We start from the raw sequence: 113,545 nt of genomic DNA, 5'->3' as shown, positions 1-113,545 counted from the left end.
TATTAAATTGTTAATTACCTTGATTTTTTATAATGGTTTTCTGCTAATCAATTAAGTCCATGCATGTGATGTGTATCAATCAATTAAGTCTTTGTGACGTGGAGTCATGTTGACAAATGTCACGTACACAATTAACATACACATCATCGCCGCACACGGAGTAAACAGGGAATAGGGGATAATTTGATATACGTTACTCAATTTAAATATTTACTCAAAATAAAATATCATGAGAGAGAGAGAATAAAAAAAACCCAAGTTATGCATAAGCAAAGTGTACATAAACAAGCTTAATATCAGCAAATAATCATGAAAATAAAAAATCATTAACAAATATTGAAAATGGACCTCTTCCCCCTGATAGTAATCAAAACAAATACACAAGTCCCCTTAACAAACCAATTGCAAACTATATAGACACATTCATGCTTATAAAGCAATATTCCTCACTTATTAGCTAGAGACCACTATATTCACTCACTAGGAGTGATGTATGACCAGTGCAGTAACACACTATTCGACAATCTCATGACTTTTATAAATGGTGGATGACCCGATCAGAAACTTGATAGAAGGGGGCCTAACGGATTGTGGAGGAGTCTTTGATACTAGCTTAACAATCTCAAAGAAGCCGAGGAACAAATCAAAGAGGAAGACGAAATATTCATTGTGTAGAAGTCAACATTTGGATATAGTATCCTGTTTAAGAAATATTCATCATATAGTGCAACTTTCTAAAAAGCAATTGCAACCTGAACGATCAAATAATTGCATAGAGTTACAACTTCTCCAAAGCAGGGGAAGTAAACAATAAGCATAGAAAAGAAAAATAGCCTTTAACAACCAGACCAGTAAGCAATTTTGCAGGTGGAATAAGAACTTCAGGCACTGAGTTGAAGTCAAATTAGTAAAATGCAAATTATTGGATCATAAACACAAGCAAGGCCATGGCGAATTGAAGTCAAATTCATGACAACAAGAGAAATAGAAAAGTGAACGATTACGACCTAGACAAAAGAAAGAAACTGAAGTTTCTTTCAAAGAAACTTAAATCTATCGAAACATATGCATATGTAAGGTGAAGATTGTCTCTTACTTATAAACCTTTGTCTAGGCCAATCTCTGACCTGTTTCAAACCGCATAGAATTGACCTCATCTTATACATGGCATATAGCCATTTTATGTGACTATGATAAGTTTGATCCAACAAATATAACATGTTGGGACAACTCTAACAGAACATAATGATTCAACAAGCTACATTTATTTTTCCCTTAAAATCATTCAATTCATATAAAGCACTACAAAATGAGAAGCATAAAAAACTGAATAGAGATTCATTCTTTTCACATTTTACCAGTAATGATCTTAGTAGCTTCATCTTATTTGAAAACTATATAAGATAATAATCTTTCTATCAAACATAACCAGCGAGGGCAGATTTGAAGACCACATACCACATAACAAACTATAGTGCAAAGTGGCAATATTAGAAACAAGTTAAACATAAACTCATATGTGAGAGAAGATATATGATAGCTGCTAAATTTAACTATCAGTAACTAAACATCGAAAGATTAGTATAATATAAAATATTCGATAAAATTAACATCCAATAATAAAACACACAGTGCATAGTTCTTCCACCACAATGGCAGTTCACCCTAAAACTAGATCATATTAAGAATCGTCGCTAGTATCCGATTGAAAGTTTACATTGGGGAGAAATCATTGGACACGAGGATAATTTTTCTAAAGGATGCAGATTTGGATTTTGATATAAGGAATGGCAAATGTTGATCCTCATGACCTGTAAAAGACGCGCATTCTGTAAAATATATTTTGTAAATCGAAGTTCATCTTCCCAGCCTTCATAGTTTATAGTACATGATCTAAGGTGAGATGAAATGCATTCAAGAACAAAATTTGGGTAATTTCAGTTTATGGACAAATGTTCATTGATTGCCACCTGCAAAACATATGCAAAAATAAGATTGGTAAAACACACAAAGAAAAGAAGGAACAAAAACAATCCAAACCTTATAAATAGAAAGAATTTGAAGCTTGGGGCAACACCGGAGAACTTCTACTACATCATCCCAGTGATGAAATTTACAAAAGCCTATGTCAAGGTTGATTAAGTTTTGGAATATAGGAAAGCCTCCGTAATAGGACTTGACCTCTAGTAGCCTTTCCATCATCTACATACAATAAAAAGTTGGAAACACAAAAACAAGTTACATTATGTACAAATGAAATTGAATGTAAGTATCAATAATCGAAGCGACAAAGACTGAATCTCAATGGATGTGGCAACAAGGTCACTCTGCCACTTAAAATACTTAATCAAAATCGGTAACTTAATTACCCATAATCTTAAAATCTTGACGTTAGAAATTGCTCTGGAGGGAACATCAAATGCATTTATATCGGCTGTGGTCAACTTGGATAAGGATTTAAACTCTTCTTCGGTACTAACAGTAATGCTGCCTTCAACTTGTTCCGTATGCATATAGTAAACGTGAGGAGCAAGCAAGTGTTCCAAAACGGGACATCCATAAACAAGGTTGTTAAAATTCCGTTTACTTTTGAACCCTACAGAATACAAACGAAGGGTCTTAAGGGAGGGAAGATGAACAGAGATATTATCAATCACGTCTACGAGACTGGGATTGACCTGTAGCAAGTTTATTAGTGAAAAAATGATTAATACTTCATTGATAATCTAAAATGACAAATAATATGAGACAGTTACTTCTTACCGCCCATCCAGATTCAACAAGTTCATAATCACCGTAAGATCCATTTATGAGAGAGACCTGCGCAGTGCTGTATTCGTCATCCTTTTCAACAAAAGGATTGCAAACTAGAATTTCTCCTTTACCTCCTATGTAGCTGTATCCATATGCAAATAATATCGCCTTCTGGTTCACATAAATATCAAATCAGCAACTTAAGCACAACAGTTTGTTGCTTCAACCACAAGCAAAACATGCTTAAGTTTGTTTCGTAATGCTCAAACATTAGTATTAGATAAAGATCACATGACTCATTTCAAGTATACATTTTGAATTAAATTTACTAAAGTTAGAATACGAATCAATTGATCTAATTAACATATTGCAGAAACTTACGGAGTGATTTTGTTGTTGTACAAAGGAATCAACATTTTGATGCAACTTATCACTGACTTGTCTGTTTGAGATGCTTGGTTTCTTCCTTCCATATTCATCAATCGAGTGAGCCTTGAGAAGTTGTCTCTTTCGTATTTGTCGAACAGGTACTGTATATCCTTTGGACAACTTCCACTTTTTTGCCATACTTGTTGGGAAGGTAATTTCACATATGTCTCTTCATCCCTTTGCTTCGTCATAGCACTCTTGGTTTGACTTCTAGTTCTGGTAACTTCTTGTGTCTCCTCCATAGCAGAACTGTAACTTGGAGCCATCTGATTACATATTTTATTTTATGCATATTCAAAGAATAGTGAGTTGGCATAATGAAATCAATATTGTAGTTGTGTACATGTGTGTTTAGTGTTGAAGTGACGAAATTTAATTTTGAATGAATTGGTTGAAGTTAAAAGTGATCGAATTGAACGTAAAATAATTTATGTTACGAACATTCACCTGAATTTTGTGATTTTTCGAGGCAGGATGATCAAAGGCAGGCTGATGTTTAACGTCGATGCAATCAATAATATCCCCATCTTCACTCTACAAACATTCACTAATACCTCAATGGTTTTTAGTGAATGTTTTCTAAGATGCTGTAATTATCTCTCATCAACTTCCAAAATCTTCTGTTTAGAGAACGAGCCATCATTGTTAGTACCATAAACTGAAATTGGCAGCACCAAGAGAATAATGAATATTACTATTACTTTGGATCCCATTCTAACTTATATAAATATGTAACAGCTCATTATTATTATTATTGGTAGTGAATTCTTAGACACAAAATGGTAGATTCACATAGCTTAATTGAATGGAAGACAATGAAATCTATATATAATATGATACATCATACATGTGATTTATTGGTAACATGAACTATTTATGTATATTGCTTAACTATAAGTTAGCTAGCGATGTCTGCATGAGTTACCATCCAACAAGCAAATGCATGCTTCATTTATCAGCCACCTTACCATCCGAAAATATAAATTAGAGAAAAAAGTTAAAGGATTAAAAATAAAAGTTTAGACGCATAACACGATGATCCATAAAAGAGGAAGGTAGAGAGAAGACGAAGTCTATGTCTCTAATGTTAGGGTTTCACATCACTTCCTTATTGATTCTTCAAACTTGATTCATGATCTAAATAAGCTAAATTTGAATTTGCTGATTAAAAGAGTTGAATTTTATCTATGTATAGTTTGACTATTTAATTCATGAACAATGTTATATATGATCAATATTTTTAAATTTTCTAATAATGAAATTAAAAAATTATAATTTTTAAGTAAATTATCAATTTCTTCCTAGAAATATAGGGATTGAGTGTATTTTAATGACTAAATTGGCAATGAGTGATATAGGAATTTGTGGACGTAATAATAATTTATCACGTCCACAAATCCTTTTTTTTTTTGTTTACAATGAATGGGAATCGAACCTATGACCTATAACATACTACCCAAACCCTTTACCACTAGACCAAACCTAGTGGCTTACGTCCACAAATCCTAACTCAATCGATAAAAAAATATTAAAATTATTAGATCAAGTGTGAGGTTCGAATCCGACTATCTCATTTGTGTATAAGTTTATAATGATTGATGAGAACAAAAATTTCATTTGGTATTAATATTATGGGAAATGGATTCGGTGCAGTCAAACTGCACGCAGTCAGTGTATAACGACCGTCCGATCATGATCGGACGGTTAATATTTTAAGGTCAGATTTTGCCTAATTTTTTAAATATAAAATTGAAACTTAAATCTGATGTTTGATTTGGTATTGCACGGCTCAGATGCAATTGAATCCAGTGCAGTCAAAATCACCAACGGCACTCAAACCTGGTCTGTGAATCTGTGATAAACAAACTCACCGCTACATCTTTTGTCTATATTCCTTCTAGAACCATCCATCCATCCAAATTCCAATTTCTAATTCAGTTACAATTACAACAATAAGTAGAGAGAGAGAGATCGAGTGAGTTTGACGCAAACAGAAAATGGTGAACTACTTGCTTATGATCAGCGGTGAGCTTGAGAATTTGACCAATCTTCAACCTCAAGGTGGCGTCGATGACCCCAATTTCTCCTATTTCTTCAAGGTACTTACTACTATTTTCTTCAACATGCTTTTTTTTTCTTCTTAATTTCCTTATTACTACTATTAATTTCTTTTTGATTCTGATCTTATCATAGTTGAAATGTGGAAGATGCGGTGAAGTTAGCCAAAAAGAAACTTGTGTGTCTTTAAACGACACCGTTCCTCTCCCAGCTGGTAGGGGCACTACTCATCTTGTTCAAAAGGTAATATAATCTTCACTTCCGCATTTCATCAAACAGTTAAGTTGCATAAATGGATCAATTGCGAGTTTACGAGTTTAAATTAGAATAATAACCGTTTATTATTATGCCTCAAAATTATCACATCGATGTGGTGGTCTAATTTCGATAAAGAGCTTATAACATAAGCGCTTATTATATAACTGTTTATGTGTAAGTTATAGACAAGTTGTTTTCATATAAGTTATCAGTTGTTTTAGTAATCTATCTTAGAGAGCTTATGAAAATAAGATGAAAACAGCTTATGTATATGTCGTTAATTGTTTCAATATGCTCTCTAAAGTAGTCTTACAAGGGATTATGCCAATTGATAAGCTCAAAGAAGTCAATCAAAACAGAGATTTTTTATTTGCTTTTTCTTTTCAGCAAGTACTTATAGTAAGGGTAAAGGAAAAGTTGTAGTAATCTTGTTAAGTTGCTATGACTCTTAGCATTCATTTCTGTATAAGTTGAAATTAGCGTTTGTACCTTTTCAGGATTGTCTGACTTCTCCATAAGCTGCTGTAAATTTATTAAGGGTTTTTCTTGTTTGTGGAGAATCAAATACTTATTTTAGTTGATAAGGGGTTTGTTTGGATTGACTTATTTGAGTTTATCTATTGTCATAAACACTTATGGTAGCGGCTTATGGCATGAGTGGACATGTTCATAAACTGTTTGTAGCTTATTTCCATGAGCACTCTAGGATAGCTTATGAAAACAACTTATAACTTATACGAAAGCAGTTTGACTTTATTTTATCTTTTGTTATAGAAATATCTTATACATAAACATTTATATGACAACCGTTTATGCTATAAGCTCCAAATTAAGTTGTTTACCCAAACACAGCCTTATTCAAAGTGGGCTGTTACCTTTAGATGCTAAGTTCATGGTTTACATTTTTGACTTAGAGATTTCAGTTAACTAGTGTTTCTATCTGTAAATCTTTACCTGTATTTACATTTTATTATCTTCTCTTAACTGGATCATATAGCAACATGTGCATTCAGAGAGCTTCCCATTTAACTACTGATTCTAGCTTTAAATTGTTACCCAACAATAAGCCCAAGTTTGGAGGCACATGGCAGTAGGCTTCTAATTGTGTGAGGCACAGGCCCAATAAAGATGAGCCTGCCTAGTTAGATTGTTTATGCTATTGTTTTGTAACTAAATAAATAGAATAAGAGATGGTAGTTAAAGGGATGGAAGTGGAACAGTTGATTTGATGATAAGGTGGTTTGGGAGAGAGGACAGACTCTAATTCTGTCAAAGGCTGGAACTGTCAGTACCTGCCACCTGTAACTGCTATCTTCTCTTCTCTTATAACCTGTCTCATTGTAATGCTTTGTTCCTCGAGGGCTTCATCAATTAAACTATTCCCATTCAGTGGAAAATTACTTAGGTTTAGTTAACCAAATGATGCTTTTCACTCTAATTTTTTCCCTTCAAAAAACGTAGATTGAGTTATGAGTTACCAATTCTAACATTCTGCTGCAGAATTTTAGAGTTAGTAATTAAAATCTAGTTTAGTCAAAATAACTACAGTTAGTTAGTTAGTTAAAAAGTTGATAGTGAGTTAACAAAAATTGTTAGGAAGTTAACTCCTTTGTGGTTATTCAGTTAACTATATGGGGATTGATCCCATTGTGTTATTCATTCTGAATTTTGTTGTAGTTAATTTGACTAAACTAGACATTAATTACTATAACTCTAAATAAATGAAAAGTATTATTTTAATTCATGTGGCCACGTGGGTGTGGTATTCTTTAATCTGTATGTATCTATTGGTGGTGGTTTACGTCCTTTATTTGGAATGCAGTGCAAGTTTTGTTCCAGGGAGAGCACTGTAACTATGATCCCAGGCAGAGGAAAACCACTCACCAATGAAACAAGTGAATCAGGGAAGTTTTCCCCACTGATGTTATTTGACTGCAGGGGATATGAGCCGATAGATTTTATATTCAGCACTGGATGGAAAGTTGAGTCGGTGAGTTACTTATTGTTGATGTTTTCATTACTTTTGGCAACATATTTTTGATAGATATAAACTGGATATCATAAATTGGTAGTATTCTCTATTGTATGTTTTCTTTGCTTTTATTCAGTAATTGTTGCAGTTAGATGTCACATATATGTTCTCCGTGGTACCAATTCTGTCTGAAAAGTTAACCTACAGAACTCTTCAGTCTTCAAAGTTTTCTACTCTAGTCTCAGAAATTAAGCCAATAATCACATTGTTCACAATTTTCAAGTCTAAATTATTATTAGATTTTGCCAGATATGAAGTCCCTCTTTCTGCCCTCTTGAATCAAGTTTCATGCTATAGTTTTACTAGATGATTTTCCTTGTTTGAAAACCTCTATTTTTTAGCTTTAGGTATCAACTTTCTTCTTTTACATGTAATTTGTATAATACTTTCTTCCTATATTTCTTCACCCATCCTTTTGTCTATGATCTATCCTCTAAATTTTAGGTATATTCACCCGATTTCCATGTTCAATTTTGATGCACTTGCTTCAACCTTTTTGAGGCGTTATGAATTTTTCAGTTTGTTATTTTTTTGTTAATGCAAGTTGTATTTTGTAGCTGGAGGGAACAAAGTTTGAGAATGTTGATCTGTCAAGCGGAGATTTTACCGAATATGATGAAAAGGGAGAGTGTCCAGTCATGATATCAAATCTTCGTGCTACTTTTGATGTGGTGAAGTAAAGAGAAACTAATTTGATATATGAATAATTTCTTGGTGTATAAATTGACTGTTCTCTTTTGGACGAATGTTTGTAATCCGGATTACATCATAACAAGACGGTAAATTTGTGGGATCCTCTAGTCTTAACACTACACATAAATCCTGGAATATTTCTTGAAGGGGATTTAACAATTTCCAAGGCATTGAATTAGTTCACTTTGTCTTTCAATTTCATATTGAGACTTTTTTTTCTGTCCATCTTTCAAGTGAGTTGTGTTGTGTGTTAGAGAAGCAATGGTTTTTAACTTTCCAATTGAGTAGCTAGAATTGATTTAGCCATAAGGTTCACAAATTACATTTAAATACTAATTGATTTTGTTAAACAGATTGGTTACAATTGAGTTGAAAATCATGTTTGAAATTAATCAAACATAAATTACAAATAAATGTCATTGCTCTTTATGAGATGTGTTTCACAGGTCAAAAATTTACTTTTCCGTTTTCACAAATACACATTTAAATATTGAATTTTCTGTTTTTCTTCTTTTGAGCTTATTTGTTTCTCCATTCAAAAGTTTGTATGAGTTAAATATAATTAATGAATCATCAACGAAGTTGACAAAGTGTAAAGAATCAGACAAAATCATCAATACTTATGTCTTTGTTTACATACACTTTTTTTTTTGACGAAAAAATTTGGACTTAATACATTTAAATTTAACTTTTAATTCATTTTTGTATATTTTATTTAGAAGGAATATAACATAAAAAATAACTATAAATATACACTTATAAATTTGGTAAAAAAATTAATAATATACATTTTAAAAAAATTAAAATTAAAATTAATTTCGTCCCTTCTTTAATGAAAATTTTACAAAGATTTGTTTTATTTATATTTTATTCTAAAAACAAAACTCAATGGCAGAAGTCTTTTTATTTCATAGTGGAAGGCGTAGCATTGACACTATTACATACTATGAAAGAGGCTGTCCATCGTGAATTTGAGCGAGTTTAATTTGAAAGTGACTCAAAGCTGTTGATTGATGCTATCCATTCGAGAAGACGGGGCAATTCAGAATTTAGTTTAATTGTTAACGACATTATTCTTCTTATGTAAACTTTGAGGTTAAGTTTGTTAGGAGACAAGCAAATTTGGTTGCTCATACTTTTACTAGGGCGGCTAATGTTTGAGCTAATTTTCATAGATTTAAAATTATTTCCTTAAATATTGAACATTTATTAGATAATTATATGAATTAAGTTTGTTTGGTTAAAAAAAAAAAATTAAAGGTGGTAGTAGCTAGCAAGCAAGCACGCAAAAACGTAACCGGCCTCTCCCCCCGTGTGCACAACAAAGCATCAAACAAACATTGTTCCTCACAATTATCATCAATTTCTCCAAATCACAATGTTTTTTCCTATGTCAAAAATTAAAATATACTCTTTGTGACAATTCACCTTCCCTTCTTCTTCCTCTGACTCTTCTCACTGTACCATAAAACACCCCTTTCATCAACACTGTTTTTATTTTGCATAAGATCCAAAAACAATAATAAAAATCCACTCTTTATCTTCTATTCTTTAGAAAAGTCTCGTTTTTGTTCATACCCATGTGCCATAATCTTGTTCTTACCAACCTCACATGTTCAAAAGTTGACTCAGCTATAGTCTACAACTTCAATTTAGATCCATAGTGTTTGTTATAGCTACAAATTTTCATAAATTTAACGTTTTTACTCATTTATTATTACTTCATTTACATTCAAGATTTGATCTTTCATAGCCTCTTATAGAGAGGGTGGTTACCAATTTACCATAGAAATTTTCATTTTTTATTTTGGTTTTTGAGTTTTTTTAAGCAAGATGCAATCGAGGGTTGTAGCATCTGAAGAAGGAAAATCAAAAGGGTTATCATTAGGATCATTGCGTTTATTTATTGTTTTTGTTGCTCTATGTGTTGTGTTTTCTGTAATAAGTATATATACTCTTAAACATTTTGGAATTGAGAATGTTGTTACTACAATGAGTTCAAGTTTTCAACCATGTGTTGAGGAACATGCTGGTTTGGAACAATGGATTAAACCACCTTCAAATCTGATCCATAATATGACTGATGAAGAACTTCTTTGGAGAGCTTCTTTAGTTCCTAAGATTAAGAATTACCCTTTTCAAAGAGTTCCAAAGATTGCTTTTATGTTCCTTACTAAAGGACCATTGCCTCTTGCACCACTTTGGGAGAGGTTTCTGAAAGGGCATGAGAGTCTTTTTACTGTATATATTCATCCTTTGCCTTCATATCAAGCTCAGTTTCCTTCTTCATCTGTTTTTTATAAGAGGCAAATCCCTAGTCAGGTATGTAGATTTTGATTTTGATCTTGTTCTATTGTTATTTTATTTATGAAACTTAATTTGTAGATTCTTTACTTGATCTGAAGTTAATAATGTTTAATTGGTGCTAATTTAACTGTTTACATTGCTATTAACATATTTACACTGCTAATTTAGTTGTTTTAAGGTTCTGATGAGAAATTTTGGGGGTATTGATTTTTGCTGATATGCACTTTATTATGGCTGTATCTTGCTTTCTGATTTCTGTTTTGGTGGTGATATTGATTTTTTTTCGTCATTGCTACTTGATCAATGTTGTCAATCGTGGATTGTTCAAATTCCGTTATACTACAGCGCTATAGAGTCGCTATGGCTGCTATCTGACCATACTGTATCACAGAACAATTGCGATTTGTTCCAGTTCCGCTACACTAAAGCAATATAGTGTCGTCGCTATGTGACAACACTACTTGATCAGTCCACCGGGTTGCTAGAAGTAGGTAAGGGACTAAGGAAGAGGCTTATGAGAGTATGCAAAACATCTAGGTTTACTATGTTGTGGATTTTGGTTCCTAACAGACTTTAGTTGATAAGTTAAATTTCTCAAGGGCGATGTGATTAGAAGAACTCTGAATTTTACTCTGAGAATATAAACACGCTTTTGGGTTGTGTATTGATGAGTGGAAGCATAGAAACGTGTTGACATTCAACCTAATTATGCGTACCTAGTTAGTAGTTGCAACTTGCAAGTACAGATTTGTCCCTTTTCATCATGATCTGCGTAAATCTTATGCAAAGTTCTATTTTAAGGACTTGATAAAAGTTTGGGAAAAGATTCAAAACTTCAAAATAGGTTCTCTCATGGATTAAGGATAAGCTTCCTCCAAGAAGCGGTAGGGAAGTATTTTTACCTATTCATTTTCTGTTTTCTTTTCCTAATGGATGGCCTGCACAAATTGGGGTTTATCAAGGTCCAACTTTCCTATAAGTTTAAGCTATTAAGGGCCTGTTTAGATTGGCTTATTTACTGGCCTAAGCACTTGTGAGACTGTTTCAGAGAACTTATGGAAAACAAATGATGTCCATGAGGTGTTTTGAGCTTATTTCCATAAGCTAATCCAATATAGCTTATAAAAACAGTAGTAGGGTGTTGTGTTTGGTCTATTGGAAGTTGAGAAATAATGTCATATTCTGACAACGGGATTGTAAAGCCAATCAAATCAACTATTTGAAAGCATAAAGGTCGTTTCTTGGTGCTGTCTCAAATCTAAGGGGGTGGGTTTACTTATGATTTAAATAAGTGGCGTGTCCAACCATTTGGTTGCTTGGGGGGTTTTTGTGGTTGAATGTTTTCTTTGTGTTTAGTTTCTCCCTTTTGGTGCATGTATTTTGCGCATGCTTTGAGTTTGTGTTGTTTTTGTTGGTGGTCATGTCTTTGTTCTGTTGGTCTTTTATCTCTTGTATTGTGGTCCCTATTCTTGGTACATCTTGTGCTTTGAATAGTTTATGTATATATTGTTTGGCTTTTCCAAAAAAAAAAAAACAGAGAGCTTATAGCTTATTCTGAAAACAAGTTGACTCTACTTTATCTTTTGTTATAGAAATAGCTTATACAAAACTACATAAACACTTATATGATAAGCGCTTATGCTATAAGCTCTTAATTTAATTGTTTATCCAATAGGGCCTAAGTGAAGAACACAATTGCTTCTTCAGCCATTTGGCTATATAATCTTACGATACATGTGAAGATTAAGGATATAATAAATGCAAATCACTTGGTCAAGGAGTTTATGATATTATGCGAGGGACTAACTCTCCTAAAAGCTTAAATTATTAAAGGCACACAAATAGTTTTATTAATTTTAAGGGTTGTTGCTTTTTATTCTGCGGTTCATAGCATAACATTCTGCATTACCGGGATGACGGCTGCTATCAGGCAGCAAGAAGGGACCGCAAAATTTGGAGAACTGACTGACTTGGTTGGCAGCTTTGGAATGAAAAGTGATCACAAAATTCAATTGCTTAAAAGCCTACAGCAAACAGGAAGCCCCCTATTGCTGACTTAGTTAAGGTAGTTAAGAGTTAGTTAGTGCTTGTAGGTTAGGTATTAGAATTCTAACAGAATTTGGCAGACACAGGCTATAAAGAAGTAGGGACTAGGGAGAGAAGATTAGGTTGCATGGTTGTTAAAAGTCAAAATTCTTAACTCCATATGAGACTCTAGGTATCAAAATCAAGCTATCTAGCTTACAATATCATTTGGAGTATACAAGTATATTAAAAATTGTCATGTGAGGATAATTGAACAAGTTTGCAACATAATGGTTACTGTATTTACTTATTTTCCCTTTGACATGCCTGAAATGACAATGTTTCAATGTTTTTTAAAAGGCAAAAATGCAATAGCTAAATGATAAGGTTCCATAGTGCTCTAAAGACTAACCTCACAGGTTTAGTTTAGCACTTCGGCTCCACAGGTGCAGCAAAACCGCGTCTTAGTGGGGGGACTTTTCTATTAAAATAGAGTAAAAGCTTTGGGTTTAAGGTCCTGTGTCTTTCATTCTCTCTTGCAGAAACCTCTTTTTCTTGATGCCACCGCTTCTCGCGGCTCTCGCTCTCACCCTCCTCTCTGGCGTCCTTCTGTTATCTCTGTGCTGGTATTTGTTTCTCACAGAAGACCTCTGTTTCTTGCTCCAGACCTGCTGTCGTTCCTTTTTTCACCTCCCCGCTGTCAGTTTCATCCATGGCCGCATCCTCTCAACAAGAATTAACTGTATAAATTATGAATGTCTTGAATTTTGAGCAATAGTAATAACTAACTGTTACCGTGGTAGTACTCACTATACTGCCTTGGCATTTTTGGGGTCAGCCATTTTGCTCCACTATCTAGGATTGATAACACCAATTAATAACTATTACTACACTGGAATGTTGAATATTTATTGTGCACTTGGTAAATTATGTTTAGATTCTACGATAGATGTTTTAAACAAGTTAATTTGTATGAAGAATCCAAGAGTCAAGTTTACAGAGAATTCAAGAGTTTCCATATCGTCTTGAGTTTTACACCTTCAAATTAGTTGCGCTTTGTTGAGATTGGTTATGGAGGGAGAAATCTCATCAATAAAATCTTGCGAAGAACAACTTGTGTAGAAAATAATAAGTGAATACTGTTGTGTGTTATTCCTCAGCTCAAGGCTGGTTTAAATAGGAAGAGTACAAACATAAAAGGAAATAATAGATAAGCTTAGAATCTCCTAGAAATAACAAACTAGGAAACTAAATATTTTCCAACACCCCCCCTCAAGTTGGTGCATAGATATCTGTCATGCCCAACTTGCCGATCAAATGCTCAAAGGTGGGTCTTGCCAAACTTTTGGTTAAGATATCTGCAGTTTGCTGACTCGAAGTTACAAAAGGTAGACATATGATTCCGGCATCTAACTTCTCTTTTATGAAATGTCGATCGATCTCAATATGCTTGGTTCTGTCATGTTGAACTGGGTTATGAGCTATGCTAATAGCGGCTTTACTGTCAGAGTATAATTTCAATGGAAGCTCAATTTTCATCTTAAGCTCTTCTAGGACTCTGTGGATCCATAATCCTTCACATATACCTTGAGCCATAGCTCTAAACTCAGCTTCTGCACTACTTCTTGCTACAACTCCTTGTTTCTTGCTCCTCCATGTCACAAGATTACCCCAAACATAGACACAATATCCAGAGGTTGATCTTCTATCATTAATCGAACCTGCCCAATCAGCATCGGTAAAGATAGACACATTCCTTTCACTAGTCTTCTTAAAAAATAATCCCTTTCCAGGATTTGCTTTCAAATATCGCAGTATCCTATAGACTGCCTCAAGATGTTCTTCAAAAGGAGAATGCATAAACTGACTTACTACACTAACCGAGAAAGCAATGTCAGGTCTAGTGTGTGACAAATAAATCAGTTTCCCAACCAATCTCTGGTACCTTCCAGTATCAACAGGAACACTACCTTCTTCCCAAAGTTTTGCATTAGGATCCATGGGAGTATCTGCTGGTCGACATCCACTCATTCTTGTTTCTTTCAATAAATCTAGAATGTATTTTTGTTGGGAAACTACAATACCATCTTTTGATCGAGCAACCTCCATACCAAGAAAATATCTCATGGATCCCAGGTCCTTGATTTCAAAGTCTAATGCTAATTTCTCTTTTACTCTTGCCATTTCAACTATATCATCTCCAGTAAGGACAATATCATCAACATAAACAATTAGGACAGCAATTTTTCCATCTTGTGAGAACTTTGTGAACAAGGTGTGGTCAGCTTGTCCTTGAATGTACCCTTGTTTCTTCATGGAATAAGTGAATTTTTCAAACCAAGCTCTAGGAGACTGCTTTAATCCATACAAAGACTTATTTAGTTTGCATACATTTGATCCAAACTTGTCTTCAAAGCCAGGAGGAATGTCCATATATACTTCTTCTTTTAAATCACCATTGAGAAAAGCATTCTTAACATCCAACTGATGTAGGGGCCAATCTAAGTTAGCAGCAAGAGACAAGAGAATTCTGACAGTGTTCAATTTTGCAACAGGAGCAAAAGTCTCCGAGTAGTCTATACCATAGGTTTGAGTAAAACCCTTAGCCACCAATCGAGCCTTGTACCTTTCGATTGACCCATCTGAATTATACTTCACAGTAAACACCCATTTGCATCCAACCGTCTTCTTGCCATCCGGTAGTGTCATAACACTCCAGGTTTTGTTCTTTTCAAGAGCTTTCATCTCCTCAAGTACAGCTTCCCTCCACTTTGGAACTTCTAGAGCAACCTGTACATTTTTTGGAATCTCTACACTAGACAATTTTGAGGTGAAGGCAGAAAAAGACGAAGACAAATTTGAATATGATATAAAATTGGACAATGGGTATTTAGTGCAAGATCTAACAGGTTTTCTAACAGCCACAGGATCATCGATATCAGGATACAAAATACGACTCTCAGAAACAGAGATAGACTTACCTTTTCTTTTTTTAGGAAGTTGATCATCCCCCGGTTCAGATTCATGACAGTGTTGAGATGTGGACTCATCACTTTCTTTGTGATTCTTTCTCACAAAAACCTTTCCTTTCCAAGTCTTGTTTCCAGCTTCAAACCTATTATCTTTATATGACTCATTATTTTGTGGCATTTCAATTAGATCACCATTATCATCGTTTTCAAGATTCTCATTGTTTTCTTCATGAGAAAATTTAGGCTCGGATTCACCAAGTTCACTACTCATAACAGGAGTAGGATTAGATAAAGAATCATGACCATTTTTTGTTGGTGCAGAAGTATAAGTCTTAGAACTTTGTGATACCGGCAAAGATAAATTATTAAAAAAACTCATGTCCTCAGTTTGAAACGAATCTTCATTTAAATTCCCCCCCCTGAAGATGCGTGTCAAAAAAAGGTTTGTTTTCAAAGAATGTAACATCCATGGTGACAAACATTTTCTGGTTTTTTGGATCAAAACATTTATATCCCTTCTGGGTTGGAGAATACCCAACAAAAACACATTTTATAGCACGCGGTTCGAGTTTGCTAATATTCTTATGTTCATGAACAAATGCAGTGCAACCAAAGATTTTTAAGGTCAAATCGTTTGAAACACGATCATTAGGAAAACATTCTTTGAAAATATGAATTGGAGTTTGAAAATTAAGAACTTTGGAGGGCACTCTGTTAATTAAGTATGCAGCAGTTAAAACTGCTTCACCCCACAAATAATTTGGTACTTTACTTGCGAAAAGTAAAGCTCTAGCCACCTCCAACAAGTGCCTATTTTTCCTTTCTGCAACTCCATTTTGTTGGGGAGTGTTAGGACATGAACTTTGATGCACAATTCCATTTTCACGAAAAAAATCACTCAACATTGTGTTAAAATATTCTTTGCCGTTATCACTTCTAAATACTTGAATATTTGTTTGAAATTGATTTTGCACCATTTTAACAAAATCTTTTACGGCCTGACAAACGTCAGATTTCCCCTTTAACAAGTACACCCAACAAACTCTTGAGTGATCATCTATAAATGTGATAAACCATTTTTTATGAGAAAGTGTACTCGTTCGGTTAGGGCCCCAAACATCACTGTGAATAACAGAAAAAGGTTTTGATGGTTTGTAGGGCTGTAATGGAAAATGAGAACGATGATGTTTTGCAAATTCACATGCTTCACATTTAAACAAAGACAAATCCTTATTACGAAATAACTCAGGAAATAAGTGTTTTAAATAAGGAAAACTAGGATGACCTAATCGTGAATGCCATAACATAACATCATTATTATTATTATTCAGAACTAAAAAAGATTCAAAGCATGAACTTATTGGTTTGGAAGGTAGTTGTGATTCAGGTTCAATGTCGAAGTAGTAGAGTCCTCCACTCTCCTTAGCACTACCAATCATCTTCCCCGAGTTCAAATCCTGAAAAACACAATGAGTACGGAAAAAATTAGTTTGACAATTTCTATCTTGGGCTAATTTACTGACAGACATGAGACTACAAGATAGATTTGCGACATGAAGAACATCTTTAAGGGTTAGACTTGGAGACAACACAACCGAACCTTTACCCGCAATGGCTGAAAAGGATCCATCCGCAATTTTTATTTTATGGTTACCTGCACATGGACTATAAGAAGAAAACAGAGTAGAATCACCTGTCATGTGATCACTTGCACCAGAATCTACTATCCAAGCACGACTGAGACTGACACTAAAAAGGGCAGAAGTACCTTTTGGGGCAACAGAGCCAGAAAGAGTGTTAGATTCAAGAATTTTGTATAGTCTGTCTAGTTGTTCCATCGTGAATGAAAGCTGAATTGAAGAAGATTGTTGCTCTTGATCAGAATTACTGGCTTGGAATGTATGACCCTCACCTCCACCTTTGTTCTTCCGATTTGAAGGTCGCGGAAGACCATGTAATTTCCAACATTGAAAAATAGTATGTCCCAAACGATGACAATATTTGCATTCACGACGGTATTTGAAAGTGGATGATCGTCGTCGAGAATAAAAAAGCGTCATAATTAATAATCTTAGCCAAGTAGTACCGGAACCAGCAAAGGAAAAAGTAACGCCGGTGAACAGTACATGCAAACAGTAATTTCGTGAACAGTGCGCGCGAACAGTGCCGTCGGTGAACAGTACTGTCGAATGAACAGTGCCTTATGAACAGTACAACCAGATGAACAGTGTCGTATGAACAGTACCACGGGTAAACAGTGCCGCACAAAATCAGTTGTCGTGGTCGGATTGTAAACACGACGGCGGCTAGGGTTTTGCGGAAGCGAGACCCCTAAAATCGGGAGCTCTCGATACCATGTAGAAAATAATAAGTGAATACTGTTGTGTGTTATTCCTCAGCTCAAGGCTGGTTTAAATAGGAAGAGTACAAACATAAAAGGAAATAATAGATAAGCTTAGAATCTCCTAGAAATAACAAACTAGGAAACTAAATATTTTCCAACAACTTGTATTCGTTTGTTCTCTTCCTAACCTTGGTTCATTACTGATCCAGACTAAGCAATTTCTCATCAATAAAATCATACTTCATTCTTTCACTAATCTCTGAACCAGTATCTTTATCAGTTATCTGTAAAGTTCAAACCATTGAAAATACTCCTTTTGTATTGAGAATTGATGAAGACCGTTGGATATAAATGGTGATCCGGTAGGATATATCCAGTAATATTTTCTTCTTCGTTTCTTAAATTCTAGAGTCATTGCGAATCTTTATTGTTTCTTTATGGAGATGAAGGTGATGAGGAAAGGCTGTAAAGTTATGTAGGATGGTTTATTTTCAAAGGAATATGAAGTAATGTTTAAACAAGTCTTGTGCAGACCATTAGTCATTTCTGAAACCCAAACATGGGCACTATGACACGTCGACACCGATAATAATCTAACAAATGAATTTTTTAGAATGTTACTACACGTGTTGGTGTCAGACACCAGACACGACTTTAATCTAAAGTGTTGGGAGTGCTACATATGGTATGTTTGGATACACTTCTGATTGGCCATGCTCGCTTCACAATGTGTTTCCACTGTGAAATAGTTAGTGATTTCTTAAGTTTCTTTTGCACAGGTGTTGTGTTAATATAGCTAATGTGAGGGTTCATGCATCCATAATCTTAAGTGATTCTTACATTTAAGGACTCTAGAATGAATTATGAATTTTTGAGCCATTACTTTCATCCAAACATCATAAATACATCAAAGCCTATACCAGTTTCCAATTTATAATATACAGTTTTCTTGTGAATATGAATTTTGTGCGAGAGTTTCCTTATTCCACATCCTATGACAGACTTGGTGTTTTTTGTGCAGATTGCCGAATGGGGAAGGATGAGCATGTGTGACGCTGAAAGAAGACTACTTGCTAATGCGTTACTCGACATCTCCAATGAGTGGTTTATTCTATTGTCTGAATCATGCATCCCTCTCTACAAATTCAGTCTAGTCTACCACTACTTAATGAAATCCAAATACAGCTATGTTGGAGCATTTGATGATCCTGGTCCATACGGAAGAGGACGCTATAACCCAAACATGGCCCCTCTAGTAAACATTACAAAGTGGCGTAAAGGTTCTCAATGGTTCGAAGTAAATCGAAAGCTAGCCGTCAACATTGTGGAAGACACTACATTTTATCTGAAGTTCGAACAATATTGTAGACCAGCTTGTTACGTCGACGAGCACTATTTTCCTACCATGTTAACCATTCAAGCGGGGAGTGCGTTGGCGAACCGGAGCATAACTTGGGTGGACTGGTCTAGAGGTGGGGCTCACCCGGCTACATTTGGAAGATCAGATATTACAAAGGAGTTTTTCGATAGAGTTCATGGAGGTCAAAAATGCAAATATAATGATAGAAACTCTACACTTTGTGTTCTATTTGCAAGAAAATTTGCTCCTAGTACATTGGAACCTTTGTTAGATATGGTGAATTCAAAAGTCTTAGACTTCTGATATATTTTATATTTTCTATTGATTGCTACATATGAAAACAAAACATAGATGTAGAATAAAAGTCTTTAGAAAAACTATAAAATTTATTATATGGCATGACATGGTGATTGCCTCATTGGTGAGTGCTAGATTATGGTAGTAGTGATGATGAGATACTTTTTCATAACTTGAGTCATTTTTGAATAAAGGAACTTGATGGATGGATTATACATTTGTTTCATACTGATTGTTTGGATCTTTATTTTTTGTGTGATGTAATTCGAAACACTTGAGTTAAGAACTAAAAAAAAAATTATATTAAAAATAGTATTTTTTTTAATATTTTAAAAATATAGACTACACATATTTTAAGATGATTATACTATATTTGATTTTTTTTTTTAACTATTATTTTTGGAACAGTAGTTAATATTTTCCTCATTTTTGTAAAAAGTAGTAAGTATCAATTGAACCAACCGATTCTCAGCTCAACTCAGTGAACCAATCTATTCGGTGGATTCAACTCATATTTTGCTAAGGAAAAAAAATATAATTAGTTGCTAGCATTTGCATATAAAAATTAAAAGAAAAAAAAGTTAAGTGCGTTTGATCTACTAAAAAAAATAAGATATTTGATATAATAATTTTAGCTGTATTGTATTTAATTTTAAAATTATTCTTAGGATTAGATAAATTGAGGGGCAAGAGACACTAAAATTCTTGTCTCTTAATAAATCACTACTTTAAAAATTATTTCATATATGTCTACATGAGTTTAACTTAGTCGCGTATTATATATGTAAGAGTCGGACTTTGAATCGCAGACACTTCACTTATTTACTTTAGGATGAAATTTCTAACGGTTACATTACTTTAATTTTTTTTTATTTCATGTATTTAATGCTTATCATTTCGTAAATTGAACGTATCTCTCATATTCTACTCAGATGTGAGTGTGCACCTTGCAAAACTTATAGTTTATTTATAATTTATAATAAAAATAGCTGCTTGAGCTTGATGGGTGAAAAATTTGTCTATATTAAATAAAAAAAACACTAAAAGTGGATAAAAATTAGACCCTTTTTTTGGGTGAAAAATTAGACCTAATTTGTAACTATTGAAAACCAGTTTGTCGAAGTTTGCAAGTACAATTTAATCGATGGTTGCAAAAATGTTAATATACGAAGTACAGTGGTTCACATGCAAACCCAAAAATTCCACAATTGTCTGACCATAAAAGTCAATTTATTGAAACTTATTTTGCAAAAAATCACAATAAAATAAACATTTGTGTAAAATCTGATTTTGTTTGTTTAGACCTTTAAAAAATAATCAAAATCTAAGGGAAAAAAATGTTGTTCAAATAAGAATTTACTTTTAACAAAGAGGATCTAAAGTTAAAGAAAATTAAATACACAATTTGATCAACATGTGAACCCTATAGTGTCAAAAAAAAAAAACTCAGATAAATCTCATAAAACAGTTATTTACCTCTTTAGTCTTTACAAGTGGATAAATAACATGATTTGTTAAGTGTAAATTAACTTCACATAACTTTCCAGAAAAAAAAATCTTCAAAAAATTTATCTACAAATAATTTGTTTTTACAAACCAAATCATTTTATTCTGAATCATTTTTTTTCTCTTTAATAAAAGGGCCCCTATAATATTATACAGTATCTGAACTTTATTAACATAAGAAAGTTGGTCTGCGTTGACGCAGCCTTATTGGCGTGAATGGTACTCCTAAGCTGCTGGACTAATTTCTCCCTACGTAGATGACCAAACAAACTTTAGGGCATTTTTTTTCAACAAAAAATAAATGAAAGCATTTTCTATCAAAATAAATAAATAAATAAAGTTCATGTGAAGTCCATACAGAGCAAAAAAAACTTTGGCTTTAAATGAAACTCCTGCAAGTGGGTCGTGAGATGGGTCCCATTGAATTAATCAGTCCTAGGATCGGATAAATATGCAAGGTAAAGTAGTCCCTAGACTTAGAGAACGGATATTTAATTTTAATTTATATACTAGGCACAACTTTTAAATTCAAAGTGAGGTGATATTTGAACTCAAATTTTGATGAAATATAAATTAAAGGAGAATGTTAACTTGTGCCCTTAAGGGCACATGTCAAGGAAACAAATATAGAAATTATTTTTGGGAACTTGTGCATTTTTACTTTTATGCATTAAATTTCTTACATTATTAAATGCAATATTTCTATATTAGGATATCTTATCATGTGTCCTTAGAGCACACGTTAACATAACCCTAGATTAAATCATTATGAACCCATCAACTTTGTTAACGAAGCTATCTTATCAAACAGAAAAGTTGTGGAGCTCAATGTGGGAGAAGAGTCTTCAAAATATGAAAATTCATAAAATTCATCTAAATGCTAAAGTTTGGCAAATCGGTATAGATTTTTGCTGTCTACCTACGAAGTATGGTTAATTTAATCGGTATGAACTTTTAGCAAATCACTATTCTAGATTGGGCCACGACTCATGTAACTAGCCTAATTTGTCAAGGCCCACTTCTCTCAATTGTAGCGGCTAGAGAATATTTCGTGCACCTCACCTCCCACACTCAAGACCGTTGGATCAACTCTTAATCGTTTCATGCAATTTATGTGGATCAATTGAAGGCGGTTATGATTTTGATTCAAGCCAACCGTTTATATAAGTGTGACCATGTGTTATGCTCAAGGTTCGATTCATCCTCTACTTGCATGCGATGGCGGAACCAGGAATTTTAATTCGGGAGGGCCGCTAAAAAATTATGATATATAAATTAAATAAAAAATTATATTTCATACAAAAATTTAAGTAATAAAGAATACAAATTTGATCATAAAAAATAAATTGCATATCCTAAATAATATTTTACGTATGCCAAGTAGCTTGAAATTATCATTGATTTACTTTAAACTAATACTTATATAAAGTTTTTTTTTGACTTAATACTTACATAAAAAAAAACATATTAAAAAAAAAATATAAGTTGTCAAATATAAATAACACATGTGTCAAAAAAAGAGGGCTGCGAGAGTAGAACTCGCTAACTCTGTATACTACTGCGCACCATTATGTTATCAATCCAAACCACTGGGCTACGTGTGATTTGATATTAAATTGATGCGCGAACAAATATATATACAATATATAGTTTTAATTTTATGAAAATATCAAGGGTGTTATAGTAATTTCTCATTTTTTCAGGGGTGGCCATAGCCCACCCTAACCACCCTCTAATTCTGCCACTGCCCGCATGTTTTTACCTTATTTATAATATTAACTTTAACGTTGAAAGTTACTTCACCGTGCATATATATTTGCCACAATCAAAGACAAGTATCATTGAAATCTTTCTCTACCATATCAAAACCTTCGCGCGGTACACTTAATCATTTGAATCTTCTTGTTATGATCCACACCAGCACATATCATGATTTTTATTTTTTGAAACACAAATATTCATTTTTTATTTATTTTTTACAATACAAATATTCATTTATTATTATCTATAAAAATGCTCTTTCAAAATATATGGAAAAAATGTTCTCTATTTTTTTTTGTTACTTTACTCAAAATTTCTATCCAAACTCTCTTGACGTGAGCCATAGGGTCCGTTTGATCTGCTAAAAAATAAGGGACTGGACAGGACAACTGTAGTTGTACTGTGTTTGATTGTAAAACTGTTTCAGAAACTGGACAAACTGGGAGGCAATGGACAGGACAAAAACATAATTTTTTGTCCCCCACTAAACCACAGCACAACTTTTTGTCTGCAGTACAAGTTGTCTAAAATGCCAAAATACAATTTTATTAACAAAATATCGTATAAGACAAAAAAATGTTCAATATCCCAAAAGTTTGTTTTGTGCTGTTCTGTCATGTGTTGTGCTGTTCTGTCTTATACTATTCTGTCCAGTACTTACCCTTTAACAAATCAAACACACCCATAATCTCATAACTCATTTGCTTTTGGTAAAAAATAAATAAATTTGCTTATTTATCCAAAAGAGAAGGTTCTGGAAATACACGTAATAAAATATCTTAGTACACGCGTAGCGGCACTATTCGTCCTATAAGTATTACAGTACCAACCATTTGGTGGTCCCCACTCCAACGCATAGTTTCAATTCAACCGCATTATTTCCATTAGTAGCTTTGATTATTGCTTAATTGGTCTGACCGTTGCGTGATTATTGCTAACACACTGCATGTGCTAAAATAAAATGAAACGTACTAGCTTCTGACCTAATAAAGAGAGAACCGTGGAATTTTAAAATTGTTAAATATGTTTATTTTTACCTTTTAATCAAATAAAAGAAATAGTCTTATAAATTTCTATTGCTTGAAATAGAAGAATATGAGTAACACACTATTTACAAGTTATAACTCAACTGAAACAAATTTATATATATAAAAAAAAACTCAACTGAGAAAATATCTAAATTATTTTAGGTCAATGGTATCTCAAATTTTAACTTAAAATTTTTCATTTGTGTGTGTATTTTATGTTATGGAGTATTTAACATTCCATCTACATACAAAAAGTAGAAAAAAATGTAGAAGAATATTAGTAATACAACCAATAATAAATTAGTCTCAATAGAGATTAATCATAGTAATCCAAAAAGAAAAAAACATATCAGTAGTAATACATTAGTATACTACGGAGTATTATCAAATAAAAGAAAATTATTACCGAAGTACACTCTGCAATTTGATGAATTAAAGTTTAAACCTGACTTAAAAATTCATATTCTTTTCTTTTTTTGGTTATGTAATTTATTAGCTAAAATTATACTCCCTCCGGTCCTTATTATAAGGAACAATTTGGAAAAAACACACATACCAATAAACCTTATCTTTCTTAATAAAAATTCTAAAATTTTACAATCTATTCCAAAACTAACCTTGGTGTATTAATTTATCCTTAGGGAATATATCACTCTAATTAATGCATAACTTTGAAATGGATACAATTTAATAAGGGTAAAAATGAAATTGTAAGAATAAATTTAATGATTGTTTCTTATAAAAAGGACCAAATTTTTTTTCCAAATTGTTCCTTATAAAAAGAACCGGAGGGAGTATTGGTTAAGGTGAATAAGTGAGACAAAAATATTTATATTTAATTAGTACTCGACATGCGCAAAATAAATTACTTTTGGTGGAGAAAATATGTACATATAAATTAATTCACAATTAAACCACTTTATTAAATTTGGTTTCTAATTTTTGTTTTGTTTACAAATATTTATATGTAGTTGAATAGATGTGTAAAAAGTGTCCACAAATCTTAGCTCAATTATGTCGAAATTGCTAGATCAGACGTCATGATTGAGATTCGAACTCCAGTCACTTCATTGTGTGAGTTTTCAATGTAAAAAGTAATATATAAAAAATGTAAAAAGTAATTTAATTGTCGCATCACAAAGCAACCATATTTTTTCTGCTTTAACATGTTCAGGATAATTGTTTATCAAAAAATTATATATATTGGATAATTGTGTGAATAGTATAAATTTAAATAAAATTTTCAAACTTAAAAAATCACAACCGTGAAATTTTAATCCAATAATAACACTTACTGTTGGGATTGATTGCAATGTAAGTCTCACATTGCTAATGAAGGAAAAAAAAATCAAGAAAATTATATTTGAGAAGTTCCACATTGCTTAGAAAAGTGAAGAGTGGAGAAGCTCAATGCTATATATAGAGACCTCAAATTCCTTGTTTCAATACACCAAACAGTAACACTTATAAACACTTTAAGTTTATATTTGTGTCTATTTCTTTTTTCTTATGCTCTTGTTTATAAGTATTTGAGATCTAGTTCAAATATTTACTTTGAAGAGTGTGGGTGTACTGGGGTCATGGGGTGGTTGAGAGTGAAGTCTATGTATTGTAAAAATTTTCACATAGTATTTATTCTCTGGTTGTCGATTTAGAAAACAACCGTAATTTTTTCTCAGGTTTTGGAGTTTCCACGTTATATTCTTGTGTTGTGATTACCTTCTTTTATTTTCTCTATACCGGTTTTTCCAAACACTTGCTACATGCCAATTAGACTAAAAAAAACTCTTAACATGATTTTTAATTCATTACTACTATTTTATTCTTTTTTTCATAATATTTTTCAATAAAAGTCTTTTATTTTATTCTTTTTTTACATGATTTTATTCTCAAAAAGATCATCCCTGATATTCTTAATGGAACCGCAGAATATAAAAACAACTCATGTTAGAGAGAGAAAGAATCATACGCTCGCGTTGGCGCGAGTGAGTCTCTCATATCGCAAAAACGAGTCATGTGAAACCTGAATCTGTTGGAGACACAACAGAACTTCATCCAGCTGGCAAAACTAACCTATCGCCATTTTCCAGTCTGTAATTCGGGCAGCTGCCCAAACTGCCCCTAACTTCCTCTCTTTCCTTCTATATAAACCTTCCCTTTCCTCATTTCAATTCCTTCAAATCAAAACGGCAAAACCTAATCAATCATCAAACCCTAGAAAAACTCTCTCAAAAACCTTCAACACTATCAACAACAATGGCTTCCACTAACATGATGATTCTCGCAACAATGGCGGTGATCTTCTCCGTCATCTCCATCGCATCCGCTGCTGATGCACCTGCTCCAAGTCCTACCTCACCAGCAACCGCGGTTTCGCCGTCGTTCGTTGCAGGTTTGGTTGCTGCTGTTGCTGCTTTTGCTTTTGGATCTACTCTTCGGATCTGAGCTTATTATACTCTATTGAGAATGGATTTACTTTTATTTGTGTGGAATTTTAGTAGAGGATGAGATTTGACTAGAGTAGTAGTATATAAAACTCTCTATCTCTCGTTTTTACTTTTGGATCTTGTTGCTTTTTTTGTGATTTGAGGAGTATTATCGTTGTTATCATTGTTTCTGGTACATAATAATGGATTTCTTCTATCTTTATGATTGTTCTTCCTTTTAATCTATTTATTTGCCTCTTAATGCTTTATTTCTTGACTCATCTATGAATGTAGCAAATGATTTGAGTTAACAAATCCTGATGACTCTGTTTCTAGCGCTATTTGTTGAAACGAAATCAAATCCAGCGCTATTTGATTTCGTTGAAACGGAATCAAATTATTGGAGCTTTGTGTATTACTAACTAATTTGCGTCTTAATTTCAAATTTCATGCTGTATTAGCTTCACACCTGCTAACTAATTTGCGTCTTAATTTGAAATTTCATTCTGTATTAGCTTCACCTAATCTAATAAATAATAGATACAGATACATCAACGAATTACATTAAAAACTTGAATGAGCGTTTAAGTTTGATTTTTTTTTTTGGTTACAGTTAAGTTTGATTAAGTGGCTATTTTTATTAAAAAAATGAACATGTTAGTATATATTTTAAAACTGAATTTTTATGTAAAGAAAATCCACGTTTTAAAATTAAAAAATTGTATCATAGTAGTTAAATGATATTCATGTTTTATTTAATTATAATTAATCAAATTAAATATTTCTCAACTATTTTAAGTAATCAATTTCAAAAATGTCAAAATTAGCTAAGAAACAGAGCTAGTGAAACAGAGTGCGTCTATATGCACACAATGTGAAACAATCTTTTTATTATTTCCTTTTTATTATTTTTATATTTATAAACGAAAGATTTGTTTGGCTTTGGAGTGGAAGTAGTAGTAATATTCAATGATATTTCCTAATAATTTATTTATTTATTATACTACTACTATTGGACCACGTTATTCCTCTTTTGATCTTATAAAAAGTAAAAAGAAGGACCACGATATTCATACACAACCATACTATATTGGCAGTATATAGTAATAATCTTGTGATTTACGTTTCTTGGAACGAAATTGGATGAGCAATATGGCCACTTTCTCTATTGTCCTCTCATAAGTGCTTTGAAATTAATCAATTATGCCTTATCACTTTATCTTTTGGTAAATTGTGTGTGCGTACCAATTCCTCACCGAAAGCTTATCAATTACGGCATGTGTCGATGAATGAGGCAGTAGTATCTCAATTTCACAAAATTTATTTGGCTTGTCTGATTTGGTCTTTTGATCATTTTAGAATGTAGATTTTGAATCTATTGAAATAAATGGGACATGGATAGATGATGAAACATTTGGTAAGGAGTTGGGTTTAGAAAGACGTGATTTTAACTTGCATTTAGTGTCAAAATTTTGTTGGTAACTGATGAGTTAATGATATTCAATTCACTTAATTTTTATGGTTAAAAAAAATATGGAAAATGCTAATCGGTGTCCCGGGACACTAGTCAAGGTAACTAAAAAAAATAATATTATCTTGAAACTTGTGAAGTCAACATCTTAAAAGTTTAAATTTTTATTTTTTCAATGCAATTTTTTTCTTTTCTTTCCCTTTTTAGTTCCTTAACTAGTGCCCCGGAGGCACTATTAGCATGACCCAAAAAATATAGACGGTAGTAACTTAGTTAAACCTTAAGCTCATTCTTCAATTAGTTCAATGAATCTAGCCATGATTCAATTGGATAACAAATAACCACTCATGGTTTAAGAATAGTTGAAACCAATCATGGTTTAACTTAGGTTAACATAAATTAATACAGTAATACTAATATTGCAAAAATTAAGAATAATTGAAATCATTCATGGTTCAACTTCTGAAGGGTTTCACCTTCTTATAATCGGGAGTTGCGTCTAATTTTTTTTATAAACTTAACTTATAAGATATAATTGTCTTTATTTATAAATTCATATTTAGTTTATCTCATGTATGATACAGAACTTATCATAACTTAGGTTAACTCCGGCCAATCAAACTAAAGTAGAATGAAGATCAAACCAACTAATAAACTTGTAGGATCAAAATTATTTTAGCCTAATTTTTAAAAACATTGCTTATACTTCAAAATTATTTTAGCCTAATTTATTGAATTGAAATTGTGTATTCTATTGAAGTTATTTGTAGTTTGTTTGAAGTCTCACACTACTCAAATTTTTGAGCTATTAAATGTATAAATATGTTTGTACATCTTTATCTTTTGAGCTAATTTTTGGAAGCTCGTTTAACATAATATTAGAGTCGGATTTAAAATTACAATGTGGAAATTCGACTCATACACATGTTAGACGTGAGAGTGGATGTTGAAGTTGTTTGTAGTTTATTTGAAGTTTCACATTGCACAAGATCTCGGACAGTTGAATTGTAAAAATGTGTTTCAATATCCTCACGCTAACTTTGAGAATAAGATATAAACTAATTTAATTAAAAATATATAAAAAATTCCTTTTTCAACTTAAACTTTCTTTCTTAGTATCTGTCATTAGAACATTTGTTACAATGACCTATAAATAAAATATTAAATTTCTTAACAAGGTGTAAGCCGTAAAGAATGGGGTAACAAGGACAGGCGTGGTGTCATTTCCAATGAAAGCAGAATGTTTGAAACAACACAAAAGATAAAGAATTTCCCCACTTCCATGAATTGCCTTTTCTTTTGTCGAATACTCCCCTCCAATCCTATATATAAGAAACATTTAATTTTTTAGATTTATTGTAAAATTTATGTATTTAAACTATATTATTATCTAGATACATCAATTCTAGAATGATTCTAAAAAGTGAAATGCTTCTTATACATAAGACCGAGGAAGTATATATCATCATCGAGACCTTGATAAATAAAAAAATAGCAAAAACATGGTAAATTTGTTAGGGGTCTTACTTATTATAGAGTATACTCCCTCCGTCCCAAAATGAGTGAGTCATTTTGACTATATGTACTATTCACATATTTTGTTTTGACCATATTTTTCTACTAATAAATAAAAACAAATATTAGCATATAAGATGTTAGATTCATCTCGATGAATATTTTCAAAATATCATATTTTTATAATTTTTACTATTATACAATTAAAAATATTAATCGTCAAAATTATGCATTAACAATCAACTCACTCACTCATTGTGGGACGGAGGGAGTACTATTTTAAAAATACACAAAAATTAAAAGACAATCACATTTGATATCAATTTTTGGATGTGTAAAACCATTACACCGTGGTATGGTAGTAGAAAACATGAGATGAAACTCATGCTATACGAATATATGCCCAAAATTATTCCAAGCTTGGTTGTCTTAATATTAATCAATAACCCCATAAACAAGCAATAATGCGTACCCACTAACCACCCTTTCAAAAGAATCACTTTGTTGAGTTGTTGAACCAAAAAAGAATGTTATTATAAGACTTTAAAAAGTTCAAACATTTCTTGTGATTCGAATTGCCACTTTTGCAAAAGTAGTTTCTTTATTTAAAATTCACTCCATTACTTCTATATGAAGTTTCAACAAATTAAAATCTTTGGTATCTCTAGTAATTGATCAGCCAGCCACTCATATATACATGGGGATTGAGGACCAAATGTCTAAGTCCCTACTTGTCGCTAATAATTGCTGCCCAATAGAACAAGAAGTTGTCTTTGAATTGCCTTTGATGGAGACCTTACTTGTAAGGTCGTGAGGGGAGGGAGACTAAAACACCCAAACAACATAGTTTACACATTGTACTACTAGAACTAGCCATATAGCAGTAAATTTCAAATGGATGGGATGAGTAGCTCAAATCGGTGGTGGATTTAGGATCTAGATTAGGGAGTGCAACTTTTATAGATTTGTGTTTTCAAGTTATTTTGCAGTTAAAAATTTCACCTTTTAAGGTAAGTAAGTGAGAAATTTGGATTTAAATGCCAACCTCTACATTTTGTAATGTTTCTACCAATTTAATTATGTTTACTAAGAAGGATTTTTTTTTGTCAAGTAATCTAGTGGATAGAAATTTCACTCTTAATGTGGATAAGTGAGATGATCGAAGATCGAACACTATCCCCTGCATATATAATGCAATATCCTTATTGTTCTGGGCCGAGCTTAGACGCTCGGAGTACGAGCCTTCGAGCTCGTATAACCGGAACAGCCTCCATTGCGCGGAGACATCGTGAATGCTCGGGATACCAACGGCTACTTTTCTATGGCTTCTGTAACGTCAAACCACCAGAATGATGAGCATTAACTGCTCATCAAGGCTCCTTAGCCGTTTTCCGGCAGCCACTTGATGGCCATTAATGTCATCAAGGGCCTTGACCCTGCGCTGGGGGCTATATATACGTGAACTCATTTCACTTCCAAGGTACGTATATTTTAGAAAAAGAAAACCTTACTCCACACCAAGACTAACTTGAGCGTCGGAGTGCCTGCAGGTACACAACTCCCCTCCGCTTCAACAGGGAGCTTCACCATCATTAACGCCGGCGCGGTCGCACACTTCTGATCAGACACGATCACTTATCAACTGAGTTAAGCTCACAAGACTAAGACAATTTTGTTTACTTCATTAATATTTTGATTAGTTAAACACGAAATATATATCCAAATTAGGAAATTGAGATTAAATAAAATTATTTGATTAGTTAAAAAGGGATAAAATGAAAAATAAAATTATCAACTTAGCAGAAAAAATCTTTCCACCGTTTATTCAATTCAATATATCACGCACATCTCTTTAGCCTAGTGGCATACTGAATAGCATTAGCGAAGAGAGAAGAGTTGCAGTGACCCAGACAGGGGTGCACTGTTAAATTTTCAGGGGGTGCAATTCATAAAACTATATAATATTAGGTTTAAATTTATAAAGTGAGGGGGTTCACCTGCACCCCTGGGGTGTATGTGGATCCGCCTCTGGCTCAAATGATTGAACTAGTTAAGCCAATGATTAAAAGAATTGAAGGTCCAGAGTTCAAACCACTAGCACAGCGTGCAAATGTTGTTGCCATGTTTGATAGTTTGGCAAACTAGCACCCGAGACCATAGAAGGGAGTCTTTGGTTGTGAACGTGATTGGGACCAGGCTACTTGACTCAGCAACACAGTAGTAGTTTGGTTACCAAAAAGCACTCGCCTCTTATCATGGGCAGAATCTTCCCTAAATACCCTTACAAGTTAAAGCCCTCAGCTCAGGGTGTTCAAATCATTGCAAAATATAAAAAAACTAACATAATAATTAACATACTAACAAATTGTCTTTAATAAAAAAAAATAGCATATTTCAAATGATAAATATTTGTGCATCATACATACAACTGAAAAAAAAGATAAAAGAGAAACAGTCACATCATTTAATATCTGACCAAAGAATGTCTAAATCTTTATGTGGATATAAAAATTGCTCTTTATACGAACGTTAGTTTGGTCTATTGATGATTGATGCTGAACTTATAGGGGATTCAGTTTGATCCCCCGCACCTTCAATCGGGAGGGGATTCAAACCATTTGATACTAGCATTAATTCCGAATTAGATTAGACGGTCCAATGGACCAGATACTGGTAATGAAAAAAAATTACTCTATATAAGACTTATTATATATGACCAAATAATGTCTAAATCTTTATGTGGATATAAAAATTGCTCTTTATACGAAGCGTTAGTTTGGTCTATTGATGATTGATGCTGAACTTGATAGGGGATTACAGCTCGATCCCCCGCACCTTCGATCGGAAGGGAATTCAAACCATTTGATATTAACATTAATTCCGAACTAGATTAGACGGTCCAATGGACTTGGTAATAAAAAAAATTACTCTTTATTCAATATAAGACTTATTACTGATACCGACTCTTGCACATTACTCACATGCCCACAACTCAATGTCACATGCCCACAACTCAATGTGATAATATTTGAGTCTACAGTACACACACCATATGTCATTTATACTCTATACCAATCCACCGAATATTTTGTTTTGGTGAATAAATTCACCGAATATGTTATTTATTCTATTGTGATCACCGCTATAAAACAAAATGCTATATGGCCAAATAGTTTAACCTTAGTATTTTGCCGGTTCTTCACGTTCTTTGATTTTTGGTTCATTCACATTGCAATCATTGTGATTCATTTGAGACAAGCTGTTATTAATCATTTAATTAATTAATTTATTTTTTTTGACAACCTTTTTATTAATTAATTAATTTGCCTAATAAACCAAAACTACGAAGATAAAATACTTGGTTAACTATGTACAGCTAGAGGAATTAATGTAGATAACTTAATTACTAACTAAAATTTTAACTTGTGTAAAGAAGAAAAAAAAATTAACATAATGCAACTAACTTTTGGTACCTCATTTACTGTTATTGTAGAGCCAATGTACAAAGCATTTTTCTATATAGTGAGACCTGATGATGGTAGAAATGACATTATTTATTGTTATACTTCATTTGGTGTGTGTGATCAAGATGATAATACAATCCATGTGAGATTTATTTAGATTCTCGACATATAGCAATAACAATAGTTATTGAAAACAATAACAATCCATGTGGTGGTAACTTCGTCGTCATCTGGAGGGTAGGTTGTCTTCGCACCGGGACTTGTCTGTTTAAGTTCTCATTCTACCATTGTTCCATTAGCCTTTTGTCTTCCTGCAGCTGGTTTACACACCACTAGTTAAATTATGCCTTCTCCACGTATATCTAACAGGGAGTTGCGTTGTGTTGCTGCAACTTGATTAATGTTACTTGTGTTGTGTACAGTGGCGGAACTAGGAATTTTTTCTTGGGTGGGCCGTTAAAAAAATTTATAATATATAAATTAAATAAAAAAAAATTATAATATATAAATTAAATAAAAAAATTTATATTGCGTATAAAAATTTAAGTCATAATAAGCAATAATTTGATGATTAAAAAATTAAATTACATACCAGAAAATAATACACTGCGTATGTCAAGTGACTTGAAATCATCAATAATTGACTTTGAACTAATGCTTGCGTAATTAGACAATAAAAAAAATTTAGATTGAAATTTATTCATTAATAAATATAAGATAATAATTAGACACAGATTAAATAAATTAAAAATAATTGTGTTTTATTTTTTTGGTAAAAATAAAAATTGTGAATTGATATATCATAAGAAAAATATTAATCTCAAAATTATGTCTTTACATGTTTAAGACGACATTTATCCTCAAGGGTGTGTGTTAAAGTTGATTTTTGAAAGGAAAAAAAAAAAAAAAGCAAAACCAAGGAAGGCATGGTTTGAACCCATGACCATCACCTCCAAGTGCATTAGGAATTGAAACCTCTGCCATCTAGGCTAACCTTGCGCTTCTGTTCCAATTTACCTTCACAAATATATAAAGTATTATAAATATGTAATTTTATGAAAATACCAAGGGTATATTAGTAATTTCCTATTTTTTGGGGGAGGGCCGCGGCCCGCCTCAGCCCTCCCCTAGTTCCGCCACTGGTTGTGTACCTGCGCTGCCAACCAATCCATAAACATATCCATAGCCAATTTGATCGACGTGCTAATTGGCTTGATCATGTCCTCCCAAACTTTCTCGTTACGTTATTTCCATAGACACCACAAAACCATTGCAAATTGCTGACATGTTTGCTCAGTTTTGCTGCTGAGTACTGCGAAAATGATCTCCTAGTTGAACATGATATTTGTTCGTGCATGGTCATTTCTTCAATTTTAGTTCTAGTTTTTTTTTTTTTTTAAAAAAAAATATTTTAGTTATAGTTATTTCAAATTAAATTAAAATTGATAAAAGAATTTTTACAACGTCTTCATACATTACAACCTATGACTCAATTTTTTTATGCTATTTATGTTATTTATAATTATTATTTTTTATTTACAATTGAATTAAAAGAGTACTCTTGAGATTTGCCCTCTTTTATAAAAAATTTAAAGCATTATGAGTCAAACATGAGGACTATAAAAGTTACCTTTAAACCATGTACCAAAAACCTTACCTTCCTTAGGGTACAAGATGAAAAAAAAGAAAGAAAAGACAAATAAGAAAATTATCTAGAAAATAGAGTTCCACTAGCATCTGTAACACCCTAACTAATACTACACACGCTAATTAAATATATGGTACAAATGCATAGCATTAATCAGAGTATTACATTTAAAATATTAAAACACATAACATGCATACTTAACATATATTAATATTGCAGCGGAATCATATAAAACCTGTCCTATTCTTCTATCAAATAAGAGCAAGTTCATATCTCATAAAATAAATACTTTGAAATCATGCATATTCATAATATCCAAAGACATTAGTTCAACAGTCTAATCCAAACATGCATAGGTATCACAGTCATAGTAGTAATACAGTCATCCGAATAACAAAATAATTTCGGCATAAGGCTCCTATACATAATTTCGGACATCATAAGCGACAAAAGATGAATCCTAAGGTGGTACAAGTATCAGAGCATCTAGACTAAGACTCGGGTAATCTAGGTACTAAACAAAATAGGAGTAGCCTAAAGCGGAGTAGCCTAAAGCTATCCTCTCACCAAAAGAACTAGAAGCAATAAAGCGGCGCGACTAGATATGAGGCTCAAGGTTCTCAACCTGCAACTCTGGACCCCCAAAGGTCCAGCAATTACAAACAACAGAGAGTTAGTTATGAAATTCATACAAGTGCAAAAGTACGCATACTATACACTTAAATAGACAACACATATACTACTCAATTAAATATTTCTATCTAACTTATCCAATATTTTCATACCATCATAGTCATCATAGAATCAAAGATTTATAAATATTCAAATAGTTATAAGTACACAGATCAATTATGTCAAATACCAAACATCTCACATAAGTGCACATATTACCTAATGCAACTAATGCCACATTTATGCAATGCCCCTAGCATTACTAATGCATGCAGTATTTCATCATCATTTATTGGACCAACTGAATCCATATATTTTAGCCACCACTAAAATATCTGCTATACTTTCAACCGCAGCTAAAGTATCTGCTCATCATACAATACGAATGATTGGAATGCTCAAGTATCATTTATCTACATCATCATCAAAGTGGATGCACAATCCAATAGTATTATATTTACGTATTATAGAACACAATTCACATCATCACTAAATAAATGAATTGTTCATCTCTCATTAAAGGAAAATAATACACAAACATATACATGGTAATTTACTTATAAACGTCAGTTCAAAACCATGTAAGTATGCCCAAACTAAGTCTTCAATAATAACAATTAATTTGATCCACTTAAGCATACGAACCTTATTAAATTATATTAGAAAGTATGCAATTTTTAAGTGAACTGTATAAACCAAGCTTCATCTCATAAAACGGGTTCCGGAATCGGAATCTACGCGAAAAACTGTGAAAAATAGGTTCCGGATAAAAAAGTCAACAAAAGTCAAAGTCAACGCAAAAAGTCAACGCGGCCATAAACTGCATAATTTTGCAGAAAACGCGAATTGGCTTCAGGAACTTATTTCAGAAGTGCTTATTTGCTCAAAAACAACTTATTTCGCACAGAAAGATTATACCAAACATGGGTCAAGTTTACATAAGTTCAAAAGCACTTAAAAATAGCTTATTAACCTCAAAATCACTTAAATTCATCAAATTGACACTTTTGAACCAAAACTCATGAAAATCATGTAAAAATCAACAACAACAACATCAAGTGATCATTTTTCACAGATTAAATCATACAACTAACATCAATGAATATGTAGATTCATATAACAATCACCAAAACTTCATAAAAAAAATTATATTTCCATCAACCCAACCCAAACCTAGAGATGAGAGAGTTTGGGAATTGGAGAAGGATTCCTTCTCCCCTCTCTTGAATCATCTCTCATAAATTTAACAACTACTCTCTTACCTTATCAAAGTTGGAATCTTTACTCCTTCTTCTTCAATTTCCAAGTTCCCCTTCTACTCTTAATCTTGTCTCTAAAACTCTTATTTTCTACTTTCTCTTTCTACCTCTCTTTCTCTCTTTATTTTTATGACTAAAAACCTAATTATACTACTAATTCTTTCTAACCAATATTTTACTAATAACATGGTTATTTTACATTTTAGGCCCAATAACACTTAAGAGTCATTAATTCTCATAATTAATTAATTATCTCACTTATAATTAGTCTAACCTCTCACAATTAACTAATAATCTATTAATGACCAAAATATTCTTAATCATACCAAAAATATAATTAATCACATAATAATCGAAATAAAATAATAATAACTAATAATTCAAAAATAAACGGTCGTTACAACTCTACCCCCCTTAAAAAAGGATTTTCGCCCTCGAAAATTACCTAGAAACAATTCCGGGTAAGACTTCTTCATGTCATCCTCAAGCTCCCATGTTGCACTCTCACCCGCCGGTCCTCCCCAAACAACTTTGACCGATGCAATTTCCTTATTCCTTAGCTTTTTTACTTGTCTTCCTTCAATCCGCAAAGGTATAGTCTCAACCGTCAGATTCTCTCTCACTTGGACATCATCTACTTCTATTACATGAGTCGGATCCGGGACATACTTCCGTAATTGCGATACATGAAAAACATTGTGTAGATTTGATAATGATGGCGGTAAAGCAATCCGATAAGCCACTTTTCCCACTCTTCCAAGAATCTGATAAGGTCCAATAAATCTTGGTGTCAACTTTCTCGACCTCAAAGCACGTCCAATACCAGTAGTAGGTGAAACTCTCAAGAAAACATGATCCCCTTCGTTAAACTCTACATTCTTCCTCTTCTTGTCGTGATAGCTCTTTTGTCTACTTTGAGATGCCTTCATCTTTTCTTGTATCATCTTAATCTTTTCCGTTGTTTGTTGAACTAATTCTGGTCCTAGCACAACACTTTCTCCCGATTCATGCCAACACAACGGTGTTCGACACCTTCTACCATACAAAGCTTCGAAAGGTGCCATTCCAATACTTGCATGAAAACTATTATTATATGTGAATTCAATCAAAGATAGCCAGGAATCCCAACTTCCTCCATTTTCTAGCACACAAGCTCTCAACAAATCTTCTAAAGATTGAATGGTTCTTTCCGATTGACCATCCGTCTGAGGGTGATACGCCGAACTCATTCTCAACTTAGTACCAACGGCTTCTTGTAAACTCTCCCAAAATCTAGATGTAAACCTCGGGTCTCTATCTGACACTATACTCGAAGGTACACCATGCAGTCTCACAATCTGATCAACATACATTTCAGCTAGCTTAGGAATCGAGGTTCCCGTCTTAAAAGCAATAAAATGTGCAGACTTAGTCAACCTATCCACAATCACCCATATCGAATCATTTCCCTTCACGGTCCTTGGCAAACCACTTACAAAATCCATTGCAATGCTATCCCATTTCCACTCTGGTACAAACATAGGTTGTAATAATCCAGAAGGTTTCTGATGTTCCACTTTGGATTTCTGACAAATCAAACAAGCATAAACAAACTCGGCAATCTCTTTCTTCATACTTGGCCACCAAAACAATTTTTTCAAATCTTGGTACATCTTTGTAGCTCCGGGATGAATACTTAACCCACTCCGATGTCCTTCCTCTAGAATTCTCTTTTTCAACTCAGGTATGTCAGGTACACATATCCTTTCCCGAAATCTTATAATCCCATTCTCATCAACCTTGAAATCAACTTCTTTGCCTTGATTAATCAATACCAGACGATCCACTAAACTCAAATCTTCTTTTTGACCATTCTTCACTTCAACAAGAAAATCATTAGTAAGCTTCAACATCCCCAACTTGACACTACTTGGCGTTATTTCACAAACCAAACTGAGGTCTCTAAACTGTTCGATCAAATCTAATTCCTTTGCCATCAGGGTTGACATGTACAAAGATTTTCTACTTAAAGCATCTGCTACGACGTTCGCTTTACCTGGATGATAACTTAATTCGAAGTCGTAGTCCTTCAAAAATTCCAACCAACGTCTCTGCCTCATGTTCAACTCCTTTTGATCAAATAAATACTTTAAACTTTTATGATCACTAAAAACCTCAAATCTAGAACCATAAAGATAGTGCCTCCAAATCTTCAAAACAAACACCACAGCGGCTAGCTCAAGATCATGTGTCGGGTAGTTCTTCTCATGTACTTTCAACTGTCTAGAAGCATAAGCAACCACTTGCCCATTCTGCATAAGAACTCCTCCTAACCCCATCAACGAAGCATCACAATAAACAACAAACGGTTCATTCGGCTTTGGCAAAATTAAAACTGGTGCAGTAGTCAACCTTCTCTTCAACTCTTGGAAACTTTTCTCACAAGTATCGTCCCATACGAAAGCTCGACCTTTCCGAGTCAATTGGGTTAACGGTAAAGCTAACTTTGAAAAGCCTTCAATAAACCTCCGGTAATATCCGGCCAAACCAAGAAAGCTCCTTATCTCAAAAACTGACTCTGGAGTTCCCCACTTCAAAACAGCATCAATCTTAGAAGGATCAACTGATATTCCTCCACTTGATATGACATGTCCAAGAAAACTCACTTTTTTTAGCCAAAAATCACACTTCGACAACTTCGCATAAAGCTTCTTTTCTTGCAACGTCTTCAACACAATTCTCAAGTGTTCGGCATGTTCTTCTTCTGTTTTTGAGTAAACCAAAATATCATCGATGAATACCACAACAAATCTATCCAAATATGGATGAAATATTCGATTCATATATTCCATGAAAACACCTGGCGCGTTGGTTACACCAAATGGCATAACTGAGTACTCATAATGGTCGTATCTCGTTCGAAAAGCTGTCTTCGGAATATCCTCCGCTTTAACCCGAATCTGGTGATACCCCGATCTTAAGTCGATCTTACTGAACACACAAGCACCCACTAATTGATCCATCAGGTCATCTATCCTCGGCAACGGATACTTATTTTTGATTGTCACTTTGTTCAACTGTCGATAATCTATGCATAGCCTCATGCTTCCATCCTTCTTCTTTACCAAAAGTACCGGTGCACCCCAAGGTGATACACTGGGTCTAATAAATTTCTTTTCCAAAAGCTCCTCCAACTGTTTCTTTAATTGCTCTAACTCTGATGCTGACATTCTATACGGCGCCATAGATATCGGACTAGTACCAGGCACTACTTCAATACTAAACTCAACCTCCCTCTCAGGTGGTAAATCTGATACATCTTCAGGAAAAACGTCCGGGAAATCACAAACAACAGGTAATTGACTCACTTCTGACTCCCCTACTAGCTTCAGTGAGGCAATCATGACAAACATTTCTGCGTGCTCCTTCAAGGATCTAATCACTTCACTACTACCCATAAGGTTTGGTTTCGGACTCTCATCCGGTTTAGGGAAAATTACTGTCTTAGTACAACAGTTAATATGAACTCGATTAAACTCAAGCCAATTCATACCAAAAATCACGTCCACGTTACTCAAAGGAATACATACAAGGTCCATACCAAAATGTCTACCGAAAACAGTTACCGGACAGTTAACACATACAAGCTTAGTCGTAATCGAATCACTAGCCGGCGTTTCTATTACCATGCATTTCGACATAACAGTAGTTTCTAGATTAAGACGCTTCATACACCAGATAGAAATAAAGGAATGTGTAGCTCCAGTATCAATGATGGCACGTAAAGGAGTATCATGAATGAAACACGTACCTCTGATAAGGTTATCTGTCACATTCGCGTCACCACCATCCAAAGCAAAGACCTTTCCACCATTCTTCTTAGGCTTCTTACATTCCGGGCTCTTGTGACCTTCTTCATTGCAGTTAAAGCATACAACATTTTTCTTGCACTCAAAAGATTTGTGACCAAATCCTCCACACCTATAGCACTTAACTTTCTCCTTATCATAATTCCTAGCAGTTTTCTTTCCACTACTTTCACCTTTCCTTTTTCCCTTGTTGTCATAAGGTTTCCAACGGTTCCCATCCTTGCCTTTCTTTTCATTAGCCATCTTGTAGTGGTTCGCTCTAGCTTTTCCATCTTCATCACATATACGACTCTTGTTTACCAACGTTGGAAAGTCTCTAATCTCAGAAAATCCGATCAAATGCTTAATCTCAGGCCTCAAACCACTCTCAAACTTCACACACTTATCATGCTCAGCCTCAACAGTGTTGTAGTGTGGTGCGAACCTACACAAGGATTGAAACTTGACGGCATACTCTGCAACAGACATGTTACCTTGTTTCAACTCCATAAACTCAATCACTTTTCTATTCTTCACATCAGCTGGAAAATACTTGATCAAAAATTCTCTCTTGAACATTGCCCAAGTAACCACAACACCTCCAACTCCAAGTCTCTGACTTGCATTATCCCACCAATGGTCGGCTTCTTCTCTTAGCATATAAGTACCCAAAACAACTTTCTGTTCCTCAGTGCATCTCATGACCTTAAATATCCTCTCAACATCCTCTAACCACTTCTGAGATCCCTCTGGATCGTATCCTCCAGCAAAAGTAGATGGTTGATTCTTCAAGAATCTCTCGAGCCTTAACTCATCTTCATTACCTGTTCGGTTCTCTTGTGCTACTCTTTCCGCAGTCCGATTGTCTGCATCCTGTGCAATGGCATTGGCCATATTAGCCAAGGCATCCACAATCATCCTCTTAGACATCTTCCTGTACAATCAACCATCCAAACAACCATTAGAACTAAAAGCATGAACAGTGTTTCCTACACTTGTTACACACGAAGATGTTCTATGCCTACTTGATCCGAGATGGATCGACCTTGCTCTGATACCACTATTGTAACACCCTAACTAATACTACACACGCTAATTAAATATATGGTACAAATGCATAGCATTAATCAGAGTATTACATTTAAAATATTAAAACACATAACATGCATACTTAACATATATTAATATTGCAGCGGAATCATATAAAACCTGTCCTATTCTTCTATCAAATAAGAGCAAGTTCATATCTCATAAAATAAATACTTTGAAATCATGCATATTCATAATATCCAAAGACATTAGTTCAACAGTCTAATCCAAACATGCATAGGTATCACAGTCATAGTAGTAATACAGTCATCCGAATAACAAAATAATTTCGGCATAAGGCTCCTATACATAATTTCGGACATCATAAGCGACAAAAGATGAATCCTAAGGTGGTACAAGTATCAGAGCATCTAGACTAAGACTCGGGTAATCTAGGTACTAAACAAAATAGGAGTAGCCTAAAGCGGAGTAGCCTAAAGCTATCCTCTCACCAAAAGAACTAGAAGCAATAAAGCGGCGCGACTAGATATGAGGCTCAAGGTTCTCAACCTGCAACTCTGGACCCCCAAAGGTCCAGCAATTACAAACAACAGAGAGTTAGTTATGAAATTCATACAAGTGCAAAAGTACGCATACTATACACTTAAATAGACAACACATATACTACTCAATTAAATATTTCTATCTAACTTATCCAATATTTTCATACCATCATAGTCATCATAGAATCAAAGATTTATAAATATTCAAATAGTTATAAGTACACAGATCAATTATGTCAAATACCAAACATCTCACATAAGTGCACATATTACCTAATGCAACTAATGCCACATTTATGCAATGCCCCTAGCATTACTAATGCATGCAGTATTTCATCATCATTTATTGGACCAACTGAATCCATATATTTTAGCCACCACTAAAATATCTGCTATACTTTCAACCGCAGCTAAAGTATCTGCTCATCATACAATACGAATGATTGGAATGCTCAAGTATCATTTATCTACATCATCATCAAAGTGGATGCACAATCCAATAGTATTATATTTACGTATTATAGAACACAATTCACATCATCACTAAATAAATGAATTGTTCATCTCTCATTAAAGGAAAATAATACACAAACATATACATGGTAATTTACTTATAAACGTCAGTTCAAAACCATGTAAGTATGCCCAAACTAAGTCTTCAATAATAACAATTAATTTGATCCACTTAAGCATACGAACCTTATTAAATTATATTAGAAAGTATGCAATTTTTAAGTGAACTGTATAAACCAAGCTTCATCTCATAAAACGGGTTCCGGAATCGGAATCTACGCGAAAAACTGTGAAAAATAGGTTCCGGATAAAAAAGTCAACAAAAGTCAAAGTCAACGCAAAAAGTCAACGCGGCCATAAACTGCATAATTTTGCAGAAAACGCGAATTGGCTTCAGGAACTTATTTCAGAAGTGCTTATTTGCTCAAAAACAACTTATTTCGCACAGAAAGATTATACCAAACATGGGTCAAGTTTACATAAGTTCAAAAGCACTTAAAAATAGCTTATTAACCTCAAAATCACTTAAATTCATCAAATTGACACTTTTGAACCAAAACTCATGAAAATCATGTAAAAATCAACAACAACAACATCAAGTGATCATTTTTCACAGATTAAATCATACAACTAACATCAATGAATATGTAGATTCATATAACAATCACCAAAACTTCATAAAAAAAATTATATTTCCATCAACCCAACCCAAACCTAGAGATGAGAGAGTTTGGGAATTGGAGAAGGATTCCTTCTCCCCTCTCTTGAATCATCTCTCATAAATTTAACAACTACTCTCTTACCTTATCAAAGTTGGAATCTTTACTCCTTCTTCTTCAATTTCCAAGTTCCCCTTCTACTCTTAATCTTGTCTCTAAAACTCTTATTTTCTACTTTCTCTTTCTACCTCTCTTTCTCTCTTTATTTTTATGACTAAAAACCTAATTATACTACTAATTCTTTCTAACCAATATTTTACTAATAACATGGTTATTTTACATTTTAGGCCCAATAACACTTAAGAGTCATTAATTCTCATAATTAATTAATTATCTCACTTATAATTAGTCTAACCTCTCACAATTAACTAATAATCTATTAATGACCAAAATATTCTTAATCATACCAAAAATATAATTAATCACATAATAATCGAAATAAAATAATAATAACTAATAATTCAAAAATAAACGGTCGTTACAGCATCGGCTAGTAGGAGGTGACTCATTCCATTTGGCGGAATTGTTATAGTAGAATAAGCTTCAGGGTTGCGAGCTCCAATCTTAACTAAGTAGTCTGCACAAGCATTGTCTTCCCGGAGAGTATGAACCACTCTAACCCTCCAATCTCTAGTGAGGAGGTCTTTTATGTTGTGGATGATCGCTGCATATATAATGGTGCCATTCGTTGACATGATCAGATAACAACTTGATCACGGTTATAGAGTCAGAATAGTACCACAGATCTTTGATATCCAGCTCTCACGCCAAAACTAATCCATAGTACATTGCCAATAATTCCGCATGAAGGATGTTCGAGATTCCTATATTTCCAGCAAAACCTTGGATCCGCCCACCATCAGAGTTCCGAATAAGTCCTCCGAAGCCCGAGACACCATGATTACCGATGCTACTCCCATCAACATTCAAGATCATATCATTACCACCCTGAGCATTCCAACGAACCATTCTTGTGGTTGGACTTATGTTTTGTTGAAGAAAACATGTCTTTAACAGCTGGGCAAAGTTGTCAATACGCATCCTGAGAGTAAAGTATGAAACAACCTCATTTTCCATACATAATTGATTCCTCGCGCACCAAATCCACCAAACTGCGGCCAGAAAATAAACTTGGAAGGACAATCTATGCCATTTCGCAACCAACCATATACATGATCACCCCGGAAGAAGGACGGGTCTATGAAACCAATAGATTTCCATAAGCACTGCACAAACTCACAATCTCTATTGCTTAAGAAATTTTCGAGATAACGGAACCAAATTATGTGTATTGAAAAATCATGGTCGCCTCTTATTTCATGGTATATATATTGTGGAATATATAGTATAGTTGGGGGTTGATTGCTAGTTGAGGTAACGTTAGAGAAATCACAAAATAAAAAGTATGTGATGAAAAATATTTTTAATATGTTGAAGATCTACATTTAATAGATAAATAGAGATATTATATATAAAAAAAATAGATAAATAGGGATACTCTACGTACCAAAATAAAATAGGAAAACTCTATTTATCATGAGATCCGATCTTCAACTACTGCCTCCTCTGCTGCAGCATTTTCATACATTGGATTATATCTAACGGCTCATTCATATTTTTTTTGGTAAACCAAAAATATCTTCCGCGCGCAATTGCAGAGATTAATCTCCTCGAGGTAACTGAGATCCATTTAAGGGGTTGACATCTCCTAACAAATGTTTCTCCATACGCACCGGCCAGAGTTCGAACCCATAACCAAATGGTTAAGTGACCCAAGTATCTATCACTTGTGTCACACTATGTTGGTTAACTGCTCGTACATTTAACGCCAACCAAAATATAGAAATAGAAGAAGAAACACATTTTGTCCCATTTCTTTATAGCTTTCATACTCGCCGGTTAAAGGCACCGCCATGCTGTTACTTTCATCTTAATATGTGCATTATGCAAAATGGGAGAATCAAATTAATATAATTGCAAGTTAAAACTTTTGCATTCATGATTCATTCAATGTAAATTACATGACTGAGTAACAATATTCAGCACCCACATTGCAGGATCCCCTTAATTTGATCAAGACATTTTAAATATACATAACTTATGTATATATAAAATTGGCATTATTTTGAATCAAATGTAATTTTATTTGTGTCCCTTGATTCAATACATGAACATCCAAAACACATTCGAGTACGGGATAATCTAGTGACAATGTAAAAAGTACAAACCATGGAAATTACCTTTCCTATTCCTATATGTATAATACTAGTATGCATTTAGTCAAAATAAAATAAAAAATATTAGTATGCATATCCCTGTCAAGTTAAAAAATAAAATCCCACGAATAAAAAAGCATGAATAGTTTTACCAAAAATAAAATAATGAATAGTGTCCCTATGAGCTTGACTAAGTTGGTAGAGAGATCGCATTTTATATACGGGGGGGGGGGGTGAATGAAGGGTTCACACTTCAACTTACAAATTGTGTTTCAATCAAAATTATTTCATGGAAGATGACAAAAAAAATTGATTTTTATTAGGTTCGTATCCTAGAATACGAACTCTTTTTTCCCTAACTTTTTCTATTTACATGCTCGCATTCTAATTAGTGAGGGGTAAATTTGAAATGTCAGGGTGTGTGTTGGAGATTCGAGGGCTAACAATCCATTTCAGCAAAAAACAAATAAAAAATAAAGGCCGTAGAGTATAGGCCCACGATCCACCAAGTCCAAGTCTCATGTGGGCAGAAAAATAAAAGAGGTTGGAGAAAATAATTTGTCCTCACCAATCGTATGTTGTCCTTCTCCTTTTTGGGGAGATTTTAAACTTCTCTTATTATATTGAGTTGGTATTGTCAGAAACTAATGTCGGACATCTTTCTTTCAACTTTAAAAAAATGGATTTTTTCTTTGTATTTTTGAAAATAGATTTTTTAAAAATGTTTTTCAAAATATTACAAGTTATTTTATATTAGTTTTTTTTCTAAATTTAAACACTAATTTTAACATCATATAACATAAACACACATTATTGAAGATCAAATCATAGTCAAAATCACAATTTTTTGAAAAAATTGTCTTTCAAAAATGATTTTTATGAAAATCTATTTGAAATAGCTTCAAAATTAAATGATTTTTCGAAATTTTGATATCTAAAAAAAGTTTCAATAAAATGATCAAATACCTAAAATAACATTTTAAGAATAACTATTCAAACCAAATTTTCATTTGAAGCTTTTATAAAAAAAAATCTTTGTAAATTTTTTTTTCTCAAAATTATCTTAACACTACAAGAATCTATTTTGAAAAAATTTATAACAATCAGACCCGTCATTTGTCAAAATTGATCATATTGCCTCCTATGCTGTGTTGGATTGTAAATTTAACATATTTTGTAAGAAAGTTTTGATTATTGTTTTTTGGTTATTTTTTCCAATAAATATGGATATATGAGTATAAAGTAAGAAGTATGATGAGAATGGTAGTTTGTTTTCTCTACTTAATAAAAAAGAAAACCAAACAAAGATAGTTAGCATAGATAAGAGTCTATCTCCAGTAAGCACTGGAGTAGATCTCCACGAAAGAAAGCCCTGGCTTAAAACACATACTATTTCTGGTCGACAGACACCTTATTTTATGAAAAGGCTAATGCTTATTTCTTTTAATTTTCCGGGGGAAGACACTACACTCCCTTTAAAGAAGGTTAAGGAATAACCTCTTATCAATGCAGATATCATGATATAGATTAGTGAGGGTATACCCACTCTTGAGCTATTCATTAAGGGACTCCTACTACTGAAAACTACTAACCGCTAAGGAATATTATAAAGTAATCAATGTATTGATTACATGAAAGTTTTTTTAAAATTATGTTAATAGAGTTTGGGTTATCAATGGTGCTTAGTTAAGAAAGTGTTCTTTTTTAGCTGGTACATTTCAACTGAGTATCCATCCATTAGACCATTACTAAGAAAGCTAAGTATCACTATGATTGATAACTTTTGGATTAATCTGTTTATTTGTCATTCTTCCTTTCTTAGGAGTTTTTCATAAAGGTCAAATTTATTGTACACAATTTAGACAAGCTTTTTTAGCATGAACAACCTTATTTGTTATCAATGGATCAATGAATGTGTCATTGGATCATGAGATGTAACATTAATCTAATAGTGGAACTTAAACCAAGTCATTGGATTAATGAGTTTCTCCATAGGATGAATTGTTCGGAAGAATCCGAGTACAATTCTTAGTTAACAGGAAGAACCTAATTCTGGACAATGATCTAATTTTTTAGTAAAAAAAAAAAAGTAAGAACCTAATTCTGGACAATGATGACTTCACTTGAACATTTTTATTTTTTATAGTCAATTTTTTAACTTTCTAGCAATGTTTTTATTGAGATGTAAATCCGACATCCAAGGCTTGAAGCCCATCCTTCAGCTGAAAATGGCCCCTTATCCTTCACAATTATGGAAAGTTTTAGAGAACAAAAGTGAGAAAAACAGATCAAAATCAAGTAATTTATATTCGATTTTACTTTACACTAGCCCAACATTTCTCACATCAATAGCCACAGCATAAAGTAAGAGTTTTTTTTATGGTCTATTCCTTTGCTATTATACCCTTTCCTCATTTCCTTGCTTCTATTCAGACTCGGAATCCATGTTACCCATTGCTTTTAATCCTCTTGGTCTCTGCATAAAATTCCACATTAAGTTTCTTTATTCATGTGCAAAAGAATCAAAACATTAACTAGTGGTTATCAGGTCAAGTCAAGAAATGATTAAAAAAAAATTAATGTAGCTCAGAAACATTGCATGTAATATGCAGAGACCATACCACCTTAAAAACTGAAATTCTAACCACTAACCTACTTTGACAAAAAAAAAAATACTAACAGTATTCTCTAACAAATTCCATCTCACTCTTTTTATTTCCTGTAAGTAAATAACTAAATATGCAACAAATGAAAATGTGGGTCAACTAGAAAAAGTATATTTATTGATTAATACCTTTTTGGTTATTTTCTTCTCCCTAACTTCATATCGTTCCAAGGTGAGATCGGATAGCCATGTACCTGGACTTACGAGCTGCAATACAAAGCAAAATAAAGTAATGGTTAGTTGAATATCATAATTTAAATCATCAAGTAAATACATGCAACAATACACATAAATCAAAATATGAAGATAGCTATGTGTTAAGTTTTTAGTCAAAAAAAGCTATGTGTAAAGTTTAGTCTTATGTATAGTCAAATGTTCTCAAAATAGTTTTAAAATAAACATGAAGTGTCACTTTAAGACTATAGACAATTCATCCCATTTAAAGATGTCGGTTAGTGTATGGTACTTTTTAAATTATATTTTTTTATTAGTGTGTTGTATTTTATTAGAAAAAATAAATAAATTAATGATACCCAGCCTGCTCATCCTGCTTTCCAACACAACACAACCAAATTCCACTGTTTATGTAAAGCTGGAGTGGACACCTGCCCAGATCACACGTTGATCAGATTTGTTTTATTTATACAAATCTTGCTACCTAATTTGAAATTTTAAATTAAATGTTTTTAGTCCTAGCAACATATAAAATGTTTCAATATAAACAAGTTTTAAGGTGATTAAACAATTAAAAGGCATATTTACAATAAATAAAAAAACAAACAAATTTTTTACATTCGCCAAAAAAAAATTTTACAGACTATTATAAAAAAATTAGACTGAAAACAATATATTTGCAAGTTAAAAAATATATGATCCTGCGTCAAAAAAAAAAAAATATATGATCCATCAAAGGTGTATAACTACAAAAGAGGGGGTGTAAAAAGACATTACATGCGCAAAGACTAGTCCAAAATTGATAGGTAATTGACGTGGATGTGGCACCTAATCAAAGTGCCTCTTTTTTTCTTCCCCTACCCCAATTTTTTTTTATGACGGCCATAATATTTATCAATTTGCAACACAAAATTCAGAATATATTTCAACTTTATACTTTTATATTATGCCCCTTGATATCTCCACCACCAATCCTAACGAAGCAATCAGATAGCACTCTACCACCCATCCGCAACCAACTTGCATATTAACATATTGATTTTTAATGAAAACTTTTAATGATATTTTTTTTGGGTGAATTGAGTTACAAAAGCTTCCATTTTAATCTTTTTTCATCCTTATTCAGTTGAACTAACATTTTTAATCATTTTTCCCTTCTCATAATTACCATATTTTATTAATCATATTTACTATTTTTTTAAAAGCAAAAACACATTTAGCATAATATATGTATCATAGAACTATTTTTTTAAGGGTCTTGCTAACTAGTGCCCCCGGGACACTAGTTAGCAAGACCCTTTAAAAAAGGCAAATGCTTTTTTTAATTATATATCATAAAACTATTATTACAACAAAAGGTCAATTAAAATATTTGTGCCCTCATGTGTAAACTTAATTTTGATTTTATATCTCCCAATTATTTCATATCAATCTTATAATATTATATTAAGAATCCGTTTTTATTGACTTATTTATAAATTTATGCAAAGAAACAACATTTTATGTATTATTCATAATCTTGTCAAAATAGTTTATGAAAAAATAGCTTTAAAAAATACACATAAGACTAAAAAAATAAATAATACTAATATTACCTAAGAATAATCTATCAATTTTAAGAAGGGTATAGAATGAAAATTTTGTAAGCTATCAACAAAAAGAAAAAAAAAATCGTGTTTTATAGTAATATGAAGAAAAAAAAAAACAAATATAGTAGTATTTTTAAAACCTAAAATAGAAAGAAAGAAAAAAAATTAGAGACTCCGGTATTCGATGTGAACCATGGTCCCGTTGACGCGTGTATACAAGTCCATAGCTGCCACCTCTATTTATGGCTTTTCCAGGCATATAGGGTCCAAACCAAAAAGAAAAGATGGACACCCACTAAAACTAATAATCTAGTTTTTTTTTCTCCATTAAATGTTCAAATTATGAGGCAATAAAAAAGTCTTAGGATTTAAGAAGGGTATATAATGAAAATTTTGTAAGCTATCAAAAAAAAAATCGTGTTTTATATCTAAAATACAACTAATGTAAGTTAAACATAGATTCAAAAGTTACAAATCATATCTTTTCAGGTTAGAATCAACTCTGAAAACAAATTAATTCTACTTGAGAACAATGAAACATGTCCTAATCAAATTTTACACTTTCAAAATTAATTAGGACGACTTCAGTTGTGCAACCAAACATAGACATAATCCGAGTACTAAAATAGTAAAATAAATGTATTTCTTTTTATAATGAGCTGATAATCGAACTCAGGACCTCCAACATACTACTCAAACGTCTCACAACTAGATCAAACCATACTAATAATATGTGTCAAATCATACTAATTTCACATAAAATTATACCTACCATCCTTGTTGATGACTCTTCTTACAATGCGTTTCCTTTAATCTCTAAGCAAAGATCACGTGATGAACACCTCTAATTATTAATTTTATTAACTACGATTCAATTTTTATTAATGCATCAAATATTCTAATCTAACTTTGAGAAATAGTACTGCATATAAAAAAGCTTCATACTTGTTATAAAAAAAAAAAGAAAAAAAAAAAAGCTTCATACTAAATAAAGTAAAAAAAATGAAATAGGAGAAGAAAAAGCAAAGAATTAAGGAAAGTAAAGCTTACATTGAGGGTACGTTGTATCAATTTGGCTCTTTTCTTAGGTCTCTGAGGCAACTTAGATCCCTTAATAGCCATAAAATCTTCTTCCTTCTCCTTGTTTGTTAAGGCAATCACAAATTTTGGTGGCCAAACCGCTGGTGTCGCATCACCACTCCCTGAAGATGACCCCCCACCTTTCTTGCCATCCAAAGCGTTATCAGATGAACCTGCAGATTTGTTGTGATTATTATTATTGTGTTGTTCATTAAGGTGGGTCCCTCCTCTTCTCTCTGGTGAAGCAATTCCCCTAGCACTTCCGTTCATTTGGGTTCCTCTCATGCCACCTGAATTCTCTGTGTTCCTAAACACCAAAAAATATGAATGATTATTTCATGTGTTTTGGTAAGGTAACCTAAGAACATGGAACATCACATGATAATTAAACAAATAAATAAAAAAATTAAAAAAATATGCATTAAGAAATTAAAAAATAATAAAAAATAGAGAATATTTGTTTGTTTGAATAAGTAAATAATTTTAAGAAAAGTGGATTTACGAAATTGACCTTGTGGGTCAATCTGAAATTAAATAGAAGCTAGCTTTGGAGAAGTTGGAACATCAATAGGTTTTGTGTGTGTGTGTGTGTGTGTGTGTGTGGATTATAATTATAAGGTGATTTTTGGTTTTTGGATTGTTCGCTGTGTGTGTGTGTCTCTTTAACTTTATTTTTACTTAGATGAAAAGGTTTAGTTTAGGTATGGTAAGGTATTTAGGTAGATAGATAAAGAGAGATATTTGAGAGACAAAAGAGGTTATTATGTATGTAAGGTGGTTCATAACGGACACAGCTGGTTCCACGATTGGTTTAGAGCCGTTGGATCTGGATTGTTTATGTGCTATTTGAAGAGAAAGATGAAGTTTACTTTATTAATTACTACGTGTTGAAAGGGAGAATAGGACGTACCAGATCTAACACCTGGTGTATCATCCAACGGCCATAAATGGTTTTTTGTTGTTGAAAATGACTTAGTTTTACACGTGGAAGATGACCCTCCTTTCCATGTCCCGACAAAGTCTGGTATTATCAATACCCTTATGAATCCATCATGATATTTTTTGTATAAATAAAATTATGATAAAAAAAAAATGAAGGGTTGTTCTCATTATTCTTTACGGCGTTTCAGATCTAGATCCATAAGATACAAGGAAACAAGTTATAAACATGATCAATGATCATCAAAATACCCCAAGGATTTAAAGTAAACCTCTATCATGTCAATCATATTTAGAAGTGTATCATAAGAATATTAATCATAATCTCAATGTCAAAGCATTTGCAAAACGGTAAGATAATATAGTAGCAATAAATTAAATAATAGGTTCAATTTGCAGAAACAAAACAAGCATCATGAATAATTAATCAACGACTATGAAATAATACAAAATTATGGTTAGTACTAGCTTAGTCATAATAACAATATCTTAAAGATAAATTAATTTTGAGGGGAAGAAAATAAGGGGAATCTAACGCACTCACCGTGAGGCGTGAGCTCTTAGGATGAGACGTATGTGAGGACCTACCAATTTGTGAGTGGACACAAAATAAGGCTTATGGTCATAACAAGAGTATGTATTCGGCCCAAATGCTGAAAAATATCGTATATATGCCACTTAAATAGATAGGATAATCTAATTGGCTCGCCAGCAATAATCAATTTTTTGTTTATATTTTAATTCATGGGAGTAAAATTATATTTTTAAGCTGAAGATTTAATTTGTTTTATTTACTTCATTCATACCCCTCATGAAATCCGTGGCAGACATGAATCTATTACTTCCACACAAATCCTACCAAGAAGTTTGTTCCTACAAGCTTCTCGGATATTTGACTAAATCTATGCCAAACCCACCTTGGATTTTTTAAAGAGGATCGACCAAAATTAGTTACAAAAAATAAAAACATGGAAATCTAATCTAATTAATCCTTAAAACTTTCAAATGAAGCAAAGGTGGAGTGATAAGGTGACTTTGTGGCCCGGAGAGGAATATAGGGGTTTGAGTGATAAGAAGATCATATGTTCAACTAGGCATATTAACGAAAAAAGGAATGACAGTAAAAGGAATCTCTAAAGGTTGTCCTAAAAGTTATCAATTTGACGGATATTATAGTTCGTTTTTAACAAGGGGCCGAAGCCAAAAATATAGCGGAAATAATGCGAGAAGTATAAACTCCTAAATTGTCAACTAAGAGTAACTCCCTAAAAAAAATGGGAATGATCCATAAGCAAAAGGACTTCAAGTACTCAAACCATTTGCAACCTAGTTGAAGACTGAAATGATACTTATCATTTGTCATAGGTTAATTATGTCTGTGTCTTGATCATTACAACCGGTCCCAATCCTATACGATCATCAAGCCAACAATTCTGATTTGCCTTGACGACAAGAGAGGATCTAGATTGAAGAAGATAGGACTTGGATTCCATGTATTCATGGAATCACTTAGATGAATCCTTTGATCAGATAGAGATGAGAAAAATCACATCTCAACTTTTACTTTAGACTTGATTTATCAAAGTCAAATTTTTAAGTCGATCAATATGTCATTTAACAATCCAGATCAAATGACTCAGCAAATGTCCAATTTCCAAATCACAAACAATTAGAATTCAAAGAAAATTACCCCCAACTCGACTTCTCACTCTTGTTTAACTGTGTTTACTTTTATGATACCTAATTTATTCTATATAATTAGCAATTATATTAAGATCTCGCAGAAAACATTTAAAATCGCAATCCAATTATGATCAATTGATCATGATGATATCATTTTTTTTTTTTACTAAATGATGATATCATGTTGAATCGTGGTTAAATGCAATCTTAATCACAATCGATCTTCAATTGCAAAATCATGAAAAAATTGATGTCTAGACTCAGGCTGCAGTAGCCGACAATTTCTTAAAACCCTAATTAATGTCGCGATTCGGTCACAATCGCTCTGCAATCACAAAAACATTGATCAAAAACAAAATGTTCTCAAACTCAAATTATTCACTAATCAGTGTATGTTAGTTTAGAATCACAGTGGGTTACGATAAGCCACCATGATTCTCTTAAACTCATTGCAAATCCAGACATGCACTTAATCACAATCCCACTACAATAGCAAAAAAATCACATAATAAAACCTTATGAAAATGGTTTTTAACAAATACTATATGCAATCTAGCAAGTCAAAAAAAGAGGGGAAAGTAAAGAAATGACAAATACCTGAGAATCCTTGGAGGAGGTTGTTGCGGAGAAGGGGCGCGTTGACGGAGACTAGGATACCCGTTACTCTGATTTTGATTATTATGACTATGACTATTGATAACATTATTATCAGTAACGGATGTTGCAAACCGGTTTGAAGTATCTTTTTCGGTTCTAATTACTCTCCGGTCGACTCTAACAGTTGTCCTCTGAACCGGGTTTAAAGAATCTTGTTTAACTTGTACCTTCATACACCTTAATCGCTTTCTGTTTCCCCATTGCAACACTAAATCTGACGTCGTTGATTGTCTAAAGCCATCAGAGCTAGCTCTCAATAACAAGGAGCCAGACCCATCTCCTCCTCCATTTTTGTCTCTATCATCATCTCTCAAACTGACAATGTTATTACTATTGTCATGGTTGTTAAGTGACTCTTTATCCATCACTACCTCCGCCCTGTCATCATTATCATTAAAAAAAAAAAAAAAGTAAATTTCAATTGTTATTAGTGGAAATATCTTTTTTATATGAGCAAAATTATTAGTGGAATTATCTGATATTTCACAATATAAATTATTGCATGTTCATATTTCAATAAACTTGAAATTGGAGTTTTCTTTGTATTATCTGCAGAAGACTACAACTAGGCCAGGGTCACTATCATTAATTCATTATAAACAAAATAATCTTTATAAATAATTTATTTATTTATAATATCTTATGCACATATTACATCATACATATACACACATTATACTATGATTTAAAAAGTCTCGTAAGTACAACTCAGATGAATGATTTGAATCCGTAACCCCTCATTTTTCAGCACAGTGTATGAGTTTCGCCGCTAAGCTCTTTAGAAGAAGAAAAAATATATATTATACATCTACTATTTTTTTGAGGTACAACTACAATTATATATCTTTGTCAAAAAAAAAAAACTACAATTATATATCTGCTATTAAATAAAGCAAGTTGCATCGGACGGTCCAGTGTTATCTAGAAGAAAAAAATGGTAGACATGAGAATAGTGCAAAGGGAGCATCTTGATATGAAGACAAAAAAATGGATGGTGAAAATTATGAGGGATAACATAACATGTCACTAGATTATGAAAATATCTAACCAAAAAAGTCCAATATCACATGAGATTAGGTTTAAGTTGCACATGGAATATAGCTTGTATAAGGATTAAGATTTGTTGCACCGATTTTGCTCTCAAATCACAGTACATGAACTAATTGAAAATGATTTGGATTCATAACACCAAAAAAGGAAACAAAGCAAAGAAGAAGAAGAGGAAAGAACAGAAAGATAAAGTACAAAGCATACTCTAAACTGAAAGTGTAGTATCAAAGTTGACTTAAATCTACAATATTTATGTATAAAAAAAATTGCAAGAACATCAAAATTATTTACAAGGAAAAGGATGAAAATAAAATTAAATAAATTTTAAAAAAAACGAGCTAAGGAGATTAATGAAATAATTAACAGAAAACTTACAATTAGTGAATAATCAAATTCTTCTGGTACATCATCAACCAAAAGAAAATGAGACAAATTTTCGATTTCTTCAGAAGAAATTTAAGATGAAGAGAAAATCCAGAACTGCTTCACAACTATCGATCGAAGCCACTGCAAAATTAAAAGTAATAAAATGTCAAAATTTGATTTAGATGAAAATCAACTCTCATATTATACTTTCTAAATTAATTAATCAGATTTCATAAAAATTCTAAACCGTAGTTTGAAGATTTTTTTATTATTTTTTTGAAAAATACAAATTCATACCTAAAATCCAACTAACAATGACATTTCAGAGCTTCGATCTACCACTTTTTCATCATAGAATCCAGAATTTCGAAATTTTGCATAGCACTGTGTATCTGCGTATAAAAAAAAGCAGACAGAAAATTAGTATAAAATCCAAACAGAGAATAGAATGAATAGAATAGAAGAAGGTAACAAAAAGCAAAAGCTTTGAAACTGTGAAAATTTTGAGCAGCACCTTGAAAATACAACAATGAACCAAGAAATGCACTCTTCAGAAGAATAATTAACTTTGAAATTAACAATTGAAGCGATTGAATACCTGCAAAGAGAGAAAATAAACCAAAAACAAAATGAAATTAGCGATTATTTGTATAGAAGAAACAAATTGGAAATTAGAAATTGAAGCGTTGTGTAATTATAATAATAATTATAATAATAATAATTTAGAAACCTTATAATTTATGTTGAATAAATTAGAAGATGAATAGCAGATCCTTTGCGTTAAGCATTCAGTAATGAAAATTAAGATCTTAGATTATAGTTTTTGGTTTTGTAGAGAGAATGGTGAAAGATATTGAAAAAATATTTTGTTCTTTGTTGTTCTTTTTTTCTTCTTTTGTGATAAAATGAAATGAAATGCTCTGTTTTTTCTGTGTTAAGAGAGATACATAGAGAGAGAAAGAGAGAGAGATGATTTTATACATCTTCTGCTCCACTGTGATGGATTTTGACCGTAGATTGTATATCTGGCGGCTCTTATTTATCCGCACTTGAACCATCTTGGTAACCTGTATCGTTGTTTGTGAGAGCCTTTTTGCCGTTGGTTTTATCTAAACGGAATATGTAGAACTGTCGGATCTTCTTATTATTATTATTTTTTGGGTCATGCTAAACGGTACTCATGGAGCACTTATTAAGCATACAGTATTAAAAAAAGGAAATTAAATTAGAAAGATAATTTTTTTTTGGGTCATGTTAACTTGTGCCTTAAGGGCACATGTTAAGCTACCTAAAAATAGAAATATAGCATTTAATGATACAAAAAATTTAATGTTTAGATAATTGAATACACCACAAGTTCAATAAATTTTTTCCACATTTATCTTCTTAACATGTGCCCTTAAGGGCACAAGTTAACATTCACCTTTTTTTTTTATGCTTTTAAGATAATAAATGCATCAGTTTCAAGATAAAATTTTCATATTAATATGTTTAGGCAAATGCTAAATAGTGCCTCCGGACACTTTTTAAGCCCTTAAATAGTAAGTTTTTTATAGATTTTTTATCGGAATGCGTAAAGTCAACGCATTGGAAATTGTAGTATTTAACTTGTTGAATAAAAAGTTTCTTTAAATGGAATGCTTAAAGAGTGCACCGAGGACACTCGTTAGCAAGACACATATGTTTAACTAGTTTTCAGATAGGTAAACTTTTCTCGCGAATATAAATGATATGCATAGTTCATATGAGTATAACTCCATTGCTATTAATATTTGGTAGAAATATTATATATAATATGTAGAAATCGAATTTCAAACTAATACATTCATTAAGTTACTTGAAAAAAAAAATATAATAGAAATGACATGTAAGATTTATAAAAACTAGGTTAACTATTAATGTCCATGTTCCGAACATAATTCAAAATTATCCGAAAAGGATAAAAGAAATATGAGAGATTGAGAAACTCACATTGGTGGAACGATGGAAGAAATGCTTTGAACTGGAGGCCATAAATCCAAGTGTTGTAGGTGACCGACGATGTAAGGGGTACCTATAAAAAAACAATCTGACACACAAGTAATTATAAGTTTGAGGTAAAGGTTAATAATAGATGATGTTGTGAATGCTTGTGTGTATAGGTCAATAGATGTGTAATTAGTTGGATGGATGTGCCATTAAACTTAGATCAACCAAAAATTCAATCCAAAATAGTCCACATCGTAAAATTATTGCAAGATTAAACATGTCCAAACTCAAAATTTCATGGCAAATATTATATTTATATCTCTCGGATACAATTTTGTTGTCATGTACTCTCTTATTTTATGTTATATTGTTTTATCTAGTACTTATTGTTTTGCACATTAAACATACCACAAGTGCAACTTTGATCGGTGTAGCAATTTGAGTAACGAGTAGAATGTCTTCTAGGCTTACACAAAGTGGGCTTTGTACGATGCACATTCGGTCCATCACTTAGACTTACGTTTGTAGGTGAAAAATTTGATTTCAGTGTTGCAACATTATGTTAGGAGAGTTGGTCTAATATTATTCTTCTTAGAAAATTTGATTTAATTTATGAAGTTTTTCATATTAGTTTTTTGACTTGATATTAGTTATACAACAGATTTCTCTTCAAAATATTATATCACGACGGTCATGTTGTAGTAATTTTAATTATTATTTTTTTATTTTTCTTTTGCATTTAAGTTTTTTTTTTTTTGTGATTTACCGACTGTTGAATTAAGAAAATAAGAAATAATTTTTTTTTTGAGAGGATCCAAATCCTTATCTAGCGGCTCCAAAGATAATGTAAGATATTTTTTTATTACAACATCAACATTAATATTAAACATAGTTATAAATAACACATTCTACTAAAATAATTAGTTATATGAATAACACATTCTACTAAAATAATTATACAAATGTAATTTAAAAAAAAAAAAAATTATACAAAGGATTTTCAATTCTTTCTGTTGCATAGTGTCTAGGGCACTCCTACCTGTCAATTGCCCACTTACACTATTATACACTATACACATTGGCATTCAGTCATGCATGATTGCGTGAGATTCCAAAACAAGCAGAACTATTGGTCTCTCATCCCTCCTTTTGCTATAAATGCCACCATCCCTTGAAATTATTTTTCTTACAATAATACAACGCCATAATTGAATGGATTAAAAACATATTCACATCATTGTTTGCGAAAAGAAATTGAGAGCTCAATTACTACAATTTTGGATGACCGGGGGCTTAATATGTCACCAGTATTAAAAACGCGTGACACGTTATATCCAAAACTATAGCAATAGAGTTCTCGATTTCTAAGAAACGGAGAGAAACCCTACTCCCCAATGTCCTAGTAGTGTCCCAATTGTATTTACAGAATCATGACTTGAGATCATGACCGGTGCACGGTATATATACAATCATATAACATAATGTAACAATTGTAGACGGTTTTAACAAAGTGCACATTTTAGGAACTATGCACTGAAACCCCCTTGCAGAGAACTCCAGGGGTTGGCAGGAATACTAGCACAAGCTTGTGCTGAGGCCTCGGCCATTTGCTCATTCGATATTCCTGCATTGCAGATGTTCGCAAAGGACCTCATATGTTTCATACCATACTGAGATAGAGATCCACAATGTGTCTCAAAAGTCCTTACCTGAATCAAAAATAGATTAAAGTGAAATTTTGTCTCGCAGACTAAGATTAACAAAAAATTGTTTTACTGTAATCAACAAAATAATGCACAATTGTATCTTTGCTGGCTTCAGCAGAAAATATGAAGCTGAATCATTGGAAGGAGTACCGTGGTTTTAAGAAGGTCCCAGTTATCAACAAGTGGTGATCCAGAAGGTCTAACAGCGTTGACCACTTCAGGACCCTTTTCAATGCCGAATAAGAGCTTCCCAATCAGTTCCACACTGTTGTCTACATGCATCCTGTGAGACATTGCTTCCAAAACTTGTTTCTGAGCTTCATTTTTCCGCGGAGAACCCTCAGGAGCTTTGCGGAACTGCCAATAAACAACGAAAATACTCAATATCTGGTTACTATTTTTTGCACTCTTGCATCGCACGGTCAGTTATATATATTTATACATTACGTTTTAATTGAAATACACTAATACAAGAGATATTAACCATAAAGAATAGTAAACATTGCATGATAAAGAATACCTTATCCCAGAAATGGACGAGATCGGCATCCCTTTGGTTAACTGCTGTTGAAGGTGATCTCAATTTCAAGGCGCTTTCATCCACAAAACTAATGTTATCATTAGCAGGATTTGTTCCCAAATATAGGAAAAGATGATTGTTGCCAAGTCCTACATCACCATATTCCATCACATGAGAACCATAGTATGCACCATTGATAGTCCTATCCTTAACCTGTAACCACATGACCAAATAATGCATCACTTACACAACTCCTAAAGTTTCTCATGTGTAATTCAGCAATCAAGGTATTGAATTACATTCTTCAATTTATATTAGTTGATTTAAAATAAATCAAATCAAGTCAGTGACAAGAACTTACCAATTTATATTGCTGCTGCAAACTTTCAGTTCGCAAATTGTGTACGTCGCTGCTCATAAGTGAAACAAAAATCAAATTAGTAATAAGAAAATCTTATGATCTAGTGATAAATCAAATGTGCAACTACAAAACAAAATCAGTAATGCATCAAATTAATCTTATTTATGATGTAACTTTGTCCTTCTAATGCACATACCTGTCTTCCATCCAAGCAATGCTGTATAGGTCACCCAAGCAGGTTGAGTACTCCGGGGGAGGGGGAGGGTACTCGCCAGGGCAATATGTTCCCCAACTGCTTTCTTCTGCATTCGAAGCTGTTGTCGCGTAGATATTGATATCTTCCGGTAGAAGACCTTCAAAGATACTCCCAGATTCACATGCCTCAAGATAAAATACCTGCGCCGCCATTACATAAATAAAATAAATGAGGATTAGCTTAGCTTGTTTAGCAAGAAATAATCAAATCCAAACATGCTAGCCTTAAACAGAACAAACGGGATTTTTAAATGAAAAGAACACGAAATCGGCTATTACTAAGGACTTACTAGGCTCTTATATCCTCCAGAAGCATGCTTTTTCTTTAAGACTTCATTCAGATCAGATGCATACAGGTAAGGACCAACAGGCATACCTGAAGAGACCAAATAAGAACAAAACAAACACTTTGTCAAGATCATGAAAATTAACAACACAATTCAATCAAACAAACGTTTCTGTGAAAATAATTCAAAATTACTTACCAAGAACACCAGGACCTCCATGATCAGTGTAGTATACAAAAATATGATCATTGGGGCCACTATCCACAACTTTCCCACTCCCACCTGTAAGAGCTGATTTATTTCCAAGTAAAGCAGCATAGAAATTGTCAGCATGTACTTCTGCACCAGTGTAATCCTGTCATAAAACAAGTTCTTATTAGAAGATAATCATACTAGTACATGATATAGCAATAGATATGGGATGCCTAAAAACTCGGCACACTAACATTCTATGAAGCATGGACACTCCTCGGATTATGCGTGTTGCGGTGTCTGACACCGACACTTATATGATTACATTGAATGTCATTTTCTTAAATTATTATCGGTGTCGACATGTTAGTGTCCGGTGTTCGTGCTTTATAGCTGAGACTACACATGACACTGACACGTAAACACTAGTAAAAATTTAATATTTAATAAATAAAAGTTATTGAATGTAACCACATGGATACTACATGTGTCGGATATTAGACATGTCTTCAATCTGAAGCGTCTGTGCTACGATTGCTAAAAACTAAACACCGACTAATTTACCTTTGGAACTCCTTCATAAACATCACCACCATCTGGCTTGTTAATTATGACACCAGGCCTTGGATTCTCGTAATTGGAAGCAATGTCATCATACATGAAAACAATAATGTTTTCATCTTTTAAGCCACCTTTCTTCAATATTTGATATGCATGGCAAACATCAGCCTGATGAAGCAAGGAACAAAAACTCAACATTACAACTAAGCAACTAAAACAAACAGATATCAATGCTAAAATATGCTATTAATCACAATTTTAGTAATATTAGTTATTGAACTAGCTCATACAAATCAGTGAATCACATAAATATTTCAATTTATAACTAATAGCTGACTTTGGATTAATTAACCAATTAAATTTCAATTTTTAGTAATATTAGTTATTGAACTAGCTCATACAAATCACATGTAAATATTTTTTAAATGATTTATCATCTAATTTTTATTTTATTTTTTAAAAAAAATAATTTTTTATATTATAAAAATGACATGTTGATATGATTTTTTTATATGTATTTTGTAAGCAAAAATATGCTCCGTTATTTTTAATCAAATAAACTATGAAACTGTGATCTTTTAAAAAAAAAATCACAGGTAGTTACATAATTTTTATAGGCTAATGCTACAGTTCATAAGTGGTCCACCGTGGACAAGTGATTTACCGAATATGAATTTTACAAAATTCACTATTAGATTGAAATTTTATATCGTATAGATCATCCACAAATTTTTTAAATTTTTTTGAAAATCATTTGATGTGTTATTGAGACCCATCAAGATTTACGTTATTTAATAAACCGTTAATCTTGATGTGTCTCAATAACATATCAAATGATTTTCAATTTTTCTAAATTTTTATATGGATGATCTATATGATCTAAACTTTCAATCCATCGGTAGATTTTGTAAAATTCGTATTCGTTATAATGTTATTCGTGACTGTTCCACCATGGATCACTTGATGAAGTGGTCAATATTAGAATTTACCAATTTTTATAACTTTTTATTTGAATTGTTTCAAATCCTATTATCATCCATTTCTTGCAAGCGGCCCAAAGCAAATTGATGAATCTCTCTTGGAGTGTCATAAGATAAGAGTGAGGTGTAAGAAGTAATAACTAAGTTGAAAATACACAATTCGTATAGAGACCAAAATTAAAATCAAGTAACGACTAGAACAAAAAAAAAAAAAATCAAGTAACGTAAGTATAAGAAAGTCATAACCAAACTTGCAGTCTTTTTCAAATCCAATTCCACACTTCATTAGATTTTTTATTATTTCAAAAATAATAATACTTGAAAGAAACTCAAAGATTATATTTAGTCAAACAAAAAATAAAAACTCATGATCATAATTAAGTTACATCATAAAAAAAACATCAAATATGTACATGAATTTAATTTGCATACTCGAGTAACCGTGTAAAACTTTTTTATACAATCATCTATTCAAAGTTGAAGTTAATTTGTAAGATATGTATTTTATATAATTTGATCGGATGTATGCGTAAAAAATTAAATTGCTGTGCATAGAAATTAATATCTATGATAGATATTTAGCAATAGATATAAAGAATTATTATATGTACCTGATGCCTATAATTCCAGTAACCATTAGAACCAGCAAGTAAGATAGCCCATCTAGTTCCTTGAACGTTGTCATCATTTTCAGGTTCATGGAAGAACTTGGAGGCTTGAGAAGGCAATCGGATATAGTCTCCGGGAAGGTCACGGCTACCGGAGACGGCAGCAAGGGTGGTGAGGATGACAATGAAAAAGAGGATAGTGGGAAATTGGGAAAGGTCCATGATTGAAGGAGAGGATGAGTGAAGGGGGAAGTGGATGAAAGGATTTAATAATAAAGGTGGGAGATATAGATGGAGTGGCGTATCAAGTTGGATGAATGAATGATGATCATGACATGCCTAATTATTATTTACTTGGCTAGCTACCTTATGTAGCATTTTGACAATAGTAATATCTTAAGGAGTGTTAACTATTTTGTCAAAATAATAAAAATATCTCTGTAAACCAAAAAAAAAAAAAAATATCTCATTAGTTATATTGCTTCTTTTGTCTGATTTGAATCGAGTCTTAAAAATGGGCGATATTAATCTTGGGAGAGATATGTTTTCTAGTTTACCAAAATATAGGTAGAGTGTAAGGTGCTCTCTTGACCAAAAGAGAAGAAGAAGAATGTTAGGTGCTCAATTAATACAGGTTTTATGTGTTAGCTCTCATGTTCCATATTTCTTATAGTAATTTAGAGTTCGGCCGCTATAAGGCTGGTTAAAAAATGGTTACATTAAAAAATTAAACTCGGATTCTTTCGAACGATCAGTTATTTCGACGTTTAGTGATAATAATATTAACCACCTGAGTTCAACGACTTTGTTGATATATATTTTATTTTATCAAATAGTTTAGTTGGCGGAATATTACCATTTAAAGTGAATAAATAAATATTCTTATATTTGAATATCAGAACTCCCCCAATATGTTCGATACGTATCAGGAAGTATATATCAGACACAATATAAAATGAGTTGTCTCTTATAAAAATAGTCGGAGAGAACAATTTTTTTATCATTTGTATCACAAAAAAGCAAATCACATATAAAATGCATTTTATTTTTATTAAAAGAATTAACGGTTTTTGTTATGTATTAGAATTTTAGAGGCCTATACTCAACCACAAAAGCTAGCTTATTTATAGAACAATTTGGAGTAACTAACTCCCTAACTAACTTTCTAACCTCCTAACTAACTTGGTAACCTATCGACTAACTCTAGTTGATTAACTAACTATCTATATTCTTAACAGCCTCCCTCAAACTCAACATTGGAAAAATTACCAATTTGAGTTTGAATTACAAAGCTAAATCCAAACAAAGAAACAAAGCATTGAATTTTTGGCTTGTAATACATTCCTCGAAACCATAGACTCCAAGCAAGCAACATAAAATCTGCACAACTAGCCTCATAACACCTTCCATAGTCTGCAACAAGTGACCTTCCAATTGGACTGAAACCTTTAAACAAACACCAGAACCAACTCTTGCAAAAAAAGAACAATGGCGAAAACTCAAACAACTTGTTAAAACCAAGGTAATCACACAACCATTTCTAGAATGAAGATCCAAAATTTGAAAATCACAGTCAATTATCATGCCAGTAATTACTTCCATGGGAGACTCCACTTCAATACCTTTTGTGCAAAATAACCTTGTCTATACCAAATTGCATTGTATTCAATGAATTTTAATAGAGGACCTTTACCAAGTATCTTATGAGCATTACAATTTCCAAACTCCATGAATAAACCAAATGTAACAATTCTTATTTAATTGATTTTCACATAAGCAAGAACACAAGCAATGTCAGCAAATAACCAAGTAACAAAATCTGATCCTTCTCTAATGTGAAAACCAACTAATCCAAAACTGAACAAATGTGCAGAATTGACTTCTATATTGTAATAGCCTCCCTCAAACTCATAGTAACAGAATTTTTAGTATGAGTTTGGAAAACAAAGGACCAAACAGAAGGCAAGAACAGCGGTTATTTCAACATCCACAATTATGCAGAACTGACTTCTAATATATCACTGACATAGGAAAGTTCCACCGGGATCGAAAGGGAAGAGTGAGATTGAATCGAAAATTGACATAATAGAGAGCATAGTAGCAGAACTGGAAATCACTGACATAATTCCACCGGGATCAAAATCGACGATGCACTCATCATGTAGTTCAAAAAGCCAAACCTGGTTGTTGATTGTTGTGCTACTGATTTGTTGTTTCTGTTTTCCGACGTAGAACCAAGAAGCGAAAGGCCTTATGGCGGCAACGCCGTAAACAGATCCATAGCATAGCGGAACTCTACCTTTGATAAGATTCTCCGACTTCTTGATTTCTGCAGAAACACCAAACTCAGATTTGCATTCGTTCAATCCTTTGATTGCTTCAGAAACCACAATTTCAGAATCAAGATTCTTCGATTTCTCGTCGTCTTCCGAAGCTGCAAACGCAGATTTATTGTTGCAACTTGAAGCAACAAGAACACATGCAATTTCCCCGATCTTGATGGTGAATCCATCAATTGTTGGCTTGATTGGAGTGATTGAAGCGAATTGAACGGCGGAAAAATCTGAATTCCTAAAACTGCCAAAACAAATGTGATTGCAGATTGTTGAAGATTGAGCTTCTGGTGCAGAAACCTCCATAGCTACATCATGAGAAAGAGCTTCATCTTCATCAATGGCTGAATCGAAATCGGCAGCGGAATCTTCATCTTCATCCCTTGGGTATCGCTCTGATACCATCTTAGAAATGGATATTGGGCCTAACTCATCCTTACAAAACCGGCTTGTAAGATGAGGATTGCCTCTAGTATATAAACACTTAGTCAGACCATCTCGCAACCGATGTGGGACTTCTTAACACACCCCCTCGCGTCCAGGGCTATTGGGCTTGGTACGCGGATATAAATGGTAGGTGGCCCGATATCGGGTGGCCCAACGGATCTTGGAGAGGCTCTGATACCATATTAGAATTTTAGAGGCCTATACTCAACCACAAAAGCTAGCTTATTTATAGAACAATTTGGAGTAACTAACTCCCTAACTAACTTTCTAACCTCCTAACTAACTTGGTAACCTATCGACTAACTCTAGTTGATTAACTAACTATCTATATTCTTAACATTATGATCCAAATATATTAAATACTAAGTCCAAGTCGATGAAGGTTGCATTAAATCTTTTTAGAAGATTAATCATGTTTCAATTAGATGAGTCAATAATTAATTTGTTAAGATTAACTAATACTATAAATAAAAATATAGATGAATAAAACGATCAAGCGAAATAAATGAAAGAATTTAGTTTGCCTCAGTCTAATTTGTTAGTCTCTTTCATTAGTCAACAACAAACAAATTTTTCATTAGTATAAACCTATCTAAAATTTATTTTTGATTTACAATAAGCTGGGATCGATCCCAGAACCTATAACATATACTACTCAAATCTCTCACCACTAGACTAAACCTAGTGACTTTATCTAAAGTTTATTTAGGAGTGCATTATTGGAATACAATTGTTGAATTAAAAATAATGTAGAAAGAATCTCATGACATTATTTACTATAATTAAATAAAATAAAAAAGAATCTCAATGTTTTTTGTTTTTGAAAGTAAAGAATCTCAAATGTTCACAACAAAAGAGTGTTGATTACTCCACTTGAGCGAAGTTTCTTTGTGGGGCCCACCGGCCTTTTTCTTTTCATTTAACTGATGGCTACCTGTCACTTTGTTTTGAAAACGATTTTTGTTTTTTAATATTTATTATCTTCTCTCTTTGGTACAAATTGGCTACTTGTTTGTTTCAAGGTTTGTAATGTTATTCCTGGGAATATGAGATCTGGAATGTAACATTGCTATGTTTGTTTTAAGTTTTGAAAATTTGTTCCCAGAAATTTTTTAATCCCAGGAATGTTAATTACACATAACTTCTACACTTGTTATTCCCATGCTAATAGGGTGGGAATATAACATTCCCATGGGAATAAAACTCAACTTTCTATAACTTCTCATAACTTCCCACTACCACTCACATTTATTTGCATTTTTATTTTTTCAATTTTTTATTTTATATAAATTTTAAAAACATTCCCAGGAAATCTAAATTTTAACCAAACACATGAGTAAGAATGTTATTCCTGGAAATAATATTCCTAGGAATATCATTCCAAGGAATGCAATTTCATACCTTGAAACAAACACACCCTTGGATAATATTTTTCTCAATTTGCTTCATTTTCAATCTCTTACTAAAACATATTATCCACTTTTTTTTTTTTTTATAATTTAACTTTCATTTTCTCTTATGTTGGATGATTGAGATTGAAAATGGTGAAAATTTAGACAAATTTCAATAGAGAGAATTCAAATTTGTAGCTAACAAAGATATTATGAAGGTTTTGGACTCAAATTCTAGATTTCTCATCTCACATTTATAATATATGAGTTTAGCCACTAGGCTATTTGACAAAAAAAAAAAATTTCCATCACAATTATTCTTTAGTGAAAAGTTACATAACTTCAAACATTAATTATCGCAAATATATTTTCGACACAAGCAAAACTAGTTCATTACATTAAAATTGTCATCAATCGTTAGTTGGTTCAGTGGTGATTGACACTGAATTTGGTAGGGAGGAACGTGGTTCGATCCCCCGCAACTGCGATCGGGAGGAGGCTGGAACTACTTGATGCCAGAACTGACTCCGAACCAGATTCAACTGGTGGTGAAAGAAAAAAAAAATTGACAGGCTGAATACACATTTTAATACATTTTTTATTTCACATTTGTAGTGTATGAGTTGAGCCAATAAACTAATTGACACCCAAAAATAATTATTATTTCCAATAGAGTTATTTTTAAAGTGAAAAGCTACATAGCTTCAAACATTCAATTGTTGCAAATATATTTTCGACACAAACAAAACTAACTCATCATTACACTAAAATGTCATGTGTCGAAATATAAATAAAGATATATATATGAAAGCTAACTAAAAATGAGATATTATCCAGTCAAATATAAATAAAGATGTGAGAGTTATATATAATCGAACCAGCGCTAACTTTTAACAATTTTCTTTTCAATATATGCTACCATACGATACGACGAGTCAAATATTCATCTTCCATCTTACTCCTATTATGAAGTGTAATTTTTACTATATTTGTGTTCATAAAGATCGTCTTGGCGTTAGAAACAAGAACAAGAATAGAAAGAAACAAGAATAGAAGGCAATACTAGTTTATAGACAAGAGAAGAGAATAAACTCATTTTTTTTCTTTCTAATTTTTACCAACCATGCATGAAACAAGTTAGAAATCATTTTCAATGCTCCAAAATCAAGAATCTCGCTCACATTATTGGCAAAACCCTCAATTGGATATATACTCCAAAGAAGTATTATTGTATACATACTGCAAATAAATATTATTCATAATATATGATGACAATCATATATATATTAATACTAATTTTATTTGGTTACAAGGACATTTTTGTTTTTTAGTCAATACTAGTAAATAAATAGATTAAGAGTTTACAAGTGTCGAAATTGTTAGTGTCAAACGCCATAATTGAAATTCGAATCTCGATTTCTCTACTTTGTGTGTGTGAGTTTTCAATGACTTATTATTTCATCTATTAAAAAATAAATAAATAAATTAAGAGATGCATATGAATACACGTAACACAATACCTCCCAACGCATGTGATCGATGACCCACACATTAATGTTAATATAGAAAATAAAAATCTCATCACCTAAAATAAGTGATTGTTGTACATGTTTAGAGAAGAAAATATATCTGCCAACTGCCAAGTCAACAAAGGTTTGGATATTTATTATGTGAATAGATGTTCTTATTTTATTTTAATTTTATTTGTATATGTTTAATCCATGGTGACAATTATGTTTGAAATATGACAAGTATTAATTATTAAATGTATGTACAGTATTTCTTCCGGTTGAAATTCATTCACCACATTATGGGGTTTAGCCTCTTTTGCTAAATAAACCGGTTGAATTTTATTTTAAAATTTTATATCAATAAGAAGAAGGAAAAAAAAAATTACCCTCTTTATATAAATTAGTCAAATTCCTTGACTTATTAACATTTGTTGAGAGAAGTGAATTTCATAAATTAATCTTAGTTACTTTGAGGATTATTGTCTATGGTTTGCGCCTGAAAAAAACATTTATTTACAAAAGACAACAAAAAAAGAAAGTGAAATTCATATTCACATAAGTATATAATTTATTGATGGTGAACTGTTTGTTCAGAAATAATTTATTTTAATTCAAGTTGATTCGATTGGGATGAGTGATGATCGATGAAATGATTTTTTGGTCTTTATGAGGGAAAGATACCTGCAAAAATGTTAGCACTCCGACACTCAAGTCAGTATTTGAATGAGGTGGAAAAAAGTGAGTAATTGGAGGCGCAGATCTTTCATGTCTTGGGATTCGTGTATGAATATATACATATATAGGAGAATATTATGGTTTTACAGTATACTGGAGTCCCCCATGTGTAGAGGATCAACCACATATAACATATGGATTGTTCTTTGCATGGGAGCATGTAGGACGTTGTGGGCGTTTTTGGCCTCTGTTTGTGCTCGTGTTTTGGCTCCATGGTCATTCTACCACGCAATTGCTCTTATCCCATTTGATGGATCTTCATGTGTGTTGGACTTTTAGCCGATCCGGAACAAATGGACCTTGTAGGCTCATGATAGGGAGTTCCATTAGAGTTAAATAATTTAATAGAAAAAATACTAAGATCAAAATTGCGCATTTTATAAAAAAAATATATGAACCAAAATTGCATTTAAGTCTTTAGTAGTTAATTTTTATTGGAATTATTTATTTGAGTTTTTTAGCCATAAACTTTATAGGTTATTATCCATTATAGGTTATCATCCACTATTAGTGTTTTTATACATATAATATATTTGAGTCATTGTGTAAAATACTCAAAATAAATAAATAAAAAAAATGATTTTGACAAAAAGAAAAAACTCTTATCTTAGTTGTCTTTGTTTATCTTTACATTAGAATAGTTTTAGTATCAACAATCAATTGATCCAAGTGCTAAATGGTTTTGATTATCTTAAGTATGTAGTCAGATGTTCAATTTACGACTCATGCATACTAAGAAAATTCAGTTGACAAGGGGAGAACCAAACTTATGTATTCCACAAATTTTCTGACGGGATAAGTAATCGCTAATCGTAATAGAAATATCATGATAAGTTGATAGCAAAAAAAAAAAGTTTTAGTGATATGTTACTAAAGTAATCGCTAATCGTAATAGAAATATCATGATAAGTTGATAGCAAAAAAAAAAGTTTTAGTGATATGTTCCTATATTCATCAATCATAATTATGTCACAATTTACAAAAATTTACAAAACCGGGTCAAGCACGAAACCCAATTTTTCAATTAGTAGAAATACACAAAACCAAAAATAAACACCTTAATATAGTAGTAATCAATTACTCCCTCCAGTCCTTTTTATAAGGAACACTTTGAAAAAATCACACAGACCAATGAAGCACATTTAACATTGTTATTTTCATTTAATACTCTTATAAATTTAAATTTATTTCATGTATACCCTTATTTAATTACTCTTTATTCAACTAACTTACTTATTTTTAAATTCTCTCTCATAATAAATAAGGGCATAAGTGAAATTGAACATTTAAAACATTTGAAAATTGGTCAAAGTTTCTTATAAAAAGGACCAAATTTTTTGCCCTAAGTGTTCCTTATAAAAAGGACCGGAGGGAGTATACATTTTGGTCCTCTTAATTTTTTTCCCACAATTTTGGTCCATTTATTTTAAAAATTTCAGATATTTAGATTCATATTTTTATTTAAACTCCAATTTTGATGACTTGATACACTCTTTAAAAAACAAGCTCAATGAAGAAGGAATGAATTGAAGAAGATCACAGCGAAGAAGTGACACAACTTTCAAATTTAACTTTTTAGTTTGATTATATTTTTTTTTTGACAAATGATTATACATTTTTTTATTACACAGTAATCAATTAATATTGATAAACTCCCGTAAAAAAAGATAATTATACTATATTGATATTAAGAACAAATAAATGTGCTCAAACACGTCAAAACAACTTGCAAGTTGTAGGGAATGAATCGAACCAATTTTACAAGAAGAGGGTATCACAATGTTCATCTAACTCCAACTCCAAAGAGGTTTAGGTATTCATGTTTATGAGAGTATTAGCAACATAGAAAAGAAGTAAATATACAAGTAAAGGTCCATTGAGTCTTCGAATTTTTGTTTTCCTATGTTGAAAATGCCCAAGCCCCTTGGTTTTTTTTGTTAAAAACTTATAAACACCGCACATAATTGAATGTCATCGCTCGATAAGACTATTTCATTGCCAAACCATACGATGCAAACAAAATGCCATTCAACGCTTCATTCTCTAACGACCTAAACCCTGTCTCCGGGCAAAAACCAAGAAGTTGCAGGTTCTTCACTCCCTTCCTCACTCGGCGGGAATGCTACCTTGTTAGGCGATACATCAATAACTTCAAACTTTCAATAATGTTGTTTGTCACTAGGTAATGTTGCTTCTCCTTAGGCAATACACATAACAAAACTTCAAAGAGAGCTTGATTACTATGAGAAATAAAAACATCGACCAAATTTGATTAAAAACCAATTAACCTATAATCAACGTCGAAAAACTATAATGTAATGTTTCTTGTAGTGAAGAAAACTAGAAAAACAAATTCATTACCATAATCAAACATGAGCCAGAGGCCACAGAGCTAGGAGTATAATTAAGTTGATTAGTAGCCCACAAATTCTAACATAACTAGTAGAAATGTCAAAATTGTCGGATCAGATGTTATGATCAAAGTTTCGAATTCCAATTTCTCCATTTTATGTATGTTAGTTTCTAATGAAAGTTTCTAGATGAGCAATGTCACAATGTAGGATAGAACATTTTGTCTAAGTTGTTTGAGACATTACTGTTGGATAACACGTAGGATCGAACATCCATTTTTTAATAAAATAGTAAATTTAATTTATTAAAATACTTAAAACTTTCTGTCAATTTATTTTTTTATTTATAAAATTGTGTCAAATTATGTTTTATTTTTTTTACTAAGTCAAATTATAATTATGTATTATTAAAATAGTAAAATATATTTTATAAAAAAGAATGAAAGAAATGATAAAAAAGAATTTCACCCAAACTGTTTGGGCCAAAAACACTGACATATATAAGCGACACTTGAGAGCTGCGAGTTTGTTTCCGTTTGGCATGGAGGGTGGTGAGAACATTCTAGATGCTATCTACGAAGAAGATGATGACGATAACTTGGACGACGTTGAGATGCTTGATGTTGAAGAAGGTGAATTGGTAGAAGACAATCATCAAAACGGTGTCGTTGCACAACATCATAATCTCACTGATACTAACAACAATAATAATCAAAAACCAAAACCTAATCGCAAGCGTAAATCTAAAAAGAGAAAGAAAAAGGGTTTAGGTTCTGATTCCATCGACATTAACAGGTTCGTTCATACTCTTCCTACTTTCAAACCCTTTTTAGCTCAATTTTGTTTATCTTATACCTAATGCTGAGTGTATTATATTATATTGAATTTTATTGTTTTAAACTTTAGAATTTAGATGATATAGATAATTAGATATCACTATTTTGATGTTATGAAGTAGCATTAGACTCTCACATTACTATATGAACCCTTAAACCAAGTGATTGAGCTCGAGTGGTTAATGAGCTCCCAGACAAATTGTTTGGGAGAATCCGAGTTCAATTCTTGCGAGGATCAATTTTTTACTTGATTTTACTTATCTCCCGGTTGAACTCCACGAACTCCGAATTACTAGAGCCACTTCCACTTACCAGCGCTCCTTCCCCTGGAAACTGGTGGGTTAACACCTAAAAAGAAAAGAGGAACCCTTACTTAAAGGGAGTGATTGAGCTTGAGCTCCCCTTAATTACGAATTGTTCGGGAGAACCTGAGTAATTGAGTTCAATTCCTAAGAGGAACAATTGTTGACTAGATTTTACTTATCTCCTTGAGGAACTCTGAATTACCAGGGCCCTTTCCCTTGGAAATCGGAGGGTTAATACCAAAAAAAGAAAAAAGGAACCCTTAAGTTATTGATTATTTTAAGGGCTTTGAATTTCTTTGTTCCATTTTATTTAATCATGAATGGGAGTGTTGCTTGCTGATTTTTCCCTATTGACATCACATAAGTAAACACTTGATGAATTTGTTGTGACTTATGTACCCTTCTCAGGTTTGTGATAGAGACATGTCGGCGTCTGAAAGAGAAAAAGTCATACATGGTATACACAGCTGTAGGCTGCCTTGGGGTTTCTGCATTGAGTGATCTCGTCAAAGAGGTATTGGAACTTTGTCCTTCCTTGCAATGTTGATTTTTCATCTTGAGAGCATGGTCTAAATTCGAGTATGATAGGGCTGCTTTAAGATTGTCCAAATTGCGTATAATTGCAGTTGTTGACCACAATTTAAAACAAATTCAGTTTTGTATGAAATACCATAGCCATGTAGGATATCAGAAAACAATTTAAAACAGCCTGAACAGTTTTATCAAAAGAAACGGATCCACCTAATAATGAGCGCGTTATATTACTTGGATAATATTGATGATATATAGTCACAAAACTTTATTGATATAAATTCTGATATCATAATAATTGAATAAATTATCTACTCAGACCGTCTATAACCCAGTCTATTGATTTTGCTCTGTCAAAAGTTGCCCAAGTAATAGTCCGAGTCTGACATTCAAATGTACGAGTTTCCATTTGTCTTACTTATCTGTTCTTCTTACATCGATTTCATAATTCTGAAATCTTGGTGTTTTTTTTAACTGTATATTGCTAATAACGATTGATATTTGGCTGTGTACGTTTGAGTTATACACAGATGATTTCATAACTCTGAATTCATTATATTCTTTTAATTCCATGGAGATTTTTATTGCTAAGAATAAGGATGCATATTTGGTGGTGTTAGTTTGAGGTGTACACTGCTGATTTCATAATTACTTTCTTACTTTTCAATACTCCCCTGTTCTCCTTACACTGATTTCATAATTTTGAGTCCTTTGTGTTCTATTAATTGTATGGAGGTTTATATTGCCAAGAAGCATTGATATTCTGTGGTGCAAGTTTGTGGTGATTGCCTTGTGTATGGTTTCTCTGCAGCATGCACAGTTGCTAGAATTATCTATAATTGTATCGAGTCATTTAGAATATATCAAATTATCTCTTAGGATATGATTTGTTTCCTTGTGAATTAGGATCATGACTCATGAGTTTTGTACTAGTATAAATAAGAGTTAGTGATTATTTTTTTTTGGACGAAAGAGTTAGTGATTTTGTCTTCTATAATATATCATGTGATTCATATCACAATTTGTTATAACAAATCCTCCGCCTCAATATCAATATAACTACTCAGTTTGTTGTCTCCTTTCCTTCTGCATCTAAATCCCTATTATTTCAACAGATACTTTGCAATTTTTCTAAACTTGGCTTGTCACTGGCTATTTAACCTCTCTCTTCAACTCCCGGTCAAATGTGCATTGCACTGTTTTAAAATAAATTGTTCTTTTTGTGATTTTCCTTTTAATACTTTCCCTTTATTGATGGGAATGTGGCTTTGTTTGGGAGAAGACATAATTTACTCACCTGTTGTAAGAAAATGTGAGAGTTCAGATTATACCTGATTTGGACTTCCTTGACCTGCTTATTTATTACTCCCCTTAGTACTTTACAACCATTTATAGTTTCTGATGTGTATAAATTTGTACCAAACCTTGCAGATTTTTTTCAGAAGCTAGTTTGCTCCTTCCCTTCCTCTTTTTAACTTTGATGCCGTGGCTGATGAACAACTTCATTATATAATTATTGTGCAGATGTTTATCCTCTTCAGTTTACTCTCACAAACAATGCAACCAACAAAATTTGCCAATATTGGGTTTCTCTAAGTATATCATATTATTCTTTTGGGTATTATCTGAATTTCATTACACTTCTGCAGGACCTTTGTTAAGAATGTAACATTTTTTATGGTTTCTAGTTAAAATATATTGCTGAGTAGGTAAAAGTTAAAGGAACAATTGATGGCGCAATTTTAAGGTTTTATTGTAAACACGGCAGGCATCATCAAGCCTTATCTCTATGACTGGGATGGCGGATGGCTAGCATTTAGCTTATTTGGATAACCATAATATATGTAGGAGAATCAAACTGAAGGTTGTTGGTTGAAATCTAATATATTTTTGGACAAGAGAGAACCCTAATATACTACGTCAACCTTTAGGATTTTTGCACTTTCTGATCAAGCAGTGAGGACTTGTTGGTTGAAATCTATAACATTTTGTTCTATAAACACATATTAGGTATTTAGTTCTCCTTTTCTACTTTTTTTTTCCATTTTGTGTAATGAATTTTGGATTATTTTTATTATATGCCATGTTATACTCTTCACAAATCATAGTGAATAATGTTCACCGTTTCTAGATTAAATTATTACTGACCTTTTTCTCGTGATAAATGAATGGGATTGTCTTTATGGTTAATTATGTTTGGTGTTCTTTCTTAAGCTGTCCAATTTGGTACATCACAAACTTGTATAATTAATCATTTAAGTCACAGGTGGATGCAATACAGTCTTGTGGAGGCCAGATGACTGCCGATGGTAAGCGATTTCGCTCAGGGGGTGGTGTATTGTGGAACATCATTAAAGTTCGAGAACCAAATGCCTACAAAGAGATAATGAAAAAAGCAAGGGAGTTTGAGGTGTTTGATTGTCCCTTACTTTTTACTGCTTAAACACTTTCATTTTACATTTTGTTCCCTGCATGCATTGACAACACGGTAGCTTGTTTCCAGATGCATCCACAATCCGTAACTTTAAAAGGGGCAAGATTTTTTTTTTATAGCTTCTATATCTGCATTTTGGTTTGCAAGTCGTGCCTAGGCATGTTAATATGTGAAGATAATTCATTTGTCACTGTCATTACTTATATGGTTCTGAGGTGAGCATAAACCTTAAAGAGACAACCTGATACTATAAAGTTTCCGCTATAACATGATCCAAGAAAATGTTCAAAATTGAATTTTTCAAACTTGATTTAGTTAATGAGTGAGTTTCAAATGAAGTAATTAATGTCTGGTAACTTGTCTCAAAAGTAAGTTTGAAGTAAAATTTGGTATAAAATTATCTGTCCAATCCATGCAAAAGTCCATCTTTTTCACTTTTAGTCTAATGTGTTCTGAAGACCAAAAGCAGTTTTACTTAGCAACACTAAAGTGAACAATTTAGTGATTTTTAAAAAATGAAATCAGTGCAATGACTTTCATGTTTTGCTGATTTTTGAAATAGCAGGCAAACAAATTTGGGGGGTTTTAATATTTATGTTGTTTTTGGTAAAAAAAAAAAATTGTTTTAATTACTGTTTAGATAGTTTTGGGCTGCGGCTTTTGATGTGTTGGCTGTGCTCAGTTGCTCTTGAAAATAGTCATTGATTAATGACCAACCAAGGCCATTCAGATCATTATTTGCTTTGCAATAATTAGTTTATTTTGTGATTGCTCATCTTGTCTTGTTTATAATAATACAGAAGCAATTCAGGCAGCCGTGTTTTCATCAGCCACCCATGCCAAAAAAGGAAAAGGAGGATTCTTCTCAAGGGGTGCCCTGTATATTTTCTAGTGGGAGTCAGAGCAATGTTTCCGACAATCCTTCTTGTGCAGCACAAATGGAAGACCAACCTAAACCATTAGGTTCTGAAGAGAAACGTGTTTCTGTTCATGACAGATTAAGAGTACCTGTGTCCTATGATGATGACCTGCTTGGAGCAAGCGTAGATAATGATGCAAACTTAGTACCCTAAATCGGAAAAGCCTTCATCTTGTAACATTTTTTTAAAAAAATTTCTACTACCTTCTTTCTACTGTTCTTTTCAGCCTTATTTTTGTTTCTTTGAAAACTAGTTTACAGATGGAGGAGCATGGATCCATTTGTATTTTTTGAGGAAGGATTTTGCCTTTTATGTTGAAAAGATAGGTTTTACTACAATGGTTAATTGGCATTTCGAGTTTTGATACAAATGTAGGATGATAGAAGATATTTTAATATAAGATATACTGTTGGTCCAACATTGTCCAAAAATGTGGTTCATTTAATCATTTGCATGGTATAAAGCTCTGCATAAGTTTCATATAAATAATGTATTGGGAATCACTTCCTGCAATGTGAACCCTCCATTTGAAAATTTTATTAAAAATATTATGAACTAAACAACAGGTGTTGTAGGAATTACTTGATCAATCATAGTATCTTGGTAGGAGTTGCAAATATAGTTTTTCTGTCTCATAACCAAACACACCAAAAGTCTATAGAAATGAAAATTACTGTCTAAAGACAAAGTGTTTGAAATATATATTTATTATTTTGCCCTCAATTTAGTCCTTGAGCTAACAAAGTAAGGAATTTAACCATAGTGTATATTTCACAAGAAAAAAGTGTGGAATGATTTGTATCTCTAAAACTAACATTGCCATTGTTCACACTTGACACTAAATTGATGGTTTATTCCATATTTCATTTGTGTTGTGTACTTGTGTCCCTACATTTTGTACCTTCTTTCTTTTTAGTGGTTTTACAATACATTGTAGCTATGCCTTTATAGATAATTAGTGGACGGGGCATTTAACCTAATTTTCCCTTTTCCATATACCCCAAGTTTTGTGGTTTCTTCTGCAGGAAAAGGCAAACCACTGTACAGTCATCTACCCTAGAGGAAGGATACTTCTTTGCCCAAGCAGCTGTGGCTGCTTCCACCACTGCCCTTGCAGCTTCCTCTTCACTTTCTATCATCCACACAATTGATGCAACCTCCTCATTACTTAGTACATCCCACACCTATAAGAAAAATAAAATCTTTCCTTAGAATCTTGTATGAAAAGAAATTAAATTGTTGTATGCAAATAATAATTAATGGCACGTACCCCATCACTTGCAAGAACAATAAATTGGTCACTTGATGTTAAAGGGTGATAGGAAATATCTGGAATAGCAATAACTCCATGGTCTTTAAGTATAAAATCTCCAAAAGCTCTAGACATGGCTAGACCCGGGTAGTTCTGGTTGGGCAACCATACTCGTTGGACATGTGGTTCTTCCTTCAGCGCATATACACAACCGTTGCAACTCCTTATTCTCTTTGCTTCGGCTGCATTTCAATTTAGATACAAATAAATCTAGTAAGTAATGTATATACCATATATTTTGTTAATTTTGCATGCTAATTTAAGAGAAGCTTCTTACAAGGCAATCCAGGCTTCAAATCTGTAGTCAATTGAATAGCTTTGAGTTTTGCATCATGAATTGTCCCTAAGATTGCTCTTGAATCACCCAAATTAGCTATGAAAAGTCCTTCACCCTGTCTTATGACAACTACAGCAGTTGTTCCACTACAAGAACAATCAAGATTCTCTTGTAATTTCACCTCCTCATCCATCACTTTGAAAGCACCAAGAATAGCTTCTTTCATATTTAGGAAGTTTTTTGAAAATTGGTTTTGTTTGTTGTCAACACCATTAATCTCCTCAATAGCATTCTTTTGGCTCAATATGAGAGAAGGTAAACTATTGTTTACTATTTTGCTCACTATACGTCCATTCCTTCCATGTCCATCATAAACACCACAAAATGCTCCATCTTCAATCCCATAACCCTTTTAACAAGAAAGAAAAATAAACAAAAATGAAAGAAAACGTTTTAGTAATTTTATATGCTTAATATAGATTAACAATAGTTACTTTGAAAGTACATGACTTTAAAAAAATGTTCATAATTGCAATTTGAGCCATACTAACAAGGTTGTTTTATGTCTCTTTAACCGAATGTGATTGCAGTTTCGCATAAGCCATATTTGGTTATTATAATCGTTAATATCGGTCATATTTGATCGTAATTATCATAATATCTTGAATTGTTACACAACTATGTTTTTTTTTTAAAAAAAAAAACTCCAAACTATAATTTGAGTCGCAATATATATAAAAAAAGTCGTTATACGCTGTGATTGACGCAAAATGAGTTGCATTTTGATAGTATTTTCCTCAATATCAAAGACAAGAACTCGACTTTTCCAAAGACATATGAGGCATACTCAACCGTGTGACCATGCAAATGCTCCAAAAGTTAATTATTCATGATTGAAATACAAACCTTATAAAGAGATGCAGCATCTTGGTTGAGACCTTTAGTACCTTGTTTAGAGTAAACAGAACAAATTCTTTGAGTCTCATGTTGAATCTTGCTTGCTTCAAATATCATGATATTTTCATCATGAACTTGAGGGATTCCATGAATCTCTGAAGATGCAACGGATATGCAGATACCCATTCTACTTGTTATGTAATTATTCTTTTTAATAATTATAAGTCATTAGGCCTTTGAGGACCCTTATATATAGGAAATAATTGTTATAAATAAATGTCCTTATATGATAGCTTAAACTTTACTTATATCAAATAATTGAGTTTTTTAATGGTTATTTGTTCAATTGGACTGTCCCAATAATGGCTTTAAGGGACATTTGGGATGTATTCTTCCAAAGTAATCACCAAAGGTGTATGACTTTCTATTTTAAAATAAAACTATTGTTTAGAGTTATTTATGAGAACTAATCCTTATTTGATGATGAAGCATTGACACACATTATTAAAATATTAATTTATGTACTTATCTTTTAAAGGACACCACACACATAATATAAGAGATTCCATTAAGTAGAAAAATTTAAAGTCAAACTATTCAGACATATGATTAACATTTTTTTTTTACTTAAGACATACATTGAAAGACTTGCAATGTGCAAATTTAGTTGTCTTTTAAAATTTATTCAAACCTTTTATGCAAAAAATAAAATAAAATTTATTCAAACTTAAAACCTAAGCCGTTGGATCTTGATCAAATTAGTCACAATTTGTCAATCAGAATCCAAGTACATAAGATGCAACTGAGTCACAATATAACTTTTTTTTTAAGTATTTTGTATCTTGTTTTGTGAATTTTTTTTTAACGGCAAATATATTATTAACCAGGTTAGAAAGTTGTCATTAGACACCAACCCAGTCAGAGAAGACACCAACTTAGTCTAGAAAGTTGCCATTAGACACTAACTTCCGATCTAAGTTATCTTTCTTTAACCATAAACTTTGATGACTTGAACGAAATTTCAGCCACTCTTTGCTTGCTTAGAAGCTCACCTAATCTTCGAAAATTAGAAATATATATGTGATGTTAGTTTAGCTTGACTTTGTTTGCTGATTTGCTGTTGCACTTGCACCTCATTTTTTTTTTATGTAGTTATTAAGCTCCAGAATTTGCAATCCTTTTTTGCCTTAAGTATTTGTGTAGTGTTTAGCTCTTGAATTTGCAAGACTTTGTAGATGTGAGTCGTCATATTGTTAACAGAAGTTATGAATTAGTTACTATCACTGTTGTTAAATATCCAGTATACCGGTATGACATCTTGACTTCGCTATGCTCAAAATAGCGCTGTTTTTCTCATAAATCGGTATAGCCGCTATGTATTGATATCAGAACTAGTTAATGTTTCAGGCTTTTACCGATTAATGTATCATAAATCGGTATAGCCGCTATATATTGACCCATATTAAAAATAAATAAAAACAATGTGAAGTGGTGCGAGTGCAGAGTTGGTGTGGGTGGGTTTATATATTACCCTGAACCCACTACCCATAGGTAAACAAACTCACTACCGACTCTCATATTTCATAACTCCTGCCTCCATCACCTTCACTTCTCTTCTCATGTATTTTTTGGTTTGTTAGTTATTTGAATTTGAGATTTTACCAGTCTTATGTTGATTAAGTTAGTCCCTCCATAACGCTGGAGTTACATTAGAAACATGAGATGTGAACAAATCATACACAATTAACGTTTTTTACTTCTAAATATGACTATTATGATCATACATGTCAATCATCAACAAGAACACATGCTACATGCATGATACTACCAATATCTTTTTCATAAGAATTCATTCTCCTTCATTTTTCATATATTAAATATGAATTTTAGAATATGTATGTGACAATATATATATATATATATATATATAATACAAAATGCTAATAAATTTTTGAAAAAACTATAAATTCCACCAGTCATAAGTTATAACTTTAAACAAGTAACACTATCAGCTTTAATTATTTTCTTGATCTGTCATTTTTCTTGATATATACTTTTGTATTTTATTTTCTTTCATTTCCGACCTTAATTATAAGCAACTTTTTACTTTTTAGATTCATTGGAAAATTAATGTATCCGGTCTATAATTAAGGTCAAATGCATTAGTTATTCAATGAATCTAAAAAGTGGAAATTTGCTTATAATTAAGGCCGGAGTATATAAACCCAAAAATATATTTGTATTATTTTTTATTATTTTATCTTCACCATTTCACTAGTTAGAGCTAGAACTACCGATTATTTGTTTTGAAGTTTGAACTACTTAGCTTTTGAATTTTAAGTTGTTTTTAATTTTTGTTTTTTTGCTTTATTAGTTGTATTTTAGTATTTTTTATTAAAAAAAGAAGTTAAATGTCCAAAATTATTTTCTCTCAAAAATATTTTTTTAAATAAAGAAAAAAATAGATAAAATGATTTGTTTAATACTCAAATTAAAAATTAAAAATAAATATATTAATATAATTTAAGAGATTGTTTAAGCGTTTCTAATTTAAAAGAGGTGAAATCTAATTTTTAGTATAAGCGGAGCGGGTTCGGGGACGGGTTCTGGGGTGGGTATCAATGTACCCATTACTCGCCCCAAACCCATCTTTTGAAATCGGGAAAAACCCAAACTCAAACTCAAACCCAATCAACTCGGGTTTTCCCCGTCAAAACAAATATGGTTTGGGCAGGTACCCGCGGGTATGAGTTTTATTGTGGCATACTTCTATCTCAATACAATGTTAACTTCATAGATTTATGCTTTACATTATTCTTATGCGTATTATCTTTCCCTCGTTGATCGATCCAAGAATTTGTAACCATTGCATGTAGGCACGGATGGATAAGGTCCTTTGACACCCGCCACCTATTGTTGGGAAGATATCTTTTCGGAGCCAACCATGCCCATTCGAGTGCGGCATGTGAAGATATATAACAATGACATCTCTGGTACCAAGTCAGAATTAGATTTTATCAAATTTTTACTTCTATATTCTCCTGTGCTAGAAAAGATGACTGTGAAGCCTGCTGCAAACATCGTACCAGAGTTGATGAAAGTACTAATTCGGTTCAAACGAGCGTTGGGAGAAGTTGAAGTTATTTGGGTAGACCGTTCAAAATGATTTTTACTCTTTGGAGGAGTCAATGCTATGTTGTAGCAGAAAAATAAAACAAATGAAAAAATTTCCTTTGCATTTTCAGTTTCATTCTCTCTTCACTGCATCATTTAAATTTCTGAAATTGGTTAATTGACCGTGACAATTAACAAGCTAGCTTTTATTCATATATTGTGTGTGGTTCTCCTTAATACTTAGCATTGTAGGTTCATTTTTGTCCCACGATGTTCAAACTCTATCCATTATGCGTATCATTTCTATTCTCTAGATTGTGAGCAAAATTTTATAGTATTTTGTATATTGTTTTATGATTCGCCCAACAAAATTTTATAGTTGCTTCTGCTTACTTTGCAGAGCTTTGTGGACCAATGAGGGCAATTGAAATTGCTTTTGAAAACAATTGGCTCAATCTTTGGTTGGAGACAGATTCTTCTTTGGTAGTTGCAGCCTTCAAAAATCCAATCAAACCAGTTGCTTGACCTCTAAAAAACAGATGCAGGAATGTTCTGTTTATGCTTAATCAAATGAATTATATGGTATCTCACATTTATAGAGAGGGAAACAAAGTAGCTAATCTCATTGCTAATCATGGTCTGAGCTTATCAACTTCCATTACTTGGTCCGCCTCTCCTTTGTTTATTGCTGCTTGTTTAAACTACAACAAACTAGGAATGCCTAGTTTTAGACTATGTTCCTCTTAGTGGATCAGTTTTGGGTTGGTCCGCTCCATTTGTTCTGTTTTCTCTCTTATATATTATATATTTTGTGATGGTTAGCACTTTGCTACCATCTTTTGATTAAAAAAAAAAAGTGTTAGTCACTATATTATAGAAATCATAAGTTTATGTAGCTTTTAATAATTTTTATATCGCAGATTAAATCCAGATCCTCTCATGCCCATAACAACAACCTGTGAAAAAAAATTTCGAAGGTGAAAGTTCAACCTAGAATCAAGAATTTTTTGTGGAGATTAGGGAAAAAAAAAAGGAGAGAGATCCAACTCGTCAGTTGCCCTTTTTACTCTTCTCACCATTTTCAGAAAATGGGTTTGTAGTGCAGCAACCTGCTGCTACTAGTTTTCCTATTTTAAGAGTTGAAAATGAAACTATTAAAAAGAGGAAAACCAAAAGTGTCAGAACATTCATTCCACAATAAAGCATACATTCAAATTGGTCAACCTATTTAATGAATCTATATTTTGAAGCATAACTTCCAAATAAAGCATACATTCCACAACAAAACAAAAAATACATGTTTCACATTTTAAACATTTAATTAAAATAAAAAATTAATTATCAAAATAAAAAATATATTTTAAATAACGAGTGAAGATACAATTTGGTTCCTAATAATTTTATCGTGACCAAATTTAATTTCTGATAAAAAAAATAATACTCACATTTGTCCTCGGCATTTTTTATATAAAAAACAAACTACTCCTTAATTTTTTTTGTGAAATCCTCAATTCACTCTAATAAAGAGACTAATTTGTGTTCTCGCGAGTTTAGCTCAGTTGGTAGGGACATTGCACTATATATGCATGAGTCCGGGTTCGGGATACTCCACTTATTCATCTTTAAGGTGAATTTTTTAGCCACTAGGTTACTTAAAAAAAAAAAGATTGAGTTTGTTTTTGCATAAAAAAAAATTGAGTCTTTTTTGGCAACGTCAAAAAAACAAAAAAGAGAGAGTATTTTTTGATGAAAAAAGAAAGAAAAGTGTATCCCTAAACTAAAACCTCTAGGGTATTTTTTTTTTTTTTAATATATAATCCCTAAACCCTTGCTTCAAAAAAAAAAATCCCTAAACCCTTATTGAATTGAAAAGTGTTTGAATCTTGTTTGAAGAAAATCTGAAATTGGAACCAATCCTTCTCTTTAGCGATCGCCACCATTTTTTGGTAACAAGATTCTTCGTTATTCATTTGTTCTTCATTTTGTCACTAATATATTTTCTCAATTAATTAATCTTTTCGTTTGTTGCAGGCTTGTAGTTGTTGCAATCACTTTCAAAACATTTTTGTGTGCTTTTACTGGAATTTGCTACTCAATCGGTAGCTTCACAATGGTAATTTGCTACTTAATCCTTTTCTTTAATAATGAAATGATCGCTGATTAAAATTAAATTTACAGCTGAATACATGACACTTAAACTGTGAGAAACATTTAACCGAGGTGGAGATTAAGTTGAGATATTGAAATAGTCGGGGACCTATTTGAGACAAGGACCAATTTAGTTTGGTTCTTTACTTGTAATATAATATGCATTCGATGAGTGAATTTTTCCATATATTACGACATTATAGTAAACCATCATTGTATTGTAAATGTAACCACGCCATTTTATAAATTGGATTCACAAGCGTAAATACTTATATTTAGTTCCTTAATCAGTGCCACAACAACACTAGTTAGCATTTTTCTTTTTTTATTAAATAAATTACAAACACTAGTTTGAAGTTTATGGTTTTCTCTCGGTGGGTCTAACTATTATTCTTGTATGCATACTTAGATACATATGTACACTAACCCAGTTTGTTGTTTTCTAATTTATGTATGTACCATTGTTTGAACATATCATATCTTATCTTATATAAAGGGAAGAAAGCGATCAAAGTCTACTCCCCAAGAAGTGATTGATGTGGAGCTGGATAGAATTAGTTACTTACCAGGTCATGTCATAGACTGTATTCTATCTTACTTGCCAATTAAGGAAGCAGTGAGAACAAGTGTTTTATCCAACAAATGGAGGAACAAATGGTACACACTACCAAATCTGGTGTTTGATAAACATTGCGTCTCTCACGTAGCTTCTGAAGACCCTTTAGTTATTGAGAACAAGTTTTTGAAAATTGTTGATCATGTACTATCAGTTCATTCTGGGGCAATCGACGTGTTCAAGTTCGTTGACCGTCTGAATCTTGTGAGTGATAGTGCTGATTGTTAGCGGCCAACACTCGGTGGGATTTAGTCCCACATCGGATAGATAGGACTCTTGAGAAGAGTTTATAAAGAGGAGGCAATCCTCACCTTACAAGCCGGTTTTGTAAGGATGAGTTAGGCCTCGATATTCGTGACATGGTATCAGAGCCTATCGGGTCTATCGTTGGGCTTCCGACATCGTTCACGCTTCAGGCCCATTGGGCCGGGCTGAAGCGTGAGGGGGTGTGTTAGCGGCCAACACTCGGTGGGATTTAGTCCCACATCGGATAGATAGGACTCTTGAGAAGAGTTTATAAAGAGGAGACAATCTTCACCTTACAAGCCGGTTTTGTAAGGATGAGTTAGGCCTCGATATTCGTGACACTGATATTGATCGATGGATTCTTCACCTAACTGGAAGGTCTATTGAACTCGGAAAGTAATCAAAGTAGTTTGTTGTATTGTAGGCTTGTAGCAATCACCTTCAAAATATTTTTGAACTACTCAATCGGTAGCTTGAAAATGGTAAATTCTTCTTCTGTGTCTGTAATATAATATTCATCATGAGTGAATTTTTCCATCCTTCTATTGTAAGTGAAGTGTAACCACACCATTTTATCATTTAAATTCACAAGAGTAAATACCTAGCTATAGGGGTGTTTTGTTTCAAGTTATATTTTTATATTCCTATGAATAAAATGATAGAAAAATGAAAATGCATACATGTGTTTCTTACAAGTTTATTAAATTTTATTTTCGGGTATAAAAGACTCCTAGGAAAAGAAAATATTTCCCAAAGAAAACAGTGGTAAAATATTCTCCCCAAATATGGGAATAAATTCATGTACTGTAATTATCAACTACCTCCTTGTTATAAAGGTTCCGGAAATATTTAAATGTAACCAAACATATTTCTTATAAATGAAGTCAGATATATTAGTTTGAGTTTTCTCTCAGTGGACATAGCTATGATTTTGTATTCACATTTAGTTACATATGTACACTAACCTAGTTTGTTTTTCGATTCATCTATTGATGTATGTACCTTTGTTTGAATATGAATATATCTTATCTAAAGGAAACAAAGTCTACTCCCCGAGAAGTGATTGATGTCGAGCCGGATAGAATTAGTTGCTTACCAGGTCATTTAATAGACTGTATTCTATCTTACTTGCCAATTAAAGAAGCAGTGAGAACAAATGTTTTATCCAACAAATGGAGGAACAAATGGTACACACTGCCAAATCTGGTGTTTGATGAACAATGCGTCTCTCATTTAGCTTCCGAAGACCCTTTAGTTATTGAGAACAAGTTTTTGAAAATTGTTGATCATGTACTATTAGTTCATTCTGGGGTAATCAACATGTTTAAGTTCGTTGACTATGAGAATCTTGTGAGTGATAGTGCTGATATTGATCGATGGATTCTTCATCTAACTGGAAGGTCTATTAAAGAGCTTGTGGTGGAAGTTTGTACAGAGGAACACTATAAGATACCTTGGTGCTTATTCTCATGTCAAAGTTTGCAGTGTTTAAAATTACATTGGTGTGGGCTTAAACCTCCAACGACATTTGAAGGCTTCAAGAACATGAAAAGTATTCATCTAAGTTCGGTCATGGTGGCTCAAGATGTTTTGGAAAACTTGATATGCGGTTGCCCCCAGCTTGAAGAATTGAAATTGACACACATTGATGGTTTATACCAAATTAACATTCATGCACCAAATCTCAAGTTCTTTGAAATTTATGGTAAATTTGGGGGTGTTACCTTTGACAACACTTTCCAGTTAGCTAAGATAGTCATTACTTCATGGTTTGAATTGAACTCGGAAAGTAATCAAAGTAGATTGCATGGAAGCTCTAGCAATATGCTCAAATTTTTCGATCATCTACCTCACATACAGAGCCTAGAGATTGGTAGTGATCTTTTAAAGGTATAATGCTCGAGCATCTGAATTTTGGCTCACATATAACTCATTAATAAAAACCATAATCATGTGTATCCAACTCTTGATCTGTCTATATTAAAACATTATATTCTAATTTAGAGTCTTTTGCTTCAGTATTTGGCTGCAGGTGTTTTGCCAGTAAAGCTTCCTACACCTTGTATTCATCTAAGTTATCTTTCCTTATGCATAAACTTGTATGAATTGAGGGAAATTTCTGCTGCTCTTTGCTTACTCAAAAGCTCACCTAATCTTCGAAAATTAGAAATGTTTGTGAGTACCCATTTACCGATTTACTTTAGCTTGGCTTTGCTTGCTGATTTGTAATTGCACTTGGACATCATGTTTGTTTGTTTTTATGTAGTTATTAAACTCTTGAATTTGCAAACCATTTTTGCTTGAAGTAAACGTCCAGTCTTTATCTCTGGGAGTTGCATTATTGCTAATAGAAGTTATCAATCAGTTGCAATTTAGATAGAGTTAGTTACATTGCAATGCAGTAGAGATTCGTATGAAATAAGAGTTCATTTTCCATCTTTTATCAATCAATATGATGTTATACCATCTTTTAAAATGTTCTATATCTCTCCTATGCATACTATCTTTCCCCCTTTGATCCATGAATTTTTTAACAATTGCATGTAGGCAACGGTTTTGGTGCGTACTATCCCTTTGACACCCGCTACCTATTGTTGGGAAGATATCTTTTCAGTGCCAACCACGCCCTTCCAAGTGCGACATATGAGGATAGTTGGCATCTCTGATACCAAGTTGGAATTGGAGTTTATCAAATTTTTACTTCTATATTCTCCTGTGCTAAAAAAGATGACTGTGATGCCTGTTGCAAACGTCGTACCGGAGTTGATGAAAGCACTAATTCGGTTCAAAAGAGCGTCTGGAGAAGCTGAAGTTATTTGGCAAGACCCTTTCGAATATGGGGAATGATCTCCCCCCGCTGCATTTTCAGTTTCATCCTATCTTCCCTGCTTTATCTGAAGTTCTGAAATTGGTTAACAAGCTAACTCTCATCTAATGAACAGTTCCAAAGCCATATAATTAAACATCCTTAACAACTGTGATGTTGCTTAGCCTTATTCATATCTTGTCTGTGGTTCTCTTGATGAATCTATGAGATCTAACTCACCCAAAAAAAGTTTCTATCAAATATTGTAAACTCATGCAACAATGGGGAGAAATCATCAAAAGATTCTCTACGTCGGTTAGGATTTATAATTTGCTGTATTGAATTTTGAATTTGAAGAATTGAGGTTATTTTGGATAACTTAATGAACTCACTTTCTAGAGACATGATTCCTTCTTTGATGTAATCATTTGAAGCAAAAAGGGATATACAGTATAGTTGTTGGAACCTATCTATTATGTGATTTTTCAACTAAATTTCTAGTGGAAATCTATCAATGGTAAAATAGACATATTCAATTGAGATGTAATGTAGTAAAATAGCCGATAAAAGTTGCCATATTATCAATTGATTATCACTTACATGATTAATTTGTGGCACATTGTTTGGAATGAGGCATAAACCAATCAAAATTAATAAGTAATGTTGTTATCGGAGATCTCATGAAAAAGATTAATATAACTAAGAGTACTTTGATTTTTAAACTATTTTTAGATCGACAAAAAATGATTTTTTTTTATTTACAATGTTTGCAAAGAGGATCGAACCTAAGACCTCGTGCATAATAAATGAAATTATTGTCTCCACTGAACCAAGAGAAAACTTTTTCTCTTTAACACAAGTTATTTAAAATACTAAAAACAACATTTTTGTTCACCAAATTTAGTGCAAGACAAAATTTGTTCAATACTTTAAATTTTATTTCTATCTTATATGGTTTTGTCCATTGTCTAGTATTTATATTTTATGAATGAAAGAGACTCATAAATAAAGATGTTAATACAAAAACAAATTATATTTGATGTCGGGGTTAGTGAAGAGGAGGATGTGCGGAATGTTGAAATCCTTAGTCCCGTCTGTGACCGAGTCGAGGCTTGATCCTCTCTAAGTTTGGGACCTCAAGGAGAGGATAGAGACCAGACCTTAAGGACATGTGAATCTTCACAAGTGTCAGAAGCTCAGGATTGTCCTATTACCCTAAAAGCTTCTGAGGAGGATGGTGCGGGGGTTTGTATCCCGCCTCGCAGTGTGCGAGCTAATTCTTGCCCTCCAACGGCAGAGCACCGTGCCTGGACAGGGCCTTGGAGATTGGAATGGCTTCAAGATCATGATCATGGGGAAGCAGATGTGATTTTCTCTGCAAGCAAGAGAGACAAGAAGGGGGGGGGGGGGGGGGCCACAAGGTGCGCCAGAAGAGAACGAGGCAAGTAGATAACAATAGAATGAAAGCTCGAGGGGTGCTTCGTCATCCGGTTCATAATCTAAAGAAAGTAACTAGGCTACCAATCAAGGATTGTGAAGAGGTGCTAAAAGTTATAGAGAAGAGTGTTCGCAGACGTAAAGGTGGGGACAAAGGAGGTCGATCGAGCCCCATAATTTCCGAAGACTCTTCATCTTCCGGAACCATCAACCACGATTGGAAGAATTGGATGGTGGTGCATGGAAATGAGCAGATGGCTATAGATGATGTCTGAGGGATAGGGAAAGATATTGGGGTCATGCTTGGAGGAGGCGATGACAATATGTTTAATGTTCTATCTCGAGCGGGTAAAGGCAAGAAGGAGTTTATAGGAAAACAACAAGGGAGAGGGGGAGTTCGGAAGGAGAAAAGGTGTTAATGGTGTGGGTTTCTAGTTGGTTGGGGAGGAGTGTGTCTTATAAAGATTATATCTTGAAATACAAGAGGGTTGGGTGGGTTGGAGAAATGGAAGGAGGTGCTTAAGTTGATAGGGGACCTGCACCCTTTTATATTGTGCCTTCAGGAGACAAAGTTACAGACTTGTGATATTCTTCTTGGCTCTTCTTTTTGGGGCAATTCGCTGAATTGAATATGTGGTGAGGGGTTCTAGTGAATGCATGCATGTTGGGTTCATTATTATTTGTGTGTTAGAATTTATTTTTTTTTTTACTAACTTGCGTTGAAATTTGAATTTGAAGAATTGAGGTGATTTTGGTTAGCTTAACTAACGGTTTGGTTCTATGAAAAGAAAATGGAAGAAAAAAAAAATTACTCAAATCAAAGCATAAACTTGGACTAAAGTTAGTCTAAATTTATGCATTTGTTTGCGTAATTTTCTTTCTATATAACCAAACGGACCGTAAGGAATTTACATTCGAGAGACAAGACAAGATTCCTTTTTTGATGTAATTATTTGAAGCAAAAATATCATAAATAAAGAATTTAATTTATATAAATTCTTGTTACACATCCAGTTATTTTACGCATGCATCTAATATTATATTAACATATCATATATTATATATTAAAAACATATGATGTGTCACGTTTATTAAATTATGTGGCAACACATCATTGAACACATATTTTAAATAACTTTACACTATACTGTATAGAAATAAAATGTGTGTATGTTCTCGTTGTTATTTTACAAGTTAAAATTTGTTCAATACTTTATTTATTATTTTTTGTCTTTCACCAATAGTTTAATCTGGTTCGAGGATCAGTTATATTATCAAGTAGTTTCAGCCCCTCCTGATCGCAGTTGCGAGAATCGAATTGTGATTCTTCATATCAAATTCAGCGTCAATCATTACTGAATCAACCGACGGTTGATTTAATATTTTAAATTTAAACATTATCATGTGTTGTTCGGTGTATTATTTTGTAGTACATTTTGAAAATTAAACGGACTTAAATAAGTAAATAAATAAATACAATATTTTAATAAAAAAAGATTAAAAATTACAAGATGTTTACTACAGCATAGAGTATAGACTAGACCCTCATTTTGACTAGACCCTTTTGATCTGCAGCTAGGGTTTAGAATCCTGTTTGAAGCAAATCTCAAATTGGAACCAATCCTTCTCTATAGGCGATTCCCACCCCCTTTTGGTAAGAAGATTTTTGGTTATTCATTTCTTCCACTACTTTTCTTTCATTTGATTAACAATATACAATGAATGCGTAATTTCTTCGTTGTTTTTCACTTATTATTATTTCTCAAATTAATTGGTCATTTTGTTTGTTATATTGTAGGCTTGTAGCAATCACCTTCAAAAGATTATTGAACTACTCAATCGGTAGCATGACAATGGTAAATTCTTCTTTTGTGTCTCTGTAATATATTATGCCATTTTATCATTTGAATTCACAAGAGTAAATACCTATAGGGGGTGTTTGTTTCAGGTTATATTTGTATATTCCTATGATAGAAAAAATGAAAAATGCATTATGTGTTTGTTACAAGTTTATTAAATTTTATTTCTGGGTATAAAAGATTTCTGGGCTTTTTTTTTTTTGGTACAGATTTCTGGGAAATTTTTTCCCAAGGAAAAGGGTGGGAAAAAATTCTCCCCAAATATGGGAATAAATTAATGTATAATCATCAACTGATCTCCCTATTATAAAGGTTCCGGGAATATTTAAATGTTAACCAAACTTATTTCTTATAAATACCGAGGAAAAAAATTTCATCCTTCTATTCTCGGGAAAAGGTATTCCCAGGAATAAATTTAGTAAACTTGAACCAAATGCCCCCGTATTGTTTTTTATTAAATTAAATGAAGTCAGATATATTACTTTGAATTTTCTCTCAGTGGACATAGCTATGATTTTGTATGCATACTTGGATACATATGTACACTAACCTAGTTTGTTTTTCGATTCATGTATGTACCTTTGTTTGAATATGAATATATCTTATCTAAAGGGAACAAAGTCTACTCCTCGAGAAGTGATTGATGTGGAGCCAGATAGAATTAGTTACTTACCAGGTCATGTAATAGACTGTATTCTATCTTACTTGCCAATTAAGGAAGCAGTGAGAACAAGTGTTTTATCCAACAAATGGAAGAACAAATGGTACACACTGCCAAATCTGGTGTTTGATGAACAATGCGTCTCTCATTTAGCTTCCGAAGACCCTTTAGTTATTGAGAACAAGTTTTTGAAAATTGTTGATCATGTACTATTAGTTCATTCTGGGGTAATCAACATGTTTAAGTTCGTTGACTATGAGAATCTTGTGAGTGATAGTGCTGATATTGATCGATGGATTCTTCATCTAACTGGAAGGTCTATTAAAGAGCTTGTGGTGGAAGTTTGTACAGAGGAACACTATAAGATACCTTGGTGCTTATTCTCATGTCAAAGTTTGCAGTGTTTAAAATTACATTGGTGTGGGCTTAAACCTCCAACGACATTTGAAGGCTTCAAGAACATGAAAAGTATTGATCTAAGTTCGGTCATGGTGGCTCAAGATGTTTTGGAAAACTTGATATCTGGTTGCCCCCAGCTTGAAGAATTGAAATTGGGAGACGTTGATGGTTTAGACCAAATTAACATTCATGCACCAAATCTCAAGTTATTTAAAATTGATGGTAAATTTGGGGGTGTTAGCTTTGACAACACTTTCCAATTAGCTAAGATAGTCATTACTTCATGGTTGAAATTGAACTCGGAAAGTAATCAAAGTAGATTGCATGGAAGCTCTAGCAATATGCTCAAATTTTTCGATCATCTACCTCACATACAGAGCCTAGAGATTGGTGGTTATTATTTTTTCAAGGTATAATGCTCAAGCATCTGAATTTTGGCTCACCTATAACTCATTAATACGAACCACAATCATGTGTATGCAACTCTTGATCTGTCTATATTGAAACATTATATTCTAATTTGGAGTCTTTTGCTTCAGTATTTGGCTACAGGTGTTTTACCAGTAAAACTTCCTACACCTTGTATTCATCTAAGTTTTCTCTCGTTATGCATAAACTTCTATGAATTGAAGGGAATTTCGGCTGCTCTTTGCTTACTCAAAAGCTCACCTAATCTTCGAAGATTAAAAATATCTGTGAGTACCCATTTACTTTAGCTTGGCTTTGCTTGCTGATTTGTAGTTGCACTTGCACATCATGTTTGTTTAAACTTTTGAATTTGCAAACCTCTTTTGACTGGTCTAGTCTTTATCTTTGGGAGTTATTTTCTTAGTCATGTAGATGTGAGTTGCATTATTGCTAACAGAAGTTATGGATCAGTTACAATTTAGATAGAGTTAGTTACATTGTCAATGCATTATGTTCTTATAAAATAAGAGCTCATTTGCCATCTTTTATCAATCAATACAATGTTACCTTTAGATTTTAATATTTTATATATCTCTCTTATGCATACTATCTTCCCAACTTTGATCCATGAATTTTTTAACCATTGCATGTAGGCATGGAGGTTTGGGTTGCATAATATCCCTTTTACACCTTCCTACTGTTGGGAAGATATATTTTCAGCGCCAATCATGCCCTTCCAAGTGCGACATATAAGCTTATATGGCATCTCTGGTACCAAGTTGGAATTGGATTTTATCAAACTTTTGCTTCTATATTCTCCTGTGCTAAAAAAGCTGACTGTGAAGCCTGTTGCAAATGTCGTACCGGAGTTGATGAAAGCACTAATTCGGTTCAAAAGAGCGTCCGGAGAAGCTGAAGTTATTTGGCAAGACCCTTTCAAAAATGGGGAATGATCTCCCCCCTGCATTTTCAGTTTCATCCTATCTATTTTCCCTGCATTATCTGAAGTTCTGAAATTGGTTAACAAGCTAATTCTCATGTAATGAACAGTTCCAAAGGCATATAATTAAACATAAGGAACTTGTGATTTTGCTTAGCCTTATTCATATCTTTTGGTGTGTGGTTCTCTTTAATAGTTACTCTGCTGTGTAGGCTGTACCTTCTTTTTTGTGTTTTATAATTAGATGTAAATAGTTCAAGTGATGGAAATTAACAAATATCTAGAAACAAGATCTAATATAGTAAAATGAACTTTCAATTTTATATTCACAAGTGAATCAATAACAAACACATTTAAGTATCTTTCATAATTGAGTTAAACACATTCCTTAGTTTCTCACAGTGCCATATTTTACGATATACCGTAAGCTACATATTTGTGGTACAAGTTTTTTAGGGAATGTATTTTTGTGATGATGTGAGGAACATTTGGAATGAGCTCATTAATCCAGACTATCAGAGCAAATTTTATAGCCAACCACGATATTTATGTTACTCCTTCCGTCTTAATAGAGAATTGTGTTACTTACAATAGGTGAAGGTTAAGGTGGGAGAAGTATTAAATTTTCCCATGATGGGAAAAAATATTTAATTATTATTTTTATTACACAGACTAAAATAGGGATTAACCCATCCCCGTCAACTTAACTCAGTCGGTAAAGACATCGCATTTTATATGCAGGGGTCAGGGTTCGAACTCCGGACACCCACTTATCCACTTTAAGGGTGAATTTCTGGCAATTAAACTACTTGGGAAAAAAAGGGATTAACCAAATTATTTTATATACAAAAAGTGTCAATCATAAATAAATGTGCAAAAACGGGTTTAAAAAAAAAACCATATTAAAAATTATTCATTTACGAATAATTCTCTTTGACATAAATTAACAATAGTCCAAGGGTACATTCACAAATAAGGATAAATTAACAGAGTAGTTGGTAGAAAAGGTGTCCACTCTTAAATCCAAGCCATTGAATATTTTAACATTATATCATTGGTTGATTTGAGCTTTTCCCATCATGGGAAAATTAGAAGACCCTCCCACCTTGACCTTAACCTTCACCCTTACAATAATATGTGTCTTTACATTTTTAAGAAAGTTGTTAGTTGTGTTTGATTTTAATGATAAGATGAGTTTGTTTACTAAAATGTCCTTATCAAAGGTAGTTAGTGAGTAATTTGATGAATTGAAATGTAATAAATGAAGATAATTTATTGAGAAAAAAATAATAAATGTTGAAGAGACAATATTTTAAACAAGAAAAGACAAAAAAGAGACAATGTGTTAATATTGTTGAAGACACACTTCATGTTTCGAGGGATTGCTGCCTCTTAGTTAGGAGTGTATGGTGTAAACGTGCTTAAGGGTACATGTTAGTGATTCGAAAAAGAAATTTTTTTTAGCATAATCCATGTATTTAATTCACTTTTTAAACTTGATCACAAATTAATTACACAAAGAAGCGGATATCGCACTGTATGTGTAGGAGCTGGGGTTCGAACCCTGGACACTCCACTTATTCACCTTTAAGGTGAATTTTCTAGCCACTAGCTACTTGACAAAAAAAAATTAAGAAAATGTTTTTACTTTTGGATACTTAACATGTGTCATAATGGTACATGTTAGCAAGACCCTCCGTTAAATCATGATGCTCGAGTTCCATTCTTTGCTGAAGACCTGCAATAGTGGACTCACATGAATTTGAAGCAAGGGTTAGGACGGGATTCAAATATGATGTGGTCTTGTGTGTGGGCAACAAGTTGTCATTTCTTGTGGACTTGGTAGAATAGAGAGATGCACGAGGATGTTCGTTTAAGACCTACACATGCATGGTGTTACATTCTGGACTGCATCATGCAGTATATGACAGCTGATGCTAGTAATAGAGTGCTTCCAGTTAGGCATAAGGTCAAGGTAACATAGCATGGCAATGGCTATAAGAGGATTGGGTCATTCTCAACACGAATGTTGTGAGTAGGAGAAATATAGCAGCTGGTTGTGGTGGATTGCTTCGGAAATCTGATTCTACGTTTGAAAGAATCGTCACCGAAGGTGAGATAAGAAAGAGAAAGTACAGTTCAATTGCAAAGAAGCGAAGGACATGGGCTATGACCAGATAGAAGCTTTTATTAGACTCAATTTTTATTTTTACTAAAATGTGAACTTTTAAAAAAAAAACATTTAATTAGGTATGCATAAATTATATATATTGTCAACAAAAAAAAAAATTACTTTTTGTAGTCGAGACAAAATATAAAAAAGATTTAGAGTTTTATAAAAGCATTTGACATGGCTGGACTCCAACCCTAGCATTTTTTTCACATTCACACGATTGGATGAAAAATAAATAGAATCGATTATTTCATATGATCTAAACAAAATCAATGAAAGATATCTAAGAAAATAGACTAAGTATGGTTAAAGAGTAACCACCCCCTTGGGTTGGTGCATTGGTATTGGCTTGGGACCTGGGAGTCTGCTCCTCTTGAGGTCTGAGGTTCGATTCTCTCTGGCGCCAATTTGGGTGGACTAATTTAGCTTCTTCAAAAAAAAAAAAACAAAATATGATGAAGAAATATATATTTGAATGATAAAATCTAATCAAATATTGTAGGATTTGAGGCAAAAAAAATTATAATAGACTTCTCAAATATTGAACTGCATATAAAAGAGATTAACTAGGGAGAGTTTTGTTTGCATAACACAGAAAAAGAAGTGATGTTGATAGTTCAAGTAGATTATTGCTCGATAAAAAATCAGTTGAGGATTTGATGTTGCCTGTATTGGGTGTTAATGCTGCTAATATTGTGAAAGGAATTCCGGTGGAAATATGGGATATTAACACTAACTCTACGCACTTTCTCAAAAGATGGAAATCAGTAAGTTATGTTTTAGTCAACGGATGGATTAGAGATTTTGTGACCATAAAGAGTTTAAAGAAAGGGGATGAGATTGGTCTTCATTGGGATCAATACGACGTTTTGGTTTTTCTGTTCTTCAGGCCTATCGGCATATAGGCTAGATTTAACAAATCATTTAGCGACGAAAGTGTACACTTCAGTTTTAGTGTTCTTACGAATTTAGATTTTAGTGTTCTTAGGTTCTTGCATTGTTTTAAATTTTGCTAATTGTCATATTTTTCTACTACTACTGCATTTATGCCTATTATTATCACAATCACAACTTATACTACTTTACAATACAAAATTTAAATCTGATCAAACACATCCTAAGGATTATTGAAATTCATATCATCGATCTTTTAAGCTTTATGAGTATAACTTTGGATGTTCTTGTCATTAGTTCCATCAAAAGTCTGATCAAACAAGATGTATCAGACCACAATCAAAGACCAAATAGACAAATTATACGAACATGAATTATAACATAACAGACAATTTCGAATTATGGATCTCTAAATAGTCTATGAAACAGACACTTCACGTATTAAGCATATACTAGTGAGAATTAAAGAAAGACAATTTGGTCTGATGTTTGAAAGAAAAGAAAAAAAGAATTTAAGATATAGCTGATTGAAATTTGAAGAGAACCATAAAAAGGAACCTCCAATCGTGAATCAATAGCCAATTTATATATAGGCACACTGCAAAAGGTAACTTATTTTGAAATTAATCAACAAGCACCCGTGTCTGACTTAAGTGCCAAATTAACTATAACAATAATAATAATTTAACCAGAAATTGTGTCTTAAAACAATTGAAATTTGATTTCAAGGATCTTCATCTGGTATTTTAATTTTGGCTCTAAGCGGCAGTCAGGTAACTATTGAAAAATAAGTCCCTGCTGTTGACTCATAAAATAGAGCCTTTTATATGTTCATAATCACATACAAACACTAATCCAAAATAATAATTGATTAATTTCATAATAAACACAAACTAAAATTTGATTTAAGATGGAGGAAGAAACAAGATAAAAAAGAGGAACAACAAATCTCAAAACCCTGTAAAAAAAAAAAAACTCAAAACAAGAACAGAAAATGAAAACTAGATGGGAAAGTGATGGGTGGTGGTTGCTTGGCCAAGGCTGAAGATGTGGTATATATACTTGTGTGGAAACCCTAAAATTTCGGGTGTTAAATTACTGAAAACACCTTATTTTTGGCCCAATATGAAAACATAAGTTAAACTGGGTTGGGGCCTCTGGGAATATGTAAAACATCAAGCCCGTGACTAAAGTAATTTGAGAATTACTCTTCATCCCCCCTCTTTTCTCCAAAGTTTCTCAAATCTTTTTTTTTTTTTTTACAAGTTTACTACTCTCATTTCCATTTTGGAATTAGGATGGTATATTTTTGGCGGTGTTTGTGATTTAGTTTAGATCAGTTTTAAGGTGAAAATTTATTTGATCTAAAGATAAAATTAGTTTAGAACACTCCTAATTTCTGAAAAATACAATCCAAAAGATTACGAAAAGTAGGGTGGATAGCTCAACTAGTTTGAACTAAGGTGAAAGAAGTTAAGGAATAAAGGTTCAAGGTGAAAAACGAGGTGAAAAACAACTAATTACTAATTTTGAGGGTTAAAAAAAATATTATAAAAAATCTGACATTAATTTTATCTAATCATGGTGTTGATTTTCAATTAGTGTTCAGTGTTGGAGTTTAAGGGACACAAATTACTACTACAGACATTAGCTATGTTATACTCCAACATGGGTGGGAAACTTCTTTGTTGGGGTCATGACAGATTCTGATGGAACAATCAAAGTAATATTTAACATCAGATTGTGGATTCATCGAATTCAGTCCTCCAATAACATAAGTTTCATCACCAACAATGAGTCTCACAACAAATGGATGGCCCTTTAGACAATAATATTGGCATTTAATTTCGGTAAATGATATAGAGAAAAGTTTAGCGACTTAGTTTATTATGCGTCTGACTTTCGTTTATGTGTAATTATCTTTTTTTTTTTTTGATAAATGTTTATGTGTAATTATCTTAATATAGATATATTATACAAAATTTTACCATTTGATAATCGAGTAGACAAAAGTTAATCAATTGATCTTCGTCCAAATTTTATCTCGCTTGTTACCAATTTCCTATTGATATATTATCATCAAGTCAAGAAACAACGGTAGTTTTCGAAGTAGAATTTGCCGGAAGACAAACAAACGAAATTGTTCATGGTTGTAGCCACATCTTTAATTAGTTTTCAATTATTATCGATATAGTTGTAGATTAACCATCCATCAAACATTCAAATGTAGTCCTATTGTGTCACAACAAATGCACGGTTTCATCTCTTCTCTTTGTGTGACTTGTTACTTTTTTGTCTTTAATTACAAGTTTATTTGTTTCAAATGAACATGAAGACTATCATAAGCCACTTAAAATATTTATGAAGAATCCATTGATGAAGAAGATGATAGAGAGTTGAAGCTCTATCAAGCTACACTAAGCTAAATCTAGGAAAGCAATAAAGAAATGCAAATAAATAAAGATAAATAAAAGACTTCATTTTCATTCATTATGTTAAAATGCATAAGGCACTACATATATATAATACTCCTAATGGGCCTAAGGGCATAAAGCCCATTTAACAACCCAATAACATAAATGACCAACTAATAATATAAATAATATATATCATTAATATCTAAATTACTTAATTAAATACTACCTAATAATTAATTAATTAACTACTACCTAATCTTCTATCATTGCCGCCGGGTTCACTTCAACCTTGTCCTCAAGGTTCGGATATGAGTCGGGAGGTTTACGAGCCGGACGAATGTGGAGCAGATCAACTGAAATGAGTTGTGGTGAGGCTTGTAACACATGATTTTTGCCCATGAAGATTTGTGCATAGCAAAAAGATTGGGCCATTGTTTGGCGACCCAAAATTGTTTCGGTGGAGACTAATTGTTTGCACATCACTTGAATTTTGTTCTTGCAAATTGGATTGTGAAAAGGTGGAAATCCAAACACGTGGGAAGTTGTGAATGGGTTAGTACTAATAGTGTCACATAAGGATGGGGTGGATTTGAAATCCTGCAAAAGGACAACAACTGGCACATGGAAAATGGATATAGGCAGAAACACCAGTACTCCTAGTCCTACATCACGTGCTTGGGTGAAGGTGGGAGACAAACAATTGGACACGTGGCAACTCGCTGTTGGTGGAGAAGGCTGCAAGCGAATTGTGATTTGTATGCACGGTTGAGATTCATTATGTTAAAATGCATAAGGCACTACATATATATAATACTCCTAATGGGCCTAAGGGCATAAAGCCCATTTAACAACCCAATAACATAAATGACCAACTAATAATATAAATAATATATATCATTAATATCTAAATTACTTAATTAAATACTACCTAATAATTAATTAATTAACTACTACCTAATCTTCTATCAGAAGATGAAACAATATTTTTAAAATTCATGGTCATGAATGAATGATTTATACAATGCTGAGATATATGCAAAGTCGTATTATATGAACAAAATACTTTAATAAAAAAGTTAAATTTTAAAATCAAATATATAATCTTCATCTTCTAAATCTAATCTAATTCATATTTTAATGTCATATTTCTCAAATAACAAAATAAATTCAAAGAAACACAAATATAATTATAAAAAGATGCATCTATATGCTTTTCAAACAGAAGAATTTAGAGTAGCAATATTTCAAAACAAATCTACCTATTAAAAAAATTGACATATCTGCTTGAAATTCGAAAATAATCATAAAACAACATAAGGTTCATCCATTAATAATTATTGTAAAAAAAAAAAAAAGGAATTTAACCAGAAATTGTGTCTTGAAAAATTTGAAAAGTTGATTTCAAGGATCTTCATCTGGTATTTTAATTTTGGCTCTAAGCGGCAGTCAGGTAACTATTGAATATAAGCCCCTGCTGTTGACTCATAAAATAGAGCCGTACATTTTTCATATTATTAACACAGTTCTAATCTCATAATTATAAACACATAAACAAAAGATACAACAAATCATATAAAACAAACAACAAAAGATTCAAAAGAAATCGCTCCCTTATCAAAGGAGGCTGATAGGTTGGGAAATAAGTGAGTAAAGCTTATTTGCTTCTGTGTAGAGAGTGTTTGGCTAAAGCCATGAGATGTGGAATATATATATTTGTGTGGAAACCCTAATGTTACTTTGCGTATCAAATTACTGAAAACACCTTTCTTAGGCCCAAACACTATTTAATAAGTTTTTTTTTACTCGACACTATTTAATATTTAATAATTTAAACACTGCACGCCGTAAAAAAAAAAATTGCAGAATATCAAACCCCCCTTCTAAGCCTATCCCCCGCCACCCCCTCATAATATTACCCCACGGTCGACATTTATGACATTTGATGGTAACCTTTAATAGATAGAAAGCTACTATGTAAAACTGTTACTCCCTCCGTCCCAAAAAGAATGACCCAGTTGACCGAAACACGCATGCCAATGCATAACTTTGGCGACTAATATCTTTAATTGTATAATAGTAAAAATTATAAAAAATTGATATTTTGAAAATACTCATCGAGACGAATCTAACAACATCTTATATGTTAATATTTATTTTTATTTATTAGTAGAAAAATATGGTCAAAACAATATATATGAATAGTGCATATATTCAAAATGGGTCATTCTTTTTGGGACGGAGGGAGTACATTTATACATTTATTTTAGAACGAAAATAGAAGCACTACATTATTGTTAGATTTTTGGTACTTTTCTAAAAAAGAGTTATGAAAAAAAAAAAAACATGGATTAAAAGAGGCACACTAAATGCAATGCAAGTCTAGGGAGAACTAACAACCGCAATGAGATTTAGTAAAAGAGATTTAAAAATTCAAATTCAAATTGAAATTACATCTTGAAAAGGTTGCCCTTAAATTAAGTGTTCTCCTGAAATTAAGTTTGAGCGTCTGGCTCCAAATGATTCTATTGGAAGCATATGATCCCAATTTTTCCTTTGTTGCTTTTGAAGTAGTTTTAATTCTGTAGCTTTTGGATCCCAATTTTTCCAATAGAAAAGAAACTCCCTGGAACTGGAACTATCACAATTTTTCCATTTTGCTTTTAAAGTAGCTTCAATTCTTTCAGCAAGTGTACATGCAAACTCAAATATTATAAAAATAAAAATAGAACTAATTTAACACAGGAATGATTCAATGTCATCCGTTGCAAAGCTAGGTAGATATGTCATTAATACATAAGAAAATAGAGTAAACAAATCCATTCAGAAATCCTTAATAAAGAAACTATGATATCAGCTCTGGGGTGACTTGGCAACACTAGCCTGCTGACCTGCCTGTGCAGGTGCTCCATCGTAGCTACCACCACGAGTATTCCCACTTGCATTACCATCTGCAGAATATGCTGGGGCCTGAGGATAACCAGCACCATAAGAACCGCTGCTGTATGACGGTGGTGCCTGACCATAACCAGCTTGACTACCTGCTGGAGCACCATACGAAGGAGGACCATATCCTGGTTGAACAGCACTGCCATAACCAGATGGTGGTGCCCTTTGAGAACCTGTTTCTGGTTGGGAATATGCAGAAGGTGGGGGCTGGGAAGAAGGATACCCTGGTTGACCATAACCAGCTGCCGCACTAGGTGACTGTGATTGTCCATATGCAGGAGGAGTGCTACTAGGCTTTTGAGATGGAGGGGCTGCATAGCCAGACGGGACTTGGGTTTGATTTCCATAAGCTGTTTGGGAAGTTGGGGGGGCGCCATAACCTGGTTGAGCAGCACCTTGTGTTGGATAGTTAGCAGCATTTGGGCTAGGCTGTTGGCTGCTACCATAACCTTGCTGGGAAGGTTGGACAGGTGGAACTTGAGATGAATCCCCTTGAGATCCATAGTTGGTAGTTTGGCCATCTTGTGCAGAGCCATAGCTTGGGGCCGAGCCATAACCTTGCTGCTGATCATATGATGTTGGCTGACCATACCCTGATTGTGGTGGTTGTTGATATGCACCATAGCCATCCTGACCATAGCCCTGTCCCGATTGGTTATAACCAGAGGAAGGTTGTTGACTGTAATTATAAGCAGTCCCATCAGCTGGAGGAGCAGGACCACCAGGATTCTGCTGTTGCTGAGCCTGTTGACTATAGTAATCATACCCAGCATGAGCAGCCTGCTGTGTAGTTGCAGTGGACTGGTCCCAATTGGTAGAATATCCACCAGCTGACTGAGGAGGATAACCTGCATATGGTTGCTGGGGCACATTATACTGTGGTGATGGACCAGAGTATGCTCCCGGTTGCACATAGCCATAACCAGGTTGTTGCATTGAAGCAGCAGGAGGAGCCCAACTAGATGGTGGCCGAGCTTGGTAACCTTGCTGAGAGTATCCACCAGACATTGATGGATTTCTAAGACGATTCTGCAAAAATAAAAATTGAAACCACAAATAAAACAAGTGCACTCACCCAAGGCATGTTACTACATACAGATATGGATGCACAAACAAATAGACAAGCAATACATACATCACTTATAATAAACATATAAATAACACAATATGAAGGGTATGTTACATTATCAGATACCATATTGGATTAGAAAGGGGTATAAAGGCCAACATACCGTACCAGTTCGAGACATAACTGAGTTACTCCAGCAGAAGCACACCCTCTCCCTATTCGAAATGAATGGGTACAAAAGGAAAGCACAATCCACAGAAGTAGACAAGCATATGATATTTATTTGTTGCCTCAAGGCAATCGACTATATTGTAACGCAAAATATGGGGGTACTTTATTCCAATTGTAACGCAAAATACAGGGTACTACATTGATATTATAATCATTCTCATTATCTCAACAAGCTAAATGTAGGGACTTACATATAGACAGCATAAGAAGCGGCAACCACGATTCCAAAATATACAAACAGACAAGATAATTGAATTCACAAATCTTTGCTACAACACAATTATATAAAAAATGTTTTCCTCCCCCAAATTTCACCCAATCTAAGAGTACAAATCTTGACAGGAACCATCAGATAAAAGCAATGTATAACAAACCAACAACACATATGAGCTAAGAGGGAATCAATGGATAAAGACACGTGGAGACAAATAAATGTAGAGTTCAGATTTAAGAACCCCGACAAGAATTACAGAAATAATTACAAGCAAATTAAGAGAAGATGAATTAAAAGGATAACAAAGAACCATAACAAGGAGGTCGAAGTTAAGTGCCACATCATATAGCAAGAATATGGTGTACGATGAAGATGCTTAAATTTAGAAGTACACAAAATTTAAACAGCTGCTAACAATTTAACAGCAGAAATCAATCAAATAATAGTTGTTTAACAACAGTCGGAAAAATGGACAAAAATATTGGTATACGTATAGTGAAATAATAGATTCCGAATAATAAGCTTTAGGTTATCATGCCAAACGTAAGTCCAGCATACAGCACAAGGGCATCATTATTGAAGTTTATATGGTAAATCTTTCCAGCGATATACTAATCAGCAGAACAATCATTGTGTAAAAGAATGCAATATGTGATTAAATACTCGTTAGTTGAAACAGCCATGATCGAAAAATGGACGCATTAAAAATATATGGGAGGAAAAGCTAAGAATTACACTACAGACGAGGTTAATGATATTATGCCAAATGCATGTTGGGTACAAGACACTAGGAAAAAGCACAACTTTTTGAAAAATGACCTGAAAAATGACACCATCTAAAAGGATGTCTAGTCTACCATGTATAGACATTAATATGTATATTTATACAGTCTGATCATGATATTATATTGACATCAATAAAAGATTTGCTGGTCAAATAAATATCAAAATGAGATTTAGAACCATACCATCGCATGTGCAAGAAACACCAACAAAGGGAATCCATGTTGGTGTCACTAATGGTCCAATAAACTAACCCTACAATTGTCTCAATAACAAGATCAGTAATAGAATACAACAGTTAATAAGACCGTGGTTGAACAGGTTATGCTATAATGCCTTTGAGTGTCCACGTTGACCAAAATATTAGAGGAAACCTAGACATACTTAAGAATATGCGCAAAAGATTTTTATCTCTAGACAACAAAATCAATTTCTAAAAATAGATGTCAACAACTTTCCAAATCAATTTTAGGAATATATAAAATAACTGAAATCTACAGATATATTTATGCACATCATAGGAGACTACAGACACAAAAAGAATTAGCAAGGACTGAAAAGTCCAACATAATTTTGCTGAACTTAATACTATACAGGAAACACTTTTACTATGTTAACATTTTTTAAACAAAAGTGAGTACTAATAGTTAAATATCAGTTGCTTCAAAAAAAAATAGTTAAATATCAGTGAGATGTTAATTTATATCATATTTAGACATGTAGAAATCGCTTTTTTCTCGCCATCTAAACATTTGGCTACGTTTGGTTAAAAAAAACATTCGGCTACGCTTTAAGCACATGCAAAACAAGATCATAACATTGTGCATGATATGACACCAAATCATTAGCAAGAACCTAATTGCATATGTGAGACCTAATTGCATTCGTGAGATATGTCAAAAATAGACCTAATTACATACGTGAGATATGTCAAAAAATATTCTACTTTTATCTACCAAAGTTATGATTTTATTAAACCCACAATCCATGCACAATAGCAAGTATCACAGAAAAATGGACCTAAACATATGCATAACTATTGCATGAATTCCTAGAGATAGTTTAGTTTTAAGATTTATTTACACACTCATCCAGAAATCATAAGAAAATAGCATATCCATATATAGCATCAGTATGTAAGCAATGGCATTATTCTAAAAATAAATTCATTTAGTTTATCTATCCTAACCATTTAACATGATGATTACAGTGATGCATACAATAACTACAAGGTACGCACGAGAATAAAACTTCAAAGCAAAACTAGACTTGGCACATGGCAAGCAAAACAAGCTAATACCAAGGCCAAATCCAACAATGAAGCAAAGGGTACAAAACATACCTCGCCACTGAGGATTGAATCGACCAGTTGTTTTGCAGATTCAATTTGTTCAGAGGTCCCTTCAATTTTTAATGTTCTTTCGGTGGATGTGTCACCTGGCGGGAGATGAAGAGGAATCACCTGAGAGAACATACAAGAACAATACATTGTGAGAAGCAATAGTATACGAGAAATCAGCATCTTCAAATTTTAGAAGTAATCATTAAGCTATAGTAAACTATAAATAATTAATTAATATTAATAACAAGAATGATGTTGATTTAAGGTGTAATATACAGAGCACAACAAAAATGAAGGCATGGATTTAGAAGTAAAACCTGAATTCTTGATCCAGTCGTAGCTTGCATATTCTTTATGGTTTCTCCACCTTTACCAATTATAAGGCCAACCTAAAAACCCACGAAAAAACCATCCCAACCAAAAAAATAAGAAAAAATTTGAGCCCAAGAGAACTCAACACATAACCAAAAAAAATGATTTTTCATAACTCCTGCCCACCTTGTTATTTGGGATCTTCATTGAAAACTCATCAGCGCCACCTTGTCCACCCATTCGTCGGGTAACAAGGCCATTACCTCCAGATTCAGCCTGTTAAAAAACACAACCCAAATCACAAAATAAGATTCGTTTCAATAAAAAAAATCCACTTCACCTTAGAATGATCACAATTCACATCCACACAACACAAACTTTTACACCAGATTAAATCTTCACATATTACTAATGATGCAGTGACATAACATTGAATTTTAGTAATGAGCTAATAATAAAATATGATACCTCAGCAAGAACATCATTGATGAGTTTCTCAGCAGTAGCAATAGCATCAGCAGTACCCGTAAGCTCAACCAGTCTATTAGGAGAATTAGGATCAGCATCCATATCACGAGTGACTTGAATTTTAGCACCAGATTGTAACTGAAGATACTTGATAGTTTCTCCAGCTTTTCCAATGATAACACCAACCCTCCCATTAGGGATTTCAATTTTCTTACTCGAACCTTGATGTGTATACGAAGGTATACTCATTGGAGCTGAATATTGACTTTTCAAATCTAAATCGAAAAAAAAAATCATAAAAAAAATAATAAAATTAAACAGTTAATTAACCTAATTAAACGATTGAAATAATTAATTGAGAATTAATTGGTTGAAACCCTAACCAGATGAATCGTAAGAGGGAGGAGGACCGTTATCGAATTTGGTACGTTTAGCGATATCGGAAGGAGGAGCAGCGTTGCCGAGGAGACGAGCGGCGACTTCTTGAGCGCGTTGTTTGATGAGTTCGAATTCGGTGGTGGAGGGAGGAGGGACGTTGTTGTAGGAAGGAGGAGGAGGTCCGTCGGAGAAACCGGTGGGTCTGGAGTGAGGAGGTTGTTCATCGTACTTGCGTTTGAGAGAAGGTGGAGTTGCGTCGTATTGGGATTCGTCGGCCATTGGAATTTTGGATTGGAATGGAATGGAATGAAAAAGATGAAGAAGACGAAACCCTAGTTAGTGTGTGTGATATAGGTTCGATAAGATGCGTCTGTGTCACGTGTATTGGATTGGTTGCTTTTATATTGGAATCGGTATTGGGGTGATGGGGTCAAATAGTCTTTGCCCCTATTTGCTTCACCAAAATATCTCTTTTTCCTTTTTTTTATTTAAACCCCAAAACATCTCTTTATTTTTTTATAAATAAAATAAAATTTAGGAAATAAATGTTTATATTTATAATATAATAATTATAATTATTAATAATTAAGTTTATATAGTAAATTAGAAGAGTTGAGCATCGATCGATTTCGAGCAAAAAATCGTCAAACCATTAAAAACCACAACTACTTAATTAGGATTTAATTCCGACCATTTACATTATTCGGTTTATATGATATTTGTTTTTTATTTTTTTATAAAAACTCTAGTATTGAGTTTGAGTTTTTACAAAGACAAGCGAATGAAGTCACATCCTTGCTATGACTTTCGCATTTTTAGTTACTATCCAACTTCTATTGATATTTAAAAAAAAATGGCGAAACATTCTATTTGTTATGAATAATATGTAATGAATGTCCATTATTGTGTAGGTTTTCTTGTCCCCTAATTGTGTCCTATAAATAGGACCCCTTTGTTACAATGTAATACACACCTTGAATAGAACAATACAATAGTCTATTCTCTCTTCTCTTTCTCTCCTTAATCTATTCTTCCATATTATTGTTCATGCTTATAAATTGTTCATAACACGTTATCAGCACGATAGTCTCTCCCCTTTCACGAAAGGTATAGCAACAAAGGGAAGTGACAATTTTATTTTATGTATGATTTTTTTTATTCTATTCTTTCAGATAATTTTTTTCTTCTCGTTTTTTTATATTGATTCACAAAACTACGATCTAGAAGTATCGTGGTGAAATTTTTGAAATATGAATCCTGAAGATTCATAGTGTGATAAAATTTTAAAATATGAATCCTGAAGATTCATAGTATGATGAAATTTTAAAATATGAATCCTGAAGATTCATAAGCATACGCTTCTAAAAGTACCATAAAATATCTTTTAAAATATGAATCTTGAAGATTCATAGATATAAGTAAAATGAACATCAATCCCTGAAGGATTGGATAAATAACTGATTGAATATATATTTGATCTGTTTTACAGTTCTTAAACAATTTAAAAATCAATTTGTATTCCCCACGAATTCCTGAAGAATTCATTACGGATACATCTTTGAAGGATCGTACAATTAGATCTATTATATATATTCTTGAAGAACTTAAAAATTTAAATTTTGTTCTCCATGAATTCTTGATGAATTCAATTGTGACACATCCCTGAAGGATGTAGAAAATATTTGATAAGATCTATTATAGAGTTCTTGAAAAACTCATGAAGAATTCAATGTTATATGCATCCCTGAAGGATTGCATAAATGATTAATTTTACATTACAAACAATGTTATATAGTTCTTTGAGAACTTGCTATGAATTATTTCTTATGAATTCCGGAAGAATTCAATATACATGCATTCCTGAAGGATAGCTTTATCAAGTTTTTAAAAAGTATTATCGATTTATAATAATATGGCACACTATCTATAATCTATACATATCATGTTGTGGATAGATAATTTGAATTTAGTACTTATCATTGTGAAAAGCTTAAAAACAATATTTTTGACCGTAAAAAAAAAAAACATAAACAATTAAACATATAATTATATGGCAATTTATTTTTAATACATTTACTATGTATATGCCAACTTTTTTCTCAATAAGTTACTAATTAATCTCATTCATAATATAAGTTACATTATAATTATTATTAATTTCACTACACTACTATTTAATTTGCATTATAAACTTTAGTACGTTACATTATATTAGTATTAATAAAAAATTAATTGGATTTTTTTTATTTGACTATGTTTATTATGCTTATCTAATTATTTGCTTAATTTTATTATTTGATGATGATATCAATGATAAATGAATGAAAAATCATTCTAAAAAATGAATGAAGTATGATCCACTGATGTTACTATATTCCCAGAAGTGAATGTAGCAACACACGATTACCATGGACAAAATTATGGTTATGGTCGTGGTAATAGTCATGGCCGCGGAAAAAGTGGACAAATTAGCAAAACTATTGAAAATATATGTGACATTAGCTAGTTCCCGAAGAACTAGAAAAGAAAAAGGGAAAACCTTAATAATTGAAGCATTTTTGAATGATTGCTCAAAGAATGAAATTTTCTTGAAGAAATTATGAAGATCATTGTGATCATTATATGAAGGTCACTTGTGATATAGTTCTTGAAGAACTAAAGCTTTAATATTGGCGCATCTTAGATGAATTGCTCAAAGAATATGGATTTCCTTAGCTATTTTTAATGAAAAAATTATTTGTATAGTTATTGAAGAACATAAAATCCAATATTAAAGCATTCTTGTAGTATCTCTCAATGAAATGAAAGATTATAAAATTGTGAATTTCTCCGGCCATTCTAAAAAGAGATTTGTTGAAGAACCAAATTCTTACGGCAAGATTACGGTCTATATGATATATTTGATCTTGGTATAGAATGAACCAAAATTAAAGGAAATGAATAGAAGAATTATTTATGTTTCTCGAATATGCTCCAGAAGTAGCAACTTTGAAAATATAATTTCAAGAATATTTTGTATATCCATTGTTGCACATACATTGGATGAATATTATTGATATATTTAGCTCGTGATTGAATGCTTGGTTCATACGTTTTTTTCCTCTAATAATAAAGATTATTCTTTTCAAATATAAATTGGTTTAATTATTCGGTTACTTTTTTTTTTTTTTGAACCAAACAAACTTACTGCATTTCATTAATTATCAAAAGTTCAATACATGAAGGAATAATCTCTAATTATTCGGTTACTTATTTAAATCAATTTATTGATTTTAATTTTATAAATATTTTAATTGTTACTATTTTCTAATTTATTTTATTTTTTTTGGTTACAACCTTCTAATTTCTAATTCTGCTGAAATTCACATAAACATTATTCTGTTATATTTTATTTCTACTCTTTTAATTCTAATACAAATAAATTATTACTATTTTTTATTATGTTCTACCGAAAAGAATTTTTTTGCTGAAACATATTTTTGTTAGCATGAAAGTATATATCTATATTACTATTCATAAAAAAAATAATAAAAATAAAAAAATAAAAATTGGAAGGAATTAAATCCTATGTTTTATAGTACAAAAATTATTGAAGCTCCACAAGAGCAAATACATTGTTATATCGAGAAACAAAGTTACACTTTGCTAATGTATTGTATATTTTAAAGTTTTAAAGAAATTTAGTATATATGCTTGGAGGATATTCACATAAATAAATATCATATTGAAACAAGTAATGGAGGAGATCTTGTATCTCTATATTACGAGACACATTATCAATTTTTGTCTTTAGTTTGGAGCATACTTATAATATTAGTGCAACTCAAGCACATATATGTTTAAGTAAACCAGAAGTTTACAATTTAAATCATATTAAGTTTGTAATTGGCAAGATTGGATGGGTCATCCCGAATCTATTATGATGTGAAATATAAAATAATTTTATATGAATTGAAGTGCCTGAAGTTTCTTCAATCTAATAATTTTATGTGTTACTAGTCCCCGAAGGAAGTTGATAAATTAAGTAAATGAGCATATTTTATTTTTTAGAATATATATAAGGTGATATTCGTAAATCAATACACCGATCACGTGGACCAATTCGATTCCTAAAATTTTAATTGATGCATCAACTAAATGGTCACATGTATATTTGTTATAAACTCACAACCAGAAGTTTGTGAGATTATTTTTAAGAGCTCATTTTATATATATTATTATAGAAAGTATTTGATAAGTATCATATGTCAATTGAAATTTATACTGAACATTTTGTAGAATATGTTCATACAAACAAAAAAATAATGGACTTGAAGATCCATTCTAAGTTATAGTTGGGAACACTCAAACATGTATGTTGAGATATTGAATAGCATCATGCCAACAAATTATTATATACATAAGCTCTCCCCTAATTTATTTGAATTTTAGTTTATAAACCTATTTTCCCATATAAACATTTTTGGATGTGTTGGGTGTAACACCCAAACCCATTATTTATATATTTCTACCTTTAGTAAAATCTTTTTCAAAATACGCAACGGAAAATCACATTTAATTTATTGAATATCGGTTCGAGTATTACACTCCTCTATCAAAATAATACTAATGTAATTAATTAGTAAAAATAGTGTTTATACAAATCTTTGAATCAAATAATGTATTTATTGATTATACAAAACAACCTAGACAATAGACTTTATATACAATATAAAACCCTTTCCCGTGTCACAATCAGAGCGGAGCTTCATCGACGACTCGACATCGAATACCACAAAACCTGTAAATCTGGACCCCCAACGGTCCAGCACATAACACATAAAAGAGAGTTAGGAAACATACTCAAAATATAAGTGTAAGTAAATGGTACTTAAACACTTCTTCATAAAAACATGCATAATCATACATTATACATATACCTCACCATCATTCATGCATATTCATATATCATGCATATACTTCATTTATCACATAATCAATCACCCACAAAATACACCAAACATATAGTTTCACGTCGTCTCGGACAATACCAAAACATCAACAAATACACATAACTCAATTACAAATAGGAATACACATAAAGTTCCTAATGTAATCTAACACCACAAATACACGGTTCAGATTATGGTCATGACGGACCCTGCGTTGTTCATTTTATAGTCATGACGGACTCTACTCCTCACATACGGATTAACAATCAACATTTACCAAGTACGTGTCAACATTATTTATCATAAAATGCACACATAATCCCTAATGCAATCTAATGCTTCACATTCATGCTATGTCCTCTAGACACCTCTAATGCATGTGGTACCATCTTCTTTATCAGAGTATCTCACCTCTAATATCCTTCTTTATCGGATAAATATAATCCGATATCCTTCTTTATTGGAATATCCAATATCACATATATTCATGAATGCATGTATATGTTTTTCATGAATTCACTCACAATCATTTTAATTAGCATTAAGCTCTTCATTTACTAATGTGGAACACTATCCAACATTACTTCTTTATTAAGATAACACTATACCTTAATATCCTTCTTTATCGAATAACATAATTCGATATACTTCTTTATTAGAATAACATAATTCTAATATCCTTCTTTATTAAGTTGATTAACACCTTAATATACTTCATTTATTCTTCATACATGATTAACAATCATTATAAGCATCAACAAGCATCAACAAGCATCAACAATCATCAACAATCATCAACAATCATGTAAGAATAAGACACTGATTCAAAACTACATGCAAAGGAAGATCGCAGATGAAAAACTGGTGAAAACTGCAGCATTTCCGCCTGGGGCGGAAATTTTTACGTTTGAGGCGTAAGTTTACGCCTGAGGCGGAAATTTTTACGCCTGAGGCGGAAAAATATCTGAAAGGCTGGCTGCTCACTGTTTTGCCGTTTCAGGCGGAAATTATTGCGCCTGAGGCGGAAAAACATGCGTTTTCTACACAAAAACGCCCAAAAATCCCATTTTTCATGTTATAAACCCCAAAAGAGTTTGTATTCAAGTGCTACAAACATATCTAAACACAAAAGGACGGTTCATTTCACCGATCTACCATTTTTACTACGAAAAAGTAGAGATTTAACACTTTTACTCAAAACTCTCAAGAACACAAAGTTCTTGAGTTTAATCCAATAGAAAACTCGTTTTAACCATTAAATCCGTTCATTAATCATGTTAAAAGCATGTTAAACATATTAAGAACCTTAGGAACGATTTCCATCAAGAAAATCCATTCCAAGCTAAAACGAAAATGGGGTGGAGGAAGTTCGGGTGAGGAGAAATCGACATTCTCCCCTTCCTCGAGTCACCCACGAATATGAAATCTACTCTCTTACCTGGATTCGAAGAAAACACGACGAAGCTCTCGAATCCCTAGCTCTCCCTTGCTCTAGCTCCCAAGCTCTCCTCTTCCTTTCTCTCAAGAACACAAAAACATGAGAAATGAATTCTCTCTTCCCTCACTATGCCCTTATGGGCGCCCCTCACACACACAAGGCCCATTGGGCCTCAAGCCCACTTGGCTTGGCCCAATAACACGTTAACTCACTCTACTCGCTTAATAACTAAAGTACTCGGTAAATAA

At 32.7% G+C, this 113,545-nt stretch overlaps 11 protein-coding genes across 14 annotated transcripts; 5 read left to right on the top strand and 6 right to left on the bottom strand.

Moving 5' to 3' along the window:
* The first annotated feature begins 5,092 nt into the window (after nucleotides 1-5,092).
* LOC123917162 (CXXC motif containing zinc binding protein) lies at nucleotides 5,093-8,425 on the top strand. Its single transcript, XM_045968820.1, has 4 exons — nucleotides 5,093-5,282; nucleotides 5,377-5,484; nucleotides 7,322-7,489; nucleotides 8,089-8,425. Exons 1-4 carry the CDS (start codon nucleotides 5,181-5,183, stop codon nucleotides 8,209-8,211), a joined length of 501 nt encoding a protein of 166 aa, XP_045824776.1. The 5' UTR covers nucleotides 5,093-5,180; the 3' UTR covers nucleotides 8,212-8,425.
* Nucleotides 8,426-9,443: 1,018 nt separating this feature from the next.
* LOC123917142 (glycosyltransferase BC10) lies at nucleotides 9,444-19,701 on the top strand. The gene is made up of 2 exons (XM_045968776.1): nucleotides 9,444-10,546; nucleotides 18,894-19,701. The coding sequence occupies exons 1-2, from the start codon at nucleotides 10,058-10,060 to the stop codon at nucleotides 19,533-19,535; spliced, it is 1,131 nt and encodes a 376-aa protein (XP_045824732.1). The 5' UTR covers nucleotides 9,444-10,057; the 3' UTR covers nucleotides 19,536-19,701.
* Nucleotides 19,702-43,692: 23,991 nt separating this feature from the next.
* LOC123894078 lies at nucleotides 43,693-44,007 on the bottom strand. The gene has a single exon (XM_045943959.1). The coding sequence runs from the start codon at nucleotides 44,005-44,007 to the stop codon at nucleotides 43,693-43,695; it is 315 nt and encodes a 104-aa protein (XP_045799915.1).
* A 3,328-nt stretch (nucleotides 44,008-47,335) lies between these two features.
* Nucleotides 47,336-56,340, bottom strand: LOC123917089. Of its 3 annotated transcripts, XR_006812357.1 has the most exons (9): nucleotides 56,080-56,340; nucleotides 55,864-55,947; nucleotides 55,647-55,741; nucleotides 55,359-55,490; nucleotides 53,874-54,311; nucleotides 50,625-50,961; nucleotides 48,345-48,416; nucleotides 47,941-48,018; nucleotides 47,527-47,622 (listed from the first exon to the last, which is right to left on the bottom strand). XR_006812357.1 is itself a non-coding variant. In XM_045968716.1 (8 exons), the coding sequence occupies exons 5-8, from the start codon at nucleotides 54,296-54,298 to the stop codon at nucleotides 47,572-47,574; spliced, it is 891 nt and encodes a 296-aa protein (XP_045824672.1). In that variant the 5' UTR covers nucleotides 54,299-54,311; nucleotides 55,359-55,490; nucleotides 55,647-55,741; nucleotides 55,864-55,947; nucleotides 56,080-56,340; the 3' UTR covers nucleotides 47,336-47,571. The 3 variants fall into 3 exon arrangements, 2 of the variants coding, with proteins under 2 accessions (XP_045824672.1, XP_045824681.1); XM_045968716.1 differs by lacking the exon at nucleotides 48,345-48,416 and having other exon boundaries at nucleotides 47,336-47,622; XM_045968725.1 differs by lacking the exons at nucleotides 48,345-48,416; nucleotides 55,864-55,947 and having other exon boundaries at nucleotides 47,336-47,622; nucleotides 56,080-56,300.
* A 1,889-nt stretch (nucleotides 56,341-58,229) lies between these two features.
* LOC123917080 (vacuolar-processing enzyme) lies at nucleotides 58,230-63,399 on the bottom strand. The gene is made up of 9 exons (XM_045968705.1): nucleotides 62,791-63,399; nucleotides 61,203-61,367; nucleotides 60,645-60,801; nucleotides 60,450-60,535; nucleotides 60,101-60,300; nucleotides 59,905-59,953; nucleotides 59,544-59,756; nucleotides 59,174-59,380; nucleotides 58,230-59,026 (listed from the first exon to the last, which is right to left on the bottom strand). The coding sequence occupies exons 1-9, from the start codon at nucleotides 63,007-63,009 to the stop codon at nucleotides 58,844-58,846; spliced, it is 1,479 nt and encodes a 492-aa protein (XP_045824661.1). The 5' UTR covers nucleotides 63,010-63,399; the 3' UTR covers nucleotides 58,230-58,843.
* Nucleotides 63,400-64,805: 1,406 nt separating this feature from the next.
* LOC123894067 lies at nucleotides 64,806-65,525 on the bottom strand. Its single transcript, XM_045943948.1, has one exon. It carries the CDS (start codon nucleotides 65,523-65,525, stop codon nucleotides 64,806-64,808), a length of 720 nt encoding a protein of 239 aa, XP_045799904.1.
* Nucleotides 65,526-72,043: 6,518 nt separating this feature from the next.
* LOC123917071 lies at nucleotides 72,044-76,999 on the top strand. Its single transcript, XM_045968694.1, has 4 exons — nucleotides 72,044-72,350; nucleotides 73,105-73,210; nucleotides 75,494-75,637; nucleotides 76,462-76,999. The coding sequence occupies exons 1-4, from the start codon at nucleotides 72,097-72,099 to the stop codon at nucleotides 76,732-76,734; spliced, it is 777 nt and encodes a 258-aa protein (XP_045824650.1). The 5' UTR covers nucleotides 72,044-72,096; the 3' UTR covers nucleotides 76,735-76,999.
* Nucleotides 77,000-77,272: 273 nt separating this feature from the next.
* LOC123917060 (probable protein phosphatase 2C 72) lies at nucleotides 77,273-79,316 on the bottom strand. Its single transcript, XM_045968683.1, has 4 exons — nucleotides 79,077-79,316; nucleotides 78,171-78,579; nucleotides 77,852-78,075; nucleotides 77,273-77,765 (listed from the first exon to the last, which is right to left on the bottom strand). Exons 1-4 carry the CDS (start codon nucleotides 79,251-79,253, stop codon nucleotides 77,553-77,555), a joined length of 1,023 nt encoding a protein of 340 aa, XP_045824639.1. The 5' UTR covers nucleotides 79,254-79,316; the 3' UTR covers nucleotides 77,273-77,552.
* Nucleotides 79,317-86,013: 6,697 nt separating this feature from the next.
* On the top strand, nucleotides 86,014-88,537 carry LOC123917036 (F-box/FBD/LRR-repeat protein At1g13570-like). Its single transcript, XM_045968651.1, has 3 exons — nucleotides 86,014-87,081; nucleotides 87,211-87,366; nucleotides 87,739-88,537. The coding sequence occupies exons 1-3, from the start codon at nucleotides 86,188-86,190 to the stop codon at nucleotides 88,036-88,038; spliced, it is 1,350 nt and encodes a 449-aa protein (XP_045824607.1). The 5' UTR covers nucleotides 86,014-86,187; the 3' UTR covers nucleotides 88,039-88,537.
* Nucleotides 88,538-90,941: 2,404 nt separating this feature from the next.
* LOC123917047 (F-box/FBD/LRR-repeat protein At1g13570-like) lies at nucleotides 90,942-94,068 on the top strand. 2 transcript variants are annotated; one of them, XM_045968670.1, is made up of 5 exons: nucleotides 90,942-91,088; nucleotides 91,233-91,290; nucleotides 91,906-92,763; nucleotides 92,893-93,048; nucleotides 93,415-94,068. In XM_045968670.1, exons 2-5 carry the CDS (start codon nucleotides 91,282-91,284, stop codon nucleotides 93,712-93,714), a joined length of 1,323 nt encoding a protein of 440 aa, XP_045824626.1. In that variant the 5' UTR covers nucleotides 90,942-91,088; nucleotides 91,233-91,281; the 3' UTR covers nucleotides 93,715-94,068. The 2 variants fall into 2 exon arrangements, with proteins under 2 accessions (XP_045824626.1, XP_045824618.1); XM_045968662.1 differs by having other exon boundaries at nucleotides 91,233-92,763; nucleotides 93,415-94,063.
* A 7,807-nt stretch (nucleotides 94,069-101,875) lies between these two features.
* On the bottom strand, nucleotides 101,876-107,389 carry LOC123917027 (far upstream element-binding protein 1). Its single transcript, XM_045968639.1, has 6 exons — nucleotides 106,934-107,389; nucleotides 106,551-106,825; nucleotides 106,269-106,358; nucleotides 106,088-106,159; nucleotides 105,771-105,890; nucleotides 101,876-103,160 (listed from the first exon to the last, which is right to left on the bottom strand). Exons 1-6 carry the CDS (start codon nucleotides 107,205-107,207, stop codon nucleotides 102,036-102,038), a joined length of 1,956 nt encoding a protein of 651 aa, XP_045824595.1. The 5' UTR covers nucleotides 107,208-107,389; the 3' UTR covers nucleotides 101,876-102,035.
* Nucleotides 107,390-113,545: the final 6,156 nt, after the last annotated feature.

Source organism: Trifolium pratense, linkage group LG1 (genome assembly GCF_020283565.1).
Source record: "Trifolium pratense cultivar HEN17-A07 linkage group LG1, ARS_RC_1.1, whole genome shotgun sequence".
NCBI lineage: Eukaryota > Viridiplantae > Streptophyta > Magnoliopsida > Fabales > Fabaceae > Trifolium > Trifolium pratense.
Note: the sequence above shows the minus strand (reverse complement) of the source record. Positions and strands in the feature narration are given on the sequence as shown.

Coding starts and splice junctions, on each gene's coding strand:
- LOC123917162 (XM_045968820.1), top strand. CDS start 5,181: ATGGTGAACTACTTGCTTATGATCAGCGGTGAGCTTGAGAATTTGACC. Junction 5,485..7,321: donor CTACTCATCTTGTTCAAAAG/GTAATATAATCT, acceptor TTTGGAATGCAG/TGCAAGTTTTGTTCCAGGGA. Junction 7,490..8,088: donor CTGGATGGAAAGTTGAGTCG/GTGAGTTACTTA, acceptor TGTATTTTGTAG/CTGGAGGGAACAAAGTTTGA.
- LOC123917142 (XM_045968776.1), top strand. CDS start 10,058: ATGCAATCGAGGGTTGTAGCATCTGAAGAAGGAAAATCAAAAGGGTTA. Junction 10,547..18,893: donor AGAGGCAAATCCCTAGTCAG/GTATGTAGATTT, acceptor TTTTTTGTGCAG/ATTGCCGAATGGGGAAGGAT.
- LOC123894078 (XM_045943959.1), bottom strand. CDS start 44,007: ATGGAAAATGAGGTTGTTTCATACTTTACTCTCAGGATGCGTATTGAC.
- LOC123917089 (XM_045968716.1), bottom strand. CDS start 54,298: ATGGATAAAGAGTCACTTAACAACCATGACAATAGTAATAACATTGTC. Junction 48,019..50,624: donor TGATACAACGTACCCTCAAT/GTAAGCTTTACT, acceptor TTTGTATTGCAG/CTCGTAAGTCCAGGTACATG. Junction 47,623..47,940: donor AGAAGAAAATAACCAAAAAG/GTATTAATCAAT, acceptor AATTTTATGCAG/AGACCAAGAGGATTAAAAGC.
- LOC123917080 (XM_045968705.1), bottom strand. CDS start 63,009: ATGGACCTTTCCCAATTTCCCACTATCCTCTTTTTCATTGTCATCCTC. Junction 61,368..62,790: donor ACTGGAATTATAGGCATCAG/GTACATATAATA, acceptor TTGCTTCATCAG/GCTGATGTTTGCCATGCATA. Junction 60,301..60,449: donor CTGGAGGATATAAGAGCCTA/GTAAGTCCTTAG, acceptor ATGGCGGCGCAG/GTATTTTATCTTGAGGCATG.
- LOC123894067 (XM_045943948.1), bottom strand. CDS start 65,525: ATGGTATCAGAGCGATACCCAAGGGATGAAGATGAAGATTCCGCTGCC.
- LOC123917071 (XM_045968694.1), top strand. CDS start 72,097: ATGGAGGGTGGTGAGAACATTCTAGATGCTATCTACGAAGAAGATGAT. Junction 73,211..75,493: donor TGAGTGATCTCGTCAAAGAG/GTATTGGAACTT, acceptor TTTAAGTCACAG/GTGGATGCAATACAGTCTTG. Junction 75,638..76,461: donor AAAAAGCAAGGGAGTTTGAG/GTGTTTGATTGT, acceptor ATAATAATACAG/AAGCAATTCAGGCAGCCGTG.
- LOC123917060 (XM_045968683.1), bottom strand. CDS start 79,253: ATGGGTATCTGCATATCCGTTGCATCTTCAGAGATTCATGGAATCCCT. Junction 78,580..79,076: donor ATGCTGCATCTCTTTATAAG/GTTTGTATTTCA, acceptor TCTTGTTAAAAG/GGTTATGGGATTGAAGATGG. Junction 78,076..78,170: donor TTTGAAGCCTGGATTGCCTT/GTAAGAAGCTTC, acceptor ATTGAAATGCAG/CCGAAGCAAAGAGAATAAGG.
- LOC123917036 (XM_045968651.1), top strand. CDS start 86,188: ATGTACCTTTGTTTGAATATGAATATATCTTATCTAAAGGAAACAAAG. Junction 87,082..87,210: donor TTGGTAGTGATCTTTTAAAG/GTATAATGCTCG, acceptor CTTTTGCTTCAG/TATTTGGCTGCAGGTGTTTT. Junction 87,367..87,738: donor TTCGAAAATTAGAAATGTTT/GTGAGTACCCAT, acceptor AATTGCATGTAG/GCAACGGTTTTGGTGCGTAC.
- LOC123917047 (XM_045968662.1), top strand. CDS start 91,867: ATGTACCTTTGTTTGAATATGAATATATCTTATCTAAAGGGAACAAAG. Junction 92,764..92,892: donor GTGGTTATTATTTTTTCAAG/GTATAATGCTCA, acceptor CTTTTGCTTCAG/TATTTGGCTACAGGTGTTTT. Junction 93,049..93,414: donor TTCGAAGATTAAAAATATCT/GTGAGTACCCAT, acceptor CATTGCATGTAG/GCATGGAGGTTTGGGTTGCA.
- LOC123917027 (XM_045968639.1), bottom strand. CDS start 107,207: ATGGCCGACGAATCCCAATACGACGCAACTCCACCTTCTCTCAAACGC. Junction 106,359..106,550: donor TCAATGATGTTCTTGCTGAG/GTATCATATTTT, acceptor GTTTTTTAACAG/GCTGAATCTGGAGGTAATGG. Junction 106,160..106,268: donor TGAAGATCCCAAATAACAAG/GTGGGCAGGAGT, acceptor GTGGGTTTTTAG/GTTGGCCTTATAATTGGTAA.